Source organism: Rutilus rutilus (assembly GCF_951802725.1).
Source record: "Rutilus rutilus genome assembly, chromosome: 2".
Lineage (NCBI taxonomy): Eukaryota > Metazoa > Chordata > Actinopteri > Cypriniformes > Leuciscidae > Rutilus > Rutilus rutilus.
This window is the reverse complement of record NC_140210.1, coordinates 7,256,450-7,363,965: the sequence shown is the minus strand read 5'-3', so window position 1 is coordinate 7,363,965 and position 107,516 is coordinate 7,256,450. Positions and strand designations below refer to the sequence as shown.

At 38.4% G+C, this 107,516-nt stretch overlaps 5 protein-coding genes and 2 long non-coding RNA genes across 12 annotated transcripts; 6 read left to right on the top strand and 1 right to left on the bottom strand.

Moving 5' to 3' along the window:
* Positions 1 to 12,451: 12,451 nt before the first annotated feature.
* On the top strand, positions 12,452 to 25,232 carry LOC311286044 (interferon-induced protein 44-like). The gene is made up of 7 exons (XM_084402068.1): positions 12,452 to 12,615; positions 12,705 to 12,738; positions 22,893 to 23,094; positions 23,250 to 23,396; positions 23,497 to 23,668; positions 23,957 to 24,057; positions 24,144 to 25,232. The coding sequence occupies exons 1-7, from the start codon at positions 12,576 to 12,578 to the stop codon at positions 24,309 to 24,311; spliced, it is 864 nt and encodes a 287-aa protein (XP_084258194.1). The 5' UTR covers positions 12,452 to 12,575; the 3' UTR covers positions 24,312 to 25,232.
* A 6,362-nt stretch (positions 25,233 to 31,594) lies between these two features.
* Positions 31,595 to 34,854, top strand: LOC311286721 (uncharacterized protein). The gene is made up of 5 exons (XM_084402973.1): positions 31,595 to 31,771; positions 32,979 to 33,173; positions 33,393 to 33,472; positions 33,635 to 34,084; positions 34,202 to 34,854. Exons 1-5 carry the CDS (start codon positions 31,670 to 31,672, stop codon positions 34,725 to 34,727), a joined length of 1,353 nt encoding a protein of 450 aa, XP_084259099.1. The 5' UTR covers positions 31,595 to 31,669; the 3' UTR covers positions 34,728 to 34,854.
* Positions 34,855 to 35,116: 262 nt separating this feature from the next.
* LOC311286474 (uncharacterized protein) lies at positions 35,117 to 37,426 on the bottom strand (the record flags this gene model as incomplete). The annotated part of the gene is made up of 3 exons (XM_084402690.1): positions 36,758 to 37,426; positions 36,121 to 36,244; positions 35,117 to 35,863 (listed from the first exon to the last, which is right to left on the bottom strand). Exons 1-3 carry the CDS (start codon positions 37,333 to 37,335, stop codon positions 35,117 to 35,119), a joined length of 1,449 nt encoding a protein of 482 aa, XP_084258816.1. The 5' UTR covers positions 37,336 to 37,426.
* Positions 37,427 to 51,712: 14,286 nt separating this feature from the next.
* Positions 51,713 to 53,654, top strand: LOC311286700. Its single transcript, XR_014626621.1, has 5 exons — positions 51,713 to 51,847; positions 52,082 to 52,222; positions 52,541 to 52,680; positions 53,234 to 53,288; positions 53,506 to 53,654. It is a non-coding gene; the product is annotated as an uncharacterized lncRNA (long non-coding RNA).
* A 336-nt stretch (positions 53,655 to 53,990) lies between these two features.
* Positions 53,991 to 70,847, top strand: LOC311282966 (monocyte to macrophage differentiation factor 2). 2 transcript variants are annotated; one of them, XM_084397097.1, is made up of 8 exons: positions 53,991 to 54,138; positions 63,672 to 63,753; positions 66,613 to 66,773; positions 67,010 to 67,084; positions 68,903 to 69,004; positions 69,108 to 69,177; positions 69,261 to 69,450; positions 69,624 to 70,847. In XM_084397097.1, the coding sequence occupies exons 1-8, from the start codon at positions 54,125 to 54,127 to the stop codon at positions 69,629 to 69,631; spliced, it is 702 nt and encodes a 233-aa protein (XP_084253223.1). In that variant the 5' UTR covers positions 53,991 to 54,124; the 3' UTR covers positions 69,632 to 70,847. The 2 variants fall into 2 exon arrangements, with proteins under 2 accessions (XP_084253223.1, XP_084253222.1); XM_084397096.1 differs by having other exon boundaries at positions 69,261 to 70,847.
* On the top strand, positions 54,222 to 61,670 carry LOC311282982. Of its 2 annotated transcripts, XR_014626001.1 has the most exons (6): positions 54,222 to 56,230; positions 56,476 to 56,503; positions 56,666 to 56,911; positions 57,309 to 57,470; positions 60,094 to 60,188; positions 60,740 to 61,670. It is a non-coding gene; the product is annotated as an uncharacterized lncRNA (long non-coding RNA). The 2 variants fall into 2 exon arrangements; XR_014626002.1 differs by lacking the exon at positions 60,094 to 60,188 and having other exon boundaries at positions 54,232 to 56,230; positions 60,740 to 61,669.
* Positions 70,848 to 76,924: 6,077 nt separating the features above from the next.
* Positions 76,925 to 100,760, top strand: radil (Ras association and DIL domains). 4 transcript variants are annotated; one of them, XM_084401974.1, is made up of 16 exons: positions 76,925 to 77,063; positions 77,142 to 77,477; positions 78,478 to 79,049; positions 84,488 to 84,768; positions 85,466 to 86,143; positions 87,261 to 87,298; positions 87,455 to 87,612; positions 89,359 to 89,474; positions 90,264 to 90,528; positions 91,725 to 91,897; positions 94,084 to 94,234; positions 94,324 to 94,514; positions 95,682 to 96,099; positions 97,085 to 97,137; positions 98,698 to 98,837; positions 98,972 to 100,760. In XM_084401974.1, exons 3-16 carry the CDS (start codon positions 78,515 to 78,517, stop codon positions 99,069 to 99,071), a joined length of 3,297 nt encoding a protein of 1,098 aa, XP_084258100.1. In that variant the 5' UTR covers positions 76,925 to 77,063; positions 77,142 to 77,477; positions 78,478 to 78,514; the 3' UTR covers positions 99,072 to 100,760. The 4 variants fall into 4 exon arrangements, with proteins under 4 accessions (XP_084258100.1, XP_084258099.1, XP_084258098.1 ...); XM_084401972.1 differs by lacking the exon at positions 76,925 to 77,063 and adding an exon at positions 83,663 to 83,782 and having other exon boundaries at positions 77,348 to 77,477; XM_084401971.1 differs by lacking the exon at positions 76,925 to 77,063 and adding an exon at positions 83,663 to 83,782 and having other exon boundaries at positions 77,348 to 77,477; positions 96,998 to 97,137; positions 98,972 to 100,759.
* The last annotated feature ends 6,756 nt before the right edge of the window (positions 100,761 to 107,516 follow it).

The window sequence follows — 107,516 nt, the reverse complement described above, 5'->3', positions numbered from 1 at the left end:
CAGGAAACTATATCGCTCTGAGGTACCTTTTTCTCGCAAGGCCTCACGGCACAATTTCGCCAGTCCCGATCATCATCAAAACAGAGGTAATTGGCTAAATATCTGGGATTTGCCGTATTCACACATACACAATCGAAGATATTGTAGTATTTACTCTTACTAATAAGCTGCTGCCACCACCTTTAATTATTTTAGCCAGTATGGTCTGGCAAGAGAAGACAACACACCGTTCTGTTTAGGGAAATATGAGCAGTATCGCCGCGGTGTGTCGTCACCTCAACACTCACGTTGACCTCGGGGCGTCCATTCATAAACGGGGAAGTATGAGCAGTATCGCCGCGGTGTGTCTTCACATCAGCACTCACATTGACATCGGGGAGTCATTCACCAATGGGGCAATCCCATCGTAAGTCCGTTTCAAAAGGGCAAAGTCCAGCCGGGCTCTTGTGATTCAATTGTATCAGCATTCCGAATCAGCACAGTAGCGACGACGGCACTCCTAACCTCCCATCTATATAATCTTTCCCCGCACCCGCTCTCTGTCTATCTTCATCGCCGGCGGCCCTAACCGACCGCGAACGACACCCCCCTCCCAAACAAAAGGTGAATACCGCCGTCCTGTTGTCCACACTGTGTCGGAACCGAGCCACCTGCACTGTCTTTTTCGCTCCATATAAACCTTCTTCCACTCCCAGCCTCCCAATACACAGCTCCCACCCCGGTGTTTCTCATTTCTCAATCAGTCTCATTAATTAGTTACCAAGACAACATCCCGAAAATGCAGCACACATTACACTATCCCCTCCCCCAATGGAACAGACTCGTCCCTGAGTCATACTGAATCCATCTCATAGTCCTGTGTCCACCCAGGTTGACGTCGCTCTCGCACTGGCCGTTGCAACTTTGGCTGATGTATTGCCCCTGTAGAGTCATCCTGCAGTCCGTCAGGGTCCTTTTGTTGATTATCCGGCCCTTGGACAGGCTGTTGTACAGGACCAGCAGCCTCTGATGCAGACCCTTCCTTTGGAGCTTCCAAATTACGAGAAAGCAGTGCAGGGAGAAGTGCTCTTTGATGAACCCAACTGGCCCCCAAAGGGACATCCAACTGGCCAGCCACCCTCTGACTTGAACATTGAGCTCCGTCTTGCGGAAGGACCAAGGGTGCCACGGTTTCTGAGAGAGAAGGAAGAACATATGGTTTAATTCTGTTAAAATGCACCACTATCTCTGCCCCCCCATCTCCTAACACCAAGCGATACAATACATCCGAGACACGTTCCACAACTTTATAAGGGCCTCTGTAACGCCTTTGTAATTTTGGGCAAATGCCTTTTTTCTTTGCCTTATTCCGTACCCACACCAATTCCCCCATAGAATAAAACTGAAAATTAGCTTGGAGATCAAATGACCCCTTCTGCTGCCCAGAGGCTTTAGCCTGATGTCTCTTTACTGCTTCTACCACTGTGGATAATGTGTCTGCCAACCCAGTCACATACTCACTGGCGGACACAAACTTCTCAGGATGACCTACATTCAGCATCACGTCCAGAGGAAGAACAATTTCCTGTCCAAACAAGATCTTGTAAGGTGTAAACCCTGTACTAGCATGTACACTACTCCGATAAGCCATCAACACATATGGCAACAGGCAGTCCCAATTAGATTGATTCTCATTAACAAACAAACTCAACATTGACAGCAAAGTACGGTTAAACCTCTCCACCAAACCATTCGATTGTGGATGATATGGGGAGCTACGCGTCTTACTCATATCCAGCAGTCGGCACAATTCTTTAAACAGGGCAGACTCAAAATTTCGCCCCTGATCCGAATGAATACTACGGGGAGTGCCAAAGCGACATATCCACTCCTCCACCAGGACACAAGCCACTGACTGTGCCTCCTGGTTGGGAAGGGGAAATGCCTCAGTCCATTTAGAAAAGTAATCACTTACAACAAGGATATATTTATGTTTCCTAGGCGTCTCAGGCAGAGGTCCCAAAATGTCCAAAGCAATACGTTCATGAGGACGAGATGTAACTGAGGAATTCATTGGAGCACAAGGGGCCTTTCCATGTGTCTTTCGTGAAGCACAGTCTACACATTGCCTACACCATTGTCTTACATCTGCAAACCAACCTGGCCAATAGAAACGATCTCTTACTTTCTCTTGCAATTTTTGAATACCCAAATGGCCTCCCGTTACCGAACTATGCAGTTGATTTAACACTGATGCCACCAGCACCTTAGGGAGAACCACCTGTACTTTTGAGGATGCATCTGAGTAAGGAGGGGGCACTCGTACCAACCGCTGATCTTGCAACCGCAATTGGTCCCAAACAGAACTATACTTCTTTAGGGCAGCATTCTGCTGTATTTCAGCAGCATTATCATTTGGGTCCTGTCTAAGATTAATTAAGAGGGCCAATTCTGGGTCATCTCGCTGGGCCTGTGCTAAATCATCACCCACCCCACCATTAGTTTTCTTTTGCACCACCTTGGGGCCCTCCTTAACAACACACACTGATATAGCTGGTCCCTGACTAGAGCCTTCCTGCTCCTTAACTTCCCCGTAAGCTGGTAGCCGCGACAAGGCATCTGCATTGCCATGCTGCTTTCCAGGACGATGTACAATTTTGTAGTGAAAACTTGCCAATTGCTCCACCCATCGAGCTAGCTGTCCCTCTAAGCCCTGGAAGTTATGCAACCATCTCAAAGAGTTATGGTCTGTGCGTAACACAAACTCTCTACCTAGCAAAAAATGCTTAAAGTACTTTGTGAAAGTCACCATTGCCAACAGCTCTTTCTTTGTAGTAGCATACTTGCGTTCCGCTTTAGTAAGGGCCCGACTGGCATAAGCAATTACTCGTTCCAGCCCACCCTCTTCTTGCGAAAGCACAGCTCCTACCCCCACATCACTAGCATCAGTGTCCAATATAAACGTTTTTTGGGGGTCAGGATAAGCGAGCACAGAGGAAGTAATTAACCTAGTCTTCAACTGATTAAAGGCTACCTGACACTCCTCACCCCACCTGAATCTCCTCCCCTTCTCAGTCAGCTGATGCAATGGACGTGCTATGTCTGCGAACCCTCTTACAAACCGTCTATAATAGGAGGCCAAACCTAAAAAGCTCCTCACTTCCGTCTGCGTCCTAGGGATAGGCCACCCCCTCACTGCTTCCACCTTTACAGGGTCGGCCATTATTCCTTCTGCAGAAATGACATGCCCTAAATACTGGACACGGGAGGAAAACAAATCACACTTAGAAGGTTTTACCTTCAGATTTGCAGCCTTCAACTTAGCCAATACCTCCCCCAATCTCGATAAATGCTCCTGAAACGAACGACCAAATACTATAATGTCATCCAAATATACTAAACACGTAGTCCATTGCAAGTCAGCCAAAACCAAATCCATTAAGCGCTGAAAGGTGCTAGGTGAGTTACAAAGACCAAAACTTAAAACGTTAAATTCAAATAGCCCATGTCTTGTGGAAAAAGCAGTCTTGCACTTATCTTTACCATCTACCTCTACCTGCCAGTAACCACTGGCAAGATCCAGGGTGGAGAATAGTTTTGCGTTAGTCAGACTATCCAGGGCATCATCTATTCGGGGAAGGGGGTAGGCATCTTTATCTGTAACATCATTCAGCTTCCGGTAGTCTACACAAAAGCGCAAACTACCATCCTTCTTTCTTACTGGGACAACCGGAGCGGCCCATGGACTACAGGAGGGCTGTATGATCCCATTTTCTTGCATTTGCTTAATATGATCATGTACCTCTTGTTGCAAATGCAACGGAACCCGACGTGGAGGTATCTTAATCGGCTTTGCATCCCCAGTATTAATCTGATGCAAGGTCAGGTGGGTTCGCCCTAGATCATTATCTCCGGTACTAAACACTGAAGCGTACTGCGCCAACAACTCACGGATGGCCTGCATTTCAACCATAGACAGTCCCTTTTGATCTAACCCAAGCTGCATTAAGAGACCATCCACAGACCCCCCTCCAGGCACCTCTAACTCATTCTGTTGGCTGAAAGCCACTGCTTCTGAACCAACTACTACATCTGTAGACAAGGTCCCAATCTTTGTCCCCTGCCTAAGGGTGAGAGGATTATCTGTTACATTAATCACTCTAACAGGAATAACCCCTTGCCCCACATTACAAACTACTCGAGCCACTAAAAGGTCACAGTGTTTTAATAAAGAGGAGGAGGGCTCCACCATCCCAGCTACCGGTCCTGCAAGGAGCCCTTCTACTACCCCAGAAATAATAGCTTCACTACGCGGCTGTATTATGGAGTCTGTTTGAACAGTGACAGTCTTGGGCTGACAAGCGTCAACTGATAAAATTAAGGGGAACTTCCTGCCCATGACTGAACAGCACTTTTCCTTCAAATCAATGATTACCCCATACTTCAGCAGAAAATCCATCCCCAACAAAATATCAGGAGTAGATATATCAGCTACAAGAAACTCATTTATTAATGCTAGGGAACCAAACTGACAAATAATTTGCCACCGGCCTAGAATGTACATAGTGTCCCCATTAGCAGCAGACGCTTCCCCCCCATAATCAGACAATTGACACCCCCCCTCCGTTAACTGTAACCACACATGCTTAGGGATAATTGAGGCCTGCGCCCCCGTATCCAATAACAAATGTACATCAGACCCACCTATTTTAGCATTGAGATACACTCCAGAGCTGGGTTGGTTACACAGGGCCAATCTCATGGACTTCACTAATGAGGGGGCAGGCATTTGGCCCTCTGTGTCCACCCCCTCTAGTTTCCCTGCAAATAGGGACAATTCCGACGTAAATGGCGGTTACACCCACACTCCCAACAGGCTTCTCGATCACGAGAGGACCGGTCCATAGCCCCACCTATCTGTCCCCAAGTCTCAGGAGCAACATTTCGCCTCCCCGATGGTGGCCTCTCAACACAAGCCTGTAGTGACTGAACTGTCTGCTGCAAGGTTTTTACTTCCTGTCTCAACCCTTCAACCACTCCCAAAAGTGTGTCCATTTGTTTATTATCTGTAAAACTTTCAGCCACCACTCGCACTTTAGTATCTGCAACAGAGCAGTTACGCTCCAAACTTCGAATTAATTCTAATTCAGAAGCCAAATTAACAGCCTCTTCTAAGGTGGATGGTTTTGCACTGCGAAGTTGGACACGCAAATCCCCACTCCCCACGTGCTCTAAAAAATGGTCACGAGCAAATAGATCACGTGTATTATTATCAGCAGAGGGGTAAGCTTTAGTAATCAAACGACGCAAAGCATTCCCAAACTCCCTTGCAGTCTCACTATGCAATCGCCGACGGGCTAAAAAACTGGCCCGGTTCCAATCATCACTATCACACGGCTCCAAACACCTCCCCAATGATGCTTTTAATACTGCATAACTGCTTCGGGACTCAGTGGATAATCCACAATAAATGTCTCGAACCCTACCAGATAACAATAAGGAGAGGAACTTCAATTTCAAGCTGTCATCCCAGCCATTCACCTCAGCAGCCATTTCAAATTGTCCTATCCAGTCTGACCAATCACGACTGACTCCTGTAAATGTTTCAGGCATAAAAACCGGTCGTGTTGTTGCCATCCTTGAACCTTGCCCTACCGGCACCCTATCACGAGAAGCTGATGGTGTGTTATCCCCCTCCTGGTCCAACATAATGGACCCCAACGTCCCACCGCTGCCACCAGTGTAGTATTTACTCTTACTAATAAGCTGCTGCCACCACCTTTAATTATTTTAGCCAGTATGGTCTGGCAAGAGAAGACAACACACCGTTCTGTTTAGGGAAATATGAGCAGTATCGCCGCGGTGTGTCGTCACCTCAACACTCACGTTGACCTCGGGGCGTCCATTCATAAACGGGGAAGTATGAGCAGTATCGCCGCGGTGTGTCTTCACATCAGCACTCACATTGACATCGGGGAGTCATTCACCAATGGGGCAATCCCATCGTAAGTCCGTTTCAAAAGGGCAAAGTCCAGCCGGGCTCTTGTGATTCAATTGTATCAGCATTCCGAATCAGCACAGTAGCGACGACGGCACTCCTAACCTCCCATCTATATAATCTTTCCCTGCACCCGCTCTCTGTCTATCTTCATCGCCGGCGGCCCTAACCGACCGCGAACGACACCCCCCTCCCAAACAAAAGGTGAATACCGCCGTCCTGTTGTCCACACTGTGTCGGAACCGAGCCACCTGCACTGTCTTTTTCGCTCCATATAAACCTTCTTCCACTCCCAGCCTCCCAATACACAGCTCCCACCCCGGTGTTTCTCATTTCTCAATCAGTCTCATTAATTAGTTACCAAGACAACATCCCGAAAATGCAGCACACATTACAATATGTAAATAGCCCCCTTGGAGTACCCCCTCTTGAACTAAATTCAATCGTTTTACTTTAGTAGAGGTCTTGACCACCATTAAAAGACGTTAGTCGATCAACTTCACTTCCCTGTTAAGCTTCACCAGACGCACTTTTTATTTATTTTTATAGTTCAAAGTTACTATCAGATTTAATGTTATTACCTTGACAAACTATACATCATTAAAAAGATATAAGACTCAAGTTTCAGTATTTTACCACTATTGTATTCTGAGAAACTTATAGTGACAGTTATGTCTTAATTTGTGTCAGGAGTTATGAAATGTAAAAATGAGTCGATACCTTTAATATGAATTATGACCGTCAGCCGCTCTCATTCAGAAAAAAAAAAAAAAAAAACTCCCGTGCTGTCGTCATGACAGCGCTTAACAAAACAACTTCCCTCAGGGCTTTTAGCTCAAAGGTGTGCAGATTTGGAGAAATATTGATAGATTCTCATAGGTTTACATCAGATTTCCATAGACAGGAATAATATTTATTGAATTTATACCCAAATGCGTCGATGTAATAATTATGAGGGCTAGCTGGATACTCGGATGTACTGTGTTTTCAATCCATACCAGCAGCCTGAGGGCGCCCTATGTGCACAGTATAGTCCATATATGGAAGACATGAAGAAGTGCCATAATCATGTGACATCCCAGGTAGTCCCTGACACATACTAACAAAGATCGTTGTAACATGCAGATAAAGACGTTTTGAAGACAATAAACATGTTTGCAATGATATTTGAGTTACCTGTGTTCTTCGAGCCATGTCAGGTATTTTCATAATAATATATTATATTTATAATGTAATGCTAATCGATATAGACTTTATCATCATGCAGAATACTATAAAATAATATATTTTCTGTCAGATTTTTTTATCTGAAGCCAAATTAAATCACAGAAGATTATTTAAAACACTCGACTTGCGTAATAAAGTAAGTTTGGAGCACAAACATGATTTTTAAAGCTGCCGTCGGCAAATTTTTTTTGATCATATTCAGTGAAATCGACACTATAATCCGACGACATGACAACATTTATGTAGAACAACATAAATAAGGTGGTTTTAGAAAAAAACAGAGCTTCTAACTCCACCTGGAGTGTGTTATTTGTTTTGCAAAAATCCCCCGCTCCGGATCACCGGGTCCAATCAGCACAGGGGGGTGTGAGATCTGACTGTCAATCACAGGTCGTGCACACGCCACAGATCCCACTCCCCCCTCGTGCACGTTACAATCACATGCACACGCCTGAAGTTCATGAAGTAACGAAGAGTGATGGCGGAAAACATTCCAAGAGCTAGGAGGTCAAAAACAACCCAGGAAAAGAGAACACCTGTTGAAAAGAAAGAAGTAAAGAAAGAAAGCGACCGTGCCCGTAATAAAACCAGGATCAACATCGGATCGGCATTTGAAATGTGGAGGGATTTACGTGATTTTATTGGTTTCAAGATGGATGCAGAGCTTGCAACATTTCTTCTCGAAGGTAATTGTGCTTTATCAACCATTTACTTTATTTCTTAGTGTTATGTTACTAAGATACGAGTACTCCATGGTGTTGATCGATGCTGATGAGACGGGCGCGTTCACAGAAAATCTGATGCACACGCACTGATGAGCAGTGGGGGAGGGGCATGAGAGTTGTAAACATTCAAAATTGTGGCTAAGTCCACTCAATCTTCCAGGGTTGCCGACTGTAGCTTTAATCTCATAAATTGTCGTTTATTGATGGTGTGCTAAGCTAACATGCTAGCTAGCCCTAGGTGCACCTGCCACCTAGCAGTTATTCTTTTATGATTTTTTTTTTCTTTTATGATTTATATATATATGTGTGTGTGTGTGTGTGTGTGTGTGTGTGTGTGGAGAAACCATTGAGAAAATATTTATCTGATATACACACACACTTCCCCTCCATCCTCCCGACCACCACCAGGATGGTCCCTTCCCATACCTCCCGGGGGTCGGCTGCGCCCCTGCCTTCATCTTCAAGCAGGAAATGCAGTTTCCGCTACCCTCGGATTGTGCGCTACGGAAGGGACCTACGCCAAAGAACTGTATAAATAATTGCTTGCCATGCTGTTAATAAATATATGCTTTTGTTATATCATTTTATCTCCCGAGTCTTTCCGGTAGAACTAGGAAACTCAGTACAATAAAGACAGTAATAAAAGGACAGGGATTTTGTATGGCATAAATGTTTGATTTGTTTGAGTGTAGCCATTCCTGCATCACTTTGAATAAATACTCATTTAATTACTAATTTTAATGTATTATTCTTTGGCATTTTGAGAGCTAATCTCATGAAGTGCAGGAAAGTGCAAAATCAGCTCAGATTTAGAGGAACAACAATAGGAACAATTTGTAACATTTAAAACTGTCAGACAATTATTTTTGTTTTGCTATAGTATTTTGGTTGCATTTTGTGTACTGTGTACACGTGTACTTCTATTTGCAAAGAAAATTTCAGTTTTACACATACTTAACCTAATTTCATCTATGAAATAGGAAAGGACATCTTATATGAATTAAATAAAATATATATTTGCTATTGTTACTCAATTGTATTATAGCTCAAATGTTATTTTGTGAGCCCTCTTGATGAACTGAAGTTAAATTTAGCCTTTACTTCCAAATTACTTTCAGTTTCTATTTCTAGGAAATGCAGCCTGTTATATGAACATGCTATGAACAGTTTCTGTTTGTATTTCTTAAGTATCCAATGTTTGAAAAGATATACATGTCAGTAAGTGACATTAAGCTTGGACAAAGTGTGTGTGTGGTTCACATTTAACCTCCATGCAACCATTCCACTGCATAAAAGTTTCAGAAAATGTATATTTTCATAGTATTTTGCAATAATATGCATGTCAATAAGGGCATGTATGTGTGTGTTCTCATTTTTCATTATGCATGTGAGTATCTGACAAATATAGCTTGCAAAACTGCAAATTAATGACATTTATAGTGTTACCTGTTGCACAGTTGTTAATAAAATGAACAGAAACTGAGCAACTCTTGTATCACCTCATCTATACACACCATTATAACATTAGTTATTAACGAATGTAAATGAAAAATGAGATAAGCATGAATTCATTAAGCCTATTTGAAAGAAAGGGAAAGTGAAGGTTCTTAAATGGTGTAAAGGTAAGGACAGTACGTTACTAATCATATTACTGAGAAACACAAAGCAAGTCCAAAGTCTCAACTTTTAACCAACCAACCAATCAATCACTGGCTTTCATTATGCAATCAGTCAACTGTCAAATGAAACACTAAAGAGATTTAATTTACAATATATTTTACATATTATATATTATATTTAATTTACAAAATACAATAAAGTTGGTCAGTGAAAACATTGGAAATCTTTTCTTTGTGTTTTTGTCAGTTAAGGTTCAAGAGAATGAACAAATCACAGATTATTGATTTGATTGCATTTAGCAAAATGTCCCAACTTTACGATAAGATAAGATTAGATAAGATCATAGAGAGGCATTATCTGAAAAAACAGAAACTGTTTCATAACAAGTTTACAAGATCAGGCAGCATTCCAGTAAATGGAAACTGGAAGTAATTTGGAAGTAAAGCATGACTTGACATATTCCTGTCTCCTGCAGTTCACAAAATGTATTGGGCTCACAAAATACAAAATAACAGTTCAAATGAGTTATACAGTAGTAGCAAATGAGTATTCAATATGATGCATATAACGGGATGATGGTTCTACACCTTAATGTCTACTTTTGTGTTTCAAAGATGAAATTAGGGGGAGTAAATGACAAACACATAAAAAAAAAAGAAACAAAACTTTGAAGTGAATTATTCACTTAATTTTCTTAAAAACCTGAAATACTACATAAATTCTACAATTAAATACTATTTTACAACTGTCCCCATGTTTTCGGTCAGTCCTGTAGGCAAAGGCAAGTTTCAAATCAGTGCTTCTCCCGGAGACTAGCGGTAAATGAATCCTAGTTTAGCCCCATCTGTTTTAGAAGAGGAAGTTGCTCAACAGCATTTGTGAGAAGATCTGCCTGGACACATTTGTGAGAGAATTGAGCCAAGAGATCTTATAAAAAGCCAAGTGTCTCACAATCATAACAGACAGATATGCATTTGTATGCACTAGATTTGGTATTTGTTCAAAGATTACATGCAATTTGTTGGATGGTTTGTATTTATTTGTGAAATATTATCTTGGCTCATTTATTTATATTTGTAAAACACAATTTGTTACTCCACTGCATTTTCGCTCAAATTGACCTTTGTACCTGCACATTGCTTTCTGTTTGTTTGCGAGTCGAGTTTTCCTTTGCAAAGCAGATCGAGTTTGTTTGCAAAATGCTGGATTTGTTTGTTTAATTATGGCACAATATGAGGACTTCTTTTTTTCTCCTGTGTCGAGACATGAGCCAGATTTCAAGTAAGGAACATTTCTGTGGAACTCTTAAGTCATATTCTTATTACAAACTTATTCACTTATTATTAGCCAAATAGTGTCTTGGTTTGTTTAATCTGTAAGAAATGCAAGCAATTTAATGCTAAGGTAATATAACACTAAGTGTTGTGTTTTGGGGGATTTCTGAGGGTAAAATGGCTCCAGTTTATGTATGATTTATCCAGATCATGCATGATGGCACTCATTAGGCTTGTTTGAGATAAGCAGGTTCCACACAGAACCGTTCACCAGTGATCATCTGGTTTTAAGTGTTGTCCTCTCCAAAGTGTTTCCAAGTGCAAGATTTCACTGTAAAAAATTATCGTAATTTTAACGGTAAAAGACTGTAAAAATGCTACAGTGAAAAACTGTTAATTGGTTAACAGAAAGTTTCCGTACTATATACGGTAAATAACTGTGATAGATCTAACGGTACATTTAATGTAATTTTGCTGTAAAATACCGTTAAATTTACAGTTTTTGAAAGTGAAAAAGAACAACTCATTGTATAATTTACAGTGAAAAACCGTAAATTGGCATTCCCACAATTCCCTGTGTGACACTTCACATTTGATGTATTTTTGTTGAAATAACTGTTTCTTCATAGTTTTTTTTTTTTTTTCATTTTTTCTAATCAGTTATGTACATTAGGGTTTTATGTTACATTTAATGTTGTTAAATTAATGTTTATTGCATTTTTTTAAATTTCATGTGTTACCATGATGGTGTTTAATGTTTGTGTGAATGACACTATGCAGCTTTTATAAATTAGTATTAACCTTCTTGTGGAAGAGCTTCTTGTGATGAGCTTTGATTGATCATGTGACTCTCATCACTGCTGTGATTGGTGGTTATCAGTGTATTACAATGGTACAAAACAGATATTAATAGTTCAATAGGATGGTAAATTCACATTATATCAGATAATAAAATACAGTTTATTACTGTAAATTTTAAGTTAAGTCTGTAAAACCAATAACGTTGCTACCGTATTTTTGACGGTAAAGTTCTGGCAACCACAGCTGCTGTTTTTTTACCGTAAAAATCACGGTTTAATTTTTACAACCAGGCCCATTACAATGAATCCACTAATTACTCCTACACTGCCGTTGCTCTTCACTATCGCCAACTCACGATAACACAGCACTCCATAGTTCCCTCTGCTTTTATATAATTTTTTTTCAACAACTTTCATCTGTATTTTTTTTATTTAGTATTATAAGACAATGTTTTTTCCTTATATAAAAATACATATGAAATTATATTTAGAACTGGTTTATTTAAAAAGGTTACAAAGAGTCTGCAAGATCAAAATACAAATATTTTGGCTCTGTTCTGTTTCTTTTTTTTTTATAAATTTGCAAAGTTATCAACAAATCAGTTTTCTGCTTTGTCGTTATGGGTAGAGTGTAGACTGATGTGAAAATAATTTAAGCATAAGGCTGCAACAACATAATGTGCACAGTGCATCATTTAACTCATATTTATGGGTGGTATCTACTGTTTGAAAATAATATACATGTCAATGTGTGATCAACAGCATAGACAACTAAAAAGAACAAGAATGGGTGTGGGCATTTTTTATTATGCTTGTAAAAATGAAAGTGAAATTGAAATTTAGCCTACAGTATATAACGGCTCTGATTTCCCTTGCTTAATACAAGTCAACTGTACTCCAGGAGAGAGCTGATATAATTATATTGAAGGGGGTGAAAAAAAGCAAAAACAAAATGGGAGCTGAAGACTCAAAACCAGCGCCACCAAATCCAGGTGAGAGGGTCTTTCTTCCATATAGATACATTCTCAGAGAGATACTACTAAATTATTGTTAAACTTAATTGCTAAATGTGTTTCCATAGAACTGGATACACCATGGAGGGAATTTGACTGGGGGTAAGCCTTACATGTGCATAAGCTATTCTGTATGCAGACATACTTTATTTCGTTTTTATGTACAGACATGTCTTTGTGCACAGCAGTCAAAACACTGATCTGTTTAGATAAAACAGAAAATACGGTGTGGGGTGAGAATTTATTTCCCTGTAAAATATGTTTAGTGGAAAATTATACTTGGCCATGATAATGTCTGATGTAACTTTCTAACAATATTATAACATTACTAGGCAACTTGTATTAATTATTTTAGCATGGATATACATTTTACTTGTGAAAATGCCAAAAAGTAGAAAATTATCCATTTTATCCTCAGATGTTTATATCATTAATGGCAATATTGATTATTTTTTTGAAAATTATTATTAGTTATTTTTTAACAGGGTAATACTCAAACTTATAATAGCCTATTTATAAAATGGTTTCCTCATTTTGAGTGATTCAATCATTTTAGATATGCAATCTGAAAATAATAAAATAAAAACTGTATTTCATTTGATGAGTCTAAGTGGTCATTAAAAAAAAAGTCACTTCTTAGATGTTTGCAGTCAAAATTGACCGACCACATAAAATTAAAAAGTTAATGCAGAGCATCAAATTGTGGCTTTATAGGTCTACGTGATTATAGGTATATATATATATATATATATATATATATATATATATATATATATATATATATATTTATTTATATATATATATATATATATATATTTATATTAAGACTTACATTACTACAGACTTCCTTTCCTGTATGACAGTATGACAATTTTTTTTTTTTTTAAGGTAACATTGGGTACAAACGTGTAAAACCATCAATATACAATCAAACATTTATACAGACATACCATACCTGAGACAAAGAACACAACAAACAAAAAGAAGAAGAAGAAAAAACAAAAAAACATACATACTAAATAGAGGTGGAAAAATAAGAATATTAAGAGGATTCGGGAAATAGGTCATAATATTTACACAAAAGTTTTCCATTCTTCTTGTTCTTTACAAGCTTGTGTGATTTAAGAAGCATATTAAAGGGATAGTTCACTTTGAAATTAATTTTTGATATGTTTTAGCTTACCTCAAGGGCATCCAAGATGTAGGTGTCTTTGTTTCCGCAGTAGTTTCAATTTTGATATTTTTAGGTCAAACCGTTCTTGTCTGTCAATCATATAATGCAGGTCGATGGTCACTGTCTCAAAGCACAAGCACAGAGTCCAAATTAAAACAATTCCCCATCATAAGTACACATTGATGGCCTAAGACACGAAACGAGCGGTTTGTGTGAGAAAACGAACAGTATTTATATCGTTGTTATCTCTTGAAAACAGCACACGTCCAAATGATCTGACGGCGCGGGTGGGTATAGATATATACATAGATGTCGCCTTGGCTACGGTTTCGTTCCAATGAACTGCAGTAGCGAAGGCGACATCTAGTGTATACATCTATACCCGCCAGCGGGCGGGTATAGATGTAAACACTAGATGTCGCTTGGCTACGGTTTCGTTCCAATGAACTGCAGTAGCCAAGGCGACATCTATGTATATATCTATACCCGCCCGCGCTGTCAGATCATTTGGACGTGTGCTGTTTTCAAGAGATAACAACGATATAAATACTGTCCGTTTTCTCACACAAACCGCTCGTTTCGTGTCTTAGGCCATCAATGTGTACTTATGATGGGGAATTGTTTCATTTGGACGTGGGGAATTGTTTTAATTTGGACTCTGTGCTTGTGTTTTGAGCCAGTGACCATCGACCTGCATTATATGACTGACAGACAAGAACGGTTTGACCTAAAAATATCAAAATTGAAACTACTGCGGAAACAAAGACACCTACATCTTGGATGCCCTTGAGGTAAGCTAAAACATATCAAAAATTAATTTCAAAGTGAACTATCCCTTTAAGTTCCAAAATATAATGTTTAAAACATAAGGAAGACTTATTAAATGTCTGCTTGTGTATAAAGAACTTAGCATATAAGATTATAAAATTTAATACAAACTCCAGGGTGCCATCTTGTGGGAAACAAAAGTAACAGATAATATCTTTCAGGGTGAATGAGTGAGTTATATTTTTAGATTGGAGAAAGTGAGTACCCAAATCTTCCCAAAACCTTTTGGTAACTGGACAATTAAAAAATAAATGAGGAATGGTTTAAGTGTCCTGTTTACAAAAGCTGCAGCATGTGTCAATGTCTAGAAACTTAGCAACAAAACAATTTGTAGGGTAAATGTTATGTAAAAGTTTAAAGTGGACCTCTTTAGCTTTATTAGAGATACAGTATAATTTGTGAGGAATCAACCATGTTTTTTTCCAATTTATTTCACTTATTAAGGAATTCCAATAAAACATCCCCCTTGGAGCAATGGAGTTACTCTTTTGCAAATGTCGGCGAATATGCTTATTGTTACATTTTTTATCAGACAGTTCTACACCATCCAACATAAGTGAAATCTGTCTGATATCTTTGTTTCCATAGCTCAGATGATTTTTAATTAATTGTCTGATTCCGATAGGGATGGCATCAGTGATAGATTTAAAATCTTTAAAAGGTATTGGGAAATCATGAGCTTCCATAAACTGTTCATAAGAGAGCATGGTGCCAGAATCATCAAATTAGCAGAGTACATGGTTAATTCCTCTATCGAACCACTTAGGGAAGAATACTGATTTATTCCTAATAAGAATGTCGCTGTTGCTCCAAAGGAGAGATTTGTGTGGTGAGAAGTTGTGATTGAAGGATAATTTCCAGGCCAAGAGGGACTGTTGATGGAAGTTGGACAGTTTGATAGGTAGTTTATTTGGTTGAAAATTACACTTTAGAAGAAACGAGAGCCCACCCAGCTTATTAAAAATAAAGTTCGGAATAAAGAAAAAAATAGAATCAGGATTTCGAATGCACCTTTTTAACCAATTAATTTTGAATGTGTTGACCACATCTATAAAATCCAAAATCTCTAGACCTCCCTTTTCTTTAGGGTTAGAGAGAACATTCTTTTTAAGCCTATGAGACTTGTTCTTCCAAATGAAATCTAAAAAAGTCTTGTTGACTTGATTAGCAATTGAGTCCTTTACAAATAGAGACAAAGAAGGGTAAACAAAGCGAGAAAGGCCTTCTGCCTTGGAGAGTAATACTCTACCTAAGACGGACAAGTCTCTTTGTAGCCAGCAATTGAATATTAATTTGGTTTTCTGTATCCTATTCGAAAAATTTAAGTTCTGTCTAACTATAATATTTTTACATACATGTATACCTAAATATTTTACATTCTGTTTAACTGGAATGTTATCAATAGCAGAGTCACTACAACAATGAAGTGGCAACAGCTCACATTTGGATCGATTAAGCCTTACATTAATTAAACCAGACACAGAAGAGAATTTCTCCACCAGTTCAAAGACAATGCTCAACTGGTCCTTGTATGACAAATATTTCCTCCGTAATCTCTTGGTCGGCGTTACGTCACAAATCATGTGACCTGCGTAGCAACAAGCCGCCGCCATGTTTGAAGGGTAAAAGGTATCTATTCACCGAAGTTTTGCAGTGGATTACGTCAGTTATGGATACTAACGGACTACTTTGTATTAATGATGAATGATATCTGTGTATGCGAATGTATGTCGGTGATGAGAAGTGAATGTAATAAAACACTCATGTAAAGCGCTTTTGTGACAGATGTACCTTAGCAGCAATGTGAATGTGGGCATACCACATAACGTGAGTGCAAATAGAGCAGTAAATACAAATGGAACAGGTTATTCAGTTTACATTAGTCTGATACAGAGTTATTAAGTGTTCATGGCTCTGATACAGAGTTATTTAATGTTATTAAGTGTTCATGAGCTTCCTCACTTTTTGATTTGTTCAAATGTAATTCAGGTGTTGTTTACATAGAGTATTATTTTATTATTTAAAGTGTTCATGGCTCTGATACAGAGTTATTGAATATAAGTATAAAGTATTTCTTAAGAGATTATTGTGCAGGATTTTGTTTTTAATCCTTTGAATCAAAACAAGGTCTAAATGGGTGCACCACTAAATCAGGACTAAACCAGTTATAAATCAGGACTAAACTAGGTCTAAACTGGGACTAAACCAGAGGTCACTTAGAAAATACCCAATTTTAAAAATGTAATGAAGTAGAAAAGTACAGATACAGGCTCTAAACTGTAGTTAAGTAAAAGTAAAAAGTATTCATCATAAAATGTACTTGAGTAAAGTAAAAGTATCCAATGCAATCCAGTTTATTTATAAAGCACTATTAAAAACAACAACACGGTTGACCAAAGTGTTGTACAATAAAGAAAATAAATAAAAAATACAATAAGAAAGTACAAGGCAGTGGCAGATAAACACACGCTTTGTGCTGTGTGAACCAACACCTCTTCCAATCGCCTGGAGCCATTTCTCTCTCCTTTCTGGCTCAGTTGCCTCGCTAGGAATCAAATAATGGAGAGGTCACTCCTTTTTACGCTGTTGTTGGTGCAACCAACAGATAAGAGATACCGTTGTGTTGTGTTGTTGGTGCAACCAACAACACAACAGTTTTTCGACATGATTTGCAACCAAAGGAAAAGAGCTCGGCGCTCGTTTGTCTTCCGCTTCGTGTTGCTCAATGGCGGGCGCTTGTTTGTTTTACCCTTCGCCGCGGTTGCTATGCGCGCGCAGTGCATTATGGGAGTACAAGTCCCAGATGTCCGACCTCGAGAATCCAGCTTATATAAACTTCGTTTATTGTTCTAAAATCAAAGGCTTTCTCATTCCGAAAACTAGAAATGGCTGTTCATGCTTTTGTTACGTCTCGGCTAGATTACTGCACTTCTTTATATTGCGGTACATCCAAGTCTCAAATTGCTCGTCTTCAGCTTGTACAAAACACGACTCTGGAACGCCCTGCCTCTAGAGATTAGAACCTACCTGTTTTCTTTAGTATATTGATTATTTTCATCGGGTGGTTTTACTAATTTATATTTGAGTCTGATACTGCTATTCCTGTTTTATGGTTACTCTATGTTGCTCTCGTTTTTATTTATTTATTTGTTGTTATGCATGTTATATCTTCTTTTAATCATGTTGTTCTGTAAAGCACTTTGGTCAGACTAGTGGCTGTTGTAAATGTGCTATATAAATGAACTTGAACTAAATAAAGAAAACGCTGTAACGTTACTTATAGAAAGAAGCAGTTCTTTATTTACCCTTGCATCGTAAATAAGCAGAGATGATCCGAACTGCTTGTGCCACTTCATTCCAGATAGAGTTTATATGGCTACTGTCTATGGCTGTGTCCAAATTCAGGGTCTGCATCCTCCTTAGGATCCTTCCTACCCGGTTGATGGAGGAGGGGTCCTCCGACGACCGCAAAGCCCGGAAGTCGGTGTTTGTGAATTTGGACAGCCTACCCTTCTTTCACATATTTTCAGAGGAGAAAGGCCGCGAAATTTAAAAATACTACTGTTACTGTGTCACGAAATGTAGTTTTAAGAGTTTTTCAGTCGACAATGTAGTTGTTTAAAGCTCAAATCTGTGGTTTATTTATAAAGAGAGCGCCATTTTAAAAATGTTATCTGACGGTTTCGGAGTTGTGAGATCCAGGGATCACCGGGCGCTCAGCGCTCATGTACCCCGCCGAGAACAGCCTTGCCTCGGCTACGTTCTGACGTTCGCCGCTGTCAGTCTAGTGAGAATAATTCGTCTTGTGTTTATCTAACAGGCGATCTTTGGTTTCATTAATCTATAATTTGTTCCTTGGCAGATTGTTGTGGCTGAGGGCAAAGTGAAGTTTCATAACTTTATATATTTAGGCTTATTTAACTTTAACGGTGTAGCCTGCTGTATGTTTGACTGAATCGTTTACTTTATTTCTTGACTTGTAGCTTCTTATACCTTTTAAAAACTGAAATTTTACAAAAAGAGACAGGGTTGCGTCATTTTATTTTATATAGCCTATGTAATAATATGTTAAAATGTATACATTTACAATATTTATTATTGTTATTATAATAATATACCACTTGCGATTATCAATCTATTATAGTTATGCTGTTAAATTATTTTACTCTTCATAGTAACTATTTAACTTATTATTTTTTATTGTCTATATTCTGTAATTGATATTTCATATTCTATTGCTATTATTATAGTATTATACATAAACTATATGCTATTATCAATATATTATTATTATTATTATTATTATTATTATTATATTAGTACTTATGATATTATATAATTATACTTTTCATTACTATTTTATTTGCTGTATACTGTTTGTTTATTTTATTGACTAAACTATTTACTATTAGCCTACCTCTCACTTTATCTTATATTTACTATTTGCATTGCACTGTAGTTGTACCATATCATATGTATTACCATAAAGGATCCATCAGTTATCTTTGTTATTGCTAAAATCGGGTCAATGACAGAATATGCTTTTCCCACAATAAGAAAACTTTATTTAATTTAATGTGAAAAATAAATTATATCTCAGTATGGGGGTGTTCACAATTCTTATCCAAGAATGAAAAGCCAAATACATGACAAGCCTGAGCTTTGGCCATTCCTTATTAAAAATTTTTTTTTTATAATTTTATACCTTATTTTTTTTTGAAAAGCCAGTTTTTAAAAAACTTGCATCGAAAAGCATACTCCTCTCCCACTCCGCTACCGCTCGCTTCGTCCGCCATTACGCTCTGCCGAAAAGAATTATGGGATAGGTAGGACGGGAAAGGATCCACCACACCCATCCTTCCAATTCGGGGAAAAGGAGGACGTATTTGTGGGCCGCATTTGAAGGATCCTACGAATTTGGACAGCCTTCGTCGCTGCGCTGTGACGTAACATCCTTCAAATGAGTACTCCGAAGGATGTAGACCCTGAATTTGGACACAGCCTATGGATAGAGGTGGTGGGGTGGAGTTATTATTCTCCTTCTTCTTTTGTTATTTGCGGCAGACTACAAGCATCTAAGGCGTATTGCTGCCCTCCACAGACCACTTGAAGAACTCCACTTAATAAATTATGTACTTATATATAGTCCATTCCGATGCAAACATTTGACAACAACTTTTGTTGTCTCATAGTCCTTAACAATTAACAATTATTTAAAAAGTAATTGGACAGAGTATGCAAATATAGATGGATCAATGAACAAAATTAATAGAAAAACTTAAATATAAAGAATGGAAAACAAGTTTCAGATAATGTGTCATTACTACAGAGCTTGTGGCTATTTAATGGGCCCCTTGGATGGGTTGAGGAAAATGGTACTGGTAAAAGAGTAATATGCTCAGACTCAACTGCAGCTTTAATGGCAATAAAAGGAAGGAAGAGTAGAGCCGGATCAGATTTAATAGAAGAAATACAAGTAACATTGAATTGAATAATTAAAGCAACACCATGCAAGTTTTGCTCTCAGGGTTCCCCCTACAGTTGGGAAACAGTATTGTCTTCTACTACTGTCGTAAAATCTGTCATGGTTACACCTGGGGATACACGTGCATTTGTTGACAAGCTGATACCCCGAACTCTGCAGAAGGAGATCTCACGTCTTGGGCAGACTGCCTGCGTTGCGTGTGAAATGTCTTCATCCCAGGTACAGTGGCATATATTTCAGCATGTCATATATAATTTCATGGGTTTTATTTTTTTCAAACGCCAAAAGGTCGCGTAGCTCACATTTACAAGCCAGCGTCATTATAGTAGGATATACTAATTCAAATCAATGTTTGTGTGGTAGGTAATAGCCATATATCGTCAATATTATAATATCAAGCTACCATAGATGAATCTGCAAAGTTGAAAAATCGATTTGCATTATAGCCTGAGGCAAGACACTTTCACCAGAAAAATAAATAAACAAACATGACTATCAGCTTGCAGTCATTAGGCTAGTTAGCCTAAAAGATGATTTTGTCTGTCTAATTATCGATTATTTACTTGCAAGAATGTAGCCCCTACCAAACTTGTACACGCCGTTTAGACATAGGCTTACTTCTGACTTTTTTTTTTTGTCAATATACTAGTCCAACAGCATGACAGCCAAGTCAGCATCGGTCGGGCACCCCTCCTCCTCCTTTAGCTCATGCCAGCGAGCGAAAGCTGGACCAATATTGATCCTCGTCCGGCCTTTGATTTTGTCACTCTCCCTTTTTCTCTTCCTAGTCTCCTCAGTCAAAACCTTTGCCTTCTTCAGTTTCGTTGCTGCTTCGGCCATGACAACAACATACACACGTTATACCAGCCGGCAAACAAACGCTACGTGGGCTCTCACGTCCGAATTTGAGGAAGTGGGGGTGAGGGGGAAGTGAGTTATGCCGTAAAGTAGTGTTGTCACGATACCAAAATTATTGTTTCGATACCGATACCAAGTCAAGAATTGCGATTTCGATACTTTTCCTGAAAAGGGAGACACTCTCAAATATCATTGCTGTGCTTTATTTTAAAACCGGGACAACATTCTAATCATATAACACACTAATAAATGAACATAAGAACTGCAGATATATTAAACATTTGAACAAAATATGAAATATAAAAATATAAAAAATAAATTAGAGCAATGACATTCAAGGTAAAAAAATAATAAATTTAGCAGCATTATCTCAGTTATCATAAGAAACATAAGAGTTACCGGTAATAACTTTATCTTGATTCTGAACTTTGAATAAAAATATGAACAGCGATTATATTAAACAATGTTTAATATTGGTAACATATGATAAGCCTCATTGGTGATATATTTGACATATGGGGAGAGAGTTGTGGAAGGCTAAGGCTTATACTTCATGTTAAACATAAATATATAGCAGCAAAGACAACGTCGGCAGTGTTGACGGCAAAATAGGCTACAGAATATTTCGCTCTTTATTGACATGTGCAGTATTTGAAAATCGATAATATTTTTTTTAATTACATTTATATCTGCATTTATGTCAAAACCTAGAGACTTTCAAACATCAAAATGTCATTTATTAATATGTATTCGTGTCAAAATGACATCTTTTCCTATTCTATTTTGCCTGGAAATGCTTCCAACACGCTTGCGTGTCACGTGAAAAATAGGCGTCGGTTCTATTTCTAGCATGCACGCATTTTCCGCACGTGTCACGCAGGCAGTGTGTTAGCTCTAACCTGTTAACATGGGAGCCGAAATAAAAACGAACACGCCACGCAGCTGAGACGCTCACGCCACGCATCCAGTGTGTCGCCGGCCTTACAAATCTGGAACGTGGTCATTCTTAGAAGTATCGATACTATTAAATTTAGGAATCGTGACGTTTTTAATTTCCGAGAATCGCGATACTTTTGAAGTATCGGTGCACCGTGCAACACTACCGTAAAGCAGTCGAATTTTGTAGTTCTTTTTGTGCTCGGGTTACTACCCGAACCCCGAAGTTCCGTAGTGCCAGTAAAAGCGATACAGACCCCGTCAAGCTATGGCAGACACCGATTGTAAGTCGATGTACCATCACAAGAGTCATCGAAATATATTATGAAGGTTGAAAAACTACATGGTGTTGCTTTAATATGGGGAATACAGTGGGATTGCTTTGGGTTACAGCTCACATAAGAGTGCAAGGAAACGATTAGGCCGATAAAATGGAAAAAAAATAAAAAATAATAATAGTAATAAAAAAATAAACAAACCTGTATATACATTTTGAGTATTGGAAGTAAAGTATGGAAGGGTTGAGTGTAAATTATTCAGCAAGGATTAATAAAATGATTGCAAAAAGAATGGGAAGAGGGAAATAAAGGCAGACATAATTTTTTTCTTCAGCCAATAGTGAAAAATTAAATAAATATAGGTTTAGGAAGGAGGGATAGTGTGGTTATTACTAGACTAAGATTGGTGCACATTGAATTATGGGCTGGCATTGGTTGTAAAGCATCCAGATGACAGATGCATATGTGGAGAAGTGTCGAATCTTTCTATTCCTGTGAGAAGGTCTGAACTCAAAGCACATTTTTCCTATTGCTGTTTTACAGGGATTTGTCAAGGAAATAAAGGAGGATAAAGACTCAACTGAGTTATTTAGAAGTGCAATAGCTCCACTGAATGGCGTCCATAACTATGGCAAAATCACGTGGGCTGACAGAAGCTTTAAATGAAGTTCTGTAAAATGTTGTTTTCATTTGACAGACAAGAAGAAGCCCTAAAAAAAAAGCTGGAAAACTTCTCTCCGAGTTCTGAAGATGTAAAGGACATCAAGATTCTGGTTGCTGGAGAAATTGCTGCAGGAAAGTCCAGCTTTATTAACTCTGTTGATAGTGCCTTTCAAGGACGGATCACCACTAGAGCGCTAGCTAATTCATCTGCTGCTGGTTACAGTTTCACACAAAATGTAGGTATTTGTCACCTATACAGTTGCATGTTTTCTTTCTAAAAGACCTAGAGATGTCCAGTTGACCTACTCTTGAGCATTTTAGTTAATCATATGATGATTTCTTGGAAATTGTTTACAAATATTTATGCCTCTATATTTTTGGTCTTCACTAGCTCAAAGCATATACCATCAGAAGAGGGAAAACATCTTTGCCCTTCGTCTTCAAGGACATAATGGGCTTAGAAGCTGAGGCAATGGCTGGGTCACAACCAGAGGACATCATCAACACTCTGTATGGCCATGTGAAGGATGGCTATAAAGTAATAAACCCCTATATTGTGATAATAACATTTCGACATAAAGTTTGTGTGTGTGCAACAGGTTTGACGAATAACATATATTGCTTATTTCCAATCTTAGTTTGATGGGAAGCAGCCACTCACTCATAAGGATCAACATTACATCAGTGACCCCACCCTCTCCGATAAGGCTTTCTGTCTGGTGTATGTCATACCTGCAAATCTAATCCACTTAACAGATAATAAACTTATTGACAAGTTGAAGATCATCCGCCAGAGAATCAGTGATGAGGGTAAATCTGAATGTTTAATTATGATTTTCATTCATGAGTTCACATCCATAACATGAGAGAGAAGTGGGCATGAATTGGGTTGAATTTGTGTGTGTTTTTCAATGTGTAGGTGGAAAAAAATCCAGATACAATAATGCCAAGTGCAAACAGGGCATGTTACAAGGCTCAACTTTTCTGCTTAATTAATTATATCATGTAGATATGTACAACAAACTGCCTTAAATGTGGAAAAAAAATTGTGGAAAAACAATGTAAATAACCTTTACATTGCCTCTGCATTTGCTGTAGGGATTCCTCAAGTGGTTGTCATGACCAAAGTGGATGAAGCATGTCCGCTGGTCAAAAATAATCTAAGAAAGATCTACACCAGCAAGAAGATCAAAGAGAAGGTATGTGATATCATCCAAAGACATACACGTGTTTCAACTTATCAATCACATCTAATTGTCTGACCTAACATTCTGTTCCTGTCCAGATCGACTTGTGCAGTGCCAAAACGGGTGTGCCATTGTCAAACATCTTCCCAGTGAAGAACTACCATGATGAGATTGACACGAAGGGTGACATTGATGCTCTGATACTAAAGGCACTTGAAAAGATTGTTCAGAGTGCTGATGATAAATTGATCGACATTCAAAGCTAAATCACATATAATGCATTTGGAGTGGGTAATTCTTTGATTGTGATACATTTTCATTTTCACAGGAACATCATTTTAAGAAGATTGTGGTTTAAAACTAGCATTGAGAGGACTGTGTTTTGTATTTAGTTTTACAAATATGTACAGCAGGGTTCAAAGTCAATGAAAATCTGGGACTCTAAATCTAATGTTAACCTGGAAATTAATAGAAAGATTCAGAATTTTCTTTTTCTTTTAAGAAAAGTAAAGTTACAATGTAAAATCTTTCTACATTTTACAACATTAAAACTATTAAATTACACAAATAAGTAATGTGGGAATAATGCAGTGACACTTTCGTATTTTAGATTCTTCAAAACATTTATGAACAAAATAACTTTTGTTTATTGAGATCTGTTGAATAAATCCTATTTACAGTTTTTCTCGATTGTTTACACACATTTTCTGGTACTTGAGACACAATGACCACAACATGTAACTCATTCACCAACCCCCTGAGCCAATTCTGCTAAACTACAAGCACAATTCCTGCTGTACACTCAAATTGCAGTTCTAAAACACACTTTTTTCAAAACACTACACACAATTCTCTGCTTTTGGCACAATTTTCATGCAGAGAATCTCTTGTTTTCAGAAGGAACACACTGCCATTCAAATATGCACACTGACTCATCACATGGGCAAACACCCGTCACACAGTTTTACAATTAGCAATCAGAGCTTTAGCATAAAAGAGCAACAGGTCAGCTCTTCAATGGAGCAATGGATGCCAACATTGGATTTTTTTTTTATTACTGTAACTGTATACAGTAAATTCTTCTGTTGTTTTGTATGTAGACCACTGTATGTACAACTTTGTGTTGGTTGGGATGTACACTGTGTACATTGTTTTTGTGGGAAAAATAAAATATATTCGTTACCGTGTATTTGTGTGTTCTGAGTATACAAACAATATTCTCAGATATTTTACAACACACTTATGTATGTACTGTCTGTAGTAAGTGTAACACTGAACAAAAAAAGGCCTAAGTCATTACGATGAATGGAGAAGAAGTGTTTTACATTCATCATAGTGTTTTACATTGAGCACATCAGTGTTCAACTGGTTCTTATAAATGTCTATTCATATGATGGTTTGTGTGTGTCATTTGAAAACAAAATACCATTTTGAGAAGAAATAACATTGTTTTGAATGTAAAGTTTCATTTTGCAGGAGAATTGAGGGGTTTTGCCCATTGTGTGTGTGTTTTTGGATTTGTGTGTAGAGTTCTGAGAATATGAGGCATGCTTTCAGAAAATGTGTGTAAACAATCGAGAAAAACTGTAATCTTGAATTGTTCATTTTTCTTGACAATACATGCATTCAACCTGTCCCAAAACAGCGAATTTGGGGATCTGGAGCAATCAGACTGAGAGAAAGCCTTTCTTTAAAGTACGGAGCCCCTGAGGGGACCTTTGCAAAAAAAAAAAAATAATAATAATACGACTATCGCGTGCGCACGAGAAAGTTTTGCGTGCTCACGCGGTACAATTTCCGGTTTGGTTATAGTGTCATTACTACAAATGTGGGAAAAGGGATGAGATGAGAGTATGCTTGGAGCATGCCTCCAGAGATTTGTCTTATTATAGGGAGTTTGCATTTCTTATTGCCTAGACCATGTTGTCATTTAGAAAGCACTAGCATTCAATATTGTTCACTCAAGTCAGCACAGCTTCAGCTCAGTTAGCACACAATTACCCAGGTGGAAACACTAATTGAAACACTAGTCAAAATTGAACACACATCAATCAGATCCTTTAATAGATAGATAAAAGTTTGAGTTTTGGAACAATGGATCCAGAAAGACATGAAGGAAGAGATTGAGGAGGGATAAGAAGGAGGACGAAGGGCAAGGGCAAGAAGACAAGCAGTCTCAGATGAAATTCAAGCCACTCTAGTTGCCCATGTCTTTGTCAATGGTATGACTATGAGGGAGGCTGGGCCAAATTTGAGTCGCTTTACCGTCACCTCGAGAACCTTCAGGGAGAATTCTATCACTGAATAAGAGACAAACATTACCAATAGTCTTTGATGAGGTTTATTTTCTTGCAAGAAAAGGCCAGCAGTCGTACAGTTACACAGAGTGGCACAGAGTGTGACAGTGAAGGGAGGCATCCTTTCTCCTTTATAGTCTTGACTCCCAGAATGTTATCTTTCTAGGCCAATGATGGTATTTCAACCAGATGTGGAACATTCTTAGACGTGTTCATCATTGTCTCCTTGAGTAGAGGCCCTCCTGTCACATCCCAACAACATAACTTACCAGTTTTGGAAATGTTGTTTTGAATTTATTGCTCCAGTGTGTTAGACTATGTTGTAGTGTGTGTGATTTTGAGGGCTTGTGTGTCCTGTCTGAGGGCAAAGTTTGGTTTTTCAGCAAGAGTGAATGGTTTTGAGTGTAGAGCTTCATTCTGACCTGAAAATAGGATGTTTGGGGAATTGGGTGAGACGTTATGGATTTATGTTTACTGTTTTGAGAATACGAGGCATAGTTTCAAGAAACGTGTTTAAGCAATCGAGAAAAACTGTAAGTCAAATACTAATTTGCTCAATAACTCAAAATCTTGCACAAAAAAACAAACAAAAAAACATTATATTAATTTCAGCATTTACTCTCCCTTTTGAGTGCTATGTGATGATTCTTTCAAAATTCCCCAAACATGTATGAATAATTCCCTTTAAGCTAAATTTACCTGTTTCCCTTACAAGGAAGTAGTCTTAATAGTGCACCGTCTCATCTGACTGAAATGAAATGCAGTGCAGCAAGTTGCAAGCACCTTAACTTCACAGAACATTTCATTTCACTCACAATTCACTCCTCGCTTATAATGTATGGTGTTCGGCTCTTTTTTTAAAGTGAAACTTCATAAACATTGCTGTAACATAGTAAACATAGTCACTGTAAAGTCTGTGTCAGCAAAACTGGCTCTTTGATTGAGAAGTTAAAATGAAAGGAAAGACACAATGAAACTAGAATAACAAGTTTAATTTATTTATAGGACTTTTCCCTAGACTTCTTCCTCCTTTCAACACCTTCCTCCTTGTGAAATCTTTGACCTATAGGCTAATTTTCAACCACTCATTCTTTTCCTCATTGCTCTGCCTCATGGCCAACTAGTCACTGCATTATAACAAAGTTTACCCAGTCAACATAGATTAATGCCATTATGTTAAGACAACGGAATTTAGCAAATCAAATGAAGCTTGCACTGGAGTTTGAAGAACCACAATATATTCAAGAATAAGCATGAGGAGGTCTGATAAAAACAGACCCCATTGAAGATGTTAGCCTATTTGTTGTCTTTCCTTAATAACCACTCGGTCTTGAAATATTACACCGTTTAATTTGATGTATCCTATTTTTCTGTTTATTGTCTCTCCCTCAAAGAAAGATGATACAGAGAGCAAGAGTGAGGATCCTACGGACATGGTGGCGGGAAAAATATAGGATGGGTGTCAGGTTTGGGGGTGAGGAAAGTAGCGAGGACTCAATGATGCAGATTAATGGACTTTTAATTAATAATAAAAATAAAACAAAAACAAACAAAACTACCCCGAGGGGGGAAACAGGACTTGACTTGAGAATGGAAACCATAGAGGGAACATTTGACAACGATCTGGCACAGGACTGAAAACACAAGGAGAATAAAAAAGGAGAAAACAAGGCAGCTAGGGTGACAGCACTAAACGTTCTACAGAGAAACGTACTCAGTTACTAACGTAACCTCGGTTCTCTCTAGAAGAGGGAACAAGTACTGCGTAATATCTTACGCTAGGGGAAAACCTCTTTTCCGCGAGATATTGAAGCCAAAAATTATCCTTAATTTTGAATTAATGTAAAATGCGTTGCGGCAGCATGCAGACATAGGCGAGACAGCTCACGCGCCCATTGGCTGCCCTGCGGCAACTGCAGCAGCCTATCGAGAGAGGCCCCTCGTGACGTCAGATCCAATGAGGGCGCTTTTCGCCCACTGCCTCACGTCCCGCCGAAACAGGCGTGGCTTGGGCCTATAAATATGGCTCGACAGGCTGTAGTTTTTTCATCGCCGAAGCGAACCAGAGCGTGATGCATGCACGGCAAGATACGCAGTACTCGTTCCCTCTTCTAGAGAGAACCGAGGTTACGTTAGTAACCGAGTACGTTCTCTTACGAGAGGTCTCTCGTACTGCGTAATATCTTACGCTAGGGGAACACAGTGTAAAACGCCGTGCGTGCTGAGATCCAACACCAAAGTCCCAAGGGCAAGTGCCCGGGGCTCATATAGTGCATGATCATCAGGGACTCGCAGAGAGTCCAGGAAAGAGGGGCTAGAACAGCATCATTCCTGTAATAAATAGCATCCTATAAGGAGCAAATTATATCAATAGTGTTCCACACAGTCAGGGCAAAAAACTCGGCTTGGTCTGATGAATATTATGGTTCTTACATACTGCCCATAGAGTTATTTATTCGATCAGCGAGCGGCGCTCAAGCAGTTTCAGTATTCTGAGCCGATAGCATCGGGCAGACAGTACTGATTTTTAGACCGAAAGCAGCTTAGCCTGCAAGGCGGGAACCTCTAGGTTATAAAACCTTATAAATGTAGACGGGGAGGCCCAGCCTGCCGCCATACAGATATCTTGCAAGGCAATCCCACTAGACCAAGCCCACGACGAGGCCATGCCTCTTGTGGAGTGCGCTCTGACACCTAACGGGCACTGCAGGCCCTTAGAAGTGTAAGCCAGCGCTACAGCATCAACTTAGGGCTGCACGATTAATCGCAATTTACATGTAATCGCACTTAAATCGAGATGGCTTATCACGATTTTCAAATCGCAAAGGCTGCAATTATTTTTTATGCGCAGTTTGTCATTGATGTACGGCTCTGTAAATGCTGCTCCATGAAAGCACTGTGAGTTTGAGTCACTTATAACGTGCATTTGAAAAAACAACACGCATCAAACATCTTTCCAAAACATGAGAAGCATTTATGAACCTCTTTTTAATAACATGCAACATTTAATAACATGCATTTACTCCAAACTCACTTCATAACGACAGCTGAGCTCCTCCTTCTGTGAGATGATGTGCTTCTTACACAGAATAAGGCAGTCGTCTATTTATAAGTAATGTTTAATCCAAGCATTTCAGTCTTCTGTTTATTCAGCTACACCGATAGGGATTTCCTGGAATGATGCGCATTATTGTACTTCTGCGGCGGGGCATATTTAGCGTGTTTGCATGAGAGCGCCCTCTGGCATTCAAATGGGGCAGTATTTACTACCAGTCAGCCGCACTCCACTGACAAGCTGCGCACAAAATAATCGCAGCCTTTGCCAAATCGCGTGCGATTTTATTGCGATTAATCGTGCAGCCCTACATCAACTATCCACCTGGATAGACTCTGTTTCGACACAGCTAGTCCCTTAGATCATCCGTTGAACGAATCAAAGAGCTGCTCCGTCTGTCTGAAGACAGTCGAGCAAGACACATAAGCCCTTAATGTCCTGACCGGGCAAAGGAAGCTCGCGTCCTTCTCCTCATTAGAGACCGACAGGGAAATCACCTGAGCCCTAAACGGTGTGTTGAGGGATTTTGGAACGTACCCGTGCCTTGGTTTGAGTATGACTTTCGAGTCATTTGGCCCAAATTCCATACACGTCGTGCTCACTGAGAGCGCTTGCAAGTCCCCTATACGCTTTACTGAAGCGAGAGCCAGAAGAAACGCTGTCTTGAAAGACAAGTGTTTGATATCTATTGATTGGATTGGCTCGAATGGGGCACCTTTCATGGCTTCCAAGACCGTAGAAAGGTCCCACATGGGAACTGAGGGAGGTCTGGGAGGATTCAGCCTCTTAGCTCCTCTAAGGAAGCGAATGATCAGATCATTCCTTCCAAGTGACTGGCCAAGTGTCGGTTTAGTGAATGCTGCTATGGCCGCCACAAACCTTGAGCGTGGATGGGGTTCTACCCTTTTCCAATAGCTCTTGCAGGAAGGAGAGAACCTCCGTCACCCCACAGTCTGAGGGTGAAAATCCATGAGCTGTGCACCAGCTAGAGAACACAGACCATTTCGAGGAATAGAGCCGTCTAGTAGACGGGGCTCTAGCCTGCGTGATCGTGTTTAACACTCCCACCGGGAGGTTAGCGGGTACCCGTTGATGGCCCACGCATGTAGGGACCAAAGCTCTGGGCGAGGATGCCAGATCAAGCCCTTGGCCTGAGAGAGGAGGTCCCTCCTCACTGGTATCGGCCATGGGGCAGTGCTCGTCAGCTGCATCAGAACCGGGAAGCAAGCTTGGTTCGTCCAGAACGGAGCCACAAGTAGCACTGAGCATCCGTTTATCCCTGATTCGCTCTAATACCTGAGGTAGGAGCGTGATGGGGGGAAAAGCATAGAGCGGGCAGCGGGGCCAGACGTGGGCCAGCGCATCCCTGCTCTTGGAGAAAAACTCCGGACAGTGAGCGTTTTCCTGAGACGCAAACAGGTCTACCTTCGCTCTGCCGAATGTCTTCCACAGCAGTTGGACTGTCTGCGGGTGTAGAGACCATTCTCCTGCCGGAACATTGTTCCTGGACAGTCTGTCTGGTCCCATATTCAGGTGGCTTGGCACGTGCGCTGCTCTCAGCGAGCGCAGATTGTGCTGAGCCCAGACCAGGAGGCGCTCCGTCAGCCTGTAAAGGTTTCGGGACCTGATTCCTCCTTGGCGATTTATATAGGCCACCACCGACATGTTGTCCGAACGGACCAAGACGTGGTGTCTTTTTATCTGGGGACAAAAGCGCCTCAGCGCGTTGTTGACTGCCATCATCTCCAGGCAGTCCGTAGACACCACCTTCACACTCGAGGACACTCGCTTACACCTGACCGGTACCAGTCGGTCTCCAAGATTTCAGAGCTGAGACGCATTTCTGATCGACCTTGAGGCGAAAAAGACCGCAGTACTCGCGCTTTCATCCAGAACTGCAGTGGGCGCATGTGAAGCAGACTCAACTGGAGTACTGATGATGCGGAGGCCATAAGACCCAGCAATTTCTGAAACTTTCTGAGCGGGACCATAGTGCCGCAGTGGAAGGATTTCGTATTTCATGCGCTGAATATTCAGTCTAGGCTGTGGCGATAGTTGTGCTGTAATAGACAGCGAGTCCAGTTCTGTGCCCAGAAAAGATATTCTCTGACTGGGAGACAGTGAACTCTTCGCCCAATGGACTATATGCACGGCCACTTCCTGGTTTAGATAAGTCAGCTCAGTCATTTCCGGTCAACTGTCAAAAATCAAGCGGCCGTGAAGATGTCTTTCTACACGCGCTGCCTTCAGGATTTACCTCAAGTTAACATCAATGATGTACACCGCCTTATTCAGGAAAACTCCAAGGCTTCGTCCAGTAAACGGGAAAAAGGATTTAAGTTGTACATATCCAGTTATATTCATGACTGTGAAGGTAAGTTATCGATTATCAAGACTGCTGTTATGATGTTGTTTACGAGATAGGATCGCTAGCAAACATCCAAACAGTTAACATTACATAGTTTTTAACGTTAACTTATCTTAGTTGTCAGCATTTAAATGTACAAAACGTGTCTAGGTACTCTCCCGTGATTACCACGCTCGACATATACACTAGTATGTTGTTATATAACATGAAACTTTAAAATACCACAATCGTTAGCTGCTGTCTGTAACTTTTTTTATTTTCAAAATTAACACAATTTATATGATGAGCGAGTACATGAATCAATTTTCCAAACCGTGTTTTTGTCTTATCCTGAATCACTACGTTACACACCTATAATAGTGTTTATATTGGGACTATTTTAGACCAGTCGGCTTGTATCACTATGTATGGACTGGAGTAATTAAGTAACCACATCCCTGCGTGACTCGCCATAGATATAAACATAGAAAAGTAGCTCCGGCTACAATGTTCTTCCGCAAGACGCATGCATTTTTATTAACCGCTAGAGTGCCAAATGTTACAGATTTTCCCTTTTGAATGATGTACTCTTATCTGTATGACCATAAATAACAGCAGGCAGTATAAGATGTTTCCACTACTGAGGAAAAATCCAAGTGCATGTGTATTGATATTCCATGTGTTGTAATTGTTTTGTTTCTCAGTTTCTGACAAGAACGAGGCAGGAGAGGTTTCTGTGAGGGCAAGATGCTTCAGGTCTATGAGGAAAAATGAGAGACCACACAACTTGAGTGTAGGGGAATGAGATCAGATGCAATGCAATAAGGTTTACAGTGTCTGCTCTCTAGGAATTAAATGAAAAAAAATATATATATATATATATATATTATTGCAGAGAGTGATTGTAATAGACCACTGTTTGGAGTTTACAAAGGCCTACAGCCTAACTGTTGCTGTCAGGACAGTAGTTCACTGTACCACTATATCAACTGCACACTGTGTATTCTAACAAGTATTTACACAGTAATTAATTACAAATACAGCCTATTAAGATTCAGTAGAGTTAGTTAGCTTGCCAAAATTTGACACTGTAGCCCAAGGAAGGTTCAAACACTAGCTACAGTGTAAACCAACATAATTTAACTAATGATTATCTATTCCAGTAATTAGTGACTATGATTGCCTGAATCCTAAAACACAGAATATATACAATTGATCTCTTTTTCGCTTACAGGTTGTCCTCAAACACACTAAACCTGTTGAGCTGATGGCCTGTCAGTGCTCATGTGTGGCAGGGCTTGCTCTATGTAATCACATTGCAGCATTGCTCTTCCAAACAGCACATTACAGCCAACAGGGAGCAACAGCTGTCCCCCCGACTCACAGCTGCACAGGGTCTGAGCAGCAATGGCACAAACCCAGGACCCAGGTGATGCTGCTCAACACTATCACAATTAATACATTGTTAATTTACACATTATAATATAATCCTACATCTTCTTTGTTACTTAAATTGTGTTTTTGTTCTCACATCAACTTCCAATATCACAGATAGTGCAGCATCTTTTCTTATGAAAATAGGTAAATCATTGAGCTAAAGTAAACTAAATACAGCACAAATAAGTTATTATACAACATTCATTTACAGGGTTTTAAGCCTGGTCCAACAAATGAAATGGTGGTATTGTCAACTAGGCCCAAGGAGAGAAGATTGGCAGAAGGCATCAGGTAAGGTGTAGGAATGGGAAGTTGTTTTACTACATGCATGTGTTGAAAATATGTATTAAAATGTAAAATACTTTTTTCAGACTGGTTTATGATCACTGTAATCGACACATTACATGAACCTTTAATTAACACTGTGTGCGTGTCTTTTATGTATGTTTTCAGGAGCAACCTGTATAAAGCTGCCTGTAACCTGACCTGTGGCCTTCCAGACATGTCAGTTCTACGGGTGAAGGATATTTACGAAGGCATGTCAAAAGAAACTGCTCCTTTAATAGCCACCATGGGGATTTCAGGGGATGTGCCTTTAGTGGACAGCGCTTTTGGAAAAGTCCAAGAAGGGAGTTTACTGTCCTATCAACTTCCAGCATGGAGCCCACCAAAGACCTGTCCACATAGCACTGCACCACCACGACCATACTTACCCCTGGATGGCTACTGTCTAGGTCCCTCAGAGTGCTGTTTTGTGTTGACTCACCATCAGCAGCTGCACATGACTTCTCTAGCAACAACAGAAGTCATGGCACACGAAATTGAGATGGGCACAAGACAACAAAGCACAATGAGGGAATGGCATTTATTGAGAAAGCCACGTCTAACCTCCTCTAGATTCAGGTAACTGTAAACTATACTGTGACATTCAGCACATTTTGTTTTCTCATTTAAATACTCATTTATTGTCATCTCATATAAATACTAAAGTTATTTTTATGTGTATCAATTTATTTCTAGAGAAGTTTGCCATGTGAGAGGGCAGTCCTCAGCGGCGAGTCTAGCGGTGAGAATTTTGAGGTCAGGCTATCAGTCAGCAGAAATGAAGAGGGGCCTTCAGATGGAGCCCAAAGCTATTGAGGAATACTGCTGCATTCAGGAGGTAAATCACTACCCTTGTGGGTTTATCATCCACCCCGATGCACCTTGGCTTGGCTCATCACCAGATGGGTTGGTGTACGACCCTAAAGCTGATCCTGTGTTTGGACTGGTAGAAGTGAAGTGCCCAAATTTGAGAAGCTATGTGGACTGTGCCTACCTTAGGGTCTCTGGTGGAGTGCTACAGCTCAAACAATCTCACACTTACTACTGGCAGGTGCAGGGCCAACTATTCATTTCCGGGATGAAGTGGTGTGATTTTGTTGTGTTTACTGAAGACGACATGTTCATACAAAGAATATACAGAGACGAGGGAGTCATTAAAACAATGAAGCAAAAGGTTGATTACTTTTACTTTTACTTTTATCTTCCAACACTTTTGGCTTGAAACGTTTCAATCCATTCAATCAGTTGCCATCAATTTGTACATATTTTTTGGCCCATGTTTTTTTTTAACTGTTTCCATAAATGTACAGGATCTGTTGTTAACTGATTAAATTACGTATTTTCATATACATGTTATTTGTTTGTGTGTGTTCTGAATTTATACTTCATTAGTTAACAAATAATGTAAAGTTGAATACAATTAACAAAGAGTACAAAACATAGAAATAATGTAAAAACAACAACAGTAATTATAATACAGTTAATCAGATTTTTAGTGAATAGATTTTAAGTTTAAATTATGAGATGAATGATATATACAGAGATTAAATCTAGAGGCATGTTTAATATATATTTACAAGGATTAAGAGAGGATAAAAACAAGAGGCACTTCTACTTAGCCCAAGCTTTTACAAGTGGCCCACTCTGATAATTTAACAGTAGGCATGCAACTGCATAAAGCTGATTTATGTTACCAAACATGTTTAAGGGGATGACAGTATCAAAGAATTTAAATTCCTTTAGTCTACGAATTAGGCGCTCAATGTGCACTCTGAGATGTGCAATAGATTGGGTCTCCCTGACCTCGTGCTTTGACATCTGAGGTCTTCCAGCGAGGAATGCTGGCCTGTACACCTTACAGGAAACACAGTCATCCACAAGGAAGCCTCTGTCGACCATAATTGCCATATCTGGCCTAAGCAGAGTAAGAATACCTGACTCTACAAAGATCTGTTTGTCACTTACTGAGCCGGCAAAAAGGGAGGAAACAAAGGTTACAGCGCCATGGGGAGCCATGCCAATCATTCCCTTCAGGGTACAGTGGGACTTATAGTTTGAGTATACCTCACTCTGAAGTAAAGGGGAGGAGGGTGTTTGACACCGGAGCTCTGTGCAGTCCAGAATTGTGGTGGTGTCTGGGTAGTCTTCAAACTCTGATGGCAAGTGTTCCTTGATTTTGTCTTGAGTCATCCAAATGCATTGTGAACCAAGAACAGAGAACAGAAAATTGCTCCAGGTCAGAATGATTCTGCTTACAGTAGACTGATGCACCCCATACCGCTCAGCTAGGTCCCTCTGCTTCAGACCAAGGGCAAGGTAGTTCAGGAAGAGGAACAGTTCATCTATTGCCTGTAAGGACTGACAGATCACAACACAGTTACATGTATATGTAATTGTCAAAACTGGTAGGTGTACAGTACAGTTACAACAACAGACATCTGATGGTGTGAAATTTATTTCCATTCATTCTACATTCAATCTAAAAGTGCTAGTGTTGGTCATAATGTGAACATCCTGGCTTCAGAGAGTAAAAGTCCAACCATGTATTGAACAAGTATATGATAGGATTCTGTAGCCGGAGAGTTTGGTCATAATAGCACAGATGACAGACTTACCATGGAAGCACTTTGCTTTTCAGATTCAACGTTTGCAGTTCCTGTTCTGGTTACCCGAACCATGAATCTCAGTGATGGTTCAATGACCTGCCAAAACCGCATCAGATGATCGTAAGATGAAAACCTGTAAATAGTGAAAATGTCAAAGCATTGACATTCCTTGCATTTAGCACCATACATATTATTACATTTATACACACCAGGTCAGAGGTTAACCTGAAGTAGGAAGTGACTTGCACTGGTCTATTTGACATGCTGATTATATTTAATCTTCAATGTTTGTGGTTTGGACACCATAGTGCAAAAAAACAAAAAAAAACTAAACCAAAATGTTTTTAAAATATATTTATTTCATACTAAGTATACTACAAATCGATATTTACTGACATAATGCTTGAAGCTTAGGATATAAATATTACAATTATACAATTATTTGGAGTACTTCTTTAATGCACGACGCACATTAAGCCTAAAAAGTGTTTTAATATAAAATATTTTATTTTAAATATAATTAGTAAAGATAGTATGATCACTGTATAATATCACTGTATAATATCAGTCTTTAAATGCAAGATATTTAAAGTGTTCTTAAAGTATAATGCGTTTTTATTAAATTAAATATTTCTAAATAACGTACCTGGTGTAGAAACGGATGTCACTGTCAGAACCTGTAAATCGCTGTAGCCCAAAACGCTGTTTGAGTGACATCTGTTCCATCTGCTGCCTCACATGGTCGATTTCTTCGCGAAGCCTTTCGTTTTCTTCCAGAACCGAGTCAACAAACGCGGGCTGCGGTGCTGTGCTGTAATCGTGGTCATTGGTAGATATACGTTCAGAATATTCCCCAGTTTCCATACTCTCTGGTGGTCTCGTTCTCCTTTCCCAAACCCCAAGCCTTCTCTCTCCAAGAGAGTAATTATTCCAAGGGAACAGTACAGGTACGGCACCAGACTTCAGCCTTCGCCTCCCTCCGACTTCAGCAGGCTCCTTGAGCTCTTCTGGCACAAAGTGCCGACTACACACGCGTGTATGGTGAGATATAATAAAATTGTCTCTTCTTATATTTATTATCCATTTCTTTCGCTGTTGTACGTCTGACGGGAAAGTATGAAAACTTATGACTGAATTGAATTTCGCTGAGGACGAACACTGAGGGACACAACAGTGCTCAGCTGACGTTCCCTCACAGCGCTGAAATTTAAATGCCTTTTTCATTTCCGTTAACCTAAGTTATACTTTCTTTTCACGTAGCTGTTGAATAAATAATAAATTAAATAAATAAGTTCTAGTTCAAACTTTATCTAGAAACCACTAGTCTCAAGGAGTCTTTACCTCACGGATTTGAAGGTGCCGCCCACTAACCTAAAAGTACCACAACATCAAATGACGTTCCACCGGAAGTTCACGGGCTGACTTATCTTTATGCGGAAGTTCCAAAGAACGCTCCGTGCATATAGTCCATTGACTTTGAGACCTATATTCTCGAGATGTTCGAGTAATATGGTCCTGTGTTCTATGAGCTCTGAGTGTGATCGAGCTAGAATCAGCCAATCGTCCTAGTAGTTCAAAACTCGCGTGCCCTGAAGTTTCAAGGGTGCAAGCGCCGCGTCCATGCACATTGTAAATGTACGGGGTGCTAGGGACAGGCAGAACGGCAGGACTGTGTATTGATATGTCTGGCCCTCGAAGGCAAATCTCAAAAATCGGCTGTGACGTGATGCTATTTGTATTTGGAAATACGTGTCCTTCAGATCTATTTCTACCAGAAAGACTCGGGAGATAAAATGATATAACAAGAGTAAATTTATTAATAGCTCAGCAAGCATAGTCTTTGGCGTAGGCCCCGTCCTTAGCAAGCAATGCGAGGGTAACGGAATCTGCAAATCCCGCCTGAAGATGAAGGCAGGGGCGCAGCCGACCCCCTGGAGGTAAAGGAAGGGACCATCCTGGTGGTGGTGGGGAGGATGGAGGGAAAGGACCATCTTGGAGGTGGTTGGGGAGGATGGAGGTAATTGGCGCCGTCAGTATCTGCGAACTCAGACGGATGTAAGTACCATTCTTTTATACTGAGAGTGTTAACACATGATTGGTTAGAAGTGAGTTAATTCATAACGCGCTGATTGAGTCTTCCTGGCAGAACTTAACGCTAAGCTTACATTGACATAAACCAGTCCCCTTGGTGAATTTGCGTGAGGATTTTCCTGGTTGTGAGCATTCTGAACCGGCGTTTCGAAAGCACTTTGTTCAGCTGTCTTAGATCTAGAATGGGTCTGAGACCCCGTCTCTTTTTTTTATTATTATTATTTTTTTTTTTTATTATTATTATTTTTTTTTTATTGGTACCAGAAAATATCTGCTGTATAGAAGTCTGGCCGCAGCGGGACTTGAACACCGTCGCTTTCCTAGGCGGGCTAGGAAGACTTTGAGGCCTCGTTTTTAGAAACGGTGTTTGGGTGCAGGCGAGCGGGTTGTACAATGCGCTCGTTGGCTGCAAAATACACATCTGCAGTTGCCTTTTTAAGGGGACTGACAGAGTGAAAAGCTTTGACGTCATAATTTTTATCTGCCGCCAGGCCCGGGATCCGAACACAGGTCTCTGGGGCGAAAGCTTAAGATTCCGCCACTGAGCCACAGGGGGAAACACATAAGCTTTCAGTTAGCGCGGGTGTAACCCAGGTTATCAACAGCATTAACACGTGATTAAATGAAGTGAACATTTATTATATTAAGTATTTCGTATTTATTATATTAAATGAACATTTATTTTCACTTATACGGTTTCACTTATAGTGGTACACTTATTTTCATGAGTATCAAAATAGGCAAATAAAATAATTTTTGTTTGGAAGACTGACCAATGAGGATTGAGAATGTTGAAAAGCGCATTTTTTCAGTTTCCGGATTTTGCACGCAGTTGGAGATTGCGCTCTCTCTCATCGGCAGCGCAGACGAGAGCAGGCGTGATTTGCATCTCTCCAGAGAGAATTGAGTATTTGTTTGATATAATTCGAAAAAAAATTATTAAGATTGAAGTTATATGTATCCGGACGATGTGGCAGGAGGAGAAGTGAAGTCTGGTGTGAAAGACTAGGGACTGTCGTCAAGAAGAAGGGACTGTCGTGTCGATTTATAATGTGTGACGCAGTTGCGGAGAAGCAGCATTGCGCGTTCACATATCAAAGAGTTGTTTGAGGAAACTCAATAACAATCAAAAAGATCTATAATTATGACCGCCGCTAGCGTAGCTAGCGAAAGCGGTCATATAGGGATTGTCAAAGTTTTTTTTTTTTTTTTTTTTGTCACCTTACTGAATTTTTCGTCAACGATACCAGGGACACCGAAGCACCGGGGAACATGAAATTTGGTGGGCATGTAGCCCCACTAGACTTCTAAGGAAAAATTTCGTTTGGTCCCCGGGGGCCACTCCCCCCCCCCGCGCTGGGCCCCCCCAAACCCCAAAAAATGCAGTTTTTCCTAAATAACTACCTGAACCGTGGCACCGAGGATGAAGAAATTTTTATGGTATGTTGGTCTACTAGACTTTTACGGAAAAATTTCGTTTGGTCCCCGGGGGCCACTTCCCCCCCCGCGCTGGGGCCCCCTTAAATTTTTCGTCAACGATACCAGGGACACCGAAACACCGGGGAACATGAAATTTGGTGGGCATGTAGCCCCACTAGACTTCTAAGGAAAAATTTCGTTTGGTCCCCGGGGGCCACTCCCCCCCCGCGCTGGGCCCCCCCAAACCCAAAAAAATGCAGTTTTTCCTAAATAACTACCTGAACCGTGGCACCGAGGATGAAGAAATTTTTATGGTATGTTGGTCTACTAGACTTTTACGGAAAAATTTCGTTTGGTCCCCGGGGGCCACTTCCCCCCCCCGCGCTGGGGCCCCCGTAAATTTTTCGTCAACCATACCAGGGACACCGAAGCACCGGGGAACATGAAATTTGGTGGGCATGTAGCCCCACTACACTTCTACGGAAAAATTTCGTTTGGTCCCCGGGGGCCACTCCCCCCCCCCCCCCGCGCTGGGCCCCCCCAAACCCCAAAAAATGCAGTTTTTCCTAAATAACTACCTGAACCGTGGCACCGAGGATGAAGAAATGTTTATGGTATGTTGGTCTACTAGACTTTTACGGAAAAATTTCGTTTGGTCCCCGGGGGCCACTTCCCCCCCCGCGCTGGGGCCCCCGTAAATTTTTCGTCAACGATACCAGGGACACCGAAGCACCGGGGAACATGAAATTTGGTGGGCATGTAGCCCCACTACACTTCTACGGAAAAATTTCGTTTGGTCCCTGGGGGCCACAACCACCACCCCCCCCCCCCCCCCCCCCGCGCTGGGCCCCCCCAAACCCCAAAAAAAGCAGTTTTTCCTAAATAACTACCTGAACCGTGGCACCGAGGATGAAGAAATTTTTATGGTATGTTGCTCTTAAGGGCCCACATCAACCTAGCCCATAATCACTCATTTGTGATTTGCGCCCCTCCCATAAAAAATGAAAATGCAATATTATTCTGCTTTAATCGCCCCTATCTTCAGTGGAGATGTTCAGAACTGCACCATATTTCATGTGTATGATTAACTTGACATCCTCTGGGGGTATCCTCTGCTAAGTTTTGTAGAATTTCATCCATGGGGGGGTATAAAATAAATTCATTTATGTGCACATTTAGTGACTGTACACTCATCGGCCTGTAGATGGTGCTGTTGAGCGAAGGGTTGCTGGTTTAGGATGATACTGTCACACACACACATGCAGGAATACAAACAAACGCAAGCATGCACACACACTGACATCCACACGCACAGACACACACACATACACACACATACAAATCCACATGCACAGACACACACACACAAACACACACGCGCACACATGTACGCACACATACATACACGCACAGACACACACACACACACACACAGACACACACATACACAAACACACACACATACACACATACACACACACACACACACACACAGACACAGACAGACATGCACATACTATTACTTTTTTTAGGTATATACATAAACACGCAATACAGCCAAATTACTCCACATCATTTATTTTTGTGGAAAGCCAGTGCAGGTCTGAGCGGCGGTCATATTTTGTACCGCGATGCGGTACATCTAGTTAGAATTTATTTTTACGAGAGAGTTGATCAAAGGAATGAGTTGTAAAAGAGTTCTTAAGACCTAAAAGGATTATATGTTCAAGTTCATCGGGTCTTGGTGAGTTACACTTTTATTTCATGTAATAAAATGTGAAATGTTGTTGAAATGCTCATATAAGTGATGAAGTAGAAATGAAAAAACTGTTCAAGTTCTTTTATTAGTAATGTATTTTTCTTTACGACCACAATTGGTGAACGAATGCTTGCACGTTGCATGTAAAACGTGATCGCCATTTTTTTTATGTTGTGTTCAACGATGGTAAATGATGTGATGCATGTATGTTATGAATAAAATACTAACAAGGATTTCTTTGTGAGTTTTTTTTTTTCTTTTTTTTTTCTGATCTTATTTCTTCACCATCCTGTCGGAGTGCTTACTGTGAATCATTGAGTCGATGCTGCATTGAAAGCGATGCCTTTTGGATTGGAGTTCCTGGATTCCTGGATTTCGTTCTGACTCTCGTGTTCGCGGAGGGAGTCGGGACTGGCGAGCCGCACGGACCTAACTGCGAGTCGTGATTGCATGAAACTGACATTATCATTGCCGATGGATAATGGATGGTAGGAAATTGAACTAACAGCACTTACATTTTTCACCGTTCAATTGGAAGGATTCAATCACAGAGGAGAGACAGAGTAACGAACAATACCATTGTCGTAAAACAATTCACAAGGTTGTGAATATAACTTGAGAGACTCATTTTTGGAAACTGCGGGGAATTAAATGTGCATTTATTTGGGTTTATTTGATTTTATTTATTTTTTGTTTGTTTATTAATGATGTTGCTTGATAAAATGTGATTTGCTTTCATTTTATTTTTCCTTTTATATTGTTTGAAAACTAAAAGCTAGAAGAAGAAACCTATCCAACATAAATTTTCAAAAGGGATCAAATACAGAGTTTAACTTTAATTGATTATATCCTAAATTAAGCTTTTCAGCTATACGGTGAATTCAGTGTGGTGACTAATTTGATTTTTTTTTTTTTTTTTAAGAAACTGAGTGAAACAAGTGAAACCTAGAGTGTATTAATTTACATAAACAGGGTGACAAGTGATTACACTTACCTTTTGAGTCTTTGAAACCCATAAGGAAAAAAGAGGTGAAGATTGAAGAATTTATTTTTTATTTTTATTTTATTTTAAAGTATACATTGTATTGTATTTTATTTTTCATTCTTTTATGCATTAGTTATTTGTTTATAATTCAAGTTTTGAATTCCAAAACAAAACAATATATTCAGTTACACCTTATACTTTGTGTGAGTGGTTCATTATTGTTGTGACATCCTTATTCTCTGCAGGCGAATTTAGTCTTCTGATCTGACTGGTCCATACTCAGACTTTGTGTCTGTACTAAATTGAGCGAAGGGTTACACGAGCATATAAGAGAGCGTCATGTTTTGCTTCGGCGTTTGTTTGCAGGCTTGCGTGTATTATAACAGGCTCGTTTGCTGCAATATTGATATTTCCAGTCGCCTGAACTTAGGAGGGGACTGAGAAATGTGTGAGAAATGGAGGTTGGTCAGGCCTCGGCGGGACTAAAAACACTCTCTTTCCTCCTTTCGCTAGTGAGTGACGCACGCAAACGGGGCGGGGTAGCTTTCTTGTAACGTAAAGAAAGCTAGCCCGTTGCAGGAAACATCCATCCACATAGACGCGGCTTCTTCATCGTCATTCATGACGGAAGCGGCGGCAGACTGCGGCCACTGTCCGTCAGTGAGAGACTCGGCGAAGCAGGCGAAGCTGGCGGGCGAACCGGCGAGCTTTTGCTGGTTGGAGGAGGTTCCGGGACCCGCTGAGCACGGCGCTTTTACGGCGCAGCACTGCAGCAGGCGGAGGTGCAGTCTCGGCGAAAGATGCCAGGCGAGTCCTCAGAGTCACCATGGGCATCAGCTCGCAGTGAGGGTAGCCGCCGTCGGCGAGCGCGAGAGCTGCATGATCCTCACCCAGGCAGGAAACGCAGATGGCATGGCGGTCCCCGTTGCTGAGTGGGGCTCGACACGAGCCACAGAAGGTGCGAGACATCTTTACAAAGACGCTCGGCTCTTTTAGTAGGGAGTGTGAGTCGCGGGTGCGAATACACACTTAGAGAGAAAAAGGATATAGACGCCGGATAGCGTAGCAGGAACGGCGACTGAAGGCGGCGAGTTGAGGCCAGCGGCTTCAGATGCAAAGGCTCGTCCCGCAGAAGGCTTTCTCAGACGGCGCAGCTTCTTCCTCTCGGGATCCAGCGATGCGTGCGCTTCGCTGAAGAGATGAAAAATCTGATTCTACAGCCTGTCGAGCCATATTTATAGGCCCAAGCCACGCCCGTTTCGGCGGGACGTGACGTAGTGGGCGCGAAGCACCCTCATTGGATCTGACATCACGAGGGGCCTCTCTCGATAGGCTGCTGCAGTTGCCGCAGGGCAGCCAATGGGCGCGCGAGCTGTCTCGCCTATGTCTGCATGCTGCCGCAACGCGTTTTGCATTAATTCAAAATTAAGGATAATTTTTGGCTTCAATATCTCGCGGAAAAGAGGTTTTCCCCTAGCGTAAGATATTACGCAGTACGAGACACCTCTCGTAAGAGAACTGTTATTTTACAGATTTTTCCAAGATTATTATGATCGAACACCTTCATTAAAGTGACAGTACTAAAAAAAAAATATTTATCTACATAAAAACACTTATTTTACATACATATTTTATATATACAAAAAAAAAAAAAACTTCAATAACCTGTTAAGGCATGACCAAAATAAACAGTTTCATAAAAAAAAAGAAAAAAAAAGTTGAAATAAATATTCCCATCTTCAAACTGAAGAAATACAAAACTGATACATCAACAAGATTGTCAGTTTCACACCACTATTGATTCTAAAACTTTCAACTTTCATTAGATGTAAATTTATGTAAACAAATTCTTCACATACAGTTCTTCAGAGCCCATAGGAGGAATTGAAAAACTAAAAATTGTGCATTCCTATCTTATAAGTTAGGATTACTATCATGATGAGGTCATGATTTTGCCTTTGAAACAGATGGCGAAAAGAACAAATTGTACCATTTACTTTTAGCTTTATATATAGCTTGTATTTTCCAAATCAGTTTTATATTGTTTTCCTCAATATTCGACAGACCCCTGTGGGCTACATATAGCTCTGATAATATATGTGAACAAACATTGCATTATCTTTTATTTCAGAATTCTACACTGTAAAAAAAAATCCCGTAAAAAAACGGTAAATCTCTGGCAGCAAAGTTTCCAGACGGGTTCCGTTAAATTACAGCAAATAACCATTTCACAAAATTACAGGCAAAAACCGTAAAAATACAGAATTGACTTTACGGTCAAAATTAATTAAATTACAGTACATTACTGTTAATAATGGCTTATTAAACCGTGGAAAAACAGATAAATGATGTCAAATTACATAAAAAGAACATTTAACTTTAAGGTTAAACTGTAAATTTAGGGTTTTATAAATTTATTTTATAATAATGTTCTGTCTATCTACAGTAATTATCTTTTAATATATAGTTTTTCTGTGTAAAATAACTATGAAGTTATGTATAAAAATGTATTAAGTACATAAATTCAAATACAAAGTTTGTATATTTACAGTTTTAATTTTTTGCAGATCCAGTTTCACAACTTTGACCAATCTCTAATTAAGTACTTAATAATAGCAAATGTACAGTCAATTTCTGTTAAATTAACTAAACGTACAAGTACGGAATACCTGCACATTTACAGTATTACTCATTAAACAAACACTGAACATCAAGATACGTGAATGATAGGAAATACAGGCTTAGTATATCATTTAGAACATGTAAAAATATCCACATCAAAAGGCAATTGCTGTATACCTTTATATAACTTATTTCAAATATTTACAATTACATTTTATCCAAAGTGACTTAAAATTAAGAGAACAATAGAAGCAACAAGTGCAGCGACAAGTCCCAGTTAGTGTAGCACAGTACACAAGTTCATTTATTTATTATTAAAAAAAAGATTTAGTATTATTGGGTCAAGTGTTTATGAAAAGATGGATCTTTAGCAGTTTCTTGAAAATGTGTTGAGTTGGGCAGGTCATCCCACCAGCAGGGAACAGTCCAGGGAAAGTGATTTTGTGTCTCTTTGGGATGATGGCACCACAAGGCGCCGTTCACTTGCAGAACACAAGCTTCTGGAGACACACAGATCTGAAGCAGTGAGTTTAGGTCTTGCTGCAGCATCTGGATCAGTTGCAGAGGTTTGACTGATGCTGGAAGAGCTGCCAGGAGAGCATTACAATAGTCCAGTCTGGATAGAACAAGAGCTTAGACTTTGGTTGAACCCACACCTCAAAAGACCTAAAACGAGCTTTCGTAGACATGTTATACATATCACAGTCCGTTTAATTGTATATAAAATCTTCGTTAATACGCGATAGTAGGCCTATCTGTCAGTAAATCAATCTCTTAAATGGCGGGACATTTTGAAACACTGTCTGGAAGCTGAAAACTCTTCTCTTAAAAATATCCTTGGTTTTAATTATAGTAAAATTATAGTAACCACGTTTTTGGCGGATTTTTATTACCATTTTTAATAACCACATTTATACTACTAATAGGCCTACCATGTTTTTTTTTTTTTTGTGGTTAAACCATAGTTAATTTTCGTAAGGGTTAACGTGGCTATCAAGACTGTTAAGAAAACGAATTCAGTAGCCTAAATACTGTATACATGAAATTATGGGAGAATAAGACTGTTTATTATTATACTGTACTATACTAGATTATTATACTGAGAATAATAATGATCAAAATGAGTATAAAATAAAATGTGAAATAAAAAATAATTCAGGCCTACTGTAGCCTATGTAGGGTACTGTATGTACAAATCACAGTCTATGGTACAAATACTTTTATTTAACCTTAAAAAAAAACTAACTTTAACCCCCACATGCTTAATAATCTGTAAGGAAAACATTGAATAGATGCTGATTTCCGCAGTTATACCTTCTTTTCTTTGTTTTCTAATTTCACAGAAAAAATCTGTAAAATATTACTTAATAATTTCTGTAAAATTACACATAACTCTGTAAAAATACAGACAAGTTCCTTTTAAAAAACGTAAAATTGCTGTAAAACCAAAATACAAGCAATTACCTGTAAATTTAACAATGGACCTTTAAATTACAGCAAATGCCTTTTATTTTACAGATATTTGCTGTATAATGACAAAACGGTAAAATTCTGTAAAAAAATACAGACAATTACCTGTAAAATTACACTTTTTTTTATGTACAAAATAAATACAAAATAAAAAGAAAGAAAGAAAGAAAGAAAGAAAGAAAGAAAGGGAAAACTCACAGCACAAAAATCAATTCACCCTCAAAAACAGAGCCTCCTTGTAGCACCAAATACATTCAAAAGTAACAAAATCATCAATAGACTTATAATATAAAAAATCTACCATAACTCTTGACTTCACCAAGTTAGAAAACAAGGCAATATTCTGATTTAGATTATGTTCTATTTTCTTTTTCCTACTTAAATAAATGGCCAGTTTTGCTTGGCCTAGAACAAAATTCAAAAGCTGACAGACAACACTTTTTTTCCTCACATACTTGTACCCCAAAATAAACGTCTCCAGAGAAAAGGTCTCATTGCACCTCATAAAAACATTGCTTACAACTTCAAACAAAGGTTGTAGTCTACAACAGTTCATGAACGCATGAAAAATGGTTTCTCTAGTAGAGCAAAAAGGACATCCAGAGTCAACCTCAGGGTTTAAAATTGAAACAAAAGCATTAACTGCAACAGCGCCATGAATGATCTTCCATTGCAAATCACCTGTTCTCTTGGTCAACGGTGGTTTATAAGATCTCCACTCAGGCTTTACGCCTTCATCCAGTTTAAAAACATCACGCCAAGGAGTATCAACTCTTGCACTTCAGACATTTTTGCTAAAAACCAAAACACAAGACCTGTACAAAGATTTACCAGCACTTAAAAAAAAATAATTACACAGAGATGCAGAATTTTTAAAAAAAGGGGAAGTAATCCCTTCAACATTTATAGACAAAGATAAACCAGGAAAAGAGTCTTTGGAATTTGCAACACAAGAACCTTCACAATATTCTGTTAACAATTCCATTTCAACTGTTTCAAGAGCAGCTTTCCATTTCATGAGCAACTGGGTAACCAGACGAATAGACCTGATTCCCAAGTGTTGAGCTAGAGCTGCTTCATCCTTGAAATCCGGTCCTACAATGTTCAGTAGCTGACTCAGAGTGATAACGTCATGTCCCACTAGCACCCTATTGAGTCCAGGAAAAAAGGAATTGTCCGTTAAATCCAACCGAGCGCCATAGATTAAAGGTTCCTCCAGTAACCAGAAAAGAGAAGGTGAGTTTTCTGGACGTTGAACAACAAAGAGACTCCAAACTTTAAAAGTATTCCTATAAAAAATTGGCAACTTAGAGGTGTCCAGTTTTAGGGGATCCATTAGAAAGAGAGCTTTGTCCAGTCCCAAACCTACAAAACTTCGTAGAATCAGGCATGAAACAGCGCGCCAGTTACAGTCTGAAGGTCCATCCAGCAATCTTTGCACAAACTGCAACCGAAAGGCTGCAATTCTGCTTTGAAGGTGCATTAGTCCTTGGCCACCCTCCTCCTTAGGCAAAAACAATACATTTTGTGAAACCCAATGTAACTTATCCCAAAAAAAATTCACCATGACAGTCTGAATTTTTAAAAGTAATTGCAAGGGAGGATCTACACAGGCAAACCTATGCCATAAGGAAGACGCCACCAAGTTGATAACAATTAAAATGCGTCCTCTATATGACAATTTTGGAGACAAATACTTCCACTTGTCTAGGCGTCCTTTGACTTTTTCGATTAAACCTTCCCAGTTTTTCTGTACTACTGTCTCCTCACCCAGAAAAACCCCCAAATATCGAAATCCTTCTTTTCCCCACTGTAAACCAGAGGGGAGTTGTGGTTTCCCACTTTCCCAACTTCCTATCAGAAGGGCTTCACTCTTATTCCAATTTACATTAGCAGAAGACAAGGTTTTAAAATCTCCAAGTAATTTGAATAAAACCTGCACATCACATCACTTAATCATAACTACTAAATCATCAGCATACGCTGATAATGAAAAGTTGCAATTACACGTTGGCAAAGAAATACCTTCAAGTTTCAACCTAATGGGGGGAGGTGGAGGGGGAGGGGAGGGAGAGGGGGGAGGGAGAGGGAGAGGGGGAGGGAGAGAGGGAGGGAGGGAGAGAGGGAGGGAGGGAGGGAGAGAGGGAGGGAGAGAGGGAGGGAGATGGAGAGAGGATTAAACAACGTTTATTAAATTTTCTAATTTATCTCACACACTCACAATAATACTATAAAAAATAATAAATAAAACACATAAAACATTCATTAGATATTCAAAACCAACTGACCCTCAAAAACCTCACATAAGACATCTTTACAACACCAGATATCACAAAAAAACATTAAATTTTTCACCAGTTTACAGTACGCAAATTCAATCTTGATTCTTCCCACTAGTTTTCTAAACATCATTTCCACATCAGTAGACCAAGTTGTGTTCCTTCATTTTTCCTTGTTTTCCAGATTGCTAATTTTGCTGTACCCAACAAATAATTTAATAAGCATGTCATCCTTCTCATAGAATACCTATACTTAACACCTCCAATAAATATTTGATCTGAAAATTCTTCATCAAAATCTTTAAGAAAATTAAAAAGATCTTGTAATCTTCCACATTTTAAAAATAAATGCTCTAAGTCTTCTTGGTTTCCACAAAATCTACATCCCCCCCCCCTGCTGGATTCAAGTCTGTCTGTAGCTATCGCCCCGTGGATAAGCCTCCACTGTAGATCCGCAGTACGCTTCTCTATAGGAGGCTTATACAGGGCTCTCCACCTGTCCCTCGTCACGAGGAAGTCTGGTCCTAACAAACTTGGCCACTTTGAAGCTTTTATTCTCTTGAGAAAAACTTGATGTGTGACTTTTACTGAAGAATAGTAAATCGCTTTCTTTGACGTAGATTTAAAACAGTCCAGCTGTGGTGTATCAAAAGACAAAATTGAGTCCATATTTACATCCACCGTTTCCTCAAGTATGGCTGGAGACACTCTGATTTTTGGAAATTCAAGGAAATGAATAGTGGAATAAAGTCGTTATTTTTGTTTGTTTTTGCGGACAAAAAGTATTCTCGTCGCTTGATATACTTAAGATTGAGCCACTGTAGTCACTTGGACTATAATAACGATCTCTTTAATAACTTTTCTGGGCCAGCAAGTTTGGGCCACCTAGCAGCCTATGGAGGAGTGAGACAAGGCTCAGATTTCATCAAAAATATCTTAATTTGTGTTCCGAAGATGAACGAAGGTCTTACGCGGTTGGAACAACATGAGGGTGAGTAATTACTGACAGAATTTTCATTTTTGGGTGAACTATCCCTTTAATTTGCCCCACCTGCCTTTCTCGTTACCCTCTTTTGTTTGCTTCCTATTTAGTCTCCGTGTTTGCAGTCCTGTGCTGGTTTGTTGTCTATGTTCCTTCGTGTTCTTGTTTGATGCCATATGCCTGTCTTGTTTTCCCCCCATGGGGAGTTTTGTTTTGTTTAAAGAAGTTTCCTGCACATGAATCCTTGCTTCATTTTCACCATTCTGTGACAGAGATAAACTGAAAACACTGGAATATATAAAATCATTCAGATTAAAATAATTTAGACTTGTTTGATAATAATAACTTAATAAAATAATGTAGACTTGTTTCTCATTGTAGGGATTCCTCAAGTGATTGTCATGACCAAAGTGGATGAAGCATGTCCGCTGGTCAATAATGATCTAAGGAAGATCTACACTAGCAAGATCATCAAAGCGAGGGTAGATCATTCATTTAAACATCTATGCATGTTACTATAGTTCGGTAGTTTTACAAACAATTTTGCATTCTGCTCCTGTCCAGATGGAGATCTGCAAAAGCATTGTGGGTGTGCCAATGACCAGTATCTCAGTGAAGAACTACCATGATGAGATTGACACAGATGATGATGTTGATGTTTTGATTCTCAAGGCATTTGATCAGATTGTGCGTTCTGCTAATGCAAGACTGAGAAGGGGTGCTTCAAACGTATGAGAAATTCACAAGTTGGAAGACCAGAGAATGTTGTAACATGCATGGGCAGAGCATTTTAACTGTAAAAATATAAAGGATTTTTAGGCACATTTTATATGCACAGTGCACACACACAAACATATATATTGTTGTACCTGTGTAGATGGTGATGGCGTGTAACATTTTACTTCTACAAGACATTCCATTTACAACATGATATAGGTAATAGCCAACATTTGACAATGGTAAAATTGTGTTTTTGTGTAATTGTGTATTCCATGGTTTTCGAGCAAGATGTAAAATAGCTCTGCCTGCTACTTGGAAATAAAAATGTGTTGTTGGCAACTACTTATTTTGTATAGTCTTCTTCTGTGTAATGGTAATTTTACACAGTTAATATTAATTTCAGCATTTACTAAAACATTATTAAAATCAAAAGTTGTATTTGTTAACATTAGTTAATGCACTGACTGTGACATAACATGAACAAACAATTAAAAGTTGAATTATTATTAACTAAGATTAACAAATAGGCCTACAGTAACAAATGTTTAGCTCATGATTAGTTAATGTTAGTTAATATGAATAATAAACAAATTAACCTTATTGTAAAGTGTAGCCTACTATGAAATCAAAGATATAAATTCCTTACAATTTAGGGCTGGACATGGACTTAAAATTTCTAGATGTATTTCCCCAAGCTAATAACACTTGCCTTGGATAAAAGCGAATGACATTGTCAGACTCAGAATTCGGCTGAAATTGAGCTATACTTTTATGATTCTTAAGCATAACTCACATGCTGCCGCAACTTTTACAGTAGCATGGTAGGATAAATGTAACTTTTCCGTATTAGCTTAATGTTACCTGCTGCCCATGCAGTTTGAAGACTCGCGGCGAAAGATATAGCGCTGGCAAAGGAAACTCCGCCTACCAGCACTTCACCTCCGCCAAATGCTTTCGCCAAAAAACACACAAAAAAAAGTAATAAGTTTTTGTATTATTATTGTTATGGCAATGGTGTATAAGTGTATTGTTATTTATTATAACATTTATTTTAATATTTTTTATTATTTACATTTATCAGAGAGGGGCACAATACATTTTGCGACAAAAGGGGCAGGGGCTTGAGCCCCTCCGGCCCCCCTGTGCACGCCACTGATTGGTAGTCTGTGTGCCTACTTTCTTTTGGGGTCCATCTGTATTTTTATGCAAAGAGCCAGACCAACCAGCAGAGTGCACGTATGAGCTTTAAACACTTGAATACACTTGTGGATGTCACAAAGAAGAGCGAATATAAAAGCCGTGGTACAACACTCGTCCTGTCTCTTTCCTCAAGACAACTTTTGTGTGATCAAGACGCTGCGGTGCAACATGTGCGGTTTTTCAGAAACCCGCTTTGTTTTTGCAAGCGTGTAAGTATTGTTTTTTTTTTTCAGAACCCCAATGTTGCGTAAGATTACGATATTAGCTTAAGATCCACCTTTATCTGCAGCTATGATTGGAGTGACACTATCAACGTTTCCAATTACTTTATTGCGTGTAATTTACATTTACACACCTAAATCTCCCGCCAGGTTCTCGTTTGGAGGCTTGAATGGGTTTACACGGGAACCGCATATGAACCTATCTTTGTTTCCCGGTTGTAGAGTCTTCAGTCTGAATCATGTTTGGAGAACAGAAACACGTGGCCTTGGATGATGTTCGCCATTAGCGTTTGAACGAGTAGAACATCTGCACTTGATGATGCATCGATTCCAAATCGCGATGAATGCGATCAAGAGATGGCGGTAAGTGAACCTTAGACAATGGATTCTTCTGATATGCACTGGTTTTGAATAAAGTGATTTGTTGAGCCACTGATGACTTCATTTACTTTTCTGACACCTCGTATGAACGCTGTATTCAGCAGCTGATTATACAATCTAGTCTGAGGCTCTTGCTTCACATAATAAATGTGACTTATTTTAGGTTTCCCACGTTCATGCACTAGTGTTTTTTTATACAATTATAGTCAATGTTTAGTGTGAAGGATACTATTCTGCAAGAAACTTTATTGTGTGTAAATTACATTAAACCCCCATATCTTTATTTTGTGATTTTTGTAGAGTCTCCAGTCTGAATAATTTTGGGAGAACAGAAACATATGTGGCCTTGGATGACGTTCGCCATTGGCCTTTGAACGAGTAGAACATCTGTGCTTGATGCATTGATTCTAAAACGCCATGAACGTGATCTAGAGATGGTGGTAAGTGAACCTTAGATAATGGACTCTGTATACTATACACTGGTTTTGAATAAATTGTTGAGCCGCTGATGACTTCAATTACTTTTCTGACACCTCGTATGAACGCTGTATTCAGCAGCTGATTATACAATCTAGTCTGAGGCTCTTGCATGTGACTAATTTTAGGGTTCCCACTTTCATGCTCTAGGTTTTTATTTATTTTTTTGTTATTTATTTTTATGCCTTTTGTAGAGTGTTTGGTGGGCAAGATGTTATTCTGCGAGTAACTTGTAGGCTTTTAAAGACCTTTCAAAGCTGAATCAGTTCGAGATCCCTTGTTAAAATAATTTAAAGTGCTTTTACCATTATGGTTCTATAACTTGAAAAGATTGGGACCTAATATTTTTGGCAATAAGCCCCAATCCTATAAATTAAATCCTCTATCTGGTAAGCGTGTGGCTACAAAAGTCATAAATCTATTGGTCAAAGTGTGGGAACTCTTACTTTTGTAAGTTGTGTTTGCATTTAATGTATGGCATTTCAGCTACTGAGATTGCTTTGTTTTTCCCATCAGCTTTCACTGATGGTTCGAGTTGAAACTGCTGACTGCAAGAACATGGTGTTGTGAGGTGAGACCATTTCTTTTTTTTTTTACTTTTTTTTTTTTTTTTTTTGTTAAGTAGTTTGACTGATCGATGGTTAATGGGGCTGATTGTAAACTCTCCCTGAGCAGTTTAACTCTATACTACTATGCATCTCTCCGGACTGGTTGAGGCTGCAAGACATGGCCAGCTCAGTGTACGCTTGGATATGATGCAGCTTTACATTTTACTTTGTTATTTGCAGGTGTGAGGACCAAGAAATCATCTGGCATACAGTTTGGAATCCGATCTCCTGTTTATGCGTGGATGTCACTGTGGAAATGAATGCTCTTCAATTATGCATTTCAAATTACATGTTAGGATGCATTTGTTTGTCTAAATAAATGTGTAAACAAAACCTTGACTTTTTTTCTTATTTCCCTTTTTAACCCTTTGTATCAGTTAAGTTTCTATAATAAAAAGCAGTTTCTATAAGCTCAAGTTTAGGACACCATAATAAAAAGGATCAATTGAGGTCTAATGCCGTCATGAAGCCTTTTAAAACTGAGAAATGTTTGAACCTAATATGGCTATGTCCAATATCTTGAGTGAGCTGATGGACGATACATCGAATAAACCACCATAGCCTACTATACTGATCCACGGCATTTCTGATGACAGGAAGACCGGGTTCCTGAGACCGTTACATGCTCTCTACTTCCGGATTATTGCTCATAATGATCGCCTCGTTGTGTAGTTCAACACCCGAATGATGTTTCAGAGAGGTCGTTAATACATTAGTGTGTCGCTGAGTGACGAGCTCTGAACTGAATCTACGACGTTTTTATCTAGACTCGCGCAACTGTTGGATTTCACGCGTTTAAATGAAACTTATAAGGTGAGTAACGTTTAATGTGGCGACGCTAGAGATGAAAGAAAAAAGAAATATGATTAAATTAGCGACTGTTCTGAATAGAGAGAGAGGAGGGTATTGTCAATGCTGTCGTTTTTCTGTCTAGCTGTCTTTTGTGATGTGACACCCACGCGCCACAAAGAAAAGCTAAACGTTACTCGTTTACGTGGGTAATATAAATGTTTATCTTTAAACCTGTACATGTAGATTCTTGAAAGTTACGTTGTACTGTTAAAATGACGGTATTTCCTATAAACGAGTGTTCGATTCTCCCTGAACAGATTTGCGTGCTGCCTGACTGATGTTTATGGGAGTGGTAGAAAAAGACGGTGTTTTAATACTATATTTGCGTAGAACTGTGACCATTTTTCAGATTTGACTGTAAACGTAAACCGTGAGCATGTAAGATTGAGCTCTCGGGTGTTCATTGCCGTGTACGAACAGTTGACATCTGGATCTGTTCGGTTCATTGTCCGTGGCTTCGTGAGGATGTGCTGATAGCAAGTGCTAATGGGAAGAGAACACATTTTGAGTGATGCTGGACTGGCTCTTTCCGTATGGTTTCAAGTAGTTAGGCTCTATTAATATTGTTTATGGCTTCTTGACGTAACTTTCATTTCCCTCCAAAATCTATTAAATAATACCAGGAACATGGTTTTAATTTCTTAAATGAATGTTTTTATTATTTTATGCGGCTTACAGTCCCATACAAAAATGTAATATATGGCCATATATGTACTTATATTTTAAATAGCATGACATATATCTATACATATATTTGACTTATATGAGAACACAATATATGCCTGCAACATATATCTATAGATATATTTGACTTATCTGAGAACACAATATATGCCTGCAACATATATCTATACATATATTTGACTTATCTGAGAACACAATATATGACTGCAACATATATCTACATATATTTGACTTATCTGAGAACACAATATATGCCTGCAACATATATCTATACATATATTTGACTTATCTGAGAACACAATATATGCCTGCAACATATATCTATACATATATTTGACTTATCTGAGAACACAATATATGCCTGCAACATATATCTATACATATATTTGACTTATCTGAGAACACAATATATGCCTGCAACATATATCTATACATATATTTGACTTATCTGAGAACACAATATATGACTGCAACATATATCTATACATATATTTGACTTATCTGAGAACACAATATATGACTGCAACATATATCTATACATATATTTGACTTATCTGAGAACACAATATATGACTGCAACATATATCTATACATATATTTGACTTATCTGAGAACACAATATATGCCTGCAACATATATGAACATTTATGTGTCCAAACATGTGAAGAAAATATTTGAGTTCATCCATATATGATACCATATATCTGCATATATTACAGTATAGTATTGGTTTCTCGCATATATGGACAACATTAATTATAAATATGTGACATACATATTTGTTTTCAACATATTTAATAAATGTATGTAAACATACACTGTAACCCTTTACTGTAAATTTATAACGAATTTCTTACAGAATTGTACTGTATTTCCATAATACAGTATTAAGATGTATCTTTTACAGAACAGCTGTAAATATACAGCACATTTCTGTTTTCGTCCTGATAAATTCGTTACCACCATCATACTGACTGAAAAGGCATTGCATTGTGGGATTGATTTCTTTCGCGCTCAATTCAGTTCAAATGTGACGCGTCATGCGAGCAGCAGCAGCAGACAGTAACGTTAGGCAGCTACAACAGGCAAACTCGTTTTGTCAGCGGGATTCAACTGAACAAAATAATCATTCCTGTTATCAAGATAAACAATGTCTGCGAATCTGTGAGCAATTTTAAAGCTTTTTTGAGGTTCGGTTCGTGTTTCAAACATTAGTTGCCTGTGACGCAGCAGAAAATGGACGACGTTAACGGTAGCAGCTACCTGAAGACGGATGGAAGAATTTGTCATTGAATAATCTAACCTGCGCGTGACGATAAGTGGGATTTAGAGTTTGAGAAGATGGAGAATTGTTCAACTGAGTGATACGGTAAGCCAATAGCAGCTATATAAGTTTTTTTTTTTTTTTTTTTTTTTTTTTTTTTGAGTTTCTACATTGTTTTCACGTATTTGGTTTGATTTTGCGAACGCGGTTTAACGTGGCCGCGCAAGCAATTCACTGACTCTGTTCCACCTGTTTACCAAGTAACGTTAACTTCGACATTTCATATAATAGGCAACCTTTACCATGCTATTTGCATGACGTGCATTTGATATATATTTTTTTCGTTTTAGGCTTTGTAATCTGATGGCCATTGTTAATGTAAGTGCTTTTAAGTAGTGTTACAGTTATAGTCTAGCCTATGTGGTAAAAAAAAAAAAATGCTGTCAAATTCTGTCAGTTCTGTGATCGTGCTTTTGAATCGTTGTCAGAATTTTGCTAGCACATGAAAATCCATGTTCCTAATGCTGTTTTCAAATGTAGTAGGCCTATTCCTGATTGCCATCCCATGGTCCTACAACTACTCCCTAATTCAAAGAAGTTAGACGGTGTTATCCTTCAAGCAGATAAGTAGAGATTATTCAGCAAATCTCATTAATTTGTAATATGTTTTATGTTTTGGTTCTGTTGATCAAGGTTGTGCTGTCCTTTTTAAAAATTGTTTCAGGAATTTGCATCGCTGATGTCCAGCAATCTACATTTGCCAGAAAGTCCACGACTTATTTCCTGGTATGTAAACATTAAAGGGGTAGATGAAACCTAAAATGAAAAGCCATCATTTACTCACCCCACTGCAAAATATGTTTTTCTTAATTAGTGTTTTTATTTTGTTCCCAGTCCAGATATCTACAATTCTTACATGAAGAAGCATTTAATAGACACGTAAAAATTGTCTTGTTTTCTTAAAGAATAAGTCAAAATTAAGTGAGTTTATGCTTAAAACAAACAAAATTATATGCCAGTGCATTTTAGCATTCTAACCAATTTTAATTTTTAGTTGAAAAATGTAATTCATAGAACTATGAATAGACAACTACATTGAACCACAGTGGAATCCACAGTAGTTATTTTAATTATTAATATTATTTATTTATTCTTTTTTTTTTTTTTTTTTATTCCATTACAGGTCAATCTCTAAGCAACCAGTGCTGGATATTAAGTTTGGAAGGTCAAGGTGTGTGTGAAGGATCACAGCCTCTTCATCACTGGCCTGGCAGCACTGTTTTCCTCCTCCTATAACTTCAGCTTGCAGTACCAGGAAGAGGCAGCACCTTGAGTTTGTTCAGAGGTTAGTCATTGGCATATTTGCCATTCATATATATATATATATATATATATATATATATATATATATATATATAATTAGACTGAATTGTGTCACTAACCTTGACTTGACAGTATTTATTATGTTGACTACTGGTATGAACAATATGGCCCTGGTTTCCATACAGGGCTTAGCTTAAAGGAGAACTCCGGTCAATTTTAACATTGAGCTAATTTTTTTGTACATTTGGAGTGCTGTCAATACAGAGAACAACGACAAAAATCGGTGTTGCCTACACCGAGTTATTCTATTTTTAAAATTTGCACCCTATTGACTTCAATGGGGCAAGTAGTAAGCCTGCTTTTTAGCCTCTTAACATCCTTTAAGTGTCATTACAAGTGCACAGAAAATGTGAGTGATTCCTTCCGAGTGAACACGGGTGGATCTGACTGCAGTAGATGTTAGAGATATTAATAAAAATGAAGTTAATTCAGCCAGCGCTCATACCTTTGTTTACATCCTGTTTTCGGTGGAAGGCCATAGTAATCGATTGTCGAGTTCACGCGAATAGGTTTAGTACCTATGATCACGCGCGTGAACTCGACAATCGACTACTCGTTCATCTTCAGAACACAAATTAAGATATTTTTGATGAAATCTGAGAGGTTTCTGAACCACCCATAGACAGCAACGTCTTTGCAACTTTTAAGGCCCAGAAAGCTTGTAAAAACATTGTTTAAATCAGAGGTCCCCAACCCCCGGGCCGCGGACCGGTACCGGTCCGTGGGACATTTGGTACCGGGCCTCACAGAAAGAATAGGCTATATAACTTAACGTATTTTCCGGACTATAAATCGTTCTGGAGTATATGTCGCATCAGTAAAAAAATGCGTCATGAAGAAGAAAAAACATAATATAGCCTAAGTCGCACTGGACTATAAGTCGCATTAATTTAGAAATGTAGCCTATTTCACAAAAAAAAATATATATATAAAAAAAAGAATAATAATAATTGTTCGGATGGGACTGTTCACCCTTACGGACGTGCAGCGCTCTGAAAGCGGCACAAAAAGACTGCTTTAAAACTTTCACAGAGACCTCAGAGTCAGACAGAAAGCAAAAAGCCTGTCTTTAAATTGTATTTCGTTTTGTATTAATTGTATCTTAATTTTAATCAATGTTTCATCACCCAATTGCCAGGATTTAATAAGAAGTAGGCCTAAATATAATAGAAAATATTTAATCAGGACACGGAGGCGCGGGCGCGTGAACTGGAGCTGATCTCATAAATTAACCGAAATTCAGCGTATAAGGTAGCCTACTTGCCTCACAGACCTGAGACATAGAAAGCTTGAAATGTCTAATTTTAAACAGAACAATTCAAAACAAAAGAAAACTGACTGTTCTCTGCTTATGTAATTCGTATATGTGCATTTCTCTCGGGCGCGTTCAGGCATACTGCGAAGATCGAGTCAGCATTGTCAACTTCATCTTTGCACAGAAAACACTTGTTTAAACAATTAAAATGTCTCCTGCTATATTTTACATATTCATAATCATTCATTTTGGTTCTTAAAATCGGTTCTTTGTGACAGCTTTTAGGTGCTTTATTGGCAGCGCCACCTTACATCGCATCAGCACCGTAAACATGGAGATTTTTTTCTTTTGGGGGGCTTTTTGTTTGTGTTCAGGCTTTCTCAGTTGTCTTTAGACGCGATATTACGAGTACCCTGCTAATAAAATTGCAAGTAAGCCTACACATTGGATTCACGTTTATCCTATATTTAATTGTTTTTTATATATTTTTTATATTTTGTTGTATTTATCCGCCGCACCTTAAAGGCCAGTCCGTGGAAATATTGTCTGATATTAAACCGGTCCGTGGCGCAAAAAAGGTTGGGGACCGCTGGTTTAAATAATCCATGTAACTAGTGCAACCTTAAAGGAGAACTCCGGTCAATTTTAACATTGAGCTCATTTTTTTGTAAATTTGGAGTGCTGTCAGTACAGAGAACAACGACAAAAATCGGTGTTGCCTACACCGTGTTATCCTCTTTTTAAAATTTGCACCCTGTTGACTTCAAGTTTTAAACCTGCTTTTAGCCTCGTAACATCCTTGATGTGTCATACAAGTGCCCAGCCATGTGAGTGATTCCTTCAGAGTGAACACGGGTGAATCTGACTGCAGTAGATGTGAAAGATATCTTGTTGAAACATCTACAAATGTCCGTATATAGGTGAAAATGCCCCTTGAAATCAATTTAAGGTGGCAAATATTACCCCTTAATAAAAAATGTTAATTTCTGTCACTGCTGTAAACTGACCACTGCATAGAATAGGAAAAATATGAATATCTTTGTCAGTCAGCTGTCAACAGGCCTAAACAAGCCATGGCACCAAGCACAGAAACACAATCAGTAAAATGTTATCTAATTATTATCAAGAAAACTTTGAAAATATCGATCGAGACATTTTGTCAATATTGCACACCCCTAATGCATGGTATTAATTTTGATTTCTTCGGGTCTTAAAAAGCCTTAAATTTGACTTTAAAAAATGTGCAGAAACCCTGCTTCATAATATTTAGGTTGAACCACTGTAGCTATATATTTACCAATGTTTTTACCACTTTTCTGGGCTTTGACAGTTGCAATGATATTGATATCAATGGAAGGACAAAACTATCAGATTTCATCAAAAATATCTTCATTTGTGTCCCGAAGATGAACAAAAGTCTTGAGGGTGAGTAATAATGACAGAATTTAAATTTTTGGGTGCAAACATGCATTTTAGTCTGGTAAATCATGTTGTCATATATGCAATAAACATTGCAAGGCTTGCAATTAAGTTAAATTATTTCTGTCACAAAGGTTTGGGCTGGATTCTGGCAGTGTGTGCTCTATATAAACGGAGAGTCTAAAGACTGCCTTTCCACTGATACTCTGATGGCACCGGATGAGGGGATGATATTGTTAATGAGCTGGGTGATGAGTAGACAAAAGTTGTAGAATAAAACTTTAAATCTGGCAACCCCACTTCCAAAAATTTAGTTAGTTGACAGTGCGCATGTAAACAGACACATTGAGTTGATGTATTTTACCAGGGCAGAAAAAATATCAGTTATTGATCACAACATCCAACATTGCATTTTTTTTTTTCACAACATCCTACATTGCATTTTTTTTATTTATTTTTTTATGTTCAGTTTTAGACAGCTTTTGTGCTGTCTCTCTTTGTCAAAATATATACCTTCAGTTAATAATATTTAATTGTTGTTTTTTTCTGCCTTTTAGACGGTTTCTTGACATCAATCCTGAACGTAGATCAAAAACAAAGTAAGGACAAGTAACTTCAAAGAAAACTGGCCAAGTTGTGCAAAACAAGAACACCACTGTAAGCCTACAGGTGTCCTCACTTCTGCGAAACCTTGCAGACTTTGAATGGGATTTCGTTTGCACTTTTATGGACTTCAAAAAAGAATCAGCATTTCACTGTCGTTATAAAGCTTGGAAGAGTTAGGACATTTTTTAATAGAACTCTGATTGTGTTCATCTGAAAGAAGAATGCCATGTAGACCTAGGATGACTTGAGGGTGAGTAAATCATGTGCTAATTTAAATTTTTGGGTGAACTATTCCTTTAAGTGCTAACTGTTACCTGTTTGTTGTTAAGTGTTAAAATTGCATTTTATGTTTAAAAAGTAATTCAGCCAACATGTTCACAGAAGGCAATTTAACTAAATAAATGTTTTAAAACCCAGAAAATGTTGTTTTCTTTTTCCTAGTGTGACTACTCTTATGAAACCTTAAAGTATAATATTTTAATTATGTAATAATAAAAGCAGTATTCCCTGTAAAAATACAATTTATTGCTGTCGACAAGTTTAATAATGTAAAATGTGGTATATACTGTATTTGGTAATTACAGTGGAGTACTGTAAATGCTGTTTACTGTAGTAGTGCTGTAAAAATACAGTATGTGGATAGCAACCCAGCTGCCAGTATTTAACTAAATTTACAGTGAAACGTTTTACAGTGTACATGCATGTGATACTGATGCATTTTTAAAGCTGTGGCATATGGTTATGGTACTTTGTGGATGTATTTGTCAAAAATGACAAAACACTGCATTATTGTATTAAAATACTATATTTGGTATTCACACAATAGACAAAATCTCCAACTATAGGCATTTAATTTCAAGGCATTCAGATATAAGATTTGTATCCCTAATATATGTGAAAGTATGTACTATAGAAATAAGTACATATATGCATGTATACATATATGCGTCATATATGCATGTATACATATATGCGTCATATATGCATGTATACATATATGCGTCATATATGCATGTATACATATATGCGTCATATATGCATGTATACATATATGCGTCATATATGCATGTATACATATATGCGTCTTACATATATTTTACATATATGTGCATATACGGGAAAATATATGGCACTTACATGAAAACGGCCATTTTTGATATATTTTGAAATATATGTTTCATATATGTATATGTATTTTACATATATGAATTTTGCATATATTCTCATATATGCAGCAGACATACATGGGCACTAACATTATATATGTAATTTACATATATTGACATATATTACATTTCTGTATCACTCTCCAGAAATTATAAACGAGAAAAAAAATAAAAGGCTGAAATTCTTGAAAAAAAGTAGTCCAAATAGTATTTTCTTTTTAAAAATATTATTAGTATATCAGAAACTTTTGTCTAAAATTTCACTGTGGCATAAACAGGAGAGGACAATGACTGTGTATACTATATTTGGATCCTTTTATGAAAATGACATGTTTTGTTACAATAGTTTCTTCAGTGTTTTAAACAAAATATTGAGCCAACATTACTGTAAGAGATTATCAACAGGATTTCTTTTTCTTTTTGTGTGGGGTGCATGAGTTTTAGTAAGTGTTGACCATTGTAATGAATACTAGAACAAATTTAGGCCATGCTATTTGGGTTACTAACAATAGAAATTAGGACAAATGTGGGTTATATGCCTTGAACTAGATGTGGTCATTAAGAAACAACCATAGCTACAACCACAACCATAACTTAGCAAGTCAAATCAGTTTTGTTTGACCTGATTTCATATTGCTTATTTAAGTCTTTATTAACCGTCATGAGGCTGCTGTGTGGTCAAACAAACCTATTCTTATTGCTTTTTGTTCTAGAAAATATCTGCTCCATCAATCTCATTTTTGAATTCAACTCCTCTGAACATAAACATTTAGGAAAATGATGTACCTTCCAAGTAATGTGCAGTCATTTATACCAAATTACTACTGAATTGGCACATAATGTCTTTCTCTGCATCACATTTCTAAGTTTCTCTATTTGGCAGCAAAACTATAACGTAAACTAGTGGTCTTGAATTCAAAGTGTCACTGTGGTACAAAAGAAGAAGAAAAGAAACCACACACAGCCTCATTCCTTTTCCGTCACAGTCTCATGTTTCCATGCCAACAGTGACATCAGCACTTGTGCAGGGATGTGTGTAAGGATGAAAGACTCCTCTGCTGTGGTTCTCCATGGTTACCATCCACTGCCAGCCAACTGCAAAAGTTATTATCAGTCACATGATAATTTGACCTATATGGTGATTAACTCATCAGCAATTATAATAAAACAACGCAATAATGCATTTGATCAAAAAATGGTAACACTTTTGTTTAGTGTCATTAGCATGAGGCTAGGATATTACTAGGATATTGGCTGTTTATTAGAACTTATAAAGCACATATTAATGCCTTATTCTGCATAACCATATTCTACATCCCTTAATCATACCCAATAACTATTAATAAGCAGTAATTAGGAGTTTACTGAGGCAAATTTGTATTGAAATTTCATTGAAAAGGGCAAATTTCTTTTTTCATTTTGTACAACAAGTCTGTATAGGAGTAAATGAAATGTGTGGTGACATTTGTGGTGTATTTTACTGACTATAACAGTAACATTAGCCTATATGTTGAGTTACGGAATTGTTTATTTAATCAAAACCATTTTAAAAGAATTAACTTTGTTAAACAACATTCAAACTCAAATGTCAAGAGCATAATTACCGTAGCTTTAGGTAAGCAGGTAGGTAATGGTATGTTATGCATTTCTTTTTCAGTTTATAAGTAATTAGCTTTACCTGATCCTGCATTTTCTAACTCTTTCTTTTTGCTTTTAGATTTATGAACAATCGTGTACCATCTAATAAGAGATATCAGCCAACAGAATATGAACACGCTGCTAACTGTGCCACACATGCGGTGAGTTGTGTGTTTAGAATAAAAATAACCTAGAATAGGGAGGGATTAAGGAATCCCTGTAGTAGTGCAGTAATCGATTTCTGAGGAACGCTGTTGGAAGTGGAACGAACCGAGCACCAAAACACACTTGCAGCTAATCAGGAGTAAGGGGCGTATACACTCATGATGGGGAGGTGCCTGTGTTGCAGTGTGTTTGTGAATTTAGGGGTGGAGCTATCAAGATAGGGGTGTGAATCTTTTGGGTATAGGGGTGTGCTTGTTTTGGTGATTTCAAATATCAACAGCGTTTTTTCAGAAATCACTTACTGCACCTTTAAATTATGTTTTATTAAAAAAGCACATTCAGATTAGCACGAGAGGAGGCATATATATAGCCGACCTACCTCTATCCCATGACAGCTTTCCAGCATCCCTTCACCACCTCAACTCCTCAATCTTAAATATTTCCTATCCCAACCAGGAATGGGGGATGTGAGGGAGGGTGAACTTGTGAAGTGCTCATGGAAGAGATGAGTTTTCAGCTGTTTCTTGACAACTGTCAGGGATTTGGCTGTCAAGTGAATTCAAGTCACTTTTATTTATATAGCCATTTATACAATATGGATTGTTCAAAGCAGCTTTAAAGTGATAACAGGAAAATAATGCATTTTGGCTGTTGTTCTGCCGAAGTCAGTACAGTGTTGATTCAGTTCCGTTGTAAAGATCATCAATTAAAAAATTAGTTAATTTAATCTATAAAGCAGTTCTGCAAAAAATGATGTCATCATCCAGCTCAGTTCAGTTCTCATCCAACAGCGTCAGTACAGTCAGATCAAAAATTTTGTTGAATATTAAGTGTCCCCAATTAAGCAAGCCATAGGCGACAGTGGAAAGGAACCCAAACTCCATTAGGTGACAGAATGGAGAAAAAAACCTTGGGAGAAACCAGGCTCAGTCGGGGGGCCAGTTCTCCTCTGGCCAATGAACGAACACGGTGTGATATGATTCAGGCTTCATCACAAGTCAGAATTCAGATCGGGATCGGTAGCATTCAAATATTCATCCCGTTCCTTTTGCTTGAAGATCGGATTCATCACGCCAATATGGAGCCAAAGCTGGCCATAGGGTCTGTGCGGAGGACCTGTCTGGTTCTTGTGGTCTTTGCTGAGGATCTGTGCCGATGGCTGTCATGTCGATGAGGCCTTCACAGGGGATTGTCTAGTAGACACGGTCTCTGCTGACATTCAGGGCTGCGTTTTGGTCGTGTCTAGGTGCAGGTCCACCATCTGATCTGGATATGGACCGGATCCAGCTGACTACGGTAACTTTGGGATAAGGATGAGACATACAGACTAATATTAGCGTAATTGCCATTCTTACGACGTAACAAGTACATCGGGTGTTATAGAAAATGTTCCCGTTTTGGGTTTACCTAATTTATGCAGCCTAAAAATATTTTAACTGATTTGAATAGAAATAGATAATGTGTTATATGTATGCCAGGTTAAAGAGACGTGTTTTTAGTCTAGATTTAAACTGACAGAGTTTGTTTGCTTCCCGAACAATGCTAACAAGACTATTCCAGAGTTTAGGTGCTAAATAAGAAAAAGATCTAACTCCTGCCGTTGATTTTGATATTGTATTGGTAATATCAGCTGGCCAGAATTTTGAGATTGCAATAGACGTAAAGGACTCTAATGCATTAAGATCTGACTAAAGTACTGAGGAGCTAAACCATTTAGTGCTTTGTAAGTAGTTAGCAAGATTTTAAAATGTATGCAATGTTTAATAGGGAGCCAGCCAATGCATTGTTGACAGAACCGGGCTAATATGGTCATACTTCCTGGTTCTAGAAAGAACTCTAGTCCATTTTGGACCAGAGTTTGTTTATTAAGTGTTCAGGGCAACCACCCAGTAGACCATTACAATAATCTAGCCTTGAGGCCATGAACACTGAACTAAATTTACTGCTTTGTCATTGAGAACACATGTCGTAATTTAGATATATTTTTAAGATGTAAAAATGTTTTACAGATGCTAGAAATGTGGCTTTCAAATGAATAGGGTTGGAAAGATCATTCTACTAGCAAGGAACAGTGAACAAAAACTTTCTTGAGATTAATTGTGTGCTGGTGATGGTACCTTGCAATCTCCATTTACAGACTTAAAGCTCCTTGAGGGCACATCACTTGTAAGAGAGAGTGGAGGTTGGAGGGTGCGGAGCCCGTGGCCGTCCTGTAGGCAAGCACCTATGTTGTGAACTTGATGCGAGCTAGAAATGACTGGCCCTGGGTGAGAAGTTGTGTTGCATGCTCAGTTAGGGAAAGCCTGATCTTCCTGGTGTTGTACTGTGCAAACTTACATGGCCATGCTGTAGTAGCAATGTGGTCTTTGAAGGTCAGCTGGTCATCAAAGATTACCCCAAGATTCCTGGCCGAACTTGATGTGATTATTGTTGTTGAACCTAGCTGGATAATAAAGTTGTGCTGTACTGACGGGGTGGCTGGGAAGACAAGAAGCTCTGTCTTTGCTAAGTTGAGTTGTACTGTAATGTTCTTTCATCAATCCGCCATGCAGTCTGAGATCCATGCAATTGCCATGGGATCGTCTGGTTGAAATGAAAAGAATAGCTGTGTGTCATCAGCAATGATAGGAGAAACCATGTGCCTGTATAATGAGTCCCAGTGATGTAGTAGTGTATATGGAGAAGAGGAGAGGTCCAAGAGGTCCATACTTGATCATGAGTATATACATTATATACAATAAATAAATACATTATATACAATAAATAAATACCATACATTTGTTTTGAAATTATTTCCTATAGTCTACAGTCTGCACATATTGTTCTAATAATCAGTGATTATATTTTATTCTCAGCTCTGGATCATTCCCAGCATTGTGGGTGGGATCTTGTTGTACCTCTTATCTGATGACCACTGGGAGGAGATTTCAGCATGGCTTTATGGGGCGGGACTATCAAGTCTTTTCATCATATCCACAGTTTTCCATACTGTCTCCTGGAAAAAGAGTCATCTCCGGTAAGACTTTCATATGAGCTAAATCAGCTTTTTGATCAGTACATTGTTCAGTTTGTGTACTGGGAATTCAGACACTTGAACATGAATGTTAATCTAGCGAGTTACAAGTGATTTTGTTTTCATTTTGTGACCTCAAGCTAGAGTAGCTGGAAGAATCATTTAGGCCTAACTGGTAATCTATCTTAATATTTATTTAAACTTGTGCTTGAGAAGTGATATTTTACTTTACTTTTTAGATCGGTTGAACACTGTTTCCACATGTGCGACAGGATGGTGATCTATTTCTTCATTGCTGCATCCTACACACCATGGTGAGCTCATGTACAGAGTGAATGTTGTTTATTCATCAATTTAAGAAATGAGTTTTAAGTCTGCATTAGGGATTAATGGCTTTGTGTTTGGCTTTCATAAATTGACACATTTAGAAGTGCAGGTTGGTAGTTAGGGCTACGTTCACACATTCAGTTTTTGGGATTATCAACCGCATTTACTTATAGGCATGAGTACTGTTACAAGCTCATATCTCAGTCGCAGTAAGATACCGAAACCACACATGAAAACCCACAACATACGGTAGATGCCCGTTTGTGCAGCGCAGTGCGGCTCTCTTGGACTGTGACTTGGCCGAGTAGTTGTCCAGTCCGGTTGTGTTCACACAGCGGGGGTTATAGAATGCGGTTGTCACTCCCATTAATCACTGTGTGTGGACGTAACTGTATTAAGGACTCAAATACAGGACTGAGACCCTGTTTACACCTGGTATTAAGGTGTGTGTTGGTCAATCGGAGTTTTGGTCACTACGAAAGCAATCTGTTCAAATGAGTTTTCAACTACCTCTGGAAGTGGACAAGGTAAAAAAAATGTAGACCCCATTTACACCTGTATTTAGCGTTGTCCACTTGTGTTCCAATCGACCAAAATGCATCTTAATACCAGGTGTAAACAGGGCCTGACATCTGTATTCTGTTACTGTGTGAATGTGGCCATGAAGACCAAGGGTTCAAATGTGCCAATCCTTTTAAGTTTGTTTCCACTAAGATGTGTGAATCTGTTTTTAGCAGAAATACTGATGGTGCCATAGATTCTGTTAACACAGAAACATTTTCCTTATTTTGGAGCACCATTAGTTCTATAAAAGGATGTGTTGCTTAAAGTCACAAAAAAAATTACATTCTTATTTTTTTTATGGAATATTCCAGTATTTGTTATAAATTATATGATTTCTCTTTGTGTTTACTGCCGCAAATTTACTGGGCCTACATTTTCTTGTTCTCGTTTCTACACTGATGAGCCAAAACATTATGACCAATCACAGATGAAGAGAATATTGTTAATCATCTTCTAATAAGACTACATACTAAGGTCTGGGTAGATTATATGGTAAGCAAACAATCAGTTCCTGTAATTATCGTGTTGGAGGCAGGAGAAATGAGCAGGAATAAAGATCTGAGTGACTTTGACAAGGTCGAAATTGTAATGGCAAGGTGACTGGGTCAGAGTATCTCTGAAATGGCAAGGCTTGTGGGTTGCTCCCGGTCAGCAGTGGTGAGAATTTACCAACAGTGTTACGAGAAGGAACAAACCACAAACCGGCGACAGGGTGTTGGGCGTCCAAGGCTTATTGATGCACAAGGGTAAAGAAGGTCTCAACTTCCATTTCATGCCAACTTTAAACTTGCAATATTTTGTTACTTAGTTGTATTGACTTGATTTCAAATGTAATTTCAAGTCAAACAGGTATTCTGAGAAATAGCGATCATTTTCTGAAGTATGTTAAACTGATACAACTGAAAACAATTCTCAGTCCAATTCACATTTTATACAACAGACATGTTTAGTTGTAGTAATTAAAATAATGTACTTGTTTTGATCAATTACAAAGAAGTCAGATGTTGAATTAGTCTTTTCAGAGCTTTGAGTATAGTTGTTTTCCTATTTGTGACTCAGCTGCATAGCCTTGAGTTATGAATCTCAATTGTACTTTTACATTTATTTGATCCAAATGGATTTACAGTGCATTCTGAATTAACATTTAGTGTTTATATTCCCTGGGAATCAAACTGTGAGGCTTTCACAGATAGTTGGTGTCCGAAGCACCATTAATTAAGGATGTAATGGCTTTATGGCAGGCTGACGCTGCGGGAGCTTGGACCATGGGCTGCCCACATGCGTTGGGTTGTCTGGGTGATGGCCACTGTAGGAACTGCCTATGTATTCTTTTTCCATGAAAGGTGAGCACGTGTTTGACAAATGACAAGTGTTGATTTCTACTTACATTTTCACTTTGGTACGTTTTCTGTGCTACAGGTGTTTCTTGTGTCCTTTGTGTTACAGGTTTAAAGTTGTAGAGCTGATTTGTTACATAGCAATGGGTGTTTTTCCCGCCCTTGTCATCCTCTCTATGGTAAGAAAATGAATGCTTTCAGTTGAAAATGTCATGACAGACTAATTAGAATTAAATGAAATGTCTGTCTGTTTTCCTTATAGGCAGACAGGTCAGGTCTGTGTGAGCTGCTGGTTGGTGGCGGGTGTTATGTGTTGGGCATTGTCTTCTTTAAAAGTGATGGAATAGTGCCCTTTGCTCACGCTATATGGCATCTCCTTGTTGCAATGGGAGCAAGTATCCATTACTATGCCATCTGGAAGTACCTGTACACACCTCTCAATCAACCAACCAGTACGGCCCGGTGACACACCCATGCATACACCTAACCACAAATCATTTGAATATATATTTGCCACTAAAGTGCTAAAATTCTACTAAAGCATAAACAATATTGTTTGTTTTTTTCTCTTGTGTTTTTGCTAGCGAACAGTTTGACTGATGTAACTCTTGTCACTTATTAATAGGTCTTTAACTAGCACAGAAATTACAACTAGCCTTTGTGAGACTACAGACAGCAGGGGTCATTTTGGACCTGAAGCCGTGTGCAATCCTGAGACTGATAAAGGATCCAGAACATGAACATTTCTGTAAAAATCTATGGACGTATTACATGACGGTTTACAATTTTTTAAAAAGGTATATACTGAGCAAATGTAAAATCACTGCCAGATATTTGTAAAAACACTCATCCTGGATAGTAATTACTTGACTACAGTTTAAAGGTATTTCTGTAGTGTTTTTTTAAATTGATGTAAGATTATTCTGCCAATTCTGCCACTGCCAGTGGGGAGATATTCTTATTTCTGTCAGAAATATGAGTACATTTTGTATTACTGTACACAGTATCGATTCACCATGCTTCTAGTCTAGTGCAAGTTTGTTGCATTTTTGGATGTGTAATGTCTTTGGAAAATGCCACAAGTGCTTGATGACAATGTCCAGGGAAAGATTTGCTTAAAGATTTCATGGCTTAAAGGATAAGTTTAGGGTTTTTCGACTCATACCACATTATGATTGTGTTTAAATTTTTTCTTTCTTTAAAAAATATGCATAATTTGATTTACTAAAATATAATTCAAAAATGTATTATTTAATATTTTAAATAATATTAAATCATTTAATCAACTCGACTACAATAGGGTTTCAGCAACAACAACAAAATTTAGGAGTTAGGTCACAGCTCACTGTTTCGTTCTCTATATTGAGACTTGCATGGGGTTTTAAAGTGCCCCTATATGCTTTTTCGAATAATACCTTTCATGCAGTGTGAGCTGTTTGTGAATGTAAAAGGTCTGCAAAGTTTTAAAGATCAAAGTGCATGACAAATACAAATTAATGTCTCCTTTAAGAAAGGTTTGATTCTGAACTGCCGAAACGAGTCGTCTGCGATTCCACTCTCACTTCCGTTTACATGTGTAACAATGTAACAAATTTGCATAATGCCACCCTATGGTCTTCATTGGTTGCTCGTGAACAACGTCTGACCCGCCCTTAAACACTGTAGTTAGAGCTGAGGCCTGTAAGAGTTTGGTTCGTGTTGTCGATATGTCGAAAAGATGCTGTTTTTAGCGCTGCGAATCCACTTTGCATGCACTTACACAAAAGGATGAGGACTCACGCTGGAATTGATACAGCATTGTTACATCATTCGTATCACTGTTTATGCAAGCGCTGAGGAAGCCTACAAAGCTGAAATTCAGTAATAGGCGTTTCGTTTCCGACATGTGCTGTAAGCTGTTGACCAATCACAACAGACTTGGCCGTCTCAAATTTTTTTTATTTTGGGTGCATGTAAATCTATTGAAGGAGACCCCCAAAACACAATTAGAAACCTTTAAAATAGCATAATAGGGGCACTTTAAAGGCTTTTGTCCATTTTACTGCACTCAATTCCAATGAAAATCTGAAATTTAAAGTGTTTCATTTTATTTATTTAATTATTTATTTAAACTTTCAGCTGTTGTAGGTATTATATTACGAATCATTTTGTATGAGTGCTTAACAGGATATGAAACACAGACACACTGAAAATCGCCAGCTATTTGCCTTCATCATTTAAAGGTTTCATGACCAGGAGTAAAAATTACACTGATTTTTAGTCAGGTTCACCTCAGATTATTTTGATCTCTTTGAACTCAACAAAGGAACAGTTACCCAAAAACTGAAAATTCTGTCATTATTTAGGCACTGTTTACACCTGATGTTAAGATATTTTTGGTTGATCGGATCACAAGGAGACGAGGGACCTGTCTCTTTTGTACACTTTCAACCACTTCTGTCCTGATTTCTTCGAGGGGAGGGCTTCGAAGGAGAGATCTTTCGATCTAATGGACAAAATACGTTTGCGTAATTTACATATGAAAGCACCCGAAGCTTTCGTTTCTGCTCTGACAGCCGCAAGAGCACGCTGAACGATGTGAGTTTGTTAGAAATCAAGAATGGTGAGAGAACATTGTGCTTGGTATGTTTTTCGTCTTCAAACCAAACTTGGGTCTTCAGCTGACAAAGTTTAAATCCCGTCTGGCTAGCGCGCTTCCCATAATGTTATCGCATTAGGTCAGTAGGTGGTCTTGCGATCTGATCAATCTTTTCGACCACATGAACGTTTACACTACGAAACAGTCTTGAAGTGGAATCTACCTCTTGAAGTGGTCGAAAGTGGACAAGCTCAAAACTTTTTAGACCCCGTTTACACCTGTATTTAGTGTTGTCCACTTGTGTTCTGATTTACCAAATTGCATCTTAATACCAGGTGTAAACAGAGCCTTAGTTCCAAACTCGTATGTTTTTGTCTTTCTTCTATAGATTTTCCAGTCTAAACTTGGGCTGTTCTGACTTCATAAATGATAAAACTGCAACAATAAAATACCATTAAAAGGTTCCTTATTTTTTGTTCTATGCAAGAAAGAAAATCATAGAGGTTCAGAACAACATGAGGGTGTAAATAATGGCAGAAATTTCATTTTTGGATGAATTATAATACACATTTAGCACACTTTTGTGATTATACGGTTTTTAGTACTGTCTCAGCTTCAACATCTGATTACCAATGGTCAAGGTTTGTAAATTAGCCGTCTTTTCCATTGGACTGATCAGCCAAAGCTTTTCCTCTCAGGGTTGCTAAATCGCTGGCTGGTAATCACAATTTCTAAAGCATTCCATTTTTGTTGCGCTTCCTTTGCCCATTCATATTTTAATAACATTTTAATGTTGAAAATAAATTGAACATTGTAATATTGTACAACTAATAAACTAAAGTCTATTAAACAAGTATTTAAATTTGTATGGCCTTTACAATAACGTAAAGCTCTTAAATGACTCTTAAAACTCAACAGAATTTTTCCCAAAATGTGCATTTGTTATTGTTTTACATCTTAAAAGAACTGATATTTATTGTATTATGAATATAGAAAGTGTTTGGTCAGTAGTTGTAATCCACATGTACATAATCATATTTAGCTATAAATGCATTATAATGTTAATATGTATGTTTGCTGTGTTAAGATTATACATTTCATAAGGATTTCATTAGTGTTTTTTGGAAAAGTATTTTTATTTGCTATTTTTTTTCCCCAAAGTTTTATTTCATGATGAGTGAATTTCAGCTGAAATGTGTATGCTGTTGAAACACATCGCCTTAGTCAGTGAAGATTTACGCTTTTAGTGGACCAACAAGGTGAACGTGATTTCACCAAGTACAACATGTTCCTGGATCAACATCATTGTTGGTCCTGGAACAACATTCAAATCAACCAATCAGATTTGAAGGACAAGTTTACAGTTTATGTCAAGTTTAGGCTTACAACCAGGTGCTTCTACATCAATGTTATTCACATTCATTCAACAAAATATGTTGATCCAGGAACATGTCTTACTTGGCAAAATACCTGTGACCTTGCAAACACACTGTCAGGTACGTTTTTGCACCCTTACAGGGTTTAAGTTGAAAGTAAGGGCTGTTTGTGACTTAAGGTTTCAGTTTGAACTTGAAATTGCTTCTGCTCTCATTTTTTTGCTTTACGGAGACTAATGAGTTACACTGACAATGCAATTTTTTTGTAAATACATGAGACCCTAATGATATTTTATTAACCAAGTAAGTGTTGATGTTATGGATGCTGTTGCCTATTCAGTTCTACTGTATACAGTAATATCTAAATCTAAATCTTTTTTTAACACAATTGTACAATGAGTTTAACTGTTTCTAAATGATTTTAAAATGTGTTAATGACTTTTGTTCATTAAGTGTTCCCTGCTTTTGTCATTTTTGACTGCTTTTTTTCAAATCTTTGTTTGGTGTATTCTGCTTTATGACAAATGTGTTTACTATGAAGGAGCAGTTACAGTTTACATCCACCATAGAGCTTTCACTGCCACTCAGCCTGAGATTATTCATTTCCATTTTCTTTGACCTTGAATGAAAACAACACTATTTATTATAACTTATTAGCGTGTGCATACTGAATGTACAAAAGTCTCCTTCCTCTCACCTTTGAGTTGAGATGTTTGATAAATGCTGTGATTAATTATGGTGTTTTAACATGTTGAAATGATAGAAAGCTTATAGTTTACCTTTGACTCAAAGCTAACAGAAAATGGACAAACCAAGTTATAAAATCGTTATCACACAATTTCATGCTATTTTGCCTTGACAAATCTTTCTTAAAGGGATAGTTCACCCAAAATGTTTTAATTCTGTCATCATTTACTCACCCAAACCTGTATGAATTTCTTTCTTTGCTAAACACAGAAGAAGGTATTTTGAAGAAAATGGGTAACCAAACAGTTGACAGTAGCCATTGACTTCCGTCCGTAGTACGAAAAATAAAAGTTAATGGCTACCATGAAATGTTCGGTTACCCACATTCTTCAAAATGTTTTCCTCTGTTCAGCAAAAAAAAAGACATGCATAGAGGTTTGAAACAACACAAGTAAATTATGACAGAACTTTTTTTTTTTGTGTGTGTGTGAACTAAACCTTTAAATAATGTAGAATTTAGTGTAGTCGGTTCATGATATCTGACACCAAACTTCACAAAACATCAGGCTGCCTATACCTGTCCTTAATTCTGGGGAGAATTATGAAAAATATGAATTCAGTAAAATGACTGAATCCTCTATTTAAGCTGAATCCACTTGAAACCTAACCCTGACCTCGCTGTAAATATCATTTGTGCCTTTTCTAGTTTGGGTGTGTTTCGGAACAGTTCAAGGCTTTGTCTTGTTGGCCATTCTGCTTATAAAAATGTCTTTTGAACCTTTCACATGAAGGTATTTGTGATTGTGATTTCGCTGCTACGTTTGTAATTGCCCCAGTTTTTGTATTTGTATTAAGACCATGTTATTTCAATGCTTTTTATCAAGGAAACTTCCTTCTGAAGCATCATTTGAGTCCGGCATTGTACGCATTTTGTATGTATGTGGGTTGATCAATAAACACAAAGAATAAACACCATTTTGAACCCAATTATTCATTCATTTATTGCTTTATTTACTGAAATTGCAGTTAATAATACTGTCATGCTGCAGGACAATTTTCACATTTTAACTAAAATGTTCCATATAAAATGCATGCTTTTTACTGTCTATCCAAATAGATGTGGCTTTGATTAAATCATGTTTTAATTGTCAAGACAAAATTCGAAATGGAATTTACAACCAACAAATGGCTGTATTAGATCATTGCTACAGTATATTTCTCAGCCGTCAGTTCCACCACCAAACCACCAGATGTCACAATTCTAGTTTGGTTTTATTCATTGTGATCATTTTCTGTTTTTCATTACAGACTTTAAAAAGAATGGCAATGTTTTGTATGTAGAAAAAAAAGGGGACTTCTTTCAAGGATTTTTTATTTTTATGCCATGGATCAATCCATTATACATATTTAAACACTGACATTTGTAATGTAGGCCTACAAATGTGAGCCAAAAACATCCTGGGATTTGAATGAGTATATGCTTCATTCTGAGCTGCCGGATGTCCCAGTAGAGGGCCCCACTTTACACCCTCAGGAGACCAGATCTATTAGTCATTCCACTGGAATTAATTATTCATAGAGATGTGCCATGTTCTTAACAGACATTATCAGTAAAGTGCCCAAATTACATTAAATTGCTATTCCCAGTCACTCGAACATTTGCATAACATGTATTCTTTAAGCATTGAACATTATTTTAACTGCAGTTTCTCTTAAACCAAGAATTGTAGCCAAAATAAATGTAGAAACTAACTGTCATATAATACAAAATAAATAGGCCTACATTAACTCAATCCTCAGAAAGAGGGTACGGATCTAACATTCAACATGATATTAAAATGCATTGTATTGCTATAGTTGGAAGGCCTAGGCTATAGTTCATTCATATGAATGTTCTGAATGAGTGTTCTTTCACATTTTTCAGAATCAGTGTGTAGAAAAAATACGGATCATAGCCATCTGAATATAGCTCACCGGAGCTGAACTAGGCTATTCATAAGCACACAGGGACATAAAAGTGTGTCCAAATAATTATTGCAATGAAGTTTCATCAACTGGTGTGCATTTTTAGATGATTTATAAAGTCCCCCTTGGGTTACAGGGTGATAGCTTCTATTTCACAAGACTGGTTGCCCACTGAAGCTAAGCACGCAGGGTTGAGCCTGGTGGTCAGTACCTGGATGAGAGACGGAGACCTGGGAAAACTGCTGGAAGAGGTGTCAGTGAGGCCAGTAGGGGGCGCTCTCCCTGTGGTCTGAGTGGGTCCAGTTTACAATAATGGGAACACAACAAAAAGCCCTATCCTTCGGATGAGACGTTAAACCAAGGTCCTGACTCTGTGGTCATTAAAAATCCTAGGATGTCCTTTGAAAAGAAGTAGGGGTGTAACCCCGGCTTTCTGAGCAAATTGCCCATTGGCCTCCTCATCCGTATACTGATTGACTTCATCACTCAGTCTCAGTGGAGGGAGTTCTGGCGCATCTTCCAGATGGATGCTGCACATTGGTGGTACATGGTCGAGGAGAAGTGTTATATAAATGTAACAAATTATTAAATACACTAGCATAGTGAACTGATACTGACATTTAATTTCATGTTATTTGCAATTTGTATGCAGCCTATATTAATTAGTTGAACTTAAGAGCGCTTTTTTGTTATAAATAACAACATTAATCATGGTATGTGCTGTAGTAGGCTATATTACTTTAGTATGTTACTCAATACTATAAGTTAAAACTTTTAACTTGACATTAGCCTATTACACTGCACTTTTTAAAAAAGTGTAAGAAACCAAAGTGCAGCCTCTTTAAATTATTGCCTAGACTAGTGGACTTTTATTTCAGCATTATTATCATTTGCATGCACAGTACATGTACTGTACATTCATTAAAGAAAGAAAATGTGCTCCCAAGTTCAGAAAGGTGCTAGTAGGGTAGTTCAACTCAACTTTGACATTAATTTGTTTTACAAATGAAAACACATAGAAAAAAATGCACTTAAGAGGGGGCTTTATTCAGGATAAGAAGCCATTTTCAATTCGCGCGAATGAAAACTAGGCTGACGGATATGGCACAGTCAATTCGTGGCTATCGCGTGTCTAAATTTCAATTCGACAATAAAGTTGAATTACGACCCATTCAACAGACTGTATGTCTATCTCATACAGCCTCGGTTTAATTCGCTAAATATCACATAGCCTATGGCATGGCATACACCTCCCTGCCTAAACGTCCAAGCGTAACAATACGAGATAGCTTCAATTTCTCGGTTCGGCTGTTTCCGGCTGCAGTCGGCTGAGGGAATGCAGACACCGAAGCGAGCAGACTATAGTGTAGTCAGTGGAGACGGGCAAATAAAAGAAGAGGAAAGGAATAAACAGCTCCGACGGCTACCCAGGAGCAGCGCCGAAAAATAAAACCAGCAGGTAAGGCATTCCGAGCATACCAACAATAGATTTCTCTACATTGATATCTATGTTTGACACCTCACTATTACTGTACAGGTAGACGTTGTCGCATTCCATGACAGTGACTGGGCGGACCTAAAACTGTATCCCACCGGCCCGTAGAGCTAATTTAACATATGAACAAGAAGAAATACTGGCAAATGTCAATAACAGGAGTCAGGCGAGCGGCTTGTGAGGGATCAGAGCTCTGACTGAGACTGGCTGGCGGAGACCCGTTAAGACGCACAAGCGGATTAGGACTCGCGAGCAGGTGCCTTTGTTGGCTCGCGCCGTTGCAAGTGGAGACCCGCAGTAGCCCGACGCGCTTCTTTAAAATTAATGCCTTCAAATGAGCGTTTCTTCAGCACACGGGGAATAAAACGTGCTTGACAGGTAAGAACTATTTTGCAACCTTGTGTTTGATGTTTTTCCTTTTTAAGAACCAAAGATAAACTTTATTTATTGTAGGCTATACGCCAGTTAAAAAGTGCTGATCTTATGCACGCGCAGTTACATTACAGTATAGTGTAAAATGTTTATGAAGGTTAAATTATTCATTCTCTTTTAATGCCCTGTACCTTTAAGAATCATATAACGTTTTGTTTAAATAATTGTGCGCATAGGATGCAAAAATGGAACAAATGAACACTTTAGATGTACGTACAGTAGCTAGGCCTACCTGTAGACCTCTAGATTATTTCAATAAGACGCAGCATGTCAACTGCATGCAGTTTGTGAATAGGCTTCACGAGCACGGTGAAGTATTTTCACGCACGAGCAGATGGTCTCCGTTAGACTGCCGAGTAGTGGGGATTTTAGCTGATGCAGTCTCTCTCTCTCTCTCTCTCTCTCTCTCACACACACACACACACACACACATACTGTTAGAAGGTGTTTCTCATGTCTGCAGCACTGGAGACACTCATCGCTGCAGCTCTATCTATCTATCTATCTATCTATCTATCTATCTATCTATCTATCTATCTATCTATCTATCTATCTATCTATCTAATCCATCCATCAACCCATAATCATGTAATGTAAATGCTATTGTTCTTTAGTGGGTTATTGAATATTGTAAATTATTGCAACATAGCTGTCCAGAACTATTCTCATAGTTTCCATTAAGCTTGGCAACATCCCTGTTTGCTTAACACAAAAATGCAGCCTTGCCCATCCTGTCTATTTCTGTCTGTCTCTCTGATATTAAACTCATCTGTATCTCCAGTTGTATTTCCATGTGCCTCTAATTGCAATCAGTATTATATTGTTGAGTTGAATTTATATATATATATATGTATGTGTGTGTATATATATATATATTTGTATATACACATGTAAGGTTGTGAATAGTAGCACTGTTGCCATTTGTTACAATTTGCTGTTTTCTCAGTTCTAGGTTTTTTTTAACCAATGCACTTTCCGGCACCATGTTCTACGGTTCCTCATCTGCCAGCATGTCTCTGCCATCCAAGAACCGCCTGAAGCGACAGAGTCGCACTTTTACGCAGGTTCTTTACCGGACACTGAGTTATCGGGATCGTCGCTCTGTGACCGACCTACCTGAGCAGGTACGGGACGATCCAGCTGAGCTTTCCACCCAATCATCTGCACCAGGTGTGCTGAAGATATTTGGTGATGAAATCAGTGCTGGCGCTAACTACAAAAGCGTCCTTGCCACACCTCGTTCCAGCGCCCAAGAGTTGATCAAAGAGGCGCTTGATCGCTATTCTCTAAACAAGGCCTCGGTCTGTAGCTATGTGTTGTGTGATGTGATTGGACGGTTTGAGGGCCCAGACCGACGGTGGCGGACTGAGTGCCTTCGGGCGCTAGGGAACAACGAAAAGCCCCTTCTCTTACAGGACCTCTGGAAGCCAAAGGAGGGTTACTCTCGCCGCTTTGAACTCAGGAGAAGAGCCGAGGTTGAGGAACTGGCAGCAAAAGAGAAGGATACAGTCACTGCAGGTAATGCACAAATGCATTCATTGAGAAACAGGAGAGGATGTTCTTGTCACGTGATTTTATTTCCTAATTTCCTAATCATATTATTTAAACAGGAAAATCCTGTACAACAGGGGGGGAAAAAGAAGGCATGAAAGCACATTATTCCTTCTGTTAAAGGAATAGTTCACTTCAAAATGAAAATTCTGTCATCATTTACTCACCCTCAAGTTGATTCAAACCTGTATGAATTTCTTTCTTCTGCTGAACACAAAAGAAGAATTTTTGAAGAATGTCGGTGACCAAACAGTTGATGGACCCCATTGACTTCCATAGTATTTATTTTTTCCTACTATGGAAGTCAATGGGGTACATAAACTGTCTGTTTACTGACATTCTTCAAAATATCTTCTTTTGTGTTAAGCAGAAGAAAGAAATTCATACAGGTTTGAAACAACTTTAGGGTGAGTAAATGATGACAGAATTTTCATTTTGAGGTAAACTATTCTTTAAGTAATCTTTTATCAGTGTTTACCTTATTTCAGTATTTGCCTTTTCCAGACATCTGAATGAAAATGTTTATTTTACAATTACTGGACAATGACAAATACATTTCACTATCTGATAATTTTATGTTATATGGATAATAGATGTTTTACAATGATTTTTTTTTAAATAAAAGTAAAACAAAATGAATATTTTAATTAAACAATAAAACAATTTTAACAACAAATTTTAATATAATACATTATAATTATATAATTTAAAATATTTTTTTTTAGCATTGAGCTGATCAGATGTCTGATTTCAAGCATTGTTTCAGTCATTATTTTCAAGAACAAGATTTGATAGTTCCAAGCTGGAATGCAGCATTAGCAGCATGACTGTCGTGATCAGATCAGTATTAAGCTAACTGTTAGCTTCCAAACAGGTTTGACTGCTCAATTGTTGAATATTGTTGGATATTTTTGGCCGATTACAGAAAATGTTGGAAGTGGGAAATTGTAAATTTGATCTCCTACACCACCAGATGGCACCATCATATTTAGTGTTATTATGTTAATTTTGGCAAAGACAAAAGTCGTGAACTCAAAATGCATGCATTCGTTTTAAAAACAGCCTAAAAAGCAAAAAGTAAGGTATCGTAATATATTACGTTACGAATTGAATTTTGTACGATGCCCTTCAGTCGCCACCATCTTTGAAATGACGTCAATTGACACTTCTCTCTGAGATCGGGGTTGAATGGATTTCCGACTTTGAGCATCGCTCCAGTCATTATGTGCTTCTCATTTCTTAACCTGTGTATCCTCGCTCATGACTCCTCAGGAAGCTTCCTTGCTCTTCGTTCCTCGCCTCCTCGCGGTGCAGTTAAAGAATTGAGATGTCCTCTTCTCATTTCTTAACCTGTGTATCCTCACTCATGACTCCTCAGGAAGCTTCCTTGCTCCTCGTTCCTCGCCTCCTCACGGTGCAATTAAAGAATTGAGATGTCCTCTAAGTTGGCTGAGTTCGATTGGTTTCTGGGTCATGGGCTTGAGGACGTAGGAGCGAAGAAACAAGGAAGCATCAATTTGAGTATTGAGAAGCACCCATTATTTTCAAGTATGAGGGTTAATTTAGTATTCATAAAACAGTAGGGGAAAAGTACTCCAATGACAACTATCCAGAGAGATTTGGTAGTGTGCATCCAGTGGACACTTTATCCCAAGAGGCCACAGGAGAGGATTTGTGAACGGCAGTGGAGCGACACAACTGCTGCCGTAGGTCACATGACACTGACAACATGGTGAATGTAGTACGTTCGAATTTCATTCATACCACACACATTCACATTATATAGTGCACTAGTTTCAAACCGGTTGTAGTACCTACCATACAGTATGCGATTTTGAACGTAGCAATTGTTAAGATTAAAACAAAAATGAAATATTGCCTTTCTTGTTTTGAAACATTTGTTTGCCCATTTTTGCGAAACAGAAGCTTAAAATCAGTTATCACATCACTCCTTTTAAGTGCTATCTGAAGATAAAAGTTGTGCTGAACGTATCACTCCTATCAACACTGTGGTATAGATGTTGTGATAACTGGCACTAGATCGTCATTGTCCTTTGTCATTAAGGGCTGCTCAGGTTTGCTAATGCCGACACGCAGATGTCAGAGCAAGTGCCAGAGATAAATGCACGACTGGATCTGCCGTAGTATGGCCGGCCTCCAGTAGTTGAATTGAGGTCTCAGTTTCACTATTTTATTTGTGCTATTTTATTGCAGACTAGTCATAACATCTTTCCCTCACTGTCCCTCTCTTTCTGTTTGTGCCTGAATGCTGTTGTACTAAATTACAAATTCAACAAGGTGGCCATTGAGCCAAAACACAGGGTGGAAGTTAAATCAATATCAGCACAGCAGGCACATTACTCAGGATAATTTATCCTCAGGTAGAACTGCTTTTCTTCCTGGTGGGATAGAAAGAATGTATGCGTGTATTGGATTCTAAGTGTAGATGTATTTGGGGGAAAATTATCCCCAGAAGTGCGTTAATCCTTTGGGGATGTTCTTTGGGGAAAAGCTTTTTTATTCTAAAATGCAAAACATATTATTTAGTACTTTTTATAATTAAATTTAAATACAAATGTCTTTATTTAGATTGCAAAATAGACATGTGCTTATATGTGTTGCTTTACTGCTAAACTCTACACCCACTTAGCTTTAAAACTACAGTAGTCTGGATTGTGTAACTAGAAGTTCCAGTTAATCTGCCTTATTGGAAAAATCATATTCTCAAGTAATGCATTATGGAATCTTGGGATTTTTTTCTGTGAGCTTGCTACAGTGCTATTAAGTGCATAATTGTATATGCACAATTGTTGTAGTTCTTGTCTACGTGTGATTGCATTTTAATTAATGAAAATGTTGCAGGCTTATCAGAGGATCTTAGTCCTTAAGCTTGTTCAAAGTGGTCTTCTTAAACTTGGCTTAGCATCCTGCCGTTTCTTCATTAGAAGAGATGCTTACATTGGGACTGTTCTCAAAAATGCATGCGTCTAGTGCTTTTCACAGTCAATCAAAAACGCAGTGATGTTTAAGAAGAAGGAGGCACATAGATCAAGGGTTTAGGAAGGTCATGGATGAGTAAAGGTGAAGAAGGGTAGGGGGAGTACATTTGCAAGTCAACACCACCATCTGCACTCACACATATGACTCAGTGACAGATGCTACTTGGGGGCTTCATGGATAGTGTCTAGGTATTTACCAACACATGCACGTTTTATGACAGGTTTGGAATTGGCAGTTATGTCTGCATGAGCACAGTGTCAGAATATTGTAGAACTGCATTTACATTTAACTCCCTCCCAGTTCAATCCTATATCAGCAGTTTCTTGAATAACCTGCAAAGATCATTTTAGAATATATTATACAACCAAAACCACATGAAATGCTAGTTAAAGTGTCCCTTTTATGCTATTCTGAAGGTTGCTAATTTTGTTTTGGAAGTCTCCTACAATAGGTTTGCATGCATCCAAAGTCAAAAACACTTAAATTTTCTCTAAAAAATGCTGGGTTGTTTTAACCCAATGTTGGGTCAAATATGGACTAACCCAACGTTGGGTTAAAAAATGCAGTTTAAAAATGGACAAATTGCATTTTGGACAAAATCAAAAATGGACAAAAATGCAATAAAAAAATGGACAAATTGCATTGGTTACATTAAAAATGTAACCCAACGGCTGGGTTTGTCCATTTTTAAATTGCATTTTTAACCCAACGTTGGGTTAGTCCATATTTGACCCAACATTGGGTTAAAACAACCCAGCATTTTTTAGAGTGATATACATTGCAGAATTGTTTTTTTTTTTCGTTACAGTCTGTGAAACGGTTCGATAGAGGATTCAGTCTCCCTGAAGCCCTCCTTTCTGAGAGCCTACTCTGCTCTGTTTGGTCAGATTGCCCAGTCTGTTGTGATTGGTCTGGTGCTTACAGTGTGTGTCAGAAATGAAATAGCCATTACCATATCTGAATTTTGGAGGCTTCCTCAGCTCTTGATGCACAGTGATAACAGTAATGATGGCGTTGGTTTTACCGTGTCAATTCAAGCCCAAAGGATGAGGCTTTGGATGTGCATGTCGACAACACTAATCAAACTCTTCCAGGCCTCAGCTACAACTACAGTATTTGAGGGTGGGTCAAAGTCTATGTTGTTCGCTGGTAGCCAATGGAATGAAGTGGATAGACCAATGAAGACCATAGGCTGGCATTATGCAATTTTGAGGTTTGCGCAGGAAGTAAGACTGGAATTACTGACGACTCGTTTCAGGCAATTCAGAATTGTTATTTCTTTTGGTAGACATTATTTCATGCATTCATTTATCCTGCACTCTGATCTATGAAACTTTGCAGACCTTTTACATTCACAAACAGCTATATTACACACTACATGAAAGGTAATATCCAAAAAAGGATAATGGGGCTCATATTCTACATCTATGCTTCTATGCATCACAGGAACATTTAGATGGTGGATAATGGCATGATTTGCTTGAACAACTTTCTTGAGTGAGTGAGTTAATATAATTATGTGTGTATTTTTATGGTTTTGTTGGTGATTTATATTTGTTGTGGTGTTTACCCATGCCCAGGGACCCACACAAACTCCCCTGTGCTATCTTCAACCTTGAGTAGAAGCGGGCATGGTAGATGCCATCGGAGCTCCCCCCGGGGCTGGCGTTTGATACAGCCCTGTACAACTATTGTAAAAGGTGGGGACTGTCCTCAGGTATGGTGTCAACCACCAGCCCCACCTCCATATACAGTACCATTATTTTGCAGACCCATAATTTACTGTATTCCTCCATGCACCCGTCAAGTGTTGACTTCCTATGCCCATGTACTACCCCATTTATCCCTCATCCCACAAGAATATTACCTTTATTTTATCATGCCTCTAAACTTTATTTTCTTCCTTGAAACACAAATTAAGAAGTTTATGCAATATGTTTGCTCTGTTCTTTTCCATACAGTGAATGGGGATGCGGGCAGTTGAGCTTGAAAAAAAAAACCTACAAAAAAAACACCAAAGTACCTTAAAATGAATCGTTATGACTTAAGTTGCTTTGTTTGAACTTAAATTGAGGTTACTAAGCATGGCATAAAACCGAAATAGACTCTTAGTTATGCTTTGCATTTCACCACCATATCCACTGTTGTCTTTTAATGCCTGAAATAAAGTCTACTTGTGTGTTTTCATTTTGGCTGTATCATGATTTAAGATCACTGCAACCCTCTGACAGCACAAATTAAGGTTAAACGTCTTTTATGAAATTTCTAGTTATATGATTTTTTTTTAGCAATTTTGAGTCCATTTATTTTGCTAAACCTATCTGTTCATTTAAACCACATAAGGTTAGTTTTGTGGCTAAGGACAATGTATGACAATTACCTAAGTGGTTTTCTCTCTACGGCAGATATCAATGCTCAAGCAAGGAAGCTGCAAAGAAACCGTGCTAAAGGAACAATGACACTCCAGCACGGCTCCTCATTTTGCCGCAGCCTCAGTGAAACCAGCCTTAACTTGGTGGGACTGCCTGGTGAGGAACCTAAACGGTACTACTCCACCCTCCCAGGGCCAATCAGAACACGCTCTGCACGAGACACTGAGATCCGTAAAGAACGAGATGGTGGCGGAGTTAAACACTCTCTCTACCAATCACCACACTTGCTGCTCCTTCAAGGGTACAACCAACAGGTAAGCAAAATGTCCTTTGTAAAATGTATATTCTATTCAAAAGTTTGGGGTCAATCATTTTTTTTTAAGGAATGAATTCTTCTAGTCAGCAAGGATGCATTAAACAGATCAAAATTGACAGTAAATACATTTATAACATTACAAAAGATTTCATCAGGAAAAAAATATTAAAAGAATCACCGTTTTCACAAAAATATGAAGCAGCTCAAATGTTTTCAACATTGATGATAATAAGAAATGTTTCTTCTGCACCAAATTAGCATATTAGAATGATGTCTGATGGATCATGTGACACTGAAGACTGAAGGAATGATGCTGAAATTTCAATTTTGCCATTACAGAAATAAATTGCATTTTACATTATATTCAGTTAGAAAATAGTTATTCTAAATTGTAATAATATTTTACAATATTACAGTTTTTACTGTTGAAATCAGTTTTTCAGTTTTTCAAATACCTGCAGCCTTGATGAGCAGAAGACACATCTTTCAAAAACATAAAAAAATCTTGACCAAACTTTTCAATGGTACATATAACATGATGGAATAATTAATGAAATAATGAAATGAAAACATAAGTGAAAACATTATATAATAATAAATAATTTAATAAAAAAAAAAGGAACTTTCTTGAGGTCATTTTTTTATTACTCCTGTCTGGAGTTGTGTTTATTGTTTGATTTGCTTTTGTTTGTCAGGATTGCCTGGTTTACCTGTTGAATCGAGAGCAACACACAGTTGGTCAGGAAACAGCATCAGCACGGCCAAATATCTGCCTGTCGTCTCCGGATGTGCTTCCACTTCACTGCCGAATACGTCGTGCTGTGCAACGGCGTTCTTCCTCGGACCAGCGGTTACTTCTAGAACCTGTCGCCCATGGCAATGTTCTGGTTAACTTCATGCGTATTGAGCGGGCCACTCCGCTACGTCATGGGGATTTGCTGTCCTTTGGTGCTCATTACATATTCCTGTACAAAGACCCACTGAGTGCGAAACCACTTCCTGCCCCAACTCTCACTCGACTTCGGGCGCTGGCACGACTTTGCGATAGCGAGTCGGGGGGTGTGCCTGAGAAAGGAGAGGCATGTCGTATGTGTGGTGCCGTATTACATGAACCAGTGGCGTCTCGGCGCAGCTCTAAGGCTCCAGCGCGTGGTGCACAGAAGAGAAAGCTCGCGTTGGAATTTGAGCGGGCTCACGAGGATGCGCTGGTGAACCGGGTGCTGACACTTATTGAGCCGAGCGGGGATGACCACAAGCTGACACCAGCATATTTGCTTTGTCTATGCATCAAGCACTCAGCTAATACATTTCCACCTGGCAGCTTTGGTAAACTATTGCTGAAAATTTCCAAGAGGATTCAAACCATCGCATGGGTTAGTACTCAAATCAACATTTTAGATGTGTTTAAAGCTGAAATATGCTATTTTTTCCATGTTCAAATACTTCTATCCCAATTTATTTTCCTACAAAGTTGGGATGTGCAATATATTGGTGCCATATTGGATATTTAATTAATCAATATCTGTCAGTATTGGATATTTATCGGCCAATATTGCATATTTAATTGTGCATGCATATTTCCCCTATTTTTACATTTAGATTACCTTTGCTATCATCTAATGCTCACTTAAAATGTATCTTTAAAAACTCTAATAATTAAATAATTAAATTGAATAATAATGTTAAATGTAACATTTTCACTGTACATTTGAATGTTTTGATTTCTAAATTCACTTGTAGTATTTAAAACATTTGATTTTAGCTTTTAGGGAATTACACACTTTACCTTTAAGAAAAGTCTTGTTTAAAACTTTTAATTTCATGCAGCAGATACCCTGGTTTATGCATACTTACTTGGCCCACTCAATTGTCTGTCACCCATCAAACTACATTTCCCACAATTCCTCGGGCTCCTCCCACTGTCACTGAGACTGATTGTGTTTCAGTATGGGTGAAGAAAATGATGGAATGGCAAGCACGGCAAGTTTTGTCTCCATCGGAAAAATTACTTGTTTTACAATTTTGCACATAAGAAATGAAAGAGTTTTCTGCATGTTCACAATGTCCAAGTGCAAGCGTGTTTCTTTTATACAAAATGCATAGCAATAGCATTTGCATGAAGAGGATCAGTCCCAGAAGACCCATTGATTGATTTTCTGCTCTGAGGGTCAGTACTGTATTCACCTCGCATGGCCTTTTGTCTTTGTTGACAAATGCATTTTCCTTTGTTGATTTAAACACTACAGACATTTGTGAATGTCCCTTTAATCTTGCCCCCATGAAACCATGCATTTAATGACCGTCTTTAAACTCATTCATTATTCAAATCCAATTTTAGAAGGTCAACCATCAGCCCCAATATTAACCAGCCAAAGAAAAGACCAAGAAAGGAAAGGTTGAAAAAAAAATGACTCCAATGTATTATACCTCCCACATGCAGCTATTCAAAATTTGATGACATTAATTGCCATCCGTGTCTGTGTCTCGCAGGAGAAGACAAAGGAGTTGGCACAGAAGCAAGCTCAGCAGTGAGTATCATGTTCCCCCTTATAATACGCACATGCGTGCACTTTGAATGTGTGACACTCTAAGGTCACTTGGCGCTGAATAGGCTATCACCAATTCTGAAAGCATTGCTACTGAGTCAAACCATTGAATGTGTGTGTTTTTGTATGGTTATACAGTCAAGATCCTGCCTCCCTGTCTCTGCTCAGCATCTCAGACCTAGTACCTGATCTCCAATTCATTTTCTTCTGGATGTCCAATGCCATAGAAATACTGTATTTTATCCAGCAGAAGTCCCCTGCATACATGCAGACCATTGAACTCATGGACGATAAAGGTATGAAATGCTCAAGGCTTTTTCCACTTAAAATAGTTTCTAAAGCCAGGGTGAACGGAATCCTGGGTTTTCTTGTGCTTTACGTTTCACACTGCTCATACTTTACCCAGGATTAACAATTAAAGGTAGGGTAGGCAATTTTTGGAGAGGCTAGCAATAGCGAGCTATTTTTCAAAGCATAAGATCCCATCCTCCCTTCAGAGTATCTCCAAAGCCACGTCTCCTCCAAAACACATGAACACGTACAGCAGGGAGCAAACAAAAGCGTCATGAGAGACGGCGTGAAACTACCTCATGTCTCAAAGCACATAACATTACAATAATAATGAACATGAACAACTTAAAGAACTCTGACCTGTACCACCTGACTGCTGCAGTTTAATTTCCGCATTGATAGTGTTGCCATTGAAACGCATGCCTTCGAGTCACAAACCACTCCGAATATAATGTCACGGTATGGAAACCTTTTCCATTCCTAATTACAGTAGTTATGGCGTGAACGCAACATAAGCTCGTTGTTTTGGATCAGGAGTAACTGTAAAAGGTGGCTGCTGTTTCGTTTGCGCTGCTCATTGACTGACGTCTGTCTAACTCTGCATAGCATGAAACACTCTGATGACGTGTGATGTCTGCGTGAGCAGGTGCACGGATGTATGGAAATACATAAGTTGACAGGCAGGTAGGACATCGTATCATTGCATTTGGACCGAATGCAATGATTGGACGAACATTTTATGGTCCTACGCCTTTCACAGACGATATACATATAAATACCTTTATACCACTTAACTTAGTGATTGCTATCAGGATGTGATGAGACATTCAACCAGCATAACAAAAAAAAAAAATCTGGAACAAATCATTTAACCTGCCTTTAATCCTGTGTATTTATAAACTGCCATTTCACACTGTACATTCATAAAGCCTTGATGAATGTTCTTACATTTATGCATTTGGCAGATGCTTCGACTTACATTGCATTTCAAAGTACACATTATCATTCTTATCAGTTCTTGCTTTCCCTGGGAATCAAACCTATGCCCTTGACGGTGCAAGCGGCAACGCTCTACTGTTTGAGCTTCAGGAAAGCATATTTGCAATGTCAGTGTCATTGATTGGACAAGCGCAGTGCGCAACCTGTAAAAAAAAAAAAAAACTCTAGCATTGCGTGTCCTCATGCATTGCCTATTATCAGATTTTCCTGACTTTTCGGACTATAAAAGTAAGAATGAAACGGTCTCTTCACTGTAACTGACGCGTTTTCCATCTGCATTTGACATTTTTCCTCATCAAATGCTAAAACGACTGTTTATACATCTCCGTGACTGTCCAAAGCACGTGAATATGAGGCACGTGATTGGTTGTCAGTTGCAAAGTATCTAGTCATAACATTCTAACACCACATTGTTGCACACTGTACAAAGCTCAGGAGCAGGGTTTCATATCCTTGAGTAAAAAGCAGTGCTAAGTGTGAAACGTTCCTCCACCCGACATTAAAAGCGGGGTTTAAAACGACGGTAACCCGGGGGTTAAATGCAGTGTGAAAAGTCCTTCTCAATTGTTTTTAGACTAGACTTGCAAAGCTGCAATGCCCATTATGGATTGGGTCTATGGGGCCCAATATAGACAAAATTAAAAACAAGATTAACTAGACAGGAGGATTAGAGGTTATAAAAGACACATCAAATGTTAAATGCAATGCATTTGGTCTAATTGTATTTTTTTTTTCTCTGTTTCTAATTGCAGCAGGATCTAAAGAATCTCTCCTCTCAGCAACAATATCAGCAAATGAAGAGGCTATGACCATACTGGAGGAAGTGATCATGTACACCTTTCAGCAGTGTGTCTACTACATCACTAAGGTAAAGGGTAGTATTACGTTATATGTGTGGCGCCACCCTTCTAAGATGTTACCAGGGCTGCTGGGAATGAATTATTTATTGTGTGTGTGGCTTCTTGTTCGTATTGTAGGTCTTCCTCTCCTCTACCTCTTTCTATTTCAAATAAATGCTGTTCTTTTGAACTTTCTATTCTTTACAGAATCCTAAAAAACAAACAAAACAAATGATCACAGTTGCCACAAAAATATTAAGCAGCACAACAGCTTTCAATATAGCGGCTAATCAGCATATTAGATTTCTGAAGGATCATGTAACACTAAAGACTGGAGTAATAATGCTGAAAATTCTGCTTTGGCATCACAAGAATAAATTACATTTTAAAATATTTTAAAAATGTGTTTTTGATCAAACAAATGCAGCCTAGGTAAGCATAAGATTAGCAAAACGTAAAAACATTCGTACCTATCCCAACTTATTGACAAGTTTGTCAGTGATTATTTTCATACAAGATGTCATGTAGTTTTGCGACATCTCAGGTGCTTCATTTTGCATTTTTGAGCCAATCAGCTAAGTCATAATTGCCATGTGACTATGAGTAATGACCCTAGAGCCGCAGGAAAAGGACTACACTTATGGCAACACAAAAGAGGAAACAGTCCTTCATTAGTGACACTTTTAAAATAATATTAGTGACACTTTTAAAATAATATCACTAAATTAATTCATTAAATTGATAGCCCTATAATTAATGTATATTTGTTGGTGTCTGGTTATCCATGTCTTAACAAATGCCTGTTGTTTACATTTCAGACTTTGTACGTTGTGTTGCCTGGCCTGTTGGACTGTAACCCGTTTGGGACAGAGTCTTCATCAGAGCAGTGCCGGCGGGCTGTTGGAGTGTGTGTGTGTGCTGTGTGTGTGATGCCAGAGGCGGTTCGCAGGGTGGTGAGTGTGTTTCAGACTACATCAGACCTGCTGCAGCAGTACCAGGTTCATGCAGAGATTCAGAGTCAAATGTTCGCCTACCTCTTCTTCTTCACCAATGTCTCACTCTTCAATCAACTCATTGATAAAGGTGAGACACACACACACACACACACACACACACACCCCCTTTGATATATTTTCATTAAGCAGCCACTGCTGCTATGGCAACAACATGACACAGTTAGCGTGTCAGCAATTGCAGGTAGAAGAAAAAAAGAAAAATATATATTCCAAGTCCACTAAAGGTGTAAGATAGCTTTTAAGTCATTTTTCAGTGAAAAACTTGCCTAATTTGAAGTTTATTCAATGTAATTCAATTACTGATTTATGTATTAGGGAAGATTTTAAAAATAGCTTAAAGAAAAAGCAGCATATTCATGCAGAAATTATTATTATGAAAGTATACTACCATTCAGAAGTTTGGGGTTAGTTATATTTTGAAATGTTTTTTAATAAGTATGTTATGCTCTTCATGGCAAACAGTAAAACAGGAATATAGTGAAATATAACAATTTAAAATAACTTTTCTATTTTAATATATTGTAAAATGTAATTTATTCCTGTGATCAAAGATGAATTTTCAGCATCATTACTCCAGTCTTCAGTGTCACATGATCCTTCAGAAATCATTCTAATATGCTGATTTGATGCTCAAGAAACATTTCTTATTATTATCAATGTTAAAAACATTTGTGCTGCTTAATATTTTTATAGAAACTGATGCATTTTTTTTCAGGATTCTCTGATGAATATAAAATTTAAAAGAACAGCATTTATTTGAAATGGAAAACAGTATAAACAGTATAAATGTATTTTCTGTCTCTTTTGATCAATTTAATGCATCCTTGCTGTGTAAGTGTATACATTTCTTACAAAAAATAATCTTACTGACCCCAAACGTTTGGACGGGAGTTCATATTTAAATGTAATATATCTATTATAATACTATACATAAAACTACCATCAGTTTTCTCTTTTAAAGGGCCGCACGAGACAAATGTAATTTCTGCGTGTACATGTGCGCATTACTCATGGGCAGGTGAAGATTATTTCTTCAGACACCCATAATCCTCTTTATGTAACAGACAGAGGATAAGAGCTGGTCTTACACACAAACATGCACATAGACTCACACAAAGTGTGAAGAGTGGTTTTGACTTGAAGTACTGCAGTAAACTCTTCATTTTAATTAGGGACAATAATTAATCACAGTCTTATTACAAGTATTACAATATGCTATATTATGATTCTGAAAAAGGGTTTGTTGTGATTGTATGTTCTTAGGCCCTGCACGTGGCTGGTTTCAGCGTTCTCGGGTCCTGCAGATCCAGGCTAGTGTGAAGATGCTACTGGACTGGGCTAAAGGGGTGGGACATAATCATCTTGCACAGAAATTCTTTGCCAAGTTCTGTAGTGCTGTGAGCATCCTGGCCACAACACCACAACAGCTCTCACAGGTAATGCAGCGAAGCTAGGTGTGTTGGGATGTTGTTTACACAGGTTTTGTGTACATCGGCATGAAACGCATAAGTCGGCAAAAAAAATAGGGAATGTGAGTCTTTTCTTCTCTATTGTAATGTACAGTTGTATTTGAAATTATTCAACCCCCATTGCAAATCAGGTTTATTGGCAAAATTTACAGACTTTCAGCTGTTTGCAATGAACAAATCAAACAAAAGTAATTGAAATAGTGCAACACAACAAATGTTTCAAGTGGTTTCCCCAAATTTAACTGAAAATTCAACTTTTAATGACTTACACAGTCTCAAAATTATTCAACCTCCTGAATAGAATCCCTCACAACAGCACAAATCTGCAAAACAGGTGTTGTCTCAAGCACACCTGATTCAACTTATCAAGGGCTTCATTATGCTGCGTTCCAGGCAGGTTTTTGAGCACGTAAATCACGACTTCAAACCACGACTCACGACTTTGTAGCGTTCCAGGCCAGTCACGCCAAACTACCTGAGTGCAAGGAATTGTGGTAGCTAGATGTAAACAAACCAGCATGGCGGACCTTACGGGGCTTATGCGCATTTGTAATAATTTCTGTCGCCAAAGGTGCTTACTCCTTGTTTATTTATTAATATTATATTATTATTAATTTGACTGCAACGTTATATTGTCCTAAAGTGTATTCTCGCCGTGTACCGCCTGCAGAAACACTGCATCCGTAGGGGCTGCCATTGTTGTTTTGTATGGTTTCGCGGGCTATGTGATGTCAGAGCTCGTAACTGGGAGTACATCGATCTAGTACGAGTTCACGGGTGGGAAGTCACGGGTTTGACTGCCGTTCCAGTGCACTTTCACGGGTGTAAGGTTGGAAAAACACGGGTTACAGGTTGCCTGGAACGCACCATTAGTTGCACCAGGTGTGTTTGAGCTAGAACACATGAAATATCTGAACTGGCTAGGGCTGCGTTCCAGTCCACTTTCTTCCCTAAGCACTTCCCCTCGGGGGAATCCCTGCCGCCATTTTGAAGTGCGTTCCACTTTGTGAAGTGGACGAGGGAAGTTTATATGGACAGACCCTCGTTCCCTCGATTTTGACCGAGGGAGCGAGTCTACTTCATAGGTACACTTCAGGCACCTATATGTTCCACAATGCAGTACGATTGTGACGTCACCACATATCTTGTCTAATCACCACCACAACAGACAACTCTATGATATATTATTTATAATTTTTTTAATTTAAAACAACCCAAACACACCTATAAACATTTGGATGCTTCATTAAACAAATTCTTAAAGGAAAAAAAAAAGTAAATACTAAATCAACTCCATTGCTGATTCCAAGTGATCAAGGGCTTAGGACGTTCCAAGTCAGCCCATTGCAGTTTCCGCCAGTAGTGGGCAATGACGTACATCCGAGTGAACGAGACGGAGGGAAGTTAGCGAGTGAAGGGCATGACAATTTTGGACTGGAACGCAGCATAGGTTTGTTGAGTGTCAGTCAGAGGTGTAAAGTCCAGGTTCAGAAAGTAAAAGTCCTCCTCAGTATTTTGTTTCAATCAGCTGGTAATCACCAATCACCAAACACAGCTAATTAGCACAGTTTTTCAGCCAGGAGATAGAACTAATTATTGAAATCAGCTGGCTGAGTTCATGGGTGGAATAAACATATGGCAGGACTTTTACTTTCTGACCCCTGGACTTTACACCTCTGGTGTCAGTTATTCTGATTAATGATCACAGAGGCACATGAATTTATATTTAAAAAAAACGAAAAAAAAAAACTCTGTCGATGTAATGATCTGTGTTATTGCACGTTAATTATTATGCTGCCCTTCAAAGACAAACAAAAATAGACTTTTTAAATAATTTTCAGTTTCAATCTGTCAAATTCAGTGTTCATGTTAAAAAAATCACCAGGCAGAAGTTCCTGCTTATTTATTTATTTGAATTTAGAATTTGGTTGCATAGATTTCTTTTTTTGTGTCATATTTAGAGTATCATGTTTTGATTATATTATTTTTTTATCTGGTTATACAAGTAAAAATAATTTAATAAATTAATAAATAGTACATTTTGTTGTAGCTTGCAGTGTAGTTTGACAAGCTACAGTTTCAAAGTAGCATTACCAACACTAATCCCCGTGCTGCAGGACATTAACTGCTCTTGTGTGTGTTTTTGTCTGTAGATGAGTTGGAAAGCTTTGTGCGCTGAGCACCCGTCCCTGAAGCCTGTCCAGCTACACAGAATCCTCACACAGTACCAGCTCATGGCTGAGCTCGGTCCTCTACCAATCTGGCAACCCAGCAGTGAAGATGAGGCCTATATCTACAGAACAGGTAGGTATATGAATGGGATTACTCTCAATCTGATTTCCAGAGACTTTGTGTATGCTAGTGTACATTGTGAATGTGTGTCTTTTCAATAGTTGATTTACTGGAGAGTTTTGAGAACCACCCTCCTATTGTGCTGCCAAGTGCTGGATTTAAGGTGGACCTGGAGAGTGATTGTGTGGAGGACAGTATATACCGCCAGCTACTTTACGTTCGTCACTTCGTTTGGGGTCTTCGCACCAAGACCCATCCTTCTAATGGCTGTACAGACCGGCAGGAAGCCCAGGTAAAATATATGTAAAAATACAATATATATATATCTCAGCTTTTTCTCAACTTCATTCGATCAAAGTCATTCTTAAAATGTCAACTTGTGAACTAGCTTTAAAGACTGTAGCTTACAACACTAAGATTTAAATTCTAGACATGAGATTCGTTCTTAATCTGATTACAAGATTAGCTGTGTAATTATGAGCTGCTGGCTAAATTACGGACCATGTGTGAGTCAGTCTACAAAAAAACTCAACAGATTTTCTGGTGTTGCGACACTGTTTAAGGATTAGCCAAGGCTTATTTTTATTGTTTGTTTGTTTTGCCTTCAGTTTAATTGCTTTATGACTTTATTCAAGTTGAAATCACCCAAAATGTACTTTCCCAGTTTAAAAAGTTAATAAAATTCCTCCAATGTATTTTTTTGTTTCCAGCAGAGGGCAGCCATTCTATTAATTTATATGGTAGTGACTGTACATTTTATACAAAGCAGCTCCCCTATTGCCATTTTTACTACTTGAGCTACAGGACTATAGAAATAGAATAATTCTCCCTCTATAGTTAAAAATTAAATATGAAACCACTGTGTCTTTAACATATTGTTGTTGAAAATAATACAAATATAAAGTCCCTTTCTCCATAGCACTGTTCAGGTAAAAATAAAACATAATATATACACTTATAAAATTGTATTCTTCATCTCATCATAGCATTCCATCTATAAATACATCAACAACTAGCTTGTAAATTATTTAAAGTTGGCATGAAACAGAAGTTGCCATAGTCGTTTCTTCTCTATTGCGACATATTCAGTAAAATGGCTTCTCGATCAAGACAGAAATGTAGGGTGGGACTTGATTTTGTCCATGGCTAATTGATTGAATGGTTGTGGTTTGCTATTGGTCGATCTCAAGTGTCAGAGTGACAGGTCATCAGAGAAGAGAAGAGTTTTTTGATAAAGATTAAAAGGGCACATAAAAAAAAAAGAAAAAAAAAGATGTGCACAGATAAATTATTTATCATAAATACTGCAATATTCCATAAAAAAATAAGACTTGTCAATTTTGATTTCATGGTGACTTTAAAGGAATAACTGACATGTTTGACCTTGAGATTGTTGTTTTCTAAGGGTCGTCAACTTGAAATATTGATATTAATAAATGATGAAAATTCTGTTCTCCAGCGTGAGCCTCCTCAGCCTCACTCCAATTCACATGCAGCACCTCCGATGCGTGGGGAGGGAGAGGGGGAGGTGCGGGGCTCCTCCGCGGGTCTCGGAGGGAGAGGAGAGGGAGCGGGAGCCGAGGAACGACCCCGAGACAAGCCACCGCACAGCGTTCACCACAGAAACGGGACCAGCATCCGTTACGCCAACCAAACCCAAGCGACAGACTCTTCCTGTATACTGACTCCACCTAATACGCCCCTCTATCCGGAACACACGTATATACACTCCAACACACAGTCCAATTCAGTCCACTACCCTGAGCATGCTTCACAAGAGCACACACATACACACTCTCACACAAAGTCCAATGGTTGCATGCGTTCTACTCCAGAGCACAAGAAAATCAATGGCTTCATCAGCAATGGCATTGAAGGCAAGTCAAAAACGCCTTTTGGGTCGTGGATGTGTGTGTTCTTTCTGCTAGATTTGGTCGTTTGGGTCATTCCTGTTATGCAGTACTTTCTATTTCTATTCAACTGAATGGAATGGTTTAGCGACAAAACAACTAATACCACAAAACACCACAGAATTCATTAAATATATTACTAATACTAACTTCATCCATTCATTCCTTAATTCTAAATTATTTGTTATAACCAGGCTAATGCGTGATATACTGTTTTCTCTGCAAAAATATTTCTAAGAAAGCAGGTTTTGTTTGAATCAATAACATATACATATGTTGATTCAAACTAAACAAAACCTTTTTTCTTAGAAATATTTTTGTACATATATATATATATATATATATATATATACACACATACTATATAAATATATCACTTCTATGTTTACCTAATCGTGATATTGTGATCAGAATAAACAAATGCGATATATATTTTTTAAATATTTTATCCAGTTGGAAAACTGAGGACACAATGTACTGTGTAGTAGGAATGAGCCTGTTAGTGACTGCACATTAGTTTTGGTTGTTCAACAACAGACATGATGTAATCATGTCTGATTTGTGTACATCACTTTTTAATTTCACTTGAATGAGTTTATGTGTGAATACATGTGTTTATTTCTTATAAACATATGTACAGAGTTCTGTGTGTATAGTTCTGTCAGTATTGCGTGTGTTTACTCTTTGCATCATTTAATAACTTTGTTTGCATGCGCAGCAGATGCATTTGCCCGTTGTGAACATTGATTTTGTTTATTGGCCCGACTTCGGAGTCTGTGTGTGTAGATGTGTGTGTGTCAAATGAGCACTGAGTCTTGTGTGTGTGTGTGTGTGTGTTTGTTTGTTTGTCCCTGCCCCACTCCAGGCCCTTTGAGTGGTTGTGGTTTTCCTTTCCCTGTCCCTGTCTCTCATCTGGACCCAAACTCTGATGATATCTGTTCCGTCTTTGTAGTGGACCTGGATAAAGGACCGTACGGCCTGGGAATGGGACTTATCGATGGACTTGTGAGTCTATGCAGACTTTTAACTCTGGTGGTCAATGTTCTTTGCCCATAACCGTAACACTATACATCTGTTCCAAAACCTAGACAGCGTGTTGCAACATAGGCTCAATTCACTGCAGTTTCCAGCTGAAATGTAAAACAGCCACAACTTTTATATTCCTTTTCACACAAATTATCACCACAGGAGCAGATTTTAGATTAATAAAGCCTTGTTTTCACTCGGTTCCTTTTACAATATACTATGTCATAATCTTAAAACACTTTTACTATAGGCTAGTTCATGATTTGTAAATTAATACATTTTGACATCTGTGTCACATAATAGCTCCATGTGAATTACTTTTCTGATAAAGTAAACGTGCTCGGTAGCTCACCTGTCATAGCGTTGCGCTTGTGTTGCACAGCACTCAGGTACGAGTCCTGTGAATGACAAGTCAAGATAAAAAGCTCTTAAATACCGTGGTTGCTGCAACAAATGCATTTTTATCTTGTGTTTGCTTCTGTTAAAGGGATAGTTAACCCAAAAATGAAGATTCTGTCATCATTTACTCATCCTCATGTTGTTGTAAACCTGTGAGTTTCTTTGTTCAGTTGAGTGCAAGATATTTCAAAGAACATTGGTAACCAAACAGTTGCTATTCCCCATTGTATGGTAGCTTGTTTCCGCCACTGAATAAAAAATAAGAAATTAATTGCGACTTTTTATCTAACAATAATGCAAGTTATAAAGTCAGAATTGTATGATGTAAAGTTGCAATTGTGTGTTATAAAGTCAGAATTGTGAGATATAAACTCGTAATTCTGAGGAAAAAAGTTAGTTTTCTTTTCCTTCGAATTGGACTTGGACTTTACAGACTTTACATATAAACTCGCAATTGCGAGAAAAGTCAGAATTGTGAGTTTATTTCTCCTTACTTCACCTTTGACTTTATAACACGCAATTGCGTCTTTATATCATGCAATTCTGACTTTATAGATGTAAACTCATAATTGTGAGATAAAAAGTCGCAATTATCTTTAAAATGTTTTATTCTGTGGCAAAAACAAGCTTCCATATACCATTGACTTCCATAGTATGAAAAAAAAATATATACTACTGAAGGCAATGGGGTCCAGAAACCGTTTGGTTACCAACATTCTTCAAAATATCTTCTTTTGTGTTCAACAGAACAAAGAAACTCATACGGGTTTAGAACATACATCCTTCATTGTAGTCCCAGAATATATTGCGGTCAGCTAAGGTTTTGGAATAGAACTTGTATTTTAATCCCTCAGTATTATTACTATAAAACCGCCAAACTAAAAGACTTACATTTGTTGGTGATAAGATTCTAGCCATTGTACTATTTTTGGACAGATGCGTGTGATTATGTTGTGGATCATACGTTAGCCCGCAAGCTAAAAGTGGTGAAAAGACTAAAAAACCCAAAATTCTGATTCATATCATAAACTTTAATTAAAATAGCCTGATGGGACCGATCATTACACTTTGATTCCATACTTTCTGTTAAGAAAATAAGCAAAAAACGGTTCTCGGTTTTCTCACTCTCTGTATATACAGCACACCCCTCTGAACTCTCCTGGAATCTACATCAGGACACTGATTCCAGATGGACCGGCTGCTGCAGATGGGCGACTTTGCATTGGTGACAGAATCCTGGCAGTGAATGGGACCAGCCTCATTGGAGCAGACTATCAGAGGTTGTAGGGCTCCATATAGGCTACACCTATAGCGATCAAATATACCATGACATTTTCATCAGGCATGATGTTTTGCAATGATTATGTGTCTGTTAACCCTGACATTTGAATTCCGCTATGTCTGTCTCTCACAGTGCTGTGGATTTGATTCGTCTGGGGGGAGGACGGCTCCGGTTTCTTGTCGCCAAATCAGATCTTGAAGTATCAGAGAAGATCAGTGCCTCTTCCTGCTGAGAGAGAGGCTGCAAGTGTGACCCTCTACCTAAACGAAATATGAGGAGGACAGCGAGTCCTCCTTTCCGAGACTGGAGACTGGAGAACAAGCACACTATAGGACCTCTCAGCGACTACAGCTCTCTATAAGCCCTGTACAATACTGCAGTCTTTCTCATTCAGAACAACAGTTTGACACCTCTGTCTGTCTTTACCTCTTAGCCAATCTGGTTTTGTCAAGTAATATTGAAGGGGAAGGTTTTTGTGCACATAATCTAGCTGATACTGTACAAAGAAAATAATAGTCACATATGGCAGACATGAAACAGGAGAAGTAGGTTTTTTAAGATGGTTAATTTGCTCAAGAAAACAATTAAAAAAAAAAACTTTCAATGGCCTCGCTAAAAGGTACAATTGAGTCTTTTTACAAATATCTGATCCTTCGTGATTGATAAAAAGATTTGAAACATAAATTTACAATTTTCTGATTGATTAAATCCTTACTGGTACAAAGGTTCTCTCTTTCAAGTTGTTGGTAAACAACAATAATTTGACTGAACATATCTATATATTCTGGACAATTGCACTCAACAAAATCAATCTCAAGACCCTCATTCCATGGTGCAACTCTCTTTTTCTGCGTTCCAAGTATCTTTAAATTCTCAGTTTCCTATGTTAGCAGTACTCACAATGGCAATTAGTTCACCCAAAAATGAAAATCCGTTCATCCTCAGAACACAAATGAAGATATTTTGAATTAAATCTGAGAGATTTCTGTCCCTCCATTGACAGCTACGCAACTACCACTTTCAAAAAGTTCCTAAAGAGATCATAAAACAAATTCATATATAATTGAGCGGTTTAGTCCAAAATTTTCTGAAGAGACACCATCGCATTATATGATGAACAGATTGCATTTAGGCTTTTATTCACATATTATTATCACATATTTTATTCATCATCTCTCAAAAATGGACGCTCAAGCATGTTTGCTTGACATGTAAGAACCAATAAGGTTCATTCTCGTGTTATGCATCATGTTTGAGCTTCAGCAAGAGGTTTGTTCTCACGCCAAGCAGGTTTGGTTGAGCTTCTGTTTATGTTTGCTGATCAATATTTATATGTGAATAAAAGCCTAAATTCAATGTATTAATCATATAAAGTGATCGAGTCTCTTCAAAAAATGTTTTGACTAAACCGCTCAATTCATATGGATTAGTTTTAATCTCTTTATGAACTTTTTGAAGCATCAAAGTGGTAGTTGGGTAGCTGTATAAGGACAGAAATCTCTTACATAAAAAAGATCTTAATTTGTGTTCCGAAGATGAACGAAAGCCTTACAGGTTTGGAACGACATGCGGGTGAGTAAATAATGACAGAATTTTCATTTTTGGGTGAACTAACCCTTTAAGCTCACTAACTCAAAAGTTGCATAGCATATATATACTATAGGCCTATCATTTATCGTTTTCAAAATGATAAAGTGTTAATATACTACATAGAATTCATAATATAAGCTGCTTTGTTTATATTTGAGTGGACATAGCTTTTGAATACTGAAAAAGTGTTTATTTTTTCCATTATTTCATGTTTGTACTAAATCTGTATTGCAATTTTTCATAAAGGCATTTTTTTTTTTTCAGTTGAACTTGTATTTGGAAGATTTATATGGTAATATACCTTCCTATTAAATTGAACGTTGAGAAGTCAAATTACGCTCGAGTGTCTTATTTCGACAGAAACATTGACCAGGAGAGGGCGCCAAAACACTGCAGGTGTGTTGGACAAAACACTACGTATGAATCAGTTCTACTAAATAAAAAAAATGGACGACGAGCATCTGTTTTCGCAAAACAGCTATTTAATTAGCTTCAAAATCTGATGCAACTATAAAGTCATAATGAAACTTACACTTGTAGTCTACAAAGTGAAGACAAACGTGAACTACAAATGTAAGTCCTACAGAGGGCAGTATTGCCCCACAGTTTGGTCGACGTTTCACATTTGCAGAAGTCTTCTGAGGTAGGTCTTGTTTCACCTTAGGCGATTGCCTTAATGTCAAGTCAAGTGCTTCATTTGTTTTTAATTGAAATATCGAATATTTTATCAGACTTTATAAACAGACTTAAGCACAGATTGAGAGGAATTCAAGGCTTATTCAAGCGATGGAAATGCTTTTAAGAGTTTTTATTCAATTATTGCTAATTGCATCACTGCTTCGGTCTGAATGCGATAATCCTTTACTGGATCCACTGATCTAGAGTTTAGGAGATTAGAGAAGGAATGTCGATGCGTTGGTTTTCAACGTTATTTGAAATTCTTGGTAGAGTATTTGATGACAACACAAAAACTTAATTTGACTCTGCAGGCAGCCATGGATGGGAAGTCATGGAAAGTCAACAACTCATTTCCGCGAATCGGTTCTTTCGAACAGTTCATTTCAAAGAAACTGTTCAACTATTATTGTACGTCATTGCGTAGCGTAGGCTAGGCTAATTGACATTTCTGAGTGACATGCTGAAACTTTCTAAGCCTCATGTAGAAGATACTGTGTTTTAAAATTGCATTTTATGTGTTAATATGGGCGTTTAGTTGCAGCTATTGCATATGTGCATGTTTAGTTTAGTTTTTTTAGTAGTCATGATTAAGAACCAAATGATTAGACCCTGATATAATATGCATAATTTACACTAAAGAATAATCCATTATCTTGGTTGAAAAATGTTTTTTCTTTACGTTTTAGTAAAATGCTATTTATTAAAATCAACTCTGTTTCGTGTGGTTGTTGATATTAGGTTATTGTTAAAATAGCCTGATACAAAATATAAAACCTGTTTTAAATCGTTATGTAGGCTACATTCGTCATTTTTCAGTAGCCTATACATGTTTTAATGTTATGTTTTTACTATGAGTTCACTCGGTTATCGGCTCATTACGAGTCGGTTCTCAGTTCAGTGAGTTTTTGACTCGAGAACATTGGACCGATTGAGTACAATATAAACGAATCGCTCAGACCTGTTTGTGAGCCGCATAACCTGATTTATCGAAAATATTCGATCAGACATCAGACTCGTATGAAGTTATATTATGGTGAATGCTGTTTAGGATGCAGTAGACAGCGAATTCGCTCACTATAGCTTTGGAGACACAGCCTACCTCAGCAGCGCACTGACAGGTGTAAGATTAACTTTGTTAGGCGCGGGCGCGTCCGTGCGCGACAAATTAAATTAATGGAACAAATTTCCCCCGTAATTAAGATAAAAATTCGTGTCAGCTATAACCTTGCCTAGCGCTAATTATGTACAAATGATTTATCATCTGTTTCGGTCGGAATATTAATCTTCAGCTCGTTGCAAAGCGCGGCTTGTGTTAAGAGATGAGGCTTGATTAACACTGACAGGTCTAGTAACTGCTCTCTCCCTCGCCTCAATTAACAGATAGTGGATGCGCAGGCAAGCAGAACCCTATTCTGAATCTGCAGCGACTAAAATACCCGAGCTTTCAAACACAGCTGCAATACGAACTCCTCGTTATGGACCTTATTCGACTAGACGCCATATTTAATTTCTCGCAAATGAAAACGTGGCGGTGAGGGAGAAGATGTAGCCCACGTTCAATGGGTTAATATAGGGTGTCAGTCATTCATTCAACTGACATTCAGGAAAATTGAAAATACATCTTTTATATAGAAAATATGTTGATAAAATACTACTCTGTAAAATGTGTTTTGAAAATTACAATGCATGTCTGGCTCGTTTTTTATCCTTGAAAAATGAAACATGGCGTATCTGAATAGTTCATTGTCGGCATGAAGACCTGCAAACTTATTTGTTGAAACACTCGCTTCTTCTGACATTTATGAGGATATTTTGTTCTCTAAACTATATAAATCATTATCATACTTTATACGTAGCCTACCCTATAGTCAATTTCTTCTCCATTGTTTACCTATTAGCCCTGATATATTAATATCAGTCATATCAGTGCATGTGTTACTTACCATCGCCATGGCCTTTTTTCTGAAGGCAGTTTGCTAGGTTAAGAAATACATCATGCTACGACCTGTATCATCACACCGGTGCTGATACAGAGTGACAGGACACTAAGCTGCTTTATAGCAATGGATGGGCTTGCAAACTGTATTGTCAATCATGTGAAATGAGCAGAAAGCACTGTGAGGGGCAACAAAGTCAGGGCATAGTTGGCCTTAATCATTAGTTTATCCACTGGGCCGCAGACAACACATGTAAACCCAGTAACCTCGAACAAGCCTAAATGTGTTGCATCAACACTCAGACATTTTTCTTTATTCTTTATTACAGCATTGGTCTATTATGGCCAGGATATCTTAAATAAGTGAAATAGACTTTTGTTTCTGAAGACTTAAAGGCTGGGTAGATGATTTGTTGAAAATGTTTTTGTTATGCTGGTTGAAAGTCTCTTCACATCCTGATAGCAATCACTAAGTTAAGTGGTCTAAAAGTATTTATATGTATCGTCTGTGGAATGCGTAGAGTTAGACAGACGTCAGTCACTGAGCACCGCAAACGAAACAGCAGCCACCTTTTACAGTTCCTCCTGATCCAAAACACTGAGCTTATGCTGCGTTCACACTATAACTAGATTTGGAAGAGATGGAAACCCGTGACTCAAATTTATGCGTTTCAATGGCAGCGCTATCAACGCCCAAATTAATTTGCAGCAGTCAGGTGGTACAGGTCAGTGCTCTTTAAGTTGTTTATGTTCATTATTATTGTAATGTTATGTGCTTTGAGACATGAGGTAGTTTAACGCCGTCTCTTGTCTCGTGACGCTTTGCAGACTCTGCTGTGTGCGTTCGTGTGTTTTGAAGGCGTGGAGACACTCTGAAGGGAGGATTGGATCTCATGCTTTCAAAGCTAGCTTAATATTGCTAGCCTCTCCGAAAATTGCCTACCCTACCTTTAAAGACAGCTGCATAAAGGTATTTTTCCCCCATATGTGTGTTAAGGTAAGGTTTAGGTTTATTTTCCATACTGCCGCCCATAAGAGAGGTTGATGATCAAGCAGGACCAAGGTCTTATAATGGTGAATCTGTCCGAGGTAGACACTGAGAGGTAGATTTATTCAGGGGCACTGACATTTGGTCTATATATTGCTGATAACAGTGAAGACCCTGGAAACTGCACACAGCAGCAGATGATGAATGGAGCGTCTGACCGTAATCACTTATCGCTTCAGCCTCTTCTTCTCCTCCTCCTCTATGTGACAGGAGTACCATCTCCGTTTTGCCTCTTCCTGACTAAATATTCACTGTCTCTTCAAGATCTCCTTATCTTGGCAGCAATGAATCACACAACAAGCATTTTAAACCATTTTTTGAAGCAGGAATTCATTTATATCAGGGAGTTGATAACGATAATCAAATACTCTACTGAAGGAGTGTACTGGGTCAGTGTTTGTAAGGAAAATAATAATATTACTATACTGTGTGCATGGTGGACATTGAGTGTACTCATATTTTTTTGATAAATGGTGGCTACTAAGTCAATGCAAGATTGGTCATTATGCCATTGTTCTGTTTTTGACCAAAACAATAGTAATATCATTATTTCTGTATGTTCTTTTATTCTTGCTATTTAATGAATGTGTTTTTATTATTATTATTTGAAAAGCCATACTTAATAGGCTTTTTAATGGCAGATTCCCATTGTGACAACTTAGCCCATATAATGTGACATCATGTCCTGGATTTTGTCACACAAAGACATTGTTTGTTAATTATTTTTTTATGTGTGTTTCCTGGACAGAAACATTAGAAATGTTGCAACCCTGGAATACTCACTGGAAGTGTGACAGCTATTCTTGGTAACATGTTGGCCATCTTAAGAAAACGTAATGCGTAGAATAAACATGTCTTAGAAGCATCTAAAAGCTACTAATCCCATATCACAATTCTGATGCATTGCAAACATAACATCAATTTTGACATTTGTTTTTAATAAGTGTACGGGGTTGAGTTGTGAGAAAGCCCACCGTACTGTTAGGGCATACTCGTCATCGGGAGGGCAGTCCTGCTCCCCGCTGAGGGTGAATAAATCCATTTTTAATGACAGTTGCTTGTAACTAATAATCTTCGCCGCAGCAGGTACGACGTAGCATATGGGTTGAGAAAGCTATAGGGACGATTGCTTCAGCCAATGGGTTTTAGAAAAGCAGTATAGTTAGCAGAATAGGAGTACAAATACAATTCTGCCACACAGGCACCAGTCTGCTCTTAAGGTTGACTGGAAAAGATGCCCCTTCCTCAATGATAAAGAGACCTCATCCTTTTTTATTTTGCTGTATCACCTGAAAAAATTACAACAAACCAAATAAAGCTTGCAGTGGATCAAGGCTACTCTGTCTCTCTCACACACACACAATAATCAAGAATATATTGATAGCTGACTTAAGTTTTGTAAATTAACTTTGTCTGCTAAGGCAACTAAATAAGATGATGCACTTCATATTGCAGCCTGATTATATTCACAGTTGCACCATTTATATCTAAAATTCTATTTGACCAAGGTTAAACCTAATCTGTAATGGCTTGTAAACTGCCATCTATTCTGTATGTAGCTATCGGCTGTGTGGTTTGGTCTCCCTGAATGTTTGTTCTATCTCAGAGGGATTTTCACACTCCGCCGGACACAAAATCTCTATAGATTCTCATTGAAATGGGAACCTGGAGGCTGGTGCTCTTCATTTACCACCACAGCCCCCACTTCGCTGCTTTCCCCCATAGCTACTTTCTCTTATAGTTTGAGCAATAGGAATCACTTCCAGATGAAATGAAGGAACGACTTGACACAGTTCGCTTTAATGGGGTGACAAAATGAATCACGACTCCTCCAAGTATCCATCACGACCAAAAAGGTGACCACAAATGATCTGTGAACCACTATATATTGATTACCCGTGTACTACAAGTGTCGAATTTAATGTTCAAAAGGGCGCCTTGGACAGCTGCAGCCTTAACTCTTCTTTGATAGATTTTAATGGTGAAATATTGATTTCTGTCTGGTCAAGGTCTACTGGTAGGGGCCAAAGTCATTTGTTGGGCAGAGCTGGACACCCGGTTTGCGAGTCACAATCAATCATGTTGGCACAGTGCGCCAAAAAAAAGGGAAGAAAGGGAAGAAAAAAAATATGTGGAAACGCGCGGACCAAAATACGATTCCCTCCCCGTACTACAGTATCACAGCGGCTCTTCCTTATCGTCGGGGAAATAAAAGGAAATATGAGCGCGATGTCAGTTTATTGAGTGGAGAGGCTCGGGCAAATTGCACATGACGTTGGGTAGGTGGAGTGGCCCGTGAGTGAAAATGAAGGTGTGGAGAGAAAAAGGAGAAAGAAAAGGAGCGACTATGTTTTATTTAAACATCCTTCGGGAGACTACAGGCTCAGGTAATCTGTTGTGTTACAACTCAGTGCCCCGTTCCCCTCCATCCGCCGCGATAACAGCGAGCGCCTAATAGGAACCCATCAATCACAATAAGCTTCCAATTTCGCCCGGTGTCTCTACACTCTCAGCCACTGTTTAACGTGCTCTAATAACGGTGATAACATACTTCTATAGCCGCAGATAGCGACCCGAGCTCATCCGAGAGGTCATTTACCTCGCGCAGATTAAACAGCGGTGAAGTCAGCATCTCTTTTAACTGGAGAATAATATACGAGGAAGAAACTGACGAGATTTCGAGAAGAGTGACGCAAAGGCCCAAAAAGTATATAGCCTACAACATAGAGTATCCTTGAGAGAGGGCGAAAATACACAGATGGAACCAGGAGATCTGATTGTGATTATGTTGCTTACCTAATGATTTTTGCTCCACTGGTTTGCTCGATTGCACTGGTTGGGGAAAGGCAGTCTATTAGGGTGTCAAGGTAACTGGAATCGTCTTTAGCCCCTCTCTCTCTCTCTCTCTCCCTCTCTCTCTCTCTCTCTCTCATCTTAACCCTGCACGATGAGCCTCCGCGGTGAGAAAGACCTACTACAAGAGATAAATGCATAGTGGCTGCAGTAGTGGCGTGGTAATGAACATGCCACATTTACTAGCCCGCACCGTCAAAGCGCGCTAATTACAATCTTTATCCATGAGATGTGGTGGCGTTTGGTCAGCCAGGGAAAAGGCCTTCTGGTATTATAATCCGAAAAAAAAAAAAGAAAAAAAAAGTTTTTCCGCGAAATGTCCTTAAGCAGATTTTAGAAAATGAAATGCATTTAAGATAGTCCTAAATTGTAGGTCTAGCTACTTATTTTTATGTTGAATATGCGTATTTTGTGTCGGATAGGCTACGTGTGCCGTGGTGCTCCAAGGGACTTAACACGGTAACATTAAAAGGTAGCCTATGCCATGGTGTTTCAAACTGTTAGGCAACCTGTATAAAAGGAATATTCTCAATTATAAAATAGAACCTACGTTCAAGTGTTCTTGAAGGAAG

Coding starts and splice junctions, on each gene's coding strand:
- LOC311286044 (XM_084402068.1), top strand. CDS start 12,576: ATGGGAGCTGAAGACTCAAAACCAGCGCCACCAAATCCAG. Junction 12,616..12,704: donor ACCAGCGCCACCAAATCCAG/GTGAGAGGGTCT, acceptor GTGTTTCCATAG/AACTGGATACACCATGGAGG. Junction 23,095..23,249: donor GTTACAGTTTCACACAAAAT/GTAGGTATTTGT, acceptor GGTCTTCACTAG/CTCAAAGCATATACCATCAG.
- LOC311286721 (XM_084402973.1), top strand. CDS start 31,670: ATGATGTACACCGCCTTATTCAGGAAAACTCCAAGGCTTCGTCCAGTA. Junction 33,174..33,392: donor GGCACAAACCCAGGACCCAG/GTGATGCTGCTC, acceptor ATTCATTTACAG/GGTTTTAAGCCTGGTCCAAC. Junction 34,085..34,201: donor CTAACCTCCTCTAGATTCAG/GTAACTGTAAAC, acceptor ATTTATTTCTAG/AGAAGTTTGCCATGTGAGAG.
- LOC311282966 (XM_084397096.1), top strand. Junction 63,754..66,612: donor CTAACTGTGCCACACATGCG/GTGAGTTGTGTG, acceptor TTTTATTCTCAG/CTCTGGATCATTCCCAGCAT. Junction 67,085..68,902: donor GCTGCATCCTACACACCATG/GTGAGCTCATGT, acceptor GCTTTATGGCAG/GCTGACGCTGCGGGAGCTTG.
- radil (XM_084401971.1), top strand. CDS start 78,515: ATGTTCTACGGTTCCTCATCTGCCAGCATGTCTCTGCCATCCAAGAAC. Junction 79,050..83,662: donor GAAGGATACAGTCACTGCAG/GTAATGCACAAA, acceptor ACCCATGCCCAG/GGACCCACACAAACTCCCCT. Junction 90,529..91,724: donor CAATCAACTCATTGATAAAG/GTGAGACACACA, acceptor GTATGTTCTTAG/GCCCTGCACGTGGCTGGTTT.